Source organism: Dipodomys spectabilis, unplaced genomic scaffold, assembly GCF_019054845.1.
Source record: "Dipodomys spectabilis isolate Male_0828 unplaced genomic scaffold, ASM1905484v1 ptg000045l, whole genome shotgun sequence".
Classification (NCBI taxonomy): domain Eukaryota; kingdom Metazoa; phylum Chordata; class Mammalia; order Rodentia; family Heteromyidae; genus Dipodomys; species Dipodomys spectabilis.
Window position 1 is genome coordinate 2671562 of NW_024870722.1, and position 144179 is coordinate 2815740.

At 41.8% G+C, this 144179-nt stretch overlaps 1 protein-coding gene across 1 annotated transcript; it reads left to right on the forward strand.

Moving 5' to 3' along the window:
• Positions 1 to 67004: 67004 nt before the first annotated feature.
• On the forward strand, positions 67005 to 67976 carry Rnf182 (ring finger protein 182). Its single transcript, XM_042678579.1, has one exon. It carries the CDS (start codon positions 67140 to 67142, stop codon positions 67887 to 67889), a length of 750 nt encoding a protein of 249 aa, XP_042534513.1. The 5' UTR covers positions 67005 to 67139; the 3' UTR covers positions 67890 to 67976.
• The last annotated feature ends 76203 nt before the right edge of the window (positions 67977 to 144179 follow it).

Sequence of the window (144179 nt, forward strand, 5' to 3'; positions counted from 1 at the left end):
GAGTATTGTTAGTGTTAGAGAGATAGGCATACACAAAGAATGAGGAAATGATCCCAAACACAACATTCCATTTTACAACCCATCAGTAAACACTGGAGGACCTACACCCTGGACCAATGATCAAGACAACAGCTCCACAGGCTCCTTAGGCAGCCCATTCCCCAAATCAAGACTAGGCATTCCCTTGAAGATGTGCTGACTGCTATGTGACCTTCCACTGGCTTTCCTAAGCCAGGAAGGGAAAAAGGATCAAATGCACAGGCATATTTTTTTGTCACACCTGTGAAGATACTGCCTCTTCTTCTTCTTCTTCTACTTCCTCTTCCTCTCTCCCCCTTTCCCTCCCCCTCCTCCCCTTCCTCTTCCTCTTTCTACGTGTGTATAGAGGGGGTAAGGTTCTCAGTTTCATACCACCTAGTAACCCTACCCTGCTGGATAAAACACTAAGTTCTAGCAGCTTCCATACAGTCAGACTTTACTTGAACTCCCTGTTGCACCCCTCAAGGTGTACTGTCCTGTTTAGGAAGTTGATTCTTCTCCCACTGCTCCCCTGCTCCCACCACCTCCACTCACCCTTTGAAATATACTTACTTACTTGTTTTGCTAGTGAATACTCTTTACTATATCTTTCTCCTCTTTGTGGTTCTTTTGTGCAAACATTTGTGGTGTTTGTTTGTTTTTTTTGCCACACTCAGGACTGGACCTAGGAACCAAGGAACATCTGGAATACCCCCTACACCAGCAACAGTCTAAGATCTCTGAAAGCATCAACAAAGACTGCTTCTAAAAATCTATAGGTTACTAGTGGCCAATAAACACACACAAAGATGTTCAGTTGTATGAGTCAGTAGGGAAATGTAGATCAAACTCCCAAAGAGATATTGCATCATGCAACTAAGCTGGCTAGGATCAAAAGGTAAGGTAACAAATGTTGGTGAGGATGTAGAGAAATTAGAACTCCCCACACCCTGCTAGTGGAACTGCAAAGTGATGTAGACACTCTAGAAAAAGAGTCTGGTGGTTCTTTAAACAGTTAAATATAAAGTTACCATAGGAATTTCAAATTCCACTCCCAAGTGCATATCCAAATGAAATGAAATGTATATCTATACAAAATCTGTATACATGAATGTTTACCATAGCCTTATTTATAATATATAATATAATAATAACATAACATATAATAACAACTTAAACATCCATTAACTAATGGATGAACATATTCATAGAACAGAATATTATTCAGCAATTACAAAGGCCTGAAGTACTAATTCACACTACAATGCAGATGAACTTTGAAATATTATAGTAAGTGAAAAAATCCAGTCATATGTGTATAATATAATTATATTTATATGAACTATATAAAATAGGCAAATATGTAGAGACAGAAATTGATTAGTGATTCACCGTAGCTAGGGGTAGATGTGAGGGGATAGGAGAATGAGAGCTACAGGATATGGAATTCTTTTTTTTTTGTGGGTCATGGGGCTTGAACTCTAGGCCTGGGCGCTGTCCCTGAGCTCTTCAGCTCAAGACGAGCACTCTACCACCTGAGCCACAGCGCCATGTCCAGTTTTCTGTTGGTTAATTGGAGATAAGAGTCTCATGAACTTTTCTACCCTGACTGGCTTTGAATTGCAATCCTGGGATCTCGGCCTCCTGAGTAGTAGGATTACAGGCATGAGCCACCAGGGCCTGGTGAATTTATTCTTTTGTGTGTTTATGTGCTGATGGGGGTTTGAATTCAGGGCTTCGAGTTCTTGCTCTACGACTGGAGCCACACTTTCAGTTCTGGCTGTCTGCTGTTTAATTAAAGATGAGTCGCACAGATTTGTTTCCCCTGGACTGGCTTCTAAGAGTCTCTCTTCCTCGGGTCTCAGCCTCCTAAGTAGCTAGGATTATAGGCATGAACCACTGGTACCAGACTGGAGTTCATTCTGGAGGTGATAAAGTGTTCTACAATACATTATGGTGATAGTTGTCCATATCTATGAGACTAACAAAAATCACTGAATTACAGTTGGTGAATTAAATGGTATGTGTACTATAGCTCAAGTAAGCTGTTTTTTTTTTTTTAAATTAAAGAATTTCTACTCTGCTGTAACTACTCATGTTATAGTCAATTTATTTGTTAGTTACTGTTCTAAGTTTCTGAGCATCTATTAACTCTTTCAATCTTCACAAACAATCTTGTCAGGCAAACAATTCAGTCTCTCTCACAGCTGGGAAAACCATGACCCAGGAGAATAAGAACCCTGTGTTCAAGGTTTCTTAGCTTGGGGCAAGGCTACGTTAGAGTCTCTTGTGAAGAAGTGGGGGTGGGGGACTGCAGAATCTCTGCTTCAATCATGGACCATATGGCCTGGGAGAGAGGAGATGGTTGTGTGCAATCACCTAGTTAAACCCATGCTCATTTTATCTATGGGAAAATGAGCTATGCTTAGGGTGAAGCTGGCACAGAGCCAAGTCTACTACTCAAAACTGGGACTCAATTACATGGTATCACGTGCTGTCAGAGGTTCAGGGTGGGCACATTCAGAGTCATCTACACAGGACATAGCCTTTAAAACATTTTCTTAGAATTCATTATTGTTTTTGAAACAGATGAACCAGGTGATGAGGAATAAATGGCAGTGAATGGGTGTTAAAAAAAAAAAAAGAAGATAATGAAGTAGCAGACTATAAAACTGACCACGGATTTGGGAGTCTATAGAAGAAATAATATGAACTGAAATAATATGCAAGCATATCTCCGGAAATAATTTACAAGCATATCCATGTATTGTTGCCTATTTCATTATTCATTTTGTATTATCAGAAGATAGCAAATATGCAGAAAGATCTTTTCAGAAGGTAGTATGTTTTTCTTTCTTTCTTTCTTTTTACTTCATAGGAGAAACTGGAGATTCAGTATCACTTATCTGATCAGAAGTGTTTCAAATTTTGGATTACCTTCAGATTTTGAAATAGTTGCATATATTCCAGGAGGTTTCTTGGGGATGGGACCCAAGTCTAAATATGTAAAAATCAATTTATGTTGTGCATCTATCTCACCCACATGGCCTGAAGGTCATTTTATACAGTATTTCTAATAATTTTGAACATGAAACAAAGTTTGATGGGGTAGTAGAATTTTCTACTTGGAGCATCACGTTGGCTCTCAAACATTTTAAAAGTTGGGATTTGGGATTAGGAATGCTAACCCTATTTTAGGTACCTATTTTAAGCATTCCATATCCACATCTGTTTCACTGTTAAATCTAGAGAGAGAGGGGAGTGACTAGGAGTCTGTAGACGAAGATGAGAAGTGTAAACGTTCCTTATATTTAACTAAAGTGCCTAAAAGTCATGGGGAATCAAAGAAAGCCTTCTGAATTCACATGTGATCGAGGGATCAAGTTCTCCCCCATTGTTCCTTCCAGCTGTCTTTCTGGTATCATTCTCTTATTTACCTCTGCCAGCCTCTACAATTTCTGTGCTGCACTGATCTCTTTATAAGACTAGCAGCTAGTTTGTTCCAAGGTCTTCTGAGCTTTCTTTGAGGCTTTCTGCTCCCTGGCATTTTAATCATCCTTCTGAAATTGCTCAATTGCCTTGTTCATTTCCACTGCTGTTCCTAGAATGGCTCCAAATGGAGCCTAGTTTCAAAGAGCCCTCTGATATTTGCAGTCCTCTACGTGATTTGTAACCCTGAAGATGTCCCTCAAGGGAATTTGTATCTATGGGCAATGTTAGATTTCAGTATGTTCAAAAGGACATTGAGGTTAATGTGTGAATGTAAGACATGGGGAAGAGCAAATCATGCAAAAGTAAATAAACTTAATTTGACATGAGAAATGACAACTACAATAATACGCATGAAGAAGAGGAGGCATCCCGTGAAGTTGTGAGAAAAGAGGTGACAGTGGTAGTCAGGTTATAGGAAGTGACAGGGATTGGGTGGATCAGTTTGAATGAAAGCTAACAGTGATGGGAAGATTGAAAAGAATTTCCCCACCGATTAGGATAGGGCTCTAGACCTACTGATTATGCACAAGTCACTATTTGGTTTAGCAATCAATATGAAAGGAATGAATATCAATAGCCTTTCAGCTGAAATTAGGTAAACATAAGATGAATGTTTTCAGTAATGATAGAAAAGGTATCCAGGACTGTAGGACAAGCTAGGTCTTACAGCAGGTGAAGAATTTAGACTTAGCCTTTCATCTCCTTTGATAATAATGCCAGAGATAATGATAATGTCAGCTGTGGGTTTTTATTATTTGATTAGATCTGATGTCTCTACAAAGGATAGCCTTTGATCCTGATTTATTTGTAAGGACCTGCTTGGTATTGAGTTGGCTGCACTGAACAGGTACAGGTGATATCTTCCCAACCATCATTTCTCCTCTTCTTCCTCTCAGAGTCTTGATTGTTTCTCTTTTCTTTTCTTTTTTTTATTGTGAAAATACTGTACAAAGGGGTTACAATTACATGGGCAAGATAATGAGTACATTTCTTATCAAGCATTGTAGCCTCCTCCTTTGTTTCCCCTTCCCATCCCTTCCCCCACCCCTCACCGAATCCTCCTCTTCCCATCCCCCCACCAAAGTTGTAAAGTTCGTTTTTCGACATAAAGACTTGTACATCTCATTGTTGCAATGGGTCCACCTGTATCCCTGTTTTAACGATTTGTTTTTTCCCTTCCCCCCACAAATTATACCAACATCATATACAGTGAAAAGAGGGGAGGGACATATAAAGCAACAAAGAAATAATCTTATAAATATGTTAGAAACAATCGCATGAAAGAAAGAAAACATTTGAATACATATTTTAGGGTTCATTTCCCTAACATCAACTTATCTGACCTTTTCTGCTTGACTCAGACATATACTAGTTGTTGCAAATAAGGGAAACCATGGGACCTGTGTTTCTTTGGGCCTGGCTTACTTCACTTAATATAATTTCTTCCAAGTCTTTCCATTGCCTAACAAATGGGGCAATGTCATTCTTACTGATGGAGGCAGAGAATTCCATTGTGTATATATACCACATTTTCTTGATCCATTCATCTACTGAGAGGCATCTGGGTTGGTTCCATATCTTAGCTATGGTAAATAATGCTGTAATAAACATAGTTGAGCTGGTAGCTTTAGTGTGGTCTTGTTTGTGATTATTTGGGTAAATGCCCAAAAGTGGGATTGCTGGGTCATAGGGGAGCTCTATGTGGAGTCTTTTGAGGAACCTCCATACTGCTTTCCAAAGTGGTTGAACAAGTTTACACTCCCACCAACAATGAAGTAAGGTTCCCTTCTGTCCACATCCCCTCCAGCATCTGTTGTTATTAGAGTTCTTGATTATAGCCATTCTAACTGGGGTGAGGTGGTATCTCAATGTTGTTTTGATTTGCATTTCTTTTATGGCTAGAGAGGTTGAGCATGTCTTCATGTGTCTATTGGCCATCCTTCTTTCCTCTTTTTCTCTTTAAGTCTTTAGCCCACTTATTTATTGGGCAGTTGTTTCTTTGAAGATTTGTTGTTGGGGGATTTAATTTTTTGAGTTCCAGATGTATTTGATTGTTTTTCTCAGTAACAGTGTGACCAGCCCTAGGCAATGATGTCAATAGTGGTTTCAGAATTTCCCATGGACAGTGGTAGACCCGGTTGAGAAATGATTGACTTGAGATATGGGGTCTGGTTCAACCTGCTACAATTTAGCCCTTGAGGGGTTTGAAGAAAAATGGTCCTCTCTGATTAAAGGGAGTAGCAGCAGGAGGAGAAATAAATCTTATTACATCACTTCCACCTGTTTTCATGGAGGTGAATGAACACATGAAAGGTGCAGTCATGCCAGGTGTTTTGGGCTTAGAGGGGGGCCTAACACCAGCTGATGGAGAGCTGAGCAGAAGACAGCAAGGGCACAGGTTTTGCTCCTACTCTGAGCTGCTGGAAATAGCTGTCCAGGGACGGTTTATAAAATAGATACTTACTACTGGACTGTGTTTTGCCCATTCTTTCCTTCTTGGTAGTTATACGCATCCTACCTGACACAAGTACTTTAATCAGTCAACATTTGCCTCCACAAATATAAAAAAAAAAGCCAGTCCATTCATCTAGGGTGTATTGTGATGAGTTTGTCCTTGTATCCCCTGAGGCTGAGCTGGCTTTCTGCTCTCTGGCATTTCAATCATTCTAATCATACGCTTTTGTGCGCACGCATTCGGATTTTACAAATCAAACCCCCAAAGAGAAAACAAAATCAAATTAAAAGTTCGCTCAAACAAATTGATCCTGTGAAATCCTTCTGGAGTGAGAGCTAATGAAACAAATGGATCTCCAGAGCTGGGTGCTCAGGGTTGTGAGGCAGGGCAAACATCCAAGAAAGGAAAAGAAAAAAAGACCTCCTAGAAAAGAAGCACATACAAGTAATTAGGGACTCGGGGAAAGAGGCTCAGATTGCAACTCCAAAGCTGTGTTTTGTGCAGAGCAATGAGGTGAGGTAATTTCCAGGCCATATTTTGACAATTTGGCACCTTTTCAGTTTGCCTTCATCCTAAACCCCAAACAACCAAGTGTAGTTTCTCACTGAATACAGAAAGACAAAACAAACCTTTGAAGGGCGTGCAGTCTCATTTGACAACTAAACATAATGTCACAGCAGTGCCCCGGAGGAAATTTATACCTGTGGTGAGAGTTCTACATGAAATGTGAAACTTAACACAGTAACTTCCCGTGGAGGGCTAGATGAAATTGAAAGGTAAGGCACTGAACTTCGTGATGTAAAAGCTTTTATTCTAGGAGCATGCACGTACCACTCTTACACAAAGTACAAGATTGTGCGCTCATTAACAGACAAATTACATGCTATGGGAGACACAAAATGAAAGAGGGATGAGGGATTGCTTCCTGACCTGTAAACTCTGAAGTGGGCTTTGAATCTAGGAAAGTTAGGTTAGAAAAGACACTCAGGGGAAGATAAACATATTACCATAAAAGAACGCTGTAATGTAGTTGAGAGCAGGGTATAAAGACAGTGCAGGGGAGGTTATACTGGAGAAAGCACATTATACCAGGCATACAGAGCAAAGTGGACAAGGTTGTGATTCTACTGAGGGGCGGGGGTCATGGTGTGTTTTGGAGCAGGGTGTGAGGTGTTCAAGGGGTATCACACTAATGACAATGAGAGCAGACTGACAAAACCAACATGACCCCTTAAGGCATTGTGACAGTTCAGATGCCAGGAAGATTCCTAGATTACTAGTCAGCTTTCTGTTATTGTATCAAATATAAAGAATATATTTATAGAGAGAAAAAGTTTACTTTGGCTCAGGATTCAAGGATTCTATTTCTGACTAGCTTCTTTTGGGTCTGCTGAGACAGTGTACCCTGGCAGAACTGTGTGGCAAAGCCATTCACCACCTGGCCTGGATGTGGAAAAATAGGAGGGGAGGGTCCCATCCTCTCCTTCAACAACATACACCCCACCCTCCCATGACTGGAAGACCTCCTATTAAACCCTACCTCTTTGAATTTCCACTACCTCCCAATAGCACCACACTGGGGACTAAGCCTTTGGGGAAACCAAACTATAGCACTGGGATTATAGAAATGAAAGTGAGTAGGAGGTGTATTTGAAATGTAAGTGTAAAGATAACATGACTAGCATGGCAAGTGGCCACAGCGAGGGAAGAAGACAGTTCATTCAGGCTCTTGTCTATTAAGTGTGCGTTTCTGAAAGGAAGAAGAACCTTCCCAGGCTAAAGGTTTTGTTTTCATTAAAATCAAAATGCCCCAGTGAATGTCTTTCCTGTTAAGTGAGTGCACTGAAGCCCCTTGTGATTCTAAGGTCTCCATCAGCTGTCACAACAGGCGGCTTTGGCGGGTTCCTGGCAGGATGCCGATGGCAAGCTGTCACGGATGAGGTGGACAATGGCTTGAGTCTTGGTGGTGCTGGGTATCATCCAGGGGAAGCTGGACTGGCACCAACAGGCCTCTTCACTTCCAAGGCACTTCATTATTAATCCCGTTCAGCTTTAATATTTGCTGAGCTCCTTTGAAGGAACTCCTATAAAGAAAAGAACACTCGAGAAAGGGTGTGTGAGTGAGTACAGTCCCTTCTAGGATACGGTCCCAGCTTCTCAGCTGTAAGAACAAGGGTCCCTTAAGGTGAGCAAGGCAATGACAGCATTGGTAATGGAGACTTTTCAGAGAGAGGTAAAATCCAGGTGGAATCCAGTCAGATTGTGTGCAGTCCTGGGTTCTATGAAAGTATTCTTTTGTTCAAGGCTAAGTGTTATTACCCTGGGTTTTCATCTTGGGAAGGGAGATGAATTTTCCTCATTTTCAGATGTGTACAGATTAGTAGAGTCTCCTGACACCGCTCCACAAACTCCCTGTACCCTGGCATGTAAAATGGAGCGCTGAGAACTTGGTGGAACGTCCTCTTTGAAGATGGGTGTGTCTCACATCTGCTGCTTTCTCCCTCGGAAGTAACCCTGTTCCATTGTTGTCGTAGGACCAGCTGCAACGTCCCTTCCTCAGTGCTCCTCAGGGTCCTGAGCATGCTGATTGTGACAGAGCACCTGCCAGCTCAGTTGTCACTGGCTGTCACCCCAATCTTCTCTGCAGCAACCTTTCCTCAGGGCTGGGACCACCTGTTACTCATCTCAGGAGCTCTAGCCTGACCTAGAGATTGTACATGGTGAGGAAGTAACACTTCAGAATAAAAGCTTTGAATCTGCTAACATGTAACAGATAGCAAGCTAGCACATTGCATAGTGGATATTCCTGCTCTAGACTTGTCTTTTCCCATGCTGAAAGATCTGTGGCTCTTCCTACTAGAGGCTGACATATTGGGCACATTCTATGACCTCTATCCAGCCCCTCTGCGGATTTAAATTCTAATGTAGGTTCTGATCTAGCTATTTTGTTGGTTAAAAAAAAAAAGAAATCACTCAAAGAAGATCAAAGAAAAGAAAGCTATTATAAGGTTATTATTTTACAGCATCCAAGAGCTGGAAGTGAATGACAGCCTGCTGTCTGGGGATTGAACCCAACTCTGTGCTTGCTAGACAGGTGCTCTATTGCTGCGATCCCTTTTGCTATGCTCCTTTTGAGATAGGGTCTCCCTTTTTACCCTAGCTGACCTGGATTTCAATCCTCCTATTTCTGTTTCCGTCATTGCTGGAATGATAGGTACAGGTCACCACCGACACCTTTTTTTATTCTGTTGTGAGATATGGTGTCTTGAAAACTTTTTTTTTTTTTTTTTTTTTTTACCCAGACTGGCCTTCAACAGTGTTCAGACCTGCCTATCTCTCCCTCCTGAGTAGCTAGGATTACAGGCATGAGCTACTGCACCCAGCTACCATTAATTATTTTTGTATTCAGTAGAGATATTGTTTGACTCTCCAGAACAGATTCTTCTAAGGAGGTGCATTCTGCCTGCCTGAGATCTCGGTCTAGATCTCTGTTTTTGTTTTTGTTTTAAAGTTTTTTTTTTTTTTTTTTGTCTGTTGTGGGGCCTGAACTCTGGGCCTGGGCACTGTCCCTCAGCTCTTCAGCTCAAGGTTAGTGCTCCACCACTTGAGCCACGGCACCACTTCCGGCCTTTTCTATTTACATGGTGCTGAGGAATCGAACTCAGGGTCTCATGCATGCAAGGCAAGCACTCTACCACTGAGCCACCTTCCCAGCCCCTTTGTTTTTGTTTTTGTTTTGTCAGACGTGGGGCTTGAACTCTGGGCCTGGGCACTGTCCCTCAGCTTTTCAGCTCAAGGTTCGTGCCCTACCATTTGAGGCACAGCACCACTTCCAGTTTTCTGAGTGGTTTATTGGAGGTAAGAGTCTCATGGACTTTCCTGTCCAGGATGGCTCTGAACCGTGATCCTCAGTTCTCAGCCTCCTGAGTAGCTAGGATTATAGGCGTGAGTCACCAGTGCCTGTTTTTGTTTGTTTTTGTTTTAAACAAACAAATACAGGATGCCCAGGGAAATGTGAATTTCAGATGAACACAATATGTTTTTATTGTTATTGTAGAGTTGATATACAGAAGGGTTATAGTTATATGAATCAGGTAATGAGTAATGAGTACAATTCTTTTTTTTGGGGGGGGGAGGGGTCCGGTCGTGGGGCCTGAACTCTGGGCTTAGGTGCTGTCCCTCAGCTCTTCAGCTCAAGGCTAGCGCTCTACCACTTGAGCCACAGCGCCACTTCTGGCTTTTTTCTTATGTGGTGCTGAGGAATTGAACCCAGGGCTTCGAGCATGCAAGGCAAGTGCTCTACCACTGAGCCACCTTCCCAGCCCATGAGTACAATTCTTTTTGAACCATGTCTCCCCTTTCATTAATCTCTCCCAGTTTTCCTTCTTGTCCCCATCCACAAGATTTCCAGTTCATTTTCTACATTGTCTAGTGAGTACCACTGTCATGATGCTCCTTGTTTTACCATAATTAATGTTTAAGTATCTATATGTCATGTGAATTGTCTCCAATATTTTATGTCATTCCTGCACAATCTGGAGTCATTTGCTTCCCCTCAGTGAGCAGAGCTTATTCTAGAGCTACCACATTGGGTGACAGTTAACATATCTATGGCTAGGTACTTCCTATGATCTGTGCCCATTAGCCAAGCAAGGTATACTCAACTCTGGATGGCAAGGCACCAAGGAAAAATGCTGCTATATATTTTCCCTCTGACACATTGGATACCTCATCCACAAAGAGCCTGTCTGGTGACAACATCCTTGAATTGCTTTTGATGGTGTAGAATTCTTTGTTTATAGTGTTCAAAAGATCTAGTCATCAAGAAGACCTTTGAAATAGCTTTTCTATTATAATGATGTGCATCCCACACAATTTGCCTTTGATATCTCCTCTAGCTCTTGCTCCAATCGTATTGTGACATAAAGTGTCTCGTGGAGCTTCTGATCCATATGTGCCCCTGAATGAGCAGGTTCATGTTCATGAAATCTTTACTGGAGACAAGGATAGGCCTCAGTAACCCTCATTTTATAGATGCAAGAACTAGACAACAAACCATTCTCACCCTGCTAAGCACTCATCTGCAGCTGTGTCAGAGATTAATAAATAAATGGAGTATGGGTTTTAAACAGACAATACAGGAAGTGTATCACACATTTTTGTGTGTGTGTGCTGGTAATGAGGCTTGAACTCAGGTTATGGATGCTGTCTTAGGTTTTTTTTGCTCAAGGTTGGTATTCTACCACTTAAGCCACAGTTCTACTTCTGTTTTGTTTTTAACTGATTAATTGGAGATAAGACTCTTATAGACTTTCTTGCCTGGGCTGCTTCAAACTTTGATCCTCAGATCTCAGCGTCCTGATTAGTTAGGATTACAGGACCTGACTACTGACACACTTTTGAGTGTGGGAAAGTTGGATTATAAGGATCCCTGAAAGAGAGTGAGCTTCTGTATTCTTGATCCAAGAAAGCAGTGCTTTCACATGAATTCTGAATGTATTTTTCAATGCAGCCAAAAATTGGCTTATTAAATAAAATTTACTTTCATGTAATCTGACCAAAAATCATGGCAATTTCAATCTCTTCATAAAGCTAGAGGCATGGTTCAAGTGGTAGAATGCTTGCCCAGCAAGTACAAGGTTCTGTGTTCAATTCCTAGCACTGCAAAGAAAAGTCAGAACTGTGATGTGCCTCCTCCTCCTCAGCTTCCTCTTCTTTCCTCTTCTTCTTGTGTTATTTTTCAAATAGGGGGGTCTCTGCTTATACCCAGACAGCCTGAACCACAATCCTCTTATTTACACTTCCTGTGTATCTATGATGACAGAGATGTAACACCACCATGTCCAGCTTTTATTGTTGAAGATTTGTCCCATGAACTTTTTGTCTGACCTTAAACTGCCATCTTCTGATCTTTAACCATTCAGTAGTTAGAATTATAGGCATGAGCCACTAATCACAGCTATTTTGCATATCTCTCTCTCTCTCTCTCTCCTTGGTCATGGGGCTTGAACTCTGGGCCTGGGTACTGTCCCTGAGCTCTTCAGCTCAAGGCAAGCGCTCTACCATTTGAGCCACAGTGCCACTTCCTGTTTTCTTGTAGTAAATTGGAAATAAGCCTTAAAGACTTTCCTGCCTCCTGAGTAGCTAGGATTACAGGCATCTCTCTCTCTCTTTTATTCCAGTCCTAGAACTTGAGCTCAGGACCTGGGCGCTGTCCCTGAGCTTTTGTGCTCAAGGCTAGAGCTCTACTGCTTAACTCTTGTTTCTATGCCATTTCCACCCATCTGAAAACAAGAAGTATATATTGTAAAAAACGTATTGTACAATAAACACACAGAAATAACACATAATGAATAAGGCCATTCTTCTCAATCTCTTTTACTCTTCTCAATTTACTTTTATATGTTTCCTAAAAATTGATTAGAATGCATATTTCTTTAGTAGCAACCTTTTTTCTCACTGATACTGATAGGGCAGATAGGTTGGTGGTTGAATGTATGGTCACCATTGATGATTATCAGTATTTTTTCTCTAAATATCTGGTTTCTCAGCAGCCATATTTTAGAATCCATCTTACCTTTGTGGAGAAACTGCAGCAAGGAGGCAGTCTTCTATAGTTCTTTAAGCAATTATGGGATGTGTGTGTGAGTGTGTGTGTGCTGGTACGAGAGCTTGAACTCAGCATCTTGTGCTATCTTTTGGCTTTTTCTCACTAGGTTGGCATTCTACCACATAAGACTTCACTTCTGCTTCCAGATTTTTGCTGGCTAATTGGAGATAAGATTCTCACAGACTTTTTGGTCCAGGCTGGCTTCAAACCAGGATCCTCAGATCTCAATCTCCTGAGTAGATAGGATTAGAGATGTAAGCCATCAACACCTAGCTCTCCTGCAGTTTTTAAAGCAATTATGGGACCATTTGATGAGACAGGTGAATGTCCTTTAAGTTCTTTGGTGCTGAAGTAAATAGCCATGGCACACAAAGATCATTTCAAGTGTGTCAAATTCTTGTCCTTTGGCTGACTCTTACCTTTTTTTTCCTCTTAAAGATTCATTTGGATGAAGGAATTGAGAATGTTAATTGGGCATTTTTGGAACCTTTGAAATCAATATGGTTTAAGGAGTTCTCTGTGGGTACAGATTATTGGGACCAAGAGATCTACACGTCCACATTTAAGCAAGGATGTCCACATTGCTTAGGACTGAGGATGAAGAACTGTGTTTCTCTCTACATGCAGCGATTTCATAGTCAATGAAATTTGCATTTGAGAGCAGACTTTCCCAGTGCCTTAGGGAGGTCACTGGTAGGCAAGGAATTTATGATTGTCAGTTTCTGTAGATTCCAGCTAAGGGTACACTTTCAATTTCGACCTTTCTCAGTGGCTGAAGCTGGGTCTTTTTTCCAGTCAAATTTAAAAATATTTCCATAAAGAAGATGAATTTTAAGACACAGGAACAAACATTGTAAGATAAAATTTAAGACATACACAAGTATTTCTTAATGTGTTTTGAATGTATTCCTATCATCTCATTAAGCAATGTCAGATCATGGCTGCAAGGCAGGGGAGCAAGGAACTGCGGCTTAATGAAGATGTAATGAGGAAACAAACACTGAAGCTTGCTTTTTTTTCTCTGCCTGTTCCAGAATCCATAGCTTAATGGAACAAAAAGATATTTAGGCTGAAGCTTTCAGATTTATTATTATTTTTATTATTTATTAGTGTGTGTGTGTGTGTGTATTAGTACTGGGGCTTGCACTCAGGGAAAAGGTGCTTTTAGCTTTTTTGCTCAAGATTGACACTCTACCACTTGAGCCACAGCACTACTTCTAGCTTTTTTTTTTTTTTCCTGGTTAATCAAAGATAAAAGTTTCATGAACTTTCCTGACTGGGATGGCTTCAAATCCTGATCCTCATATCTCAGCCTCCTGAGTAGCTAGGATTAGAGGTATGAACCACTAGTGTCTGGCTTCAAGTAATTTTAAGACTAAAAAAGAATATTTTTCCCCTTTAGTTTTGATTATGCCAAGAAGTCAAACATTTTTCCTGCTTTGCTTAAACTCAGAGCCTGTCCTTTTACTTGGCTTTTTTGCTCAAGGCTGTCATTTTATTACCTGAGTGACACTTTCACTTCCACTTTGTGCTGGTTAATTAGAGATAAGAATCTCTCAGACTTTTTTTTTTTTTTGCTATTTATGCTGGAATTTAATTTACAAAATTTTATTATAAAGATACATTACAGAGAGGTTACAGTTACATGAATAAGGTAATGAGTACATTTCCTATTGAGTATTTTACTCCTCCTTTGTTTTTCCCCTACTTTCCCTTTCCTCCCTACCTCCTGAACTCCCCCCACCCCCAAGTTGTAAAGTTCCTTTTCAATATAGTGTCTTGTACATCTTTGTTTACAATGGGTCGACCTGTATCCTTGTTTCAGCATTTTGTTATTTCACTTCCCCTCCCCAAATTAGAAAAATGTATATACAAGATGCAGGGCACCAGAATCAAATACAGTGACAACAGGGGTTATACCATAGGGGGAAGAACATGCAAAAGAAACAGAAAAAATCACATAGTACACTAAAAACAACAGCAACAAAGAAAAAACTTCTTGTATCCATACATTGGTTCATTTTGCTTAGCATCAACTTGTATGGTCATATGTACACACCTTTTTACCTTTTCTGTTTGTCTGGTAAGATTATCCTAGATGTATACTAGCTATTGCAAATAAGGGAAACCCATGGGACCTATGTTTCTTTGGGGCCTGGCTTACTTCACTTAATATAATTTTTTCCAGGTCTTTCTATTTCCTAACAAATGGAGAGGTGTCATTCCTTCTGATGGAAGCATAGAATTCCATTATATATATATATATATATATATATATATATGTGTATATATATAATATTTTCCTGATCCATTCATCTACTGAAGGGAATCTGGGTTGGTTCCATATCTTAGCTGTGGTGAATAATGCTGTGATAAACATAGTTGTGCTGGTAGCTTTAGTATGGCCTTATTTGTGATCTTTGAGTAAATGTCCAGAAGTAGGATTGCTGGGTCATAGGGGAGCTCTATGTGGAGTCTTTTGAGGAAACTCCATACTGCTTTCCAGAGTGGTTGAAGAAGTTTGCACTCCCACCAACAATGCAGTAGGGTTTCCTTTTGGCCACATCCCTTCCAGCATCTGTTGTTATTAGAGTTCTTGATTAGAGCCATTCTAACAGGGTGAGGTGGTATCTCAATGTTGTTTTGATTTACATTTCTTTTATGGCTAGAGAAGTTGAGCATTTCTTCATGTGTCTATTGGCCATTTATTTCCTCTTCAGTGAAGTCTCTCTTTAAAGCTGACTTATTAATGGGGTGGTTGTTTCTTTGAGGATTTGTTGTTAGGGGATTTAATTTTTTGAGTTCTAAGTATATTTTAGATCTGAGGTCCTTGTTGTAAGGCTAGTGAAGATCTTCTTTCTATTGATCTTGCTATGTCCTTTGCCATGCAGAAGCTCTGCAGTTTCATGCAATCCCATTTGTCCAACCTTTCTTTGATTTGTTGTTTCTGGGTCTTTATTAAGAAATTTTCGGCCTGTGCCAAGGAGCCCTGGAGTTTCTTCTATTCCTTCCTGTAATGTTTTCAGGGTGTCTGCTTTGACTTTGAGGTCTTTGATCCATTTGGAGTTGAGTCTGGTATGGGGTGATATATAAGGATCTAGCTTTAGTTTTCTACAGATGATTAACCAATTTTGCCAGCATCATTTACTGAAGAGGCTGTCTTTTTTCCATTTTATTCTATTTTTTTAGCTCCCTTATTGAAGATTAGGTGGCTATAAGTCTGTGGGTTCATTTCTGGGTCTTCAGTTCTATTCCATTGGTTCTCAGGTCTGTTCTTGTGCCAGTACCAAGCTGTTTTGATGACTATGGCTTTGTAGTAGAGTTTGAAATTTGGTAGAATCTCAGACATTTTAGCTGGGCTGGCTTTAAACCATTATCCTTAGATCTCTGCCTCCTGAGTAGGTAGTATTATAGGCATGAGCTACCACTGCCCAGCTTTAAGAAGTAAAACTTTATACATATTCCTTCCCTGTTTTCTTAAAAATCAAATCTGTCATGGTTAAGGATCTAGTAATTCAGCCATGTGGATACAGTGACCTTGCACAGAGTGTACAGTAACAGCAGCTCTTATTATGACTTGTATTTGAGGGAAAAATAAATCCAAATTATTATAGAACAAGAAAATTTTTATAAAAATGTTTTAGTAGGGCTGAATGCATTATTTAGATTGCATATTAAAGATTTCATTAAAATGTATTGATTATAAACCACTTGAGGATATTTGCTGTGTTTGGTTAAATCTGGAAAATTTAATATTTATCAAGGTGACATTGTTATGAATGTGGATCTGGTAATTGAAAGTTGTGATGTATTTTGCTCTCAGTATGAATCAAAATATGTCTTTGATTTTGATGACTTTATATCCAGTTCAGGAGGAAAATAATTAAAATTTGATGGCTCAGTTACAGTTCCAATTAGACTCTTTAAAGGAAGAAAATCTGTTACATAGACACTAACCTGAAGGTTGGAAGAATAAGTGACAGATCCAACACACTATGAAAACAAAAATGATGAAAAATAAAATTATTCAGCATATTTATGACCAGGCATCTTGCGATTTCATTTTTATAACAATCCAACCAGGTACAGATAACATTGTGAGTCCTATTTTGCAGGTGAGAAACCTGAGAAAGAGAGGACTCAAAATGCTTGTAAAGTTAAGTAGTTGACAAATAGTGGAGCAGGAATTCCATCAAGGGAATCTGACTTTATTTTTTGTTCAAGACCAGGACTTGAATTCAGAATCTGCTGATTTTGCTCATTGGCTGGTGCTCTACTGGCTGAACTACATTTCCAACCCTGGGAATCTGACTTTAGCATTTGTTTCTACAATATAAGCACATGAGCTAATGCTTGTGTATAGACGAATTTTCAAATAAATAGTAATTATTTAAGATAAACCTCTCTTTTATGGCATCACTATCAATTGAGGGGCATTAACAAGAAGATTATAGTTCATTTTAAAATAGAGGTTAAGAATAGTTAACTTTCGGGCTGGGAAGGTGGCTCAGTGGTAGAGCGCTTGCCTTGCATGCCAGAGGCCCTGGGTTCGATTCCTCAGCACCACATAAGCAAAACGAAAAAAGCCGGAAGTGGCGCTGTGGCTCAAATGGTAGAGCGCTAGCCTTGAGCTGAAGAGCTGAGGGACAGCGCCCAGGCTAAGAGTTCAGGCTCCACAACCGGACCCTCCCCCCCCCCCCAAAAAAAAAGAATAGTTAACTTCCAACTTCTTAACCATATGTAACCATCAATACCAATTCTAAAATTGCTTTCTCCAAAATATTACATAGGTAATTAAGAAAGTTCCAGTAATTACATTGTGGAAGCAAAAAGTAATAATGTATGTAACTTACCTCAATATATACAAAATAATATTTTACTATGCAACCAGTATGAACATTATTAATGATGCTCTTAAAGTTTTCTTTTAAAGTTATTGGTCCAAGTGTTCACAGCCTGTGAACTTTCCCCCTTTTTGAACCTGGCAGTGGCTACTGGATTGGATTGTATAGCTCCAGGAGATCTTTTTAGGAATGTAAATTCATTGTTTTATTCTCATTTCAAAAATGGCAGAAATAAGAAAGATCAATCATGCAGCCATACAATAATTTAATCTCTTCAGAGGATCCCTCTTACCCTTATGGAAGAGGGCATGATAGTTTCCTCACAATTGTTTAATTTTTTTGTCTAAGAGAATAATAGAAGATTTTAAGATAAAGCTAGGCTGGTGGCTCACTCCTGTAATCCTAGCAACTCAGGAGGCTGGGATCTGAGATTTCGGTTTGAAGCCATCCTGGGCAGGAAAGTCCCTGAGACTCATCTCTAATGAACTACCAGAAAATGAGACAGGGTACTGTTGCTTAAGTGGTAGAGTGCTAACCTTGAGCACAAGAAGCTCAGGGACATTGCTCAGACTTCAAGACTCAGGACCCAAGCTGGGGGCTGGGGGGTGGGGGAAGAAAAAACTAATTCTCTTGGGTAATATAGAAATGTCTAGAAGAATCTTCCATAAGACCTTAGGACCACCTTCTTAAAGAATTCAACAAGCCGACTCTAAGTCTCACGTGAGTTTCTTTAAAACTTCAACATTTGAGGGTAACTCAACTGCTTTTTTCTCTCATGTATTCAATTTCCAATCATGCAATAATCAACAGGTCAATGAACATTTATAAAGAGTCTTTAAAGCTGGGCACTGGTGGCTCACGTTTATAAGCCTAGCTACTCAGAAGGCTGAGATGTGATTTATCATCACATCTCAAAGTTCAAAGTCAACTTGTGCAGAAAAGTCCTTGATACTGTATCTCCAATTAATTAGCAAAAAACAAGCCAGACTGGAGGCATGGCTCATGTAGTAAAGTGCTAGCCATGAGTGCAAAAATTGAGTACAGAGGCCTGAGTTCAAGCCTCAGTACTAGCAAACTCACAAAAAAATTTTCATTTTTGATTTTTCACTGATAAATTAGTGACAAATGCTCATTAGCTAACAATGCCCAAGCAACCATCCAACATGCTAAACAGTGCTGAATTGTATATAGTCACAAGAGTTCAATTCTTATTTTAGGTAGCCACTCCTTCTGTTTTCTATTTCTTTCTCTTCTTTTCTCCCTTCCTTTCTCCTCCCTCCCTTCTTATCTACCTCTTTCACCTCCTTTCTCATTTTGTAACACTGTAACAAAATGACTTAGGCTGGGTACTTTTCAAGGAGAGGGATTTGACTTTTGGCTTATGGTTTTGGAGGCCCAAGAACAGGATGCTGGCATCAGCACTGATGAAGGCCACATGGTGAGTGCATCACTTGGCAGGACTGTGATATGAGAGATCTCATGATGAGAGGAAGCAGGAGAGAGGGGAGGGGCAGGCACATTCTTTTATAACAACCTACTCTTGCAAGAACTAACCTATTCCTGACCTGTCCCACCCTGTGGCCCCACTTCCTTCACCGGGGCGGTCACGGCACATTACCTTTCACTAGGCTCCATCTCTTCAACATCTACAATACTGTTATTTTGGGGACCAATCTCCAAGCATGCAACCATTGAGGGACAAATATATCCAACCACAGAATTATCTGTCTTTATAGACATCTAGTTATTGTGTGTGTGTGTGTGTGTGTGTGTGTGTGTGCAGAATGAGGTCACTTCATACCTTGCTTGAATATTCTCATATTTTTTTCAGCAAAACAGATCTTCCTATATATTGTAGTATTTGTTCTTAATGGACTCATTATATTAGATGGCAATGAGGTAAATTTTCTTAACCTTGTCATACTGATAGGCATACAATTTGTCTCAAATGTGTACTATTACAAAACTGCTGCAATATACATTCCTGTATATTTCAGATCACATATTTGTGTATTTATGCATAACTCTGGACTTGAGAAATTGTGTGTGTGTGTGCACGTGCACGCCTGTGTAGGACACACTATTTTTTTTTTTTTTTTTTTTTTTTGCCAATACTGAAGCTTGAACTCAGCTTTTTCTGCTCAAGGTTGGTGTTCTCCCACTTGAGCCCTGCCTCTACTTTTGGATTTTTGTTGGTTAATTGGAGATAAGAGTCTCTCTATTTGCCTGCCCAGACTGTTTTTGAATCTTTTTTATACGTTTTTTATTGTAAAAATACTGTACAAAGGGATTACAGTTACATGAGCAAGGTAATGAGTACATCTCCTATCAAGCATTGTTGCCTCCTCCTTTGTTTTTCCCCTACCATTCCTTTCTAGTTTTGAATCTTAACATTCAGATCTCAGTCTCCTTACAAGTGTGAGCTATCCACACCCAGTCACATTTTGAATTTTGATAAGTAGTATCAAGTTGTTTAATGACTGGTCAGATCTCTTTCTATTGACATCAGCTGGAAGTACCAATATTCTTATTACAGGAAAGTGGTTAACCTTGCATTTTCTTTCCAAAAATGAATCTTCTATTTACATTAGTTGATACGTGTGGCTTTCATTGGTCCATCTTGTAGCTGCCTCAGATAGCAAGCCCAGGAAACAGCAGCTATTAGCAGTCAGTTACTGACATTCACTTGATGGTTCCACAAATGCCATTAAATAAGAGCCATACTCCCCGAACTCTAAGACACGCGATCTTGGATTTACTCATGGATCTTCTAAGGAAACATAGTATGGAAAGATGACTCACACACTCCAGGAGTGTGTGCCCTCTAGCTCTGTCCCTTGAAGGAAGCATGACCCTGGGTTGGCTAGTACTTTTCCCTTCCCCTCCAAAATTTTCCTTGGGAGAGGATGCCGACCTGGCCCGCGTCAAGGAGGGCCTCTCTGCTCTCCGGAGCGCAGTGGCCTGCGGCACAGAGTCAGCCCTTGGCACAGAGTCACTTGGCGGATGCTTAGCTGTCACAGCTAGTTGCCTGGCGGTGTGTGGCAGCGCCGCAGCCTGAAAGTTGGGTTTTTAAACGTTTGGGGGTTACAAGTGTATCGTGAGTGAACCATCAGAGGTACCCCTGCCCGCCTTGCCCTTCTTCCACGGGAGGCCTTAGCGAGTCAGTGGGGGCAAGGCTTGCAGGGGGCGTGGGGAGGGAGGAAGGGGCGGAGGTGGTGGCAGCAGCAGCATCGGTGTCCCCGGCGGCCCCGGGCGAGCTGCAGCTGAGCCAGCCGGAGCCCCAAGCACCAGTTGCTCAACACTTTGTCACTTCTTCTCCCCTTTCGGGGGGGGGGGGGGGTGCCGCTCGGTGGTAGCCAGGCGTGGTGGCGGCGGGCGGGGATGGGCGAGTTGCGGAGCGTCGGGTGTGGGGGAGCCGAGGCTGGCGGGCCGGCTCGGGGAGGACGGCTGGGGGGCCCCGGGCTCCCTCCTCTTCCCCCCAGAGCCTTCCTCGGTGGCTGGGGAGGCGATCGGGTGAGAGACACTGGGACCCGGGAGTCTGTTTGGGGGGGGGGGGGTGGTAGCGGCTTCAGGGGGGCGGGGCGAGGGGAGGTCATTGTCCCCTGGGAACAATGCAGATTGCTGAGAGGGGGGGGGCGCGCCCCGAGTCCACGAGCCCGGGGCCCACGAGGTCTGCACGCGCCCCCCCCCCCCCAGCCTGGCGGTTGCCATGGTGACGCAGGGTCGGAGGCTCGGCTCCACCGAGACAAAGCCGCCCGCCCGCCCCTCGCCCGGGCTCCTCCTCCGCGGGCGCCTCCCCCCTGCTCCCCCCTCCTCCCCGCCCCGGGCGCCGCCGCCGCCGCCGCCGCCGCCGCCGGAGCGGCTCCCCGGCCTCTCTCTCTCTCTCTCTCCGCCTCCCGCCACCGCGGGGCCAGGTAAGGCGCGCACTCCGCCCGCGGCCCCGCAGGCTCGGCGAGGCGCCCTGGAGGACGGGGCGGGGGGCGCCGGGGCCTGGCGGCACCCCGGGGCCCGAGGGGCTCGGCCACGCCGGGGAGCGGCCAGCGGCCGCCCTCGACGCGGGGGCCGCCCTCGACGCGGGGGCCGCGGCCTCCCCCGGGAGCCGCCCCCTCCCCGCTCCCGCAGCCCCGGACGCCGTCCGCGCGCCCAACTCCCGGGCCGCGAACTTGGCCGCGCCGGCTCGCGGGGCGCAGCCCTGTCCCCGCCCCGCGCCACCACCACCAGCACCCCAGTAAGTTTCGGGGTGCGCAGAGCGGTGGCGACCGACCGATGCATCCCCCTCATCCCCCGTCTTTCTGGTGTTTGGGAAAGGCCGAGGTATGGGAGCGTCTGCCGTTGGTTTACCTCCGACTGGGGCGACGTCCTGCTAACCGGGCCGGGCGGGGTGGGGCGGGGGGCCGCGCGGAATCGGCGCCCCGCCGGCGCTCGGACCGCGCGCTCGCGCCCGCCGCTCTCGGGGGTCGGGGGGGCGGGCTTCCGAAGTTCGGCTGGATTCCGGGCGGGAAGGGAAGGGAAGGGAGGACTGGGCGTCGCGGGGAGGTGTCGGTGCACCTGCTAGCCGGGTGGCGAGGAGGAAAGCCGCCGGTCCTCTCCCCCCCCCCCCCCCCGCTCCCCGCCCATTTCAGTCACTCCATCCGGAGAAGCGGGACCATCGCTTTGTGGGTGGGATAATTTGGCCACCGGGTCTGTGCCGTCGTTTCTGGAAGGACTGTGTCCGGGCTTCAAGGAACTGGAAAAGTGCCTGGTGATTATCTATCTGTCTGTCTGTCTGTCTGTCTGTCTGTCTGTCTGTCTGTCTGTCTGTCTGTCTGTCTGTCTATGCGAGGAAGCCATCCAGAGCGCCCCTGAAGGCAGGTAGCTGGGCGGTGGTGGCCTCGCTGTTTGAAGAGCGCTGTTGCCAAGGGCCTTGGGTATTGGATAGGGAATTGCCCAAGTTGTAGGCACCCCATCCTTTCTCAGCGACCCCACGCTGGCGGTCGTCTGGTGGCACGTCAGTGTGTGGCTTACAGAGAAGACATTCAACATTCTGATGGTGAAGACGCGATTTCATTTTATTATTTTTTTTTTTGGAGGAGGTACGTGCGTGTAATTTTGTGAAAGACAGAAAAGCGATGCATTTTCAGAAATATATACCCGATCAATTCAGAAGGAAAGTACACATAGGGATGTTTGTATTAATTGGGTAGAGACGTCCTCTTGATAACTGGTAAATGAACCAACTGATTAAATAGCATGCCCAACTTGGAAAAAATAGCGCCTAAGATGGAATTGATTATTTAGAGAACTTTATGTGGAAGGAAGGGGAAAAAAGCAAGCTTTTGTTAGGAGGTGGTTGGTAAAACTCACTGCGGATCACTTTGCAGTTCTGTTGATTGGGATCCTGGGTATTACAACTACTTGAGGTGTCAGCCTGGAGTGATTCTCAAATACTCCTTTTCCTTCTTTTGGGACTTCCACACCTGTTAGCTTGCTGATTACTAGCTTTCCAAGTCTGCTCACCTTTGCTCAAAATTTTAAGTAATGCAATTTCCTTAGAAGATTGTATTGAAAATGAAATAATTTGCTTTGCAACCATGTTATTTTATAGTTGGGTTTGTTTTTAAACCGAATTTTACCTGCAGTGATTCCCACATGCTCTGCTAAGTACTCTTTGATGATGGTAATGAAATGGTACATTGATTGAAATTAAGTAGATCTGTTTTGAGAAGATAACCAGGAGACAAAATAAACATTTTCTCTTTTAAGCAGGAAAGGCCATCAGAATATTGAACCTTAGGCACTGGGTTCAGAATGTAGCTCAGAATAGGCTCAGAATGTAGCTTTGTGTTTTGTGCTATAAATAAATTACTTGGGGTTCTTTTAAAGGTGGCCAGGCTTGCAGATGTGTATAAGCAAATCTAACTCAAAGCCACACTTCAAGTTCTAGACAGTTCTGTGTGGTTCTGGGTGTGGGTGCTGAAGATCCTCAAGGTAAATGTAGCCCAACAGGGACTCTGATTTCATCTCTGCTGCTAGCTCACTCAGGGACAAGATTCAATGTAGTTTGAAAGCTGTACCTTTTTTTTCTGCCAAAAAATTTATAAAGTCAGCAAACAGAAATAAACAGACCTGTATTGCATGCCCTAGTTTGTTGTAGTGGTTTAATTATAAAAGCATGGAATGAAGCTGTGTCAGGGCAGTGCATTCTGGAATCTGGCATATTGTATGTGTTAGTAGCATCCTGCTATATGTGCTTAGCCAGATTATAAAGGAAGAAAAAACGTGATGATATCTGCAACATCTCCTTAGGAAATACAGGTGGACAGGGGTGCCTTGTACCTAGGCTTAGGTTATTCACTTTGGGGTGGGGTGGGAAGGGATGAAGCACATGTCTAGATGTAAATGCCCTCTCTCCAATTCACAGGAGCACCAGACTTTCCCTGCAGCTCCAGGCCTAAGACACCAATTTTATGAAGTAAAACTGGCCCTAGGTTTTGGTAGTAGTTGTAAAAACTGATCGATAATTGTCACCACAGTCTTTGTTCTACGTGAGGAATTCTGTAATTTGAATTTATCAAGCCTATCCAAAAGATAAAAAGCTAGCCAAGAATGGGCTTCTTTCATTTCGGATTAACATTCTATTTGTGCCATTGGAAGTCATATAAGCCTGCCTGGGCAGTCTAAAGCCACGGAAGCCTCTATTTGCTGTTTCTGGGTCAACATTCTCTTGCAATTTCTACTTGGACCGTGATAACATGATTACTGGTTGGTAATTTAGCATCTAGTGCAATGTATGCAGTAGCATGTATAAAAGCACACTGATAAAGGATGATAGTTTTCTAATGATTTCTTCATTACCAAAACACTTAGGTTATGATTTGTCTCTGAAGACTGGAGACCCCCAAGACCACAGGAAAATGCTGTAAATATAAGGTTTTGTTAACTGACCTGCTTTGCACCCTGGGTATTGATCTAACTACGGTGCTGAGAAAAGGCACTTAGACACAAGGCTAGGGTGACAGGAAGTGGTGTTTAATGGCATGGATTATTAATAATGATTGATGGAGATTGAGGAACTATTGTGGGCATGTTCCATTTTTTTTTGTGCTTTCAATTAAAGTGGAGATAAGATGTCTTTAAGCTATTTTGTAAGCCACAAGTGCTCGTGGGAAATGTATTCATTTATATTTGAGCGATAGAAGCATAGCTCAAGGTAAATAATCGATTCCATTATCTGCTAGTTATTTGTAGCAGTTTGTGGAATAGTTTGGACATCAGTCAATGAATATTTACCAAGTATTTCCTTCTCTATACTTTATGTGATGTAAGTTATCTGTGCTCTTACATTAAAGACTTGCTTGTTTTTGGTTTTGTTTTGTTTTTTCTTTTGGTGGATTGTGAGGCTTGAACTCTGGGCCTGGGCGCTGTCCTTCAGCTCTTCAGCTCAAGGCTAGTGCTCTACCATTTGAGCCACAGCACCACTTCCTGTTTTCTGGTGGAGACAAGAGTCTCACAGACTTAGCCGGCCGCTGGTGGCTCACGCCTGTAATCCTAGCTACTCAGGAGGCTGAGATCTGAGGATCGCGGTTCAAAGCCAGGCTGGGCAGGAGAGACCGTGAGACTCCTATCTCCAATAAACCACCAGAAAACCGGAAGTGGCGCTGTAGCTCAAGTGGTAGAGCACTTGCCTTGAGCTGAAGAGCTGAGGGACAGCGCCCAGGCCCAGAGTTCAAGCCCCACGACCGACAAAAAAAAAAAAAAAAAAAAAAAAAAAAGAGTCTCACAGACTTTCCTGCCTGGGCTGGCTTTGAACAGTTATCCTCAGATCTCAGCCTCCTGAGTAGCTAGGATTACAGGCATGAGCCATTGGCGCCCGGCCTGCTTGTTTTTAATGGCTATAACAATTCCTTCTCCCATTTTTTTTTTTCAGTTGTGGGGCTTGAACTTGGGGTCTTGTCACTGTCCCTGAGCTGTTTTGCTCATGGCCAGCGTTCTACCACTTTGAGCCCCAGCTCCATTCATTTTCTGGTGGTTAATTGGAGATGAGTCTCATGGACTTTCCTGCTCACGCTGGCTTTGAACTGTGATCTTCAGATCTTAGCCTCCTGCTTAAGTAGGATTACAGGCATCAACCACCAGTATCTGGCTCCCCCCCACTCCTTTTTTTTTTGTATAACTCATTATGTACTAAAACCAAAGGTCCTTCTATAGTATAGTTCATAGCTTGCCCACTTCCCCATACTTTTTAGGGGAAAAGTTAACCAGTTAATTCCATAATGCTTAAAAAATGTTGATATCTCCAGAAGTTATTTAAAAAGGTGTTTTAATTTGTAATTTAACCAGAAAAAAAACATTAAAAACTTAGCTTGTAACAGTATGCATTAATCTCCCCCTCCATATTATATTATTACATATTGCATTTTGGATTTTTACCGCAATGGTCTGGTGAGTAGGAAACAGACCCCAGGAGGTGACGGATCACTGATTTTTCCTAAGTTTTTTGGTACTAAAAACCTGCTCATGACCTTGTAATCAGTTGCAAGGGAAAAAGGAAGGACTAGAAAGTGGTATCGTTGAGTTAAAGGGTGTTTAAAAAAAAGTGGGGAGATTAATGCACACTGAGAGCCCTTGGGGCACAGTGGTCCAGGGGACGGCAGGAAGAGATTCTGAACACTCAGTCCTGTCTTTAATGTCTTCTGATGCAGACTCAGGCAGTTTATCCTGGTCTATTTACCAAGTAGTAGTTTCCCCAGCCTGGTTCCTCTGACAATAGGGACAGAGATCCTGGTTGCTAACATTCACCTTCCTTCCTAGCTTAAAATGTGACTGGCATTTTGGTTTAAGTGATTTTTTGCAGTACTAGGGTTTGGACTTGGGTCTTCATGCTTGCTTTGGCAGATGGTCTTACCACTGAACCATGTTCCAGCCCTAATTAAAAAATTATTGTTATTATAAAGGTGATGTACAGAGTGGTTACAGTTACATAGGTAAAGAGTACATTTCTTGGGGCTGGGAAGGTGGCTCAGTGGTAGAGCCCTTGCCTTGCATGCCTGAGGCCCTGGGTTTGATTCCTCAGCACCACATAAGCAAAAAGAAAAAAGCCGGAAGTGGTGCTGTGGCTCAAGTGGTAGAGCGCTAGCCTTGAGCTGAAGAGCTGAGGGACAACACCCAGGTCCAGAGTTCAGGCCCCACGACCGACCCCCCCCCCAAAAAAAAAGAGTACATTTCTCTCAGCTCTAATTTTTGCTAGTTATTTTGGCTGAGTGCATGCCTGGGCCCAATTCATGTAGGTTAGGCTTCCTCTGTGGCTGGGATAAGAGATGTTTTCCACTTCATTCACATCTTTTTCTTTGTTTTGCTTTTTTTGGTTTCTTTTTTTCTTTTTTTGGTTAATTATATATATATTATTGTGAAAATATCATACAGAGGGGTTACAATTACATGAGCAAGGTAATGAGTACATTTCTTATCAAGCTTTGTTGCCTCCTCCTTTGTTTCCCCTTCCCATCCCTTCCCATCACCCCTCCTACCTCCCCCCCCCCCCCCCCCCCCCAGTTCTTCTTTCAGAAGAGAGTTTTGTGAACTTTTCTGCTTGGGCTGTCAAACCACTGTCCTTCCATCCTCCCAAGTACCTTGGATTATAAGTGTGAGTCACTGGCATTCAGTTAAACATGGTTTTGATTATCTTAAACCATAAATTAAAGTGAGTAATATAATCCATCCAATTGATCAGGTCCAGGATTTGGATAATCAAGTCAGTAATGGGACTATACAATACAACTATGTCTAACATGCTTGATGTATTTGAGTGAGGAATTGTTTTGAGTGTTATTTTGTGTTGACTCATCTTCTTCTCTTCTATAGTCATTCCATTTTACACAATTTGATCGCAGTATGATGTGTCAGGTACCCAGAACAACAGCTGTTTACTCAAGCTCTTGAATGATAAATCTATATATGTGGTATTGCTGGCATTTTCTCTTGCTGTATATTGTTTTCCTGATCATAGCCATTTTGATTTCCATCTTTTTCTATCAGTCTATTAGCTGATCAGCCTCATAAAGAGTGTTTCCTATAGGCAAGACATTACAGACATTACAGAAGAACCCTGTGAGTTAGGTACTGTTATTGTCCTTATTGTACCAATGAAGAAATAGATATGATTTGTCTTTTACATCAACCCAAAGGTACACAAAATATATCAGAATGATGGCTGTATGTCAGGTAATGCAGCACGCTATATTTTCTCTTCAGGGACACGAACTAAGTGTAGAAAGAGCAACACTAATTGTTATGCTTGGTAATATATTATTTTTTCCATACTTTTTAAAACAAACAATTCAGGGAACATGACACTTACATTTATAGCACATTGTGACATGCACCGGTATTCTTATCTGCCCACAGAATGCAGAGTGGGTTAATTTATAAAAAGGTCTTTCATGTATGATGTAGACTCACATATAAAGAGAGCACCTAAAAAAAAAAAAATAAAGAGAGCACCTGTTTTCTGTGGTGACTGTGTCTTGGAAATGTCTGACACTTACCTTGTCTTATGGACTCCTCAGTCTGGCTTACCTATTCTTTCCTTGGCTATGTTTAACTTATTACTAAAGACTAATAGTGTGTGTGTGTGTGTGTGTGTGTGTGTGTGTGTGTGTGTGTGTGTGTGTGTGTGTATGTGTGTACATGTACTAAGACTTGAACTTGGGGCCTTGTCACTGTCCCTTAGCTTTTTCTTCTCATGGCTGGTGCTCTTCCACTTGAGCCACAGCTTTCCTTCCAGTCTCTTGGTGATTTATTGGAAATAAAGCATCTCATGAACTTTTCTGCCTAGGCTGGCTCTGAACTGTGAACTGCAGTCTTCAGATCTCAGCCTCCTTAATAGTTAGGATTACTCGTGTGAGCCATGAGCATCCAGCTAAGTGATGCTTCTTTCTTCTTCTTTTCCAACAGAGCCATTGTCAATGGTTTTTCTCTCTCTTTTTCAACAAAGCCTTTGTTAATTTTTTAAAGAATTTATAGAAGGTGTTAAAATACACTTATGTATTGTGTTTAGACAAAAAAAGTTCTAAGAACAGCAACTGTGTTTTCCTTATTTCCAATACCACATGTAAGGTAGGCACAAGTATGTTTTTTTCCTTTTTTTTAAGCTGTTAAAATAGCTGTTAAAATATGGTTTAATGTAGTTCCAAAGTCAGTTTTTGTTGTAGGGCCCAAGCAAGCTTACTCAAGTTCCTTGGGGTACTAGAACTTCAGTCACCCAAGTTTCAAACTGTACCAGGAGCGCACTATAAAATTATTTGAAGTTTTTGTTATTAAAAATCAAATATTAAATAAAATACTTTATTTTCAATTTACTGGTATTCTACTGTTCATGCCCTAAAAGATTATGAATAAAAACAAAAAAATACTAGCTAGCTTAACACTTGCACTTAAGATTAATCTTTTGATTATTCTAGTCAGCAGAGGATGGGTTTTACAAACTAATTTACACTTATCTTTTCTAACATTCTTCTGTGTTTTAGCTTTTATCTTCCATCTGCTCTAATTCTCTACCCACCCCAACACATGTTCTCATGATCTCCATAGAAGGATGATTAAATGTTTTAGTTTTAGGATCCTTTTTACTTAACTATCTTTTGTCCTTTACTGTATGAAAAGTAGGATTAAGTAAGAGACAAGTGTATATAGAAGCAAGTAAGTAATCATAGTTCCATAAGTTCTTTTAACAATAAATATTATAATAGCTTCCAGTTAATGGGCCATTTAGTTGGTGCCAGGCACCCTATGAAGTATGCTACACAAGCTGTCTCTCTTGATCTTCACAACCACCCTCATTTTCTCCTCTGTAAAATACTAATAAATAACTGATCCAAGACTGCACAAAGTTGGTAAATGTGGAAAACATTCATGTGGATAAACCACAATCTGGAGTTGACTTGGATTGTGTTGTTAATTACCAGCCAATGAAGAAGACTCTCTGCTGTAGTGAAGATGCTTTTGAGGTTGGGTGTACTTTGGGAAGGGTGGCAGTGAAGATGGCCTGCTGAGCAGATTCCCAGTGGCAGGTGTGATCACCTTAGAGAGAACAGGCTGCCCACAGGAGGAAGGCTAGAAAAGCCCAGCCTTATTTACAATCACTGCTGCCTCCTATGCCAAGTAGGGAATTAAAAACAAATAAGAGTTGTCCTCTGTCCTCTGGGTTTGATTCTGTACTTGGCCCTGGGTTGGGAATTAACATAGAAAAGGGCTATACAAGGTCATAGGATGAAAAGGAATGAGTACTATGTCATCAAATGCCATATATCCCCAGCCAGGCTTTCTGAGGGAGGCTCACACCAACATGCTCTTTGTTATAGTGGGGAGTTCCTTGTTTTATGATCCAGAAGGTTTAGGGTTTGGGTCAGCTTGAAGTTAGAAGTCTTGAGAGTTGTTTGCATTTTGGGTCCTTGCAGCACAAAAATGGCTTTTCCTGGAATTCTTGTTGCAAAGTGTTTTTGATAACTCCTGGGGAAAAGAAAATCTTAACAGCATGTAAAAACTTGCTTTTGGAGCATCTAGTTCTTTTGGCTACCATGAGGCCTTTTCATGTTCAAGGGCAACGTGAGAAGCCAGACAGCCTGGCTTTGAATCCTGGCTCAGTCATCTTTTAGCTTTATGACTGTGGCATAGCTACTTAATGTGCTTTCATTCATCACTGCAATAGACTCAGTACTTTTATGCCACCCCTAATTCCTGCATTGAAATCCTAACTCCTAAAGTGATGATGAAATTAAAGGGTGGGCCTTTTAATGATTAGCAGAGCCCTTGTGCATGGAATTTGCACCCTTTTTAGAGGTCCTAGGGAATTTTCTAACCCTTTCCTCCATGTGAGGAAGGTGCCATCTATGAACAAGGACACATGGTCTGATCGGCGACAAGTCTGCCAGTCCCTTGATGGTGGGCTATCAGCTTCCAGAACTGTGAGAAGAAAATTCCTTTTGTTTTAAACCATTCAGTTTATGGTACCTGGTTATAACCGTGTGACTAGGTACAGTTACCTGTAAAAGGGGGAAAATAATATTGCTGTTGTTATAAAGATTGAATAAATTAATATTGTGAAAAGTACCTAATTCCCAGTAGCTTAAAGGCAAGTAAGCTTAGCATGGAGAAATGAAAATTACTGTTTTATTCAGTACTGGTAAACCCGCCCCCCCCCCAATAGAAAACTATCCATTTAGTTTTCTTTAAGCCCTTGAGTCCAACTTACATATCTTAGTCTGTCTGTGTGTCTGTAAATATGAGGAACCACTGTCACTTTTTCTTGGGCTAATCTTTGATTCAAATCAAACAGATTGAAATTCCACAAATGAGCAGTTTCATTTGCAAACTTAGTTAAATTCAAACCTTTAATTATTTTAAATTGCATATGTAAGTGTAGCATATTGGATTTTTCTATTGAAAGAGAAATTGGGAAAAATTTTTGCTTCAAATAAGTCAAACCATCCCCAGTGTTAGTTCAAGTTCCTTTGAATATCCCATTACTTACAAAATTAATAGTCTAGACATAATCAAATACTCTGAAGCATTTCAATCTAAATAAATCATGTCTAAAATCTATCACACATTTTAAATTAGAATCATAAGACTAATCTGTCATTTTAATGTCAGATTATTTTAAACATTAAAAACATGACAATCAGTTCGACTATACCAATGAATAGAACACATATTTCTCAGCTCTTCTTAAAAATACTAACCCACGCCTGACTTTTCATCATCTCTACATTTAAATTCTAAACCCTGTCAAGGTTGGAAAGTTCCTTACTCAGTACAAGGATATCTGTCATCTCAGTGATTGAAGGTACCATTCTATATTGATTTGAAGCTGCTGTGTGACCATTTTCAATTAGAATATGCCTGTTTATTGATCATAGATGGAAGGTCTAAATGCTATACCTGGGCAGGTACATCATGGATGATCTTCCTTTGATGTTAAAAAACAGGCTATCTCTTAACAGTCATCATAATAACAGGCAACCACAAACCATGCTTGCAAATAGTATTGACTTAGACTATATGGAATTAATCCAGTGTGGAATTTTGAGTTTTGAGCAGCCATATTAAAGAAATGGTGAATAGTGCAGCACCAGAAGCTGTATTTCTCTGTATTCCTCACCCTGTCTCTGGGGCTCCAGTCTCTGTTGGGCCTACCACCATTTTGGATCTCTTCTGCCACTCATTTGGATTCTGAATTTCTTTTTTTTTTTTTTTTTGGTCCAGTCGTGGGGGCTGAACTCTGGGCCTGGGCACTGTCTCTCAGCTCTTCAGCTAAAGGCTAGCGCTCTACCACTTGAGCCACAGCGCCACTTCCGGCTTTTTTCTTTTTGCTTATGTGGTGCCGAGGAATCAAACCCAGGGCCTCAGGCATGCAAGGCAAGTGCTCTACCACTGAACCATCTTCCCAGCCCCTGGATTCTGAATTTCTTTAGCTCCAGTTCTGTGGTAGAGTAACATTTGATTGGTTTCAAAGGTGTTTTAATGTCATTTCATTAACTCCAGATATTCTATTCATTTGCTTTTTTTCCTAAGGGATTTTTCTCTTTGTAGTAGTTTGTCACTTAGATAGGATCGTGAAGGTTTCAGAGTAATATGTGTGTGAAGTCAAATGCTTGTGGACAATCCTGCCCCAGTTTCCCAACCTGCTATCCTAGGTGACCATTGTTTGCTTGCCTTCTTTTCCCCCCTCAGACCTGTACCACCTCCTGTCCTAACTCTCCATAGGTGATCTTGCTTGTAGAGAACTTCACAGGCCTGGGGCTGGGAAGGTGGCTCAGTGGTAGAGCACTTGCCTTGCATGCCTGAGGCCCTGGGTTCGATTCCTCAGCACCACGTAAGCAAAAAGAAAAAAGCCGGAAGTGGCGCTGTGGCTCAAGTGGTAGAGCGCTAGCCTTGAGCTGAAGAGCTGAGGGACAGTGCCAGGCCCAGAGTTCAGGCCCCACGACCGGACCCCCCCCCCAAAAAAAAAGAACTTCACAGGCCTCCCCACCACATCTATCATGCCACCTGCTTCTGAACCATATACATCTCCAAATCTCAGAGGGCCTAATGTGGCCTCATTTGTCATCAGTGCCACCTCTTCCACCTGCTTGTACATGATACAACCTCCCCTTCTCATTCACAAAAATTATGGTTTTCCCATACCACCAACTATTAGACCATTTCCATCAGTTTCTCAGCTGTGATAGTATTATGACCTGTTAACATTGCTCATCTGACCCTCCCTCCCCCCAAAAAGGGAAAGTAAACCTGCATTGATCTTAACATGTTTTTAGCTTCTGTATAATTGTTCTGTTCTCCTTTATAGCAGAACCTTCCCCAAATGTGGAGCAGATTCTAGTTCAGCTTTTATAAACCATCCTCTGCTGAAAATGCTTTGGAATGACCTTTTCCTTGTCATATCAGGGAGTGGGACAAATTGGGATCAGTTCCCAATGTTTATTCAACCTGTCAGTAACATCCAACAATTAATCAATTCCTCCTTAATTTTATTCAGTTGTTGTATACCCTAGTTATTGCCTTAGTCATGCTGTGTTAAAAATCCGGCTGAGGTCAGTAGCTTACATTGACTCACCTACACATCAGCTGATCAGGGGAGCTTCGCTGCACGGCCCTGCTCCCGGCTCTGGTTCATGTGGCATTGACTGCTGGCTGTGGCCTGGGTTCAGATCTGCGCCTTGTGTATTGTTTTGGAACTCGGGCTGAAGGTACTGCAGCCACCGTGGGAATGTTTGTGTGTCCATGGCAGTAAAAGAGGACAGTCAGACCATGTAGGACACTGGGGGCTCTTTTGTCTTGCCCGCTAGCATACCTGTTGGAATAAATTCACACAGCTGTGCCGCATGAGTGGGGCAGGGATGCACACTGCATCCGCAGCTGGGAAGGGAAACAGAGCAAATACTGCTGCGTGGTCCAGTGCATCACACCCGGCCTGGAGCACACCCAGTTGTCTTGAGTCACTGCTTCCCTCTTGGTCCTTCTGCTTCCTCTAGATCTTGAAAACATCACAGTGCCTCAGAGTCTAGTTTTCTGTCTTTTCCTCTCTCTCATCCCGTCTCATGGCTTTAATGAAACTGAAGTTCATATATCCAGCTGAAAACCCCTCTTAATTCCACGCTCATATGTTCACTCAGACTCAACACATACATAAGGGAAATCCCCATTCCCTGGAATGACACATGTTCAACTTTGTCCCTGTTTTCTCCAGTTCAGAGAATGGCAGCTTCATTCATCCAGTTGCTTATGTCTTCACTTCCAAGTCATCCTTGGCTTCTCTTCCTCCTCAATGCTTCAGACTGAACATAAAGTTGCTGACTCTGCTTTGAGATTCACTATTTCTCACCCTGCTCCCCCACTGCTGCCCTGGTACCATCTCTCTTTTACTTCAGGGACCTTCTAACTGATCATTCAGTACTACTCTTCACACCTATGATCTGTTTCCCAGAATAAGCTTTTTGAACTTTAAATCAAATGCTATCATTTCCTTGCTTGGAAGACTCCCAAGGCCAAAAGAAAACAGAGGTAAGGATGGGAGAAATGGGAAGAATTTGGTTCACATTTTGGTTTAAATTACTATAGCAAGGAGACTTGGTAGGAGCCAACTGCTGTAGTCCAAGTAAGAGCTGTTGTACTTACTGTTTTACATATATTTATGTGTTTTTTTTTTGTTTGATTATACCCTCACTTGACTGTAAGTTCCATGACATGATTCTGTTTTTGCTTACAATGATAGTTTCAATGTTTAGTCTTCAGCCTGGCACTTGAATGACTAGAGAAGGATCATGAGAAACAACAGTGAGCAAAATGTGGTCTTTGTGTGTTGATTTACAAGTTCAGGGTTTTCTTTGTATCACACGTAGAACCAGGAGTTATGGTATCATGGCCAAGGAAATTACCATAGCAAGCAGCAAGCACTTTTCAAACCCCAAATTATTAAAGGCTTTCGGACAGTAGGAGCACTTCCAGGGGAAACTGGTCAGAACATTTGATCACCATGTTAATTATGATCTCGTAATCATGAAAGAAAAGTTGCGCAGTGTGTGTTATGCTGAGCACATGCAGAAGAAGTTTGGAAATGTTTATCTCACTATGGTTAATTTGAGCTAGACTTCATGTACTACCGTAGAGTGTTAGAATGGGGGCTGAGAATGTGGTAGAGTGAGTGCCTAGAATGTGCAAGACTGCACGTTTAATTCCTGGGACCACCAAAGAGAGAAAGAAAAATATGGGTCCCTCTGTGGATTGGTGCAGTTTTGGTCAGGTACTAGATATGTGGCATGTTTTTTTCCTCCCTTTTGAACACATAGGCTTTAGTTTAGGAATATATAAAACCTCTACTAAGTAACAAGTCTACCAAATGGATCTCTTCCAGTAGTACTGCAAAACTTCTCTTTGGTATGTTTTCTTTTTCATTGTCTTTCTGACAATGACGGAAGAGTTTGAAACCTTTACACATTTAAAAAAAATTTCCGCAATGGGACACACATAATTAGAAGAAGCTTAAAACATTTTAGAGCTTAGAATAATGTCTGGACTGAGATTCAATTATACCTTGGTTTGTAGTAAATTTAAATGGTTTGATTATTAACCTCTCAGGCCATGGTTGATTTTTTTTTTTCTGCTAGATACAGTCATTTTAAAAAAGAAGAAAATATAGATACATCTGTTTAAAAAAGCTCAATGTAAAGGGGGAATGTTCATTTTAGGATTTTTTCTGACTTTACTGCCTCATTTATTCAGATAGTATTTACTGAATGTCTGGTGTTTGCCAGGTACTCTGACAGGGAGTCACGACCCAGAAATGAACAAGTCAGATATAGCCATACCCTCTTGGATCTAACAGACAACAAAGGTTTACGACAAGGGTTCATTCATTACTCTAGGGTGTGACATGGTGGGCATTATGTATAATTTTGTGGGTGCCTGTAGGAGAGATATCCAAAGCTTTGAGAATAGTTAGAATCCGGGGTAGATTAGGGATAAACTAGGCAAAACAACAGGTTTAGAATAGGTTGGAGTGGGAAAGTAGGTGAGGAGGTAGGACAAGGAAACTGAACATATTAAAAGCCTGGAGTCAAGTCTAGAAAATGTGGCTTTTCCTGGAGGTTAGGAGAATAGAGAGGGATGTCGTGCACTGGGGAGAAGAAAAGAGTAGAAAGATGTGGCCAATGAGGTAGACAGAGGCTAGATTAGAAATATGGTAAAAATAGACAGGGGAGTAAATAGCCACATCTGAGTTAGAAAGTCTGTTTTTCTTGTGTTACATGTGTCTGAATAGACTGAAAGCATTACTTTTATTTTTGGATGTGCTTTGTTACCAAAAGTAAACATTCTCACAGAGACTTACACAAATCATTAGGGTAGAGCTTTGTGCATTCTCACAACATGAACTCCCCAGGGACCCACTAAATGCACTTAAATTCCCATCACCCCAATCCTTCCTTACCATTTCTCCATCAGTTCCTGCCCCAAATGTTGTAAGTAGTCTGAATTCTAGCACTATTGATTGGTTTCCTTATTTTTTAGAACTTCATGCAATGGACTCTTGTATGTGTGTGTACATGTATGTGTGTGTGCATGTATGTGTGTGTGTGTGTGCATGTGACATCAGATAGTTAGCTAATATTCCAGCCAATTTATTAAATATTCATCTATGTTGCTGGATGTAGTAAGAAATTTTTATTTTTTTTGTCCCTTGAAGCCATACAGCATTTGATAGTAGCATATATCCTAGTTTAGAAAAATCTGTGGTAGACATTTGAATAATTTGAATATTATAGATAGTGCTGCTGTGATTTTTTAAACATGTTTTTATAGTTATTATAAAGATAATATACAGGGGATTTACAGTTAACCTAGTCAGGTAAAAGTATATTTTTTTGGATAATATTATCCTTTCCCTTGCTCTCTCCCAGTTTTTCCCTCTGTCTCCACCCACAAGTTGTATAGTTCATTTTCAACAATAGTGTCCAGTGAGTACCATTGCTGCATTTGCTCACCCTTTTTACCTCCATTTCTGTGGCTCTACATTCCCAAAGACATATAAATGAACAGACAGAACAAAAAGGAAAGAAAACACAAATAGTAAATAAGAAAAGAGCCTCTTGATTTCATTTTGATTTTGCTTTTAAACAAAAACATCTTCTTGATTTGTGGTCAATGTTGGCCTCAAATTCATAATTGTCCTGCCTTTGGTTCTTGAATGCTAGGATTACAGGTGTGTGCCACCACACCTAGTATAGGAACATACCTATCCATCATGTATGGGTATTTGTGTTGAGCATATGCCTAATAGTTGAAGAGTTGTAGTTACCTATAGGATGTAGCCTGGCTACTGTTGAACAGCTGCCCAAAGAGGTTGATTATACTTGTTACATTCCCAGCCTCAGCATACGACAACGCTCATTGTTCTTTCTTTTCGCTTGTATTTTGTATTGACATTACTAGTAGTAGGTGAAAATTGATGCCATTTTGTTGTTTTTATGTTCCCTTTCCCGTATTTGGTACTGAGTAATTTTTCATACGTTTTATTGACTGTTTAGATAGCATCTTCTATCGATTGTCAGTTCAGAAGCCTTTTATTTTTTTGCACATAAAAAAAAACCAATTATTGGGTGCCAGTAGCTCATACCTGTAATCCTAGCTACTCAGGAAGCTGAGGTCCAGAGGGTTGAGGTTCCAAACCAACCTGCGAGCAAAAGTCTATGAAAAGTCCATATCCAAAATAATCAGCAAAAAGCAGGGCTGGAGATGTGTATCAGGTAGTAGAATACCAAACAAGTAAATATGAGGCCCTGAATTCGAACCCCAATACCACTAAAAAAAGAGTGGTCTTTTAAAAATTAATAAAATTCTTTAGATGTTTTTCTTTTGTGTGTGTGTGTCAGTCATGGGGCTTGAACTCTGGGCCTGAGCGCTGTCCCTCAGCTCTTCAGCTCAAGGCTAGCGCTCTACCACTTGAGCCACAGCACCACTTCCGGTTTTCTGGTGGTTTATTGGAGGTAAGAGTTTCACGGCTTTTCCTGCCTGGGCTGGCTTTGAGCTGTGATCCTCAGATCTCAGCCTACTGAGTAGCTAGGAGTACAGATGTGAGCCGTCGGTGCCTGTCTTCTTTAGGTATTTTTCAAGGTAAATGTTCTTTGTTAGATATATGTGTTCTTGGAGTTGGAAGTGTGGCTCAGTTGATAGATTACTAGCCAATGTGTGAAAGCGGCAGGTACCAAGTTCAAGTACTGATCTTGGACCTAAAAAAGAAAAGAATAAGAATAGAGATCTGCTTAAGTAATTTCATTTTGCATACTGGTTTAATTTATTATTATTATTATATTATTATTATTATTATTATTTTGTTACTCATAGGGCTTGAACCAAGGGCTTAAGGGCTGTTCCTGAGCTCTTTTGCTCAAGGCTAGCACTGCACCACTTGAGCCACAGCTCTATTCCTGGTTTTCTGGTGGCTAATTGGAGATAAGAGTCTCGCAGGAACATTTTCCTGCCAGGCTGGCTCTGATGATCCTCAGATCTCAGCCTCCTGAGTAGCCAGGATTACAGGAGTGAGTCACCAGTGCCTGGTTTGGTTATTATTTTTTTAAACTACTTTTTTAAGTAAAGATTTTAAAAACATAGTCTGGATTTGGGGCAAATCATGAAACTTACGAATATTTCATTAGACCTGACAAAGACATTCATTGAAGATGACATTCTAAGGCACACTGGCATAAGACACCTTTCTGGAGAGTCCTGGGAAGTAGAACATATACGGGATGCTACTGCCCACCTTGCTGAGGAGGATGATGGACAGCTGGTCCTACCACAGCTACTGCTGCTACTTGGCCACAGGAAGTGGCCAGCAATGAGAACAGGAGCCAGAAAAGTCTGATTCTGTGATGAGTGTGGGTTTCTCTCTCTCTCTTTTTTTTGAATATTTTTATTATCTTTAAGTAGTTGTACAAAGGAGTTGCCACTTAACAAGGTCGTTTAGGAATACAGTTCCTTTGATAAAAGTCACCCCTTTCAACATTCTCACCCACCCCTCTCACTCCAGTCCTTCCCTCACTGGTTATTTTTGAGATGGAGTCTCACCAACTGTTTTTGCCTGGATAGGCTTTGAATCTTAATTCTCTGGATTCCAGACTTCTGAGTAGCTAAGAATACCGGGGTGAGCCACCTGTGTCATGTCTAATAGCCTGCATTTCTTGATGCACAGAAATGTTTAATTTTAATGAAACCCTATTTTTGAATCTTTCCTTCAAAGGTTACTGCTTCGTGTGTGTGTGTGTGTGTGTGTGTGTGTGTGTGTGTGTGTGTGTGTGTGTGTATGTATGTATTGCTGTCCCTGAGTTTTTTTGCTCAAGGCTAGGTTTTCACTTTGAGCCACAGCTCCACGTGGGGCATTTTGTAGTTAACTGGAGATAAGAGTCTTATACTTTCCTGTCCAAGCTGGCTTCAAACTGTGATCCTCAGATCTCAGCCTCCTGAGTAGCTAGGATTGCAGGTGTGAGCTCCCAGTGCCTAGACTAGTGCTTCTTGTATCTTAAGACATTTTTGCTTTCTTCAAGGTCATAAAGATTCTTTCCTGTACTGTCAACAGTTTTATTGCTCTATTGTTTTCATGTTTAGATATTTGACCCTCTTGGAATTATTTTTTTGTGTGTATGGTGTGAGGTTAGGGTCAAGATTATATTTACCTTATTGAAAACAGTATTGCTTATTGAAAACATCCTCCTTTACCCACTGAATTCCAAGAGCCCCTTTTCATAAGCTAATTGTATTCTGTGGATGCTGTATTCTGTCCTTTTGGGCTATTTGTCTAATGAAAGTGTTTTTTAAGTTTTTTTTTTTTTTTTTTTTTTTTTGGGTCCGGTTGTGGGGCCTGAACTCTAGGCCTGGGCACTGTCCCTCAGCTCTTCAGCTCAAGGCTAGCGCTCTACCACTTGAGCCACAGCGCCACTTCCGGCTTTTTTCTTTTTGCTTATGTGGTGCTGAGGAATCGAACCCAGGGCCTCATGCATGCAAGGCAAGCACTCTACCACTGAGCCACCTTCCCAGCCCCAATACTGAATCTTTTAATCAACGAACCCAACATACTCCCCATCTAATTAGGATTTCTTTAATTTTTCTAAGTTATGTTTTGAGGTTCTGCTCCTAGCATTCTTACTCATTTTTCATTGGATTGATTCTTGTTGTAGTTATTACAAATGGTATCTTCTAAAATTTCATCTTCTAATTACTTTGCTTGCTTGATTTTTGTAGATTTACTTTGACTCTAGGGAATTTTGCTTCTTTCACTGTGTGTGTGTTGTCCTGAGGCTTGAACTCAGGGCCCAGCACTGTTCCTGAGCTTTTGTGCTCAAATTTCTGCTCAAGCCCCTAGTGCTCCACTTTTGGCTTTTTTGGGGGTGGTTATTTGGAGATAAGAGTCTTATGGACTTACTTGCCTGGACTGGCTTTGGACTGTGGTGCTGAGATCTCAACCTCCTGAATAGCTAGGACTCAGGTGTGAGCCACTAGTGCCTAGCTTCTAGTGCCTAGCTTCCTTCACTTTTTAGTAATTGTGGAATTATTTGAATTTTCTATGTGCATACTCATCTTATGTTATAAAGATCTTACAAAAGAAAAAAAAAATCAGATGAAACATTATAAATACATTAAAAAAAAACACCAAGAAGGATAAAACCACTTGTGTCCCTATCTTAAGGTTCATTTCGGTTAGCATCATCTTATGTGGTCTCACGCACACACACACACACACACACACACACACATCACATTTTCTTGAACCATTCATCTACTGAGGGGCATCTGGATTGGTTCTGTATCTTAGCTATGGTGAGTAATGCTGCGATAAACATAGTTGTACTGTTAGCTTTGGTTTGGGAGGGGAAGGGAAATAAAATGCTGAAACAAGGATATAGGTTGACCCTTTGTAACAATGAGATGTACATGATACTATGTGGAAAAGGAACTTTACAACTTTGTGGGAGAGGGGGGAGGAAGGGAGGAGTTGGGGAGTTGGGGAGGGAAGGGCTGGTAGGAGAAAAATAAAGGAGGAGGCAACAATGCTGGATAGGAAATGCAGTCATTACCTTACTCATGTAACTGTAACCGCTCTGGACAGTATTTTTACAATGAAAAATGTATAAGAATAGAAAAAAATAATTGAATTGTAATTTTTTTCAATGACTGTATCAGTGAGTAAATCCAAGATGGAGTGTCTTAGAGTTCGGGGAGTATGGCTCCTATTTAAGGCATTTGTGGAACCACCAAGTGAATGTCAGTAACTGACTGCTAATAGCTGCTGTTTCCTGGGCTTGCTATCTGAGGCAGCTACAAGATGGACCAATGAAAGCCACACGTATCAACTAATGTAAATAGAAGATTCAGTTTTGGAAAGAAAATGCGAGGTTAGCCACTCTCCTGCAATAAGAATATTCGTACTTCCAGTTGAAATCAATAGAAAGAGATCTGACCAGTCATTAAACAACTTGGCACTACTTATCAAAATTCAAAATGTGACTGGGTGTGGATAGCTCACACTTGTAAGGAGACTGAGATCTGAATGTTAAGATTCAAAAGCAGGAAGGGATGGTAGGGGAAAAACAAAGGAGGAGGCAACAATGCTTGAAAGGAATAACCCTAGTCATTACCCTACTCATGTAACTGTAACTCCTCTGTACAATATTTTTACAATATTTTTATTATGAAAATAATAAAATATGAAAAAATCTTTATTTTTTTCTTGTCCAATGCATAGACCTTTTATTTATTTATTTTATTAGTTAGGCCTCCCCCTACTTAGGCCTCCATTGCAAGTTTGAGTGGAAATGGTAATACAATGTATTTACTTCATACTCAATTTCAGGGGGTAAGCTTTTAATAGTTAAGCTCCTAAGTGTTGCGGAAACCTTTCATTAAATTTTCTTTTTATTAAGAAAATTCCTGCTTCTAATTTGATAGACATTAATCACAAACACATGTTGAGTTTAGTCAAATGCTTTTACTTTGTGCGTTAAAATGATCATATGGTGTGTTATTCCTTTATTTTGTCAATGTGGTAATCACATTTAAAGAAAAAGGAAAAGTTGTTCTTGCATTTCTGTTATAAATCAGCTGATGTGAAATTTTTGAAATTTCTATTTTAGTTTAGTTTTTGAGACAAAGTTTGGCAGGTAGCCCAGGCTACAGTCCTGCCACCTTCCAAGATGGTGCATGCTGGAATCAGCCACGTGCCACCATGCCTGGCTTCCTTTTTGTGTTTTGTTGGATTCAATTTGCTAATATTTTATTTGAGAACTTTGTGTCTCTGTTTAGGGGAGAGATTGGTCTTTAATTTCCCTTTTTATGCAATAGATTTGCATTGTTTTGGTATTAAGGATATGCTGGTCTTATAAGATTATTTATATTCTCTTCCTAACTCTAGTTCTCTAGAAGAGATTGGTATTAGTTCTTATTTAAATATTCAATATGGTTCATTACTGAAGCCACTTGTGGTGGAGTTTTCTTTGCAGGAAAGATTTAAATTTGAGGTTCAAATTTTATTAATGAATATAGGTCTATTTGAAGTTTCTGTTTCTCCAGTGTCAAGTTTATATTTTTAATGGATTTAATCATGATCTAATCTAAATTTCCGAATTTCTAAGTAAAAGTTGATAATAAAATTCTCTTTTGAAATATTGCTTATAGGCTCTGAATAAATCCTTTTTTCATCCTTGATATCAACAGTTTGTGTCTTTTTTTTAATCTGAACTGTATTTTTAAATCATTTATTATCCTTTCAGTGAGCCTATTTTGATTAAAAGAAAAGATCGCATTCTTTTATTTCCCTTCCTAATCCATTGATTTCAATACCTGGTTTGTTATTTCTTTCTAGGTTTGTAAGAATGGTACTTAGATTGCTCATTTTTAACCTGTCTTTTCTACTATATGATTTTCCTTGAAAGCATGACTTTGTTAGCACCCCTTATGTTTTGATGTCATATTTTTATTTTGTTGCCCAAACTCCGTTAAGTGGGATGTCCTGCTTTTGACTTGTAGGTTATTTATTAAAATTGTGTCTAATTTTCAATTATTTGGTATATTCTAAAAATTAAACCTATATAGAACAGACCTGTAGCCAAGATTATACTGAATGGAAAAAAACCCAGAAACATTTCCTCTAATTAAGAATGAGACAAAATTGTCCACAATAACATTTGTATTTCATATACATACTTCCATGTTCTTCTTTTTCAGCAGTTTAATAAGTCTTTGTGATGATCACCGTGTTTATCTTAATTTGAGTTTATTTAGCTTTTTAGTTTAGATATTTTTAAGATTGATTATGTTTTTTTAGGCATCATGTTTTAAAAATTATATCCTGCTTTTGCCTCTCACTTTTATGTGTGACATCTATTGCATGCGTGTTGGGTACACTGGTGTTGTTCCTAAGGTCTCTTGGACTCCATTTTTCTTTGACTTTTTTTTCTCTCTATTCTTTAGATCGGGTAGTGTTTCTTTATCCTAATGTTACTGACTCTTCGTTTTTGCCATCTGAAATGTGCTAAGGAGCATTTCTGTTGAGCTTTTTAATTTCAGTGATTGTAATTTCTTAGCTCCTGAAATTCAATTTGATTTAAAAAAAAAATCTCTTTATTAGCTAGGCACTGGTGGCTCACACCTGTAATCCTAGCTACTCAGGAGACTGAGATCTGAGAATCACAATTTGAAGCCAGCTAGAGCAGAAAAAGTCTGTGAGACTTTTATCTCCAATAAATTACTCAGAAAAAGCTGAAGTGGCACTGTAGCGCAAGTGGTAAAGCACTAGCCTTGAGCACAAAGAGGCTCAAGGACAGTGCCCATTCCCTGAGTTGAACCCTAGGACTGGTTAAAAAAATATTTAATGAGATTTTCTATTGATCGAATCACTGCTGTTATACTTTTCCTCAACTTTTAAAAAACTTTTCAAGAAAAGTTTTGTAAGTGCATTAATACCCATACTAAATCTTTGCTAAGTACTGGGAAGACTCAGCGTTTTTACTGACTGCCTTGTTTCCTGATTATAGAGTACACCTATTTCCCTTTATTTCATTTCTTTTTGTTGTTTATTACTGGCCATTTCATAATGTATCTTAGCGACTATGGATTGTGACTTATTTCCCTATGACATTGGTGGTAGTGTTTCTACCTAGGGATCTTTCCTGTGCTTGCTTAAGTGTGAACCCGAGATTACTTAGAATGTATGCCCAAATATCTTTCCATTGAGCTCTACTCTCTATGGATGTATCTGCATGTGATCTGGGAGTTCATTTAGTGTTCAGGATGTTTGCAAGATGTCACTATGTTTTCTTGCATTGAGTGTGCTCTCTCTCTCTCTCTCTCTCTCTCTTTCTCTCATCCTCTCCCTTTCCCTCTTCCTCCCCTCCGGCCCCCCCCCCCCCCATTTCTGAGATTTGTACTCAGGCATTTCCGCACTTGCTAGATAGGTTCTTTACCACTTGCATTTACATCCAGGCATTTTTCTTAGATTATTTTTGAGATAGGATCTCAGTTTTGTCTGGATCAGACTGGACCATGACAGGTGTGATGACAGGTGCATGCCACCATGCCCAGTTTTGTTGTGTTTTCTATTGAGATGGGATCTTGTGAACTTTTTGTGTTTTTTTTTGGGGGGTGGAGTGGGTCAGGCTGTCTTTGAACTGCAGTCCTCTTGATCTCTGCCTCCTGAGTAGCTAAGTAAAGGTTAGCTAGCAGTTCTTGGCATCCATTGGGGGCACAGTATGCCTTCTTCGGGCTGTACTGGCCATGAATATGCGAATGGCTGCAGGGGTGCTTAATATCTGGCTGTGTGGGAGCCTTGGTTCTGGGGGAAGCTTTGCAAGCCTCTTTGGACAGTCTTAACATCTGGAACCCATGTTTCCTATTAGGCTGGTACGTGACCTGCCCCAATCAAGAGAATAATCTCAGGAGCAAGGAGCTGCCATCTCCTTCACTTTAACCAGCAACCATTCCTGTCAAGCAAGCTTCTTGTCAGTGGCATAGATTCTGCTGGTTTCCATGGCTGGATTTTCATGCTGGTGACAGCGAAGGAGCACAATACAGTGAGCTGCCCTTGAGCAGCATCAGAACTCGGAGAGCCAGTAGTTGCCATGTGTACGTGCTGCCCCGCTCGCTGTACGTGAACGTTCCAGAGTGGTGAAACAATGATCCACGTGTAGTTTATAGTCTCTTTGTGAGTCAAGAGGATCTACTGGCCGCCTTACTCTACCAGGCCAAGGCGAATCTGTTCCAGTTATTGTATTTTTGAGTGCTCCAATTTCTATTCCGTTTTCTTTTCTTTCTTTTCTCTTAAAAAAAGATTCCAGTTCTCTGTTGTGCTTTTTCACTTGTCATCTGTTTTCTTGGACATAGTAATCTAACATCAATGTTAGGATCACCATAATAAGCCATGCCTGGCTGTGCTGTGGGTCTGTTTTTGCTTGTTTCAGTGCTGGGATTTAAACTCTGTGCTTAATAGGCAGGTGCTTTACTACTTGATCCACACCCCTTAACCTTTTCTGGTTTAGTTATTTTTCAGATAGGATTGTTTACTTTTTGCCTAGGTTGTGATCCTCCAACACATACCTTCGATAGAGCTGGGCTTACAGGCATACATCACCATGCCTGGCTTGTTGTTGTTTGAGATAGGGTCTTGCTTACTTTATTTTCCTCCCTGTGCCGGCTTCAAATCGCAATTGTGTCTCCACAAGTTGTAGGTATTACAGGTATAATCCACCATACCTGGTCATTGTGCTGTGCTTTTATGTGACTGGAAGCACAGTAAGCTTGTTTCCACCAACGTTGCCACAGACATGAGTCCTGCATTGTGCTAAGACTCTGGGATGTTGTCTGGGACATCCTAGGGCCATTGGTGTATATGGAGTCTGTTGTTGGCCAAGACATGGTTATGCAGCACATGAGTTACAGGACAACTAAGTGAATTCCAGGCCTAAGGCCAGGGACAGAGCGGAGGGTAGGAGTAGAGCTCTGGCAGAGGCCATTTCTGGAGGAGCTCAGCCATCTTTAAAACCTTCCCTTGATCAACTAGCCAGTGGGTGTGCACGCGTGACTTGAAGGTGCCTCAGGAAACAAACTTATCTCCTTACCTTCTATTTTGAGATATTAAAAAAAAAGACCATGTGCACATTTTATTCTTGACCGTAAACCCAGAGATGGACACCAGAATTGAGAACTAGAGCTGGAATTCTGCTCTCATCACCTGTATCAGGGTGACATGTAAAGCGAGGTGATTGGGGATTGGGGCGCTCAAGTCTGCCAGGAAGATCGAGAAGCTTCCAGAAGGAGTGGGCAGAGGGCAGAAGACAGGGTCAGGGACACAGTCAGTGCACTGGGAGGAAGACAGGGGCGGCCAAGTTGTTGCAGCAGTGTAGGGCTCAGTGATATCACCTGACAGGCAACATGCAGCCAGAAATGTCTGAGGGGAAGATAAACCACCAGGGGCCTAGGGGGAGAGTTTGCCTGGGGCTGAGAGGAAATGCAGACGATGAATCCATATATACATTATATGTGGGTTACCTTGTGATCTTTCAATAAAGTAGCAATCCACTTTGATCATTTCTCCCTCTCTATGATAGGTAGAATAACAGAAAAGAAAGGAAGAGGAGTATCACAACAGCCCACTGATGTAAGTGAAATGTGGACGGCTGGTCACAAGAGGGAATTGGGATATGGAAGATAACATTTGGGCTCATAAATACGGGGATATTTTTTTTCCCCCAATTTGGCACTTACTGGAAAATGAAATGATGTTAAATAAAATATCAGACCAGAGGCCAACTAAATAATATTACAGCATAGAATGTGTCAGTTTTGCTTAACAGCAGTGACAAGGATGATGCAGATTAAAAAAAACTGAGTGAAATTGCAAGAAAACCAAGCTGCTTCATCTGAAAATCGTTTTTCTTCCATAAAATCAGTGATGTTCACTCACTGATTTTTAAACGCTGCACAGAGACTACTGTTTTATTGCACAGAAACCAAATAGCTGTTTACAGTTTGTCTCCTGCTGTATCTTTAAGGTAACCAAACCATTAATGAAGCAAGATTCTTCTTTATAGAAGCATTCCAGATAATAAACAAATAAAGAATGGCAGAATTATCATTTTGACTAGTAATCTTTTTTTCTTTTTCTTTTGCTAGTCTTGGGGCTTGAACTCAGGATTTGGGCATTGTCCCTAAGCTTCTTTTGCTCAAGGTTAGTGATCTATCACTTAAGCCACAGATCTACTTCCAGATTTTTCGTAGGTTTTTTTTTTTTTTTTTTTGGTGGAGATAAGAGTCTCACAGACTTTCCTGTCAGGACTGGCTTCAAATCATGATCCTCTTATCTCAGCCTCCTTAGTAGCTAGGGCTGGCTTCAAACCATGATCTTCTGATCTCAGCCTCCTGAGTAGCTAGGATTACAGGAGTGAGCCACTAGTGCCCAGCTGCCTTCCTTTCCTTTTCCTTCTTTCATTCTTTTTTTTCCCTCCAGTCCCGGGCTTGAATTCTGGACTTAGGTGCTGCCCCTGGATTCCTTTTGCTCAAGGCTAGTGTTCCACCACTTTGAACCATGGCTTCACTTCTGGGTTTCTGGTGGTTAATTAGAGATGAGTCTTATGGACTTTCCTGCCCAGGCTGGCTTTGAACCATGATCCTCAGATCTCAGCCTCCTGAGTAGCTAAGCTAGGATTATAGGCGTGAGTCACCAGTGCAAAGTGCCTTGCAATCTTTAGTAAAACAATCAATATAGACCAGATGTTGGTAACTAATGAATGGCCTGTGGGCCAAATGTGATTAGGTGAATTGTTTCATAAACCCTGGGTCATGTTCTCCATTTACGTTCATTGAAGGTTGCTTTCCTTCTGCAGTGACAGACAGACCATCATCATCTTCAAAACCTCAAATCCTATTTTTAAAATTCTCAATGTTACTAAAGCCACTAGACACAAGGAGCAGATAAGAAGTGAGTAGGTGTGGGCCAGTTTGATGTCCGTGCTCAGTGACAGAGGGGGACGAGGTGCAGTAGAAATCACAGACCTCACCCCTGGAAGCTCCTGACTGAACATGGAATGCCTGAGGTAGCCTCACATCCTAGTGACCAGTTTAAAATACATAGAAGCATCAGAAGAACAAATTAAGCTCGACATGGGGTCCAATTGGTTAGAATTCAGACTGTAGGGGATTCCACAGTAGATTCTTCAGTAAAGAAATTGCAATGGGGAAAGAATGAAGAAGATAAACCTCTGGACTAAGAGAGGCCTAAGAGGTTCATCAATTACATGCACGTATAGTCCTTGTTTGGATTCTGATTCTAACCCCACCAACTGGGAAAACAGTTACAAGACAGTAAGATCACCAGCTTGCTGACTTAGCAGTTGCTGTGATGTTTTCTGGTGTGATCATGGGGTTATAGTTGTGTTTTTTAAAGGCCCATTTGCTTGTGGTTCTAAGGATGCATGCTAAGGTATTTACAGATAAAACAACATGACATCTGGGTCTTTGTTTGACAGTAACCCAGTGGGAAGGGCAGATAAATGAAACAGGATTGGCCATATGTTGATCATTGTTGAGGCTTACTGATTAGCATAAAGAGATGCACAGCACCATTTTCTCTACTTTTGAACTCGTTTAAATTTAGTCCACAATAAAAGCATAAAGAGAAAAGCCATTAGCTGAGTTTTCTGACTACTTTCAGACAGTTGTGCTCCTGGGAGCTCTGCTTCTCACCCACCCCTCTCACCATGTGCATTTTTCTTGTTAACCAAATGTTTATTAAATACTTTCTGTGACATGGGGCCTAGGCTAGGTGTTGGTCATGGCCTTAACCTTTGAAATGAACAATCTTGAGGCAGAGCCCAATAACTTATAGGGCAGTTACAGCACTTGGTGTAAAGCTATCTCAGAGGGAAGCCACCGGGGATGCAGAGAAGAGGCAGCTCCCCATTTCTGCATCCCTCATTCGCACTCTTCTGGTGGCTGATCTCTGCTGCCTTTCCATCATACCCTAATAAGGAAGAAATGTTTCTAAGTGACAGAACATACTTCGTGACCACGGGAGACACGAGGCTGCCTCACTCCACTCCTGTATGCACGGGATTGCTGAGAAGATGGCTGTCAGAGATAGGAGCTTTCAGCTGCTCTCCTCTGGCTTACCAGCAGTACATGCATACCTGCGCACACATACACGCTCACACTCACACTCCAGGTGGCCTAATGGATGGAGAGAAGAACTGCACACACTGTCTCTATAGCTAGGGGTTCTCCCACACAGGCTGGGGAACCATCAGGGTGGGAGTCTGGCCCAGCCGAAATAGGTGGAAATGGCAATAAGGGGCAGGGCAGGAGAAACAGCTTATGACTGTCTACCACCTCAGTGACATCCTCCAGCTGGGGCCTGACACAAGTGCCAGCAGCAGTCTTTGAGGTTTTAGAACACTCTAGTGACCTCTTTTCAGCAAACATTTTTGAAAGGTTCATTTGTTTCATTTGATGGTTCCTTTGTGGAGGGTGTGCTCAGGTTACTTTTACCTGATGGATGTGAGGGGCCCTCAGAAGAGACCTGATGGGTTCAGATGAGGAGCTTGGACCAGGGAGCTGGCCCAGCCCCCTGACCTGCCCAGTTACCCTAGCTCTGAGGATGAGTCCAACCTTACTGCCATTCTCTGAAAGAAGGTATAAACACCACCATGTCAGCGTGACCTTGGGTGAATGACTCGTATGATGACAGCCATGAGGGTAAAGCCCCACACAGGGCCACAATACCAGCCCCAGCTCTGTAACAGGCTATGGATCTCGAGGAAATCCCTTAGCCTTCCTAGATCAAGGCTTTTCAGGCAAGAGATGAAGAGTTTGAGCTTGATGGCTAAAAGTCTTCCCACTCAGCACTGCAGGGCTATGTGGCCAGGAGCAGCATTTCCATTGGGTTTGGGCACCACAGGGATGACACTTGGTGACAGTTGAGCCTGTGTCTATCCCACGAGAGCCAAGCACCCGGCTTTATGCTTCCTTTCTCACTCCCTATCCTGAAGGCGGGTTAGACCTTCAGAAGATAGGCCCCACAGCATGCAGCTTCTCCCTGCTGGCTGATACAGGCATGAGCTTCTCAAGCAAAGCAAGCTGTGGTGCAACAATACGTAAGCTTGTGCTGAAGGTCAGAACATGGTTCAGAAAAAGAGCTGAGTTTGAATCCTAACCCCACTATCCCCAACTATATACCCTTGGATATGTTATTTGCAAAGCTCCAAGTCTCCATACTTCTGGCTACAAGATGGATCATTCCTAGACACAGATCTCCTGGAAGGAGTAAGTGAAAACAAAGCTACAGGATGCTGGGTGAACCAGATGTTACTTCCTTCTCTTTCAGCCAGCTTCAGACATGGAAGTCTTATGGCTAGGTCTGATTTCTATCCCATCTCAGGTTTCCACTGGATTTCTACCCGTAAATCACCATCCCTTCCTTGTTCTGTGTAATAACGAACATTCTGTCCTTGACCAAATTTGAGAAAGTGAGGCTCCTCTGAGCCTCTCTTCTCCCTAGATTTCATGCCAGTCCTGATGAACTGAAACTCTCAGCATAAACCATTTTGTCCACCCTCCACACGAGGAGTCTGGCACTAGCATGGTATCCATCAACTCAAGGCTGTGTCTCTAGGAACCAGATGGCTTCACCTGTTAAAATGCCTACCAGAAAATGCTCCTCTCTCAAAATAAATTACTGTTGGTTGCAGCCAACAGCTGTTGGTGGGTCCCTGGCCTCCCTCTCTACATCATCATTTTGAAAATTTGCCCTTGTAAACCATTTCTTTCCTCTTTTGAGCTGTAGATCTCAAGGGAGAAGGTGCAGCTCAGCGCTTAGCATTTATGAGGCTCTAGTTCCATCCCCAGCCTCCAAAACCCTTTGCTGAGATGAAGATCTTCTACCACTGAGTGATATCTCCTCAAGGTTCACATCTGTGATATGCACTCAGCCAAAGAGATGGCTTTCCAGGTACCCACTCTCCTTGGTGAGTAACAGCCTCACTTTATTATATACATTGTTCTATTTGCAAAACTACCTCCTGTCCTAAAAATAGGCCAAGTTTAGCCTCCAGATAAATACCAACTAATAGACCCAGATTGCCTAATCATACAGACTTGTCCTCCCCTAACATCCTTTAGTCCCTGTGCTCTAGCACGTAGCAGTGTTCAGTCTTCTGCCTTTTGTTTAGGTAGAGTTGAGCTCTGTTACACTACAGTCTCTCTCCTGCTGTAGTAATGAAGTCTGTCTTTCTGTTTCAACAGTTTTCTCATAGAAAAGTTGTCTTTAGCATTATTCATGTAGCCAACATTCATTCCCCTCCCATGTGCCAGGCACCCTACATCTGCCAACAAACAAGGCATCACCATCCTCATAGAGCTGGCAGTTCAGAGAAGGGCATAGACATACATGCAAAGTACAGAAGTCACAGCACAGTTAGGCAAAGGCTGATAATGCAAGTTTCTACTGGCATCTCACCTAACAGACTTACCATGCAAAGTCCTGTTTCTATTTCCAAGAGGTTTAGACTGGGAAACAAGAGCTGGCATCAGATTGTGATCCTCCTACCTATATAGACTTCTTTGTAGCTGAGATAATAAGTGTGTACTACTACATGTAGCTTATTTGTTGAGATGAGGTCCCACTTTTTGCCTAGGCTTGTCTCAAACTGCAATCCTCTAGGTCTTTGCCTCCTGAATAGCTGGGATTCAAGGTGTATGTGTAATTTTACACCATAGTGTCTAGTAAATGTATCTTGAAGAGTCTTCTTGTTTATTCCAGGATCAGACAAAGTTCCATCAATATAACATTTTAGGTTGTTACTTCTATCTATAGTAAAATAGTTATATCAGACCAGCTTTTTCTCGAAGAAAAGGTTCATGAAACATTTACTGAAACAAGAAAACCATTCAACACATTGGACAGCAACCAAAGCAAGCAGGAGCTGAGGGGCCAAGGCCCTGAGGAGAAGGGAAATGCATTGAATTGAACTTGACATTCTTCACTGCTTTGTTCCACAAATAATTTGCCAATTTCTGTGCACACGTGGGACCAAGAGGCCAAGAAGAAAGCAGCTCTTGGAATGCTTTGGCTCACCATAATAGGCACTTAGAACCGTGAATGCCAGTTTACCCTAGCAGCTAGACCTGGAGGAGCCAAGATCCCAGAGAAAAGAGAAGCAAAGACAAGCGAGACCCACACTGCGCACACATTGCCCTTCAAGGCTCCTCAGATGTAAAAAGCTAGAGATCAGAGAAAATGGTGGGCACAAGGGAAAAGATTAAGATGATACGGGGATTTGCAGAGCTGGGGGCAAAGAAAGAGTTCAGATTCAAGCAAGAAAACAATTTTCAGTTGGTTTCAGAAAGGCTCTGATTTTCAGGAGCCTGAGATCTGAGCACCTAAGTTTGAAGCCAGCCGGGGCAGGTAATTTGTGAGACTCCTATATCTAATTAACTAAGAGAGAGAGAGAGAGAGAGAGAGAGACAGACAGACAGACAGACAGAGACAGAGAGAATGTGGAGCTGTGGCTCAAGTGGCTCAGGGACAGCACCTAGGCCTTGAGTTCAAGCCCTAGGACTGGCATTAAAAAAAAAAAAAGAATAAAATGTTTTTGGGAATCCGAGGCAGGAGAATCACAAGTTCAAGGCCAGCCAGGCCTACAAAATGAGACCATATAAATGAGACCAATAATCTTCACCATCATGATAATTAATAGTGGTAAATAAGTTATATTAGTGCTTTAGTATTTATTAAACTTTCTTTTTTTTGGCTCTGTGGTATGAATTCAGGGTTTCAGGCTTCCTGGAGGGTGTTCTACTGCTTGAGTCATGTCTTTAGCCCTTCTTTACTTTAGGTTATTTTTCAGATAGAATCTCACATTTTTGTCCAGTGCCTGCTTTGGACTACAATCCACCTACTTAGGACTCATGCGTAGCTAGGATTATAGATATGCACCACCACACTGAGCTTTTTTGGTGGGGTGGGGGATGGGGTCTTGGTAACAGTTTTATTTTTGTGTGGCAGTACTGGGATTTAACTACCTAAAAAGAAAAAAAAAATTAAAGTTTAACTGTTTCTTTTGATTTTTTTTTCATATTCTAAGAGTTGAAGATACCTTTCCTATCACTCATTCAAATGCTAGGGAGGACAGTATGTGATTTTCAGCCACAGTTTCAGGGTAGAATCATGTGTTTTATCAATCTAATAAATCAGTTACCTTTGTCTTCTAAAAGATAGGCCGGTCACCTGGACTTGGGTGAAGAAATGATCTGTTGAGTGTGTTAGTTTTGTTTAGTGAGTAGATGTCCAAATAGCTTGATTCCTTCTGCCCAAGATTAAAATTGTAGAACTGGTACAAAGAGCCTATGTTAGTGTGTTTGTCAGATTTCCATCCTGATAATGACTATCCAAGATAATGAAGTTAGATAAGTTTTACTCTGTCTTACAGATTTGCAGGTTTCAGTCCACCATCAGATGACCAGGTTATTTTGAACCTGTAGTGGGAAAATAACAGGAAGCAAAACTGCTTAGATCACAAGCCAGGAACGAAGAGAAAAGGAAGGGACCGTGATTCTACATCCTCTTCAAGGGCATGCCTTCCTTCCTATGGCCCCCCCCCCCCCCATCACTTAAAGGTCTCTCATTAGGTCACACCTCCCAATAATATCACTCTGGGCCTTGAGGGGGATGTTTAATACTCAGACGATAGCAGCTAACTTCATTAGGCATGTTCCTTTCTTTCTTGATAGGATTAGCCAAGGGAAATAGCAGAAGAGGGAATTAATAGGGAAGAGATTAACGTGAAAGGACTGGGCCAATTTTAATAATGTCATTTTTCAGGCTGTATTTCTATTAACCTGTGATCTTCTTAAATTATTACTTTGTTGGCCTCTTCCAGGTAAAGAGTAGAGTCCCAAGAAAATAGTCTAAATTTACAAGACTTGCATTTTTATGTGTCCAATATAGATAATGTTAGTGAGGGAAAAATGATGACAGTTGCCTCTGAATAGATCTGGTAGTATTTATTAGAACAGAAAGGAATTATTACAATGAAAAATTATTACAATACTGCAAAATTGGTCATTATGTTTTACTTGTGTATCTTTGGAACCTGTGTTCAATGGCTATTCTTTTTTTTTTTTTTGTCGGTCGTGGGGCTTGTACCCTGGTCCTGGTCTGGGCACTGTCCCTTAGCTTTTTTGCTCAAGGCTAGCACTCTACCACTTGAGCCACATTGCCCTACTTCTGGTTTTTCTGAATGGTTTATTGGCGATAAGAGTCTCACGGACTTTCCTGCCCCCGGTGGCTTAGAACCATGATCCTCAGATCTCAGCCTCCTAAGTAGCTAGGATTACAGGTGTGAGCCAACATGCCTGGCTAATGGCTATTCTTTTTTATTATTAGTTTAGGATGCTGAAGTCCTTTAAAGATACCAATGAATAGATTACTTCTAAATTTCTACTGAACTTCACTTATTTCGTGTTTGTGCAAAAGATTTGTATCTAAAGACTTTCACTGAGCCCTCCCAACCGCTTTCCTGTCAGTCTCTATACTGCCAGGAAGCTACAAGGGGTTGATGATGGTATTGCAGGTTCAGTTCTTTTAGAGGAAGCTGTTGGTCCTTCATGAAGGGGTACTCTGCATCTGTTCTTTTAGGATTGTTTGGTTAGAACCCTCTACAGTTGCAGGAAAGAATGCTTTTGAAGGGGCATAGCAAAAAGCATAATCCTGAGGCTGTCACCTATATGAAGTTCAAATTCTGTCAGTGTTCTCTCAGGGAGCATTCCAGTCACTGGGATGAGTTTCAGAGACTGGTCAGCATACGGTTGTTGGTAATTATCAGTAGAAAGATGACCTTTGAAGCTCTGGCTAGAAGCTAACTTCTGAATCTCCAGATGGGAAGACTGGACTCTGAGATATACCATACCTTAATTTGGAACTCAAGTGCCATAAATGGTAAGTTTAGGAAGTGGGGTTTTGTGAGTGAAGGATTTGGCATTAGAAAAGTGGCCAGTGTGTATAGCTCTCCATCGCTGAGCTGAAACATCAGTGTTCTGCTGGATATTGAGATGTGTGATAGTGTCTGTGCTAGAATGCTCATGCGTTACCCAGGACACTTACTAGAGAACTTAGGAAGTCTTCAAGCTCATATTCCTTGCCTTCTCTTACATTCCCAAAGACATATAAACTAACAAACAGAACAAAAAGAAAAGAAAACAGAAACAGCAAAAAAAGAAAAAAAGTACATTTTCATTTCCTGGAGTTCATTTGGATAAATATTATTTTGTATATCAGATGCACATAGGCATTGTGACTTTGTGATCCTCTCCTAAGAGTATCCTCTTTTGGTTTTACTGTGTGTGAATGCCTAGAGTATTGTATAATTTATTATGTCCTGGTATATTTTAGATCCAGCTTCTGCAAATGAGAGAAAACGTGCTGTTTGTCTCCCTGAGCTCGGCTTACCTCACTTAACACGATTTGTTCTAGGTCCATCCATTTCCCTACAAATGACATAATACTGTTCTTTCTAATGGCTGTGTAAAATTCCATTGTGTATAGTTACCACATTTTTTGTATTCATTCATCTGTTGTAGTGCATCTGGGCTGTTTGCATATCTTGACTATTGTGACTATTGCAGCATAGCTCAATAATTTCTAACAAAAATTGCAAGTACTACAGGTTGGGAAGTTTCAAAGTCCCTAAGAAATTCTACTGAATAGGACTTATTTCCATTGTCAAATGGGGAATCCATTCTTTGGACAAAGATTCATTTCAAATTAGTTTAGAAAAAGACAATGTGGCCTGATGCTTCTGGTTACTGATCATCACAAAACAAAGTAATTGAAAATGTTAAAGCTTCTGACATTTTATTCATCTGCTTGTGTGTCTGGAGGTCAGCATCACTGCTGGGCTCAGTGGAGATGCTTTTGTTGCTCTCTCTTGGGGTTATTCGCTCAAATGGGGGCTGTCCCATGGGTTTCATTAAGGCCTGGAGCTCTGTGAGAGTCTCACTCGTTTGACTATAGTGCCAGTGTTGGCTTGTGTTTTAACTTTTGTGGATCTTCATCTTCCAGAGACCAGCCTCAGCTCCTGATGGTTGGTCTTGAGTCCCAAGAGTGCAAGGACAGAAGCTGCCTGGTAGCTCGAGGCCAGGGTTGGTACTCCCCCAGGGTTGCTTCAACTCCATTTCTGTTGGCCAGAGCAGCTCCCATGGGCAGCGTGGATTTAAGGAGTGGGGCAATGGATTCCTCCACTTGTTGACAAAAAGGAAGTTATAGGGAAGACATGGTAGTGCACTCTTGTCATTCCGTCTACTCAAGGTGGAGGTGGGAGGATTGTAGTCTGAGGGTAGCCCAGTCAAAAGTGCATGACCCAATCAGGAACACAGACTAAATACTGCTAGAGGAATTTGTAAGGGAGTTTAATTCTGTGTCTCTCCCTCTCTTTCTTTCTCTCTTTTTTTATTCTCTCTCTTATTCTTTCTTTTATATAAGCACACACACACAAGACATACACACACACGAAAGTTATATGGCAAAGCTTGGTTGTTCAGGGCTAAGAGAAATTACTGGAGTCATATTTGAACATGTATTGGACACAGGACAAAGGATACTTATGTAAAATGATCTGATTAAAAAACTGAAAAAGAAGGATTATATCGTGAAATACTGGGGAAGAAGATCCCAAGCATTCTAAGATTCAAATAGGAAGATTCCAAATAGTGAAATGAAAGTTTTAAAAATTACAGATGTAAGCTGGGAACTAGTGTCTCATGCCTTTAATCTCAGTGATTCAGGAAGCTGGTATCTAGAGGACTGAAGATATCCTGAGAAGAAAAGGTGAGACTATATTTCCAACATAGCAAAAAGTAGGGATAGAGGTATGACTAAAGTGGTAGAGTGCCAGCCTTAAGCAAGCAAGCTGAACATATGTGAGGCCCTGAGTTCAAATCCCCATATTGGCAAAATAAAAGTATATAGGAATGTTGTTTTTGAGATACGAACATAAAGCCTTTAAAATGACCTTTTAAGTCCAAGTGGTATACAGTGATACAATTTTGAATTACATAAAACTTGAGGGTTTTTTTTTTTAAAAGAAAGATAGCCAGGGAAAAAATAGAAAGATTCTTTTTTTTTGTGTGTGTCCAGTCGTGGGGCCTGAACTCTGGACCTGGGCGCTGTCCTTCAGCTCTTCAGTGCAAGGCTAGCCTTCTACCACTTGAGCTACAGCGCCACTTCCGGCTTTTTTTTCTTTTTGCATATGTGGTGCTGAGGAATCGAACCCAGGGCCTCATGCATGCAAGGCAAGCGCTCTACCATTGAGCCACCTTCCAAGCCCCAGAAAGATTCTTTTTTTTTTTTTTTTTTAATTTTATTTTATTTTATTTGAGAACATACTGTACAGAGGGGTTACAATTACATGGGCAGGAAAATGCATACATTTCTTACCAAGCATTGCAGCCTCCTCCTTTGTTTACCCTTCACCTCCCTTCCCAGCCTCCCCCCTCCCCCCCACCCAATCATACCCCCCCTCCACCCCCCACCGACATTGTAAAGCTGGTTTTGACATGACATTTTGTAATTCTCATTGTTGCAACAGGTCCACCTGAATCCTTAAACGACTTGTTTGTCCCCGTCTCCTCCACATGTTATACTGACATCAAATATAGTGAAAGCAGGGGTTACACTGTGGGGGAGGGACATACAAAGCAACAAAGAAATAATATTATAAATGCGTTAGAAACACATGCATGAAAGAAACAAAAACATTAAAATACATATTTGAGGGTTCGTTTTCCTAACATCACATTCTCTGACTTTTTCCGCTTGACTCATACCTATACTAGATATTGCAAATAAGGGAAACCATGGGACCTATGTTTCTTTGGGCCTGGCTTACTTCACTTAATATAATTTTTTCCAAGCCTTTCCATTTCCTAACAAATGGGGCAATGTCATTCTTTCTGATGGAGGCATAGAATTCCATTGTGTATATATACCACATCTTCTTGATCCATTCATCTACTGAGGGGCATCTGGGTTGGTTCCATATCTTAGCTATGGTAAATAATGCTGCAATAAACATAGTTGTGCTGGTAGCTTTAGTGTGGCCTTGTTTGTGATCATTTGGGTAAATGCCCAAAAGTGGGATTGCTGGGTCATTGGGGAGCTCTATGTGGAGTCTTTTGAGGAACCTCCATACTGCTTTCCAAAGTGGTTGAACAAGTTTACATTCCCACCAACAATGAAGTAAGGTTCCTTTCTGTCCACATCCCCTCCAGCATCTGTTGTTGTTAGAGTTCTTGATTTTTGCTGTTCTAACTGGAGTGAGGTGATATCTCAATGTTGTTTTGATTTGCATTTCTTTTATGGCTAGGGATGTTGAACATTTCTTCATGTGTCTATTGGCCATCCTTCTTTCTTCTTCAGAGAAGCTTCTCTTTAAGTCTTTCGCCCACTTATTTATTGGGCAGTTGTTTCTTTGAGGATTTGTTGTTGGGTGGTTTAATTTTTTGAGTTCCAAGTATATTTTAGATATGAGACCCTTGTCCGTTGTATGGCTAGTAAAGATCTTCTCCCAATCCGTGGGCTTTCTATTGATCTTGCTAGCTATGTCATTTGCCCTGCAGAAGCTCTGCAACCTTATACAATCCCATTTGTCCAACCTTTCTTTGATTTGTTGTGTTTCCGGGTCTCTATTCAGAAAATTTCGGCCTGAGCCGAGGAGACCCAGGGTTTCTCCTATTCCATCCTGTAATGTTTTCAGAGTGTCTGCTTTGAGTTCAAGGTCTTTGATCCATTTGGAGTTGATTCTGGTACAGGGTGATATATAAGGATCTAGCTTTAGTTTTCTACATGTAGTTAACCAGTTTTGCCAGCACCATTTACTGAAGAGGCTGTCTGTCTTCCATTCTATTGTTTTAGCTCCCTTATCGAAGATTAGATGGCTATAGGTCTGTAGGTTCATTTCTGGGTTTTCAATTCTATTCCATTGGTCCTGAGGTCTGTTCTTATGCCAATACCAAGCTGTTTTGATTACTGTGGCTTTATAGTAGAGTTTGAAATTTGGTACTGATATTCCTCCAGCAGTGTTCTTTCCGTTGAGGAGCGTTTTTGCTATTCGGGCCCAGAAAGATTCTTATTTCTTGGGTGTCTGACAGTTTGCTACAGAGGAAAGGAAATAGTAAAATATTTATAAGGGAGAATTTTAAAATATGGATTTAAAAAACAATATGAACTTAAGGATGAGTATTAATTTACTACCTATCTTTATGTAATAGTCATCAAACTTGATTAGTACTGCCAATATCCCAAATTAAGCTTTTGTTTTTCATTTTGTCAGTCATAGGGCTTGAACTCAGGGCTTGGATGCTGTCCGTGAGTTTTTTTGCTCAAGGCTAGCGCTCTATCACTAAAAGCCGCTGCTCTACTTCTGGTTTTCTGGAGGTTAATTGGAGATAAGAGTCTTATGGACTTTCCTGCTTGGGAAGGCTTTGAACTGTGATCCTCAGATCTAAGCCTCCTGAGTAGCTAGGATGACAAGCGTGAGCCACTGGTGCCTGGCTAAATTAAACTTTTATCATAACTCCCCACCTGGATGGATGTATTTTGAAAAGCTTTCCCAGGAATTCTAGCTGGCAAGGATGCTGGGCAGATGGCTGGTAACGTAGCTTACCATGCTGCCCTGGTAACCCCTCCTGACCCAGACTTCTCCTGTGGCTGACAGGCCCCTGAGGATGGGAAACCCTCACACTTTGTGGGAGTTGCAAGTGAAGATTTTGGAGTAAATTGGAGCTTCCTTTCCGAGCTGGGTGGGCCTAAGTATGTCATCTGACCCAAGGAGGGCCAGGATGCACTGGGTGCTGCCCTGAGGCTTGCAGGATGGAGGAGAAGTGGAAACCACCTTCTCTTTATTGTGTGTGTGTGTGTATGGGGAGGAAAGTAATGTGTTCCACAAGAGTCCAGGAGAGCAAGACCCATCAGGGTGAGCCTTTCCTTGCCCGAGGCTGTACAGCTTTACATGTTGCCCTCTGTGCCCCCTAGGCTGCACTGCTGGGTGCCAGGGCTAGAAATCACTTTGCTCCAAGCCCTTACAGAACGGCAGGATCATGGACACACAGCAGACCAAGACCCCAGCAGTGTACCAAGTAGCATGATGGCACCACAGCAAAGAGAAGAGAGTCAACTAGAACAGATAGAACGCATGCTTAATGCCATTGGCCGGCAGCTGGAGTCAGACCACACCCTGACAGAAATAGTAAGAGTGCATGAGGGGAGAAGTCAATGCAACTCAGAAAGACTTCTGGAGACGAAACACATGACTGTCCAGTCAAACATGGTAGTAGGTGAATCGAAGGAGAAGGTCATCATTCTTGAATTTATAGCCTATTTAGTCATGTGGAAGAAGCTGAAAGCCCAGAACCAAAATATCAAAGGATAGAAATCATGAGAGAAAACAGGAAATACAGCATGTGAGTAAGAGGAGGCCAGAAGGTGAAGAAAGAGCAGAAGGAGGAAAGTCAATAACTAGACAAATGTACGACACACATTTTCTGAGCTTAAACATGAAGACTGGAAAAAAAAATCGATTGGTCTGTAAATTCAAATCACTCCACAAGACAACTTTGCAAATGTTGGAAGAGCTCTCAAATTCCTAGGAATGAGGAGCAGAAACTTAAGAGACTTTCAGACAGAGAAATAAATGACCAATGATGAAGTACAGACTAGCTGTACATTCACATCCATGACATAAAGCTGGAATGGGCGATATAAGTTCTGTAGACCAGGAGCCATGCTGCCCTTTTCCAGTTAGAATGATGGCCTTTTGCTCTATAAGAATTCAGAGCTATCATACATTTCCTCAAATGCTTAAGAAAAAAAGAGTATCAAACACAAAACCCCAGCCAGAAGCACAAATCTCCAGATGAAGGCAGATAAAAAAAATATGTCAACCTTTATCAGTTAACTCAAGTGTGAAGGAAAGGATAAGTTCACATAAAAATCTTTAAGTGTGAATGAATTGAGTTTTCCCCTTAAAAGTTTTGACATGTGACAAGTTAAGTCAAAAATCAAAACCCAGTTACGTGCTGTCTATAGGAAATACTTGAAGTAAAGTGCTCGAGGTTGGAAATTGGGCAGATGAAGATTCTGACCGATGTGATCAGTGGAACTTGCAAGTTAGGATTAGATGGGGTATTTGAGTTAAAGGTACAAACAGGAAAGAAAAGATATTGCATCGTGATAGAAGGAAGAACCTATTAAGAGGGTAAGTAAAACTTACATGTAATGTGATAGTCACAAAGTATATAAATCAAAATGTTTAGAAATGCACTCCACCTGTCATAAACATGTTCACAGTTGAAGGGCAGAAAAATTTCATGAATAAGAAAGTTGGGTTTAGTAGATGTACTGAAGTCCTTCATCTCATTAATACAGAATATTATTTTCTAGAATATTTAGAAAAAATTGATCATATATTTGACTAGAAGAACACTTTCATAAGTTCAAAAGAAAAGATATTTTTGTAGCTCTTGTTCTTTAATCATCTGTTAGGATTAGAAATAAATCACAAAATATAATAAAAATAATTTTGTTTTGAATTTAAACACTTTATAACCTTTGTATCAAAGAATTTGAGTCACCAGGCACCTGTGGCTCAGTCTGTAATCCCAGCTACTAAGGAGGCTGAGATCTGAGGATTATGGTTTAAAGACAACCCTTGATAGGAAAGTCCCTGAGACTCTTTATCTCCACTAAAAAAGAAAAAAGAAAAAAAAAACAAACACAACCCCCCAGCTTCCCTACCCCCAAAAAATAAACCTATAAAAAACTACTAGAAAATCTAGAAGTGGCACTGTAGCTCAAGTGGTAGAGCACTAGCCTTGAGCAAAAGAAGCTCAGGGACAATGTCTAGGCCCTGAGTTCAAGCTCCTGGACCAGCACCAAAAAATAAGAAAAAGAAAGGAGGAGGAGGAGGAGGAGGAGGAGGAGGAGGAGGAGGAGGAGGAGGAGGAGGAGGAGGAGGAGGAGGAGGAGGAGTGAGAGGGGGAGGAAAAGGGTGGAGGAGGAGAAGGAAGAGGGGGAAGAGGAGAAGGAAGAGGGGGAGAAGGATGAGGGGGAGAGGGAAGGGGAGGAGGAGGAGGAGGAAGAGGAGGAGGAGGAGGAGGAGGAGGAGGAGGAGGAGGAGGAGGAGGAGGAGGAGGAGGAGGAGGAGGAGGAGGAGGAGGAAGAAGAAGAAGAAGAAGAAGAAGAAGAAGAAGAAGAAGAAGAAGAAGAAGAAGAAGAAGAAGAAGAAGAAGAAGAAGAAGAAGAAGGAAGGAAGAAGGGGAGGAGGAGGGAAAAAGAAGAAGAGGAAGAGGAGGGAAAAAGAAGAAGAGGAAGAGGAGGAGGAAGAAGGAAGAGGAAGAAGAGGAAAAGGAAGAAGAGGAGGAAGAAATACAATAATTACTGGTTCTTTGAGTAGCATAATAAAATTGATATAAAGAATTATCTGATTAGGAAATTGATTGTGTGGCAAAGAATTTGAATAGGCAGAAGAATTTTTTTTTTTTTTTTTTTGCCAAATGCTGAGGAAAATGGAATCTTTGAATAAGATGAGATGCTGACCGTAAGAGACATAAAAAGAGATTAAAGACCTACCACTGAAAATGGTGATAGAATTACAGTAAAATTACAGCTGAGTCTTATGTATTTGAAAAAATACGTTTTACCTGCATTTAAACTGGCCAAGAAGAAGCTGAAGAATTCCTAATTCTCTTATAAAATAAGCACGTTTAGTATCAAAACTCCATAAAATAGAAAAGAAGTCTAGAGCCAAATTTAACTTTGAATATAGATGCAAAATTCTCAGTAAAATATTAGCAGATCAAAGCCAGTGGTGTATTTGAGGACCCAACTCTGATCACAAGTTTTTATTCTAAAAATATAGGGTACTCAGGTATTTGTGGGACCTTAGAGTCAGAATGACACAGATGAATCTTTTTCAAGACCTATAACAGTTAATTGCCTGGCTTCTGGAGAAGAACAGTCACCATGCTGTTGTCTGCCACTCCAGAAAGAGACCCTTGTGGGTTCTCATTTGCAAGACTGTGGCTAGGCCTCAAGGCTGGATGGCTGGCTACCCACAGCACCCGTCTTGGAGCTAGCCTCTGAACCTGACGGAGCGGGTTTGTAAGAGTTGGTAATAAGGTGGGCACCTTTCCCTGGTTCCGGAGCTTGAATTCAGGGCCTGCGTACAGATGTCCCTGAGCTGTTTTATTCAAGGCTAGCTCTCTCCTTGTTGAGCCACAGATTCTTTTGGTGGTCTCACAGATTTTCTGCCTGGGTTGGCTTTGAACTGCAATCTTCAGATCTCAGTCTCTGAGTAGTTAGACTTACAGGTATGAACCACCAGCACCCAGCTAGAGTAGGCATCTTTCTTTGTTTGTTTGTTTTTTATTGTCTAGGTGATGTACAGAGGGGTTACAGTTACGTAAGGTAATAAGTACATTTCTTTTCAAACTTGTTACCCTTGGGTAGGTGTCTTTTTTGGTTGGTTGTGGGGCTTGAACTCTGGGCCTGCTCACTGTCCCTGAGCTCTTCAGCTCTACTACTTGAGCCACTTATGGATTTTTCTGTTTATGTGGTGCTGAGGAGTCAAACCTCATGCATGTGAGGCAAGCACTCTACCACTGAGCCGCCTTCCCAGCCCAGGTAGGCATCTTTTTGATTGGATAAGTGAACAACTAGTATTTTCTTTGCATGTTACCAGGAAGCCCATATATGAGGATCTCATAACAACATTGTTTTACATGTTCAAAGGTCTGGTGGTATATTTCTAATTTTGTTTGTGTTGGTACATGCTAAATTGTACATGGTGAGACTTCTTCTGTCTTGACGTTTGTATATATGGATACAATACACTTCGTTCAAGTTCATTTTCATCATTCCTCTTTCTTTCCCCCTGCCCTCCTGGTGTAATATTTCCATGGGGGAAAAAAATAAGCTCTGGTCAAATAACAGCTCAGTATATATGTAAAAATTATTAGGTCTCAGAATTGCCAGGTAGGCATTGTGGCTAGTCCTCCTCTGATGGCTGAGAGCACGGTCAGAAGATTGCAGTGTGACCGGCTGGCCATCAGATGCTGATGCACAACATGCCCTCACACTTAGACTTTATTTTGGTGTATCTGTGGGTTGGCGCTAGCCTTCTGGGCTCTTGATGTCACTCTGTGCAGTTATATCATCACTGGCTGTTTTGCCTTCTTTTCCCTCATGCCATTAACGCATGTGTTCACTGCTTTCCATGGCAGTGGGGCAGTTGCTGCTGTTATCCAACTAGAGTTGTCAGCCGTGGGACACTTTTGCTTGGGAGGGCATGAGACTGAATGGAAAGAAGTTGCAGAGGTAATTTACCATGCTCTCTTCCCACCGATGGCAGGTTTGTAAGGTTGACAGGTGGGGCTGCTCAGAGAATGGGTTCAGCAGGGAGTAATCAGGAGCCCTCCAGGAGGTGGACCAGAAATGCTCCACTGAGAGGTAAAGACTGTCCTTCGAAGGTAGTTGGATCAGGTGTGGTCAACAGGATGGAGCTCCTTCTCAGTCCTTGGCTATCATCTTGGAGATGTGCATCTCACAGGAGGCAAAAGCCAACACAACTGCTTTGTGCGGCTGTGGGCCAGATGCATCCACACAAATGTGTGCATCCTGAACAGGATTGGGTCAGAAATGAAGAAAATGCTTAGGTCATATGGAAGGAAAAGGCATCCAAGAGTTGATGCTTGTGTCTGTATACCTTTTGTGTGTGTGTAAGACTACATACATAGATATTGGTTCCTGCTAGCATTTAAAAAATTATTTTCTATTATCGTTTTTTAAATTTTCTATTGTTGTACAAAGGAGTTGCCATTCATCAAAGCAGTTTATGAATACAATGTGTCTTGATCAATGTCACCCTTTTTCAACATTCTCACCCCTCCCTCCCAACCCACCCCTTCATCGCTTTTCTTAATTTTGTAGGATATGCATTGAAATTCTTGGCTACATTTCTCCCGCTTCTCATCTTTAATCATCTACCCCCCACACCCATTGGCCCTACCTTATTCCTTTCAAGTACCCTTTTCCTGATGCTTATTTTGTTGACATTTGATTTAGCCTTTCCTAAGGAATTACACTGTTTGAGTTCTCCCCTGAGTCTACCATATTTCAGTCAATAAATTTGTGGACCCTTGCATACTACTCAGAGTATTTACTTACATATTTACAAACTAATTCTAGTTCTATATATGAAAGAAAACATTTAACCTTTGTCTTGCTGGACCTGATTTACTTCACTTAACATATTTTTTTTCCAGGTCCTTTCATTTCTTTTCAAATGATGCAGTGTCATTCTTTCTAATGGTTGAATAACATTCCATTGTGTATATGTACCTCATTTTCTTGATCCATTTGTCCATTGAGGGGCATCTGAGGTGATTTCATACCTTGGTTATGTTCATGCTAGCAGTTTTTGCATGCAAACATGTAGAATAAACTTTTAAAAATTCTATCTATATTTTTTTAGATGCTCACCATTCTATTGCCTGAATTCCTTTTGCCACAAGTGTACATCTAGCCACTGATACTCAAATATGCATTCTCGAAGAGTAAGAACCCAATTAAAAATGAACAAAAGTCAGAAATGAAAAGTGTGTATGCACAGCTTAGCTCTTTGTGATTTTTCAAGTTTTCCAACTAGCTACCCCCTGCCTCTTCTGTGTTAATTCAGTATGATCCATAGCAATTTTAAATTTTAGCAGAGTTGCACTCTGCTTCTTAGAAATGTTTTGACAGTCTTCTGCTATTATTGTTTGGGGGGGGGGGATGTGATCAGAATTTCGAATGTATTTTGCTATTTTCCAAGCAAGCATAATTTAAGACAAATCTACAACCACCAACCACCAAATGTTTTGCCTATTAAAGCTAAGGAAAATGGTTTCTCTAATACCATAGATAGCTGTGTTCAGGAAATCAGCCTTCAGCCCTTTGTCCAAAAGTAGTGACAATAATGTCACTGTCATGAGTATCAGGATGGCAGATTGCTTTCTGCTGACCACAAGGAGGTTGTGGAAAATAAAGTAGGTGAGTAGGTAAATGTTGAGTATTTCTTGACAGCCATATTGGGTGATTCTTCATAACACTGAGATGTGCTGTGCATTATTCTCTGTGTTTACTTCTCTTTCTTGGATATTAGACTCAACTTGCTTCTGTTGCTATGTCAAGTGGCATTTGCATCATTCTACCTTGGATGACTGTGTATTCATAAGTATGGCCTTCAATCTTGTAGTGAAATGAAAGATCTGAAATGCAATAGTTAAACAAAGATGATTATGGAACAGACTTCTTTACATCAACAAGTTGAGAGCCATCTTCTCCACAAACATGTTCTCATCTCCATCAAAACACTTTCTGAAAATGTATCTTTTTTGTTGCTTTTTGTTTTTGTTATTATAAAGGTTGATAATGGGTACATTCCTTTTTTAACAGTGTTAGCCTTTCCCTGGCTCTCTCCCCAGTCTGTCTCTCCCCCCCCCCCCCCACGCAAGTTGTATAGTTCATCTTCAACATAGTGTCTGATATCATAGCTGTATTTGTTCACCCTTTGTCCCACCATTCCTGTGCTTCCTCCTTACCCTCTCCAAAACAGATGAACTTACACAGAGGACAAAAGGTACAGAAAACAAAAGCAGCAACAAAGGCAAAAAAAATTCTTGCTTCCATTTCTTGGAGTTCATTTCAATAAATATCCTTTTATATGATCATATGCACATAGCTATTGAGCCTTTGTGATCCTCTCCTAAGTTATAATCCATCTTTGGTCTCACTGTATGAATGTCTAGAGGCCTCTATTATCATATCCAAGTGTATTTTCTTGTCTTTTATCACCCAGTGTGTTTACTTGTAGATTTATAGGCACATTCTAATTATAATAAATGAAGGAAACCATGCAACCAATGTCTCTTCGGGTCTGGCTTACTTTGATGTAACATAATTTTTTCCCAAGTCTTTCCATTTCCTCATAAATGAAAATTTATTCTTAACTTTCATCCTTCAGGTTCTCTCTTTTGATGGTTAGTAAACACCACCAAAGGTACTAAGATAGCTGGCTGTTGCTTTCACCAACATTGATGTTTCTGATACAAGTCAGAATTTGGTGCAGATTCCAGAGGCTCTCTTCTATTCACATACGTGACACAGCTTGATAGCAGTGTATATCTATTAGAATTTGTAGTTGCTCCCCTTTCCATATCTGTGGATTGGAACAGCTCTATGGAGATGAGACTTCTGTTCCGGGGATGGAGGGTAAAAGATGAAGGGATTTAGCCAGTTAATCTATTGCTTCTAGTCTTTGGAGCTCAGGAAATTTCATAAAGCATATTTCAGAAATACCTTTTCAGTGAATTTTTCACTATATTAGAATTTCTTTGTTTTCCTTTTCAGATCCTCTGGGCGGCCTTTCTAAAATATACATTTGAGACAGAGTTATAAGCAGAAGCTGAAAATGCCCAGAAGATGTCTGGTTTCCTTCACTATTTTTCCAGCCTTTTGCCTCCCTTCCTGATTCAGATGACATGTTACTCAGAAGGACACTTTAATTGATGTGGTTCTTCAACCAGCTGCATCTGTGAAAGATTGTGCATGTAATTCAAGATGGCCAGCCAGCTGGCATCTGAAGATGCCACAGAGTCTCAGGTGTCCGATGAGCTTGAGTGCAAGATCTGCTATAATCGCTACAATCTGAAGCAGAGGAAACCCAAGGTGCTGGAGTGCTGTCACAGGGTATGTGCCAAATGCCTCTACAAGATCATAGACTTTGGGGACTCCCCTCCAGGTGTGATTGTCTGCCCCTTCTGCAGGTTTGAGACATGCCTGCCGGATGACGAGGTTAGTAGTTTACCCGATGACAACAACATCCTTGTAAACTTGACTTGTGGTGGAAGCAAAGGGAGGAAGTGCCTGCCAGAGAACCCCACCGAGCTGCTATTGACCCCCAAGAGGCTGGCCTCCCTTGTCAGCCCTTCTCACACGTCTTCCAACTGTCTGGTGATCACCATCATGGAGGTGCAGAGGGAGAGCTCCCCATCTCTGAGTTCCGCACCTGTAGTTGAATTCTACAGGCCAGCAAGTTTCGACTCCGTCACCACCGTGTCCCATAACTGGACTGTGTGGAACTGCACATCCCTGCTGTTTCAGACCTCGATCCGGGTGTTGGTGTGGTTGTTGGGCTTGCTCTACTTCAGCTCCTTACCCTTGGGCATCTACTTGCTGGTGTCTAAGAAAGTCACCCTGGGGGTTGTCTTTGTCAGCCTCGTCCCTTCCAGCCTTGTCATCCTTATGGTATATGGTTTTTGCCAGTGCATTTGTCATGAGTTTTTGGACTGTATGGCACTTCCTTCTTAATCAATATGCAAAATAAGAAATTTGGTACACACCGCCATGTTTGAAGGATGTACGGATAGTTTCTTTTCCTTTATGTTCGTCATGGTTGCTGTTGATGGCATTAGCAAAGCCCCAGGCCAGAGGCTGCGGCCTGTTTTCCAAACACATGTTGAATCAGTGGTTTTTTTTTTTTTCCTGAATGCCGGAAGTAAAAATATTGTTTTTACTTAGGAATTAGCAGCAAAACTGTGTGTGCTCGGCCTCTGTGGCTTTCTGACAGCCACGAGATTCCCAGAGCTTCAGACAGGCACCGGGTCAGGGGTCAGTTCTTCGTGAGAAGGTAGGGGCAGCAGATCCCTTCTTTTCACTGTTGTACATTCCACCATGCTGCAGGAATGTTGCTCAAGTCCCATAGGTTTGCAAAATGTGCATCTCACATACCCACGTGGTGTTGGAACCCCCAAACCATCTTCAGGTCCTTTCTCTCTCTCAAGATAATACCACTCTGAGGCCTGCTGATCCTCTGAGATGCCTGTCCCCTCTGGGCATTCTCCCCTGCCATGAGTCATTCCCATGGGTAGTTTCAACTGAATATCTGTTTGCCACTAACTGAAGGGAAATGGAAAACATTGCAGAATTCACATTGTAGTAGATGCCATGGCAGGATATGGACATTTGTATTTGACACGTGCTCTTCCTTCCATGTCTATTTTTCTCTCTCCTCAGGCTTCTGTAAGAGCTGAGGAGAATGAACAACGATTGCTAATGGAAGCCTTCCTTGTAGTCTTTCTTTCAAGCCCCTTAATTTTGATTTACTTTTAACCACACGCTCAACCAATCCCACCCCTTATCTTGAACAAAGTTCCATTTAAATTAGTTGTTGTAAGGTTATTGAGATGTTCTTTTGAAAGATTGTTGGAAAAATTTGGTTAGGATGATTAGGACTTACTTAGCTTGATCCTGTAATAATGTGAGATTGAGTTGTGGCAGTGAAAGCAGAGGCAGATGGTGAGATGCTCTTGCTCACAGCTTATAGTGCTGAGAGCCTGTGTCTGCTGTCCTGGGCTGAGTTGTACCAGAACAAGACAGTTCACACTTATATGTGAAACCAGGTGCTGGAGAAGTCCAGGCAGAGCAACAGGCAAAGATCTGCCGAGCTTATGCCTGGCTTGAAGGAGCTCTGCAAGGGAGTAAAGTGGAGGTGGAGAATGCAGCTTAACACAAATGTATTGCTGTCCCTGCTGTCCCTAAACCAGTTTTGGAATAGTTCTTAACTCTGCATCAAATCAAGCACAAGCTATGTGTCTTGAGTTGGTGAAGTCCTTTCAGAATGTCAGTTTTGGAATAGTTCTTAACTCCATCAAATCAAGCACAAGCTATGTGTCTTGAGTTGGTGAAGTCCTTTCAGAATGTCAGGGAAGTCGAATGTATATATTTATGAGAAGAAATTGTCTAGTAGAGTTTAGGATCAGAGGAACAGAATGTTCACAGAAACTAGGCAAAAACTTTAAAAAAATCTCTAAAGTCTATTGCTGATGATTAACATTAAAATATTTGTAACTCTAAGAAAAGGGCATTACTAAGACTACTTTAACTTGTTCGTGGTGAAATACTTGTTGCGCAAAATAGTGGTAGTGGGCCAATTCTAGTTTCCTTACTAAGAAAAAATTGATACTTACCTAGAATAGCAGTTGATTTTAATTATGTAGCTGTTAACTTTGAGAATATGGATACCCACGGTGAGCGTGATGAGAAAGTATACGTGGTATGTGGTCCAATGCATTTAAGCCCAAGACATAACTAAACACACTTATGATTGCATAAAACCTTGTTTAGGTAGCATTGTGAGTGCAATTTTCAGAAACTCATTTGTACTTTGAGTAAATAGAATATTTAAGAGATGTTTTGTGGTTTGGGTTTATATAAGATTTTTTTTTAAAGTGCTCACTTTGTCTGAAATGTAATCCTGAGTGAATTGGTGAATTGTCATAGGAAGAAGATGTCCAGAAAGCTCTGGATATGGGTACTGTACATTTGCTTATTGAATAATGTCTACAGTGCTAAATTTTTGTCTCCTTGCATTGTGAAGGTCCTTTTCTTTCATTGCCAGTTAGTCAATTTGGTTTTAAAGAGTTTCAAGTGTATGACTACAATAACAATAACAAAACTCTCTACGCTGTTGAATGTATAAAGGCAATGCTTTAATATTTTATTCACTGTGATAATGTCTTCTTGTCTATTAAATTGTTATTTCCAAACGAGATGCTTGATTTCTCTGACTTGTCCTTGACATTCAGGCATTGCCTTGGCACCCTGTTAACTTCAGATAGCTGCACACATGAACTGTGGAGGAAATTTGATTAAGCTGACGACTTTATCATGCACATGACAATTTCAGAATTTTCCAACAAAGCTGACCAGACTCAGCACACTGATAAAAAAAAGGCATTCATCCTTTTTTTTAAAGCAGAAAGGAAAAATGAGGGAAGGGGAAATAAAAATATTTTCTTTATAAGATTTAGTTTTGTTTGATATAATTTTCCAGATTTTTTCCTAGCTGCTCAATGAAATATAGGCCAACTTAGTTGAAGAATACCTTAATTTGTATCTGGGTAAATATTGAAAATTACCTGGTATCTGATTATGACCATTGCGAGGCAAAGTAGAAATAATTTGAGAATATGTAGCAGTTATATACCCATGATACTTCATAAAGTGGCAATATACATCCATCAAGAAAAGAATTTTTATTTTCTTCTGAAATCTGTACATAAATCAGCAGGTTGAAAAGGCTGTTAGCTGGGCTTCTATAACTTTCCTAAAAACTCATGCCTCACTGCTGAGACCAGAAAGCAGCCAACACTTGCCGGGTTGTAGACAGATAACCTTGGAGAAATTTCTCAGTATGGCACATTCTGGTGAAGTATAATGTCGCAGAAAAGGAGAGCTGGGTGAGCACCGAGGAAGCAATTGCCTTGTGTGCCAGCAGGTTATGAGTGGGTTCTAACACTGTTTGATAAAGTTACTTGCCTGGATTTCATAACATTATAGGGAGCCACACATTATTTCAGAGCTTTTCTCAAAACCAGTGATAGTCTTGGTTTCAGGTAAGATCCTTAGGAGTTTAACCATTTAGTCTTGCAGTTTTGTGTGCTTGCTACATGTTTGCATGGTTATTTCTCTTTCCTTCAACACCTTTGTAAGTTGTACTCCTGTAGGATTAATACTAGATCTCTCCTTTGAAGCTACTTTTATTTATTTATTTGTTTGTTTGTTTATTTAATTGTGATACTGGGGGGTTGAACTCAGGGTTTCCTGCTTTCTAGCCAAATACTGGAGCCATGTCCCAACTCCATTTACTTGTAGTTTGTTTTTCAGATAGGGTCTCAATCTGTTGCCTGAAGCCAACCTCAAGCCATCAGCTTACTTCACCCTCCTGTGTAGCTGGGTTTACAGGTGTGCTATACCATTTTTGTCCCCCCAAGTTTACTTTTGTATAAAAGATGCTTCTTAAGAATGCAAATATATATTGAAGTCTGAGTAAATGCCAAGGGAGGGTTGGAGGAAATACTCATTCAGCCCAATTGCTTCTATCATTTAAATCTGGTGTAAGTATACTCAGTAATTATTTATGGTTCAGATCTAAGTTTAGGAATCAGAAATTAGTGTGTCCTGAATAGTGTACATACTAAGTTGGGCTATGTACTAATGTATTTTTTAAAAGTGGTTGAACCTTGATTTAATTAAAACATTCAATTAAGTGAAACAGTTGCTCAGCCCGCATTTTAATTAATCAAGAGTTTATTAGGTTTCCACATATTAACCTTTTAAATTGAGATGGTTGCAGATTGTTTTATTTTGGTTTTTGTTTTTATTTTGGAGTGCCATGGAAGGTTTTTTTTGTTTTTGTTTTTGTTTTTGTTTGTTCACATCAATTTATATCAGGTAAGAGGTTTGGCCTCGAGATTTGGCTTTGGGAGACTGCTTTGCAACAGCAGCCGAGGATAAGGGTGTGGAGAGGAGAGAGCCAAAGCTGAGCTCTCTACAAGGCCAAAACTTGGAATGCTTAGTAGACAGGTACCAAAGGAGAAGCCAGCAAATGTGTGGTCATGGGAGGCAAGAGAAAGGAGTGAAATCAATACTCTGCATTGAAGTAATGGAAACTGACCTGACACTGATTTTGGGGGGAAAAAAGCTCCTTAAGATGTTTTCATGAAGATTTTCGAATATATAGAATTCGTTGAGTGGTCTACTTACCACTTAGGCAACGGTAACTTTCAGCTGTATTTGTTTTTCCTCTCTCTAGTAAATGTATGCTGTATAATTCTAAACTTAACATCTTCCCCTATTTCTTGCCAAAACAATTCTGATACAGTAGAACCAATCAAGAATTCTTTCTTTGTGATTAGATGTATTCTGGAATAAGGTCATCAGGTAATTCTGACAACTGGTTTTGAATTCCTTCCCAACAATTAAGAGCAAGTAAAGCTATTTATTGTTCCATGTCTTCAAATAAAAAAACTTATCTTCTAAGATAATTTTAGGCAAATTTTAGTTTTTAATAGCACTTTAGCTATGAAATGTTATTTTTAGTACTAAATAACATTATTAGTCAATAAATGAACAGCTGTTTTTGATATGTGTTGAGCCAAAGCCTCCTACACTCTCCCTTTCCTTCTTACTTTTTTCTGATTTATTTAATGTCATTTTGTTGCTGAACCTAGTGGACCAGTTCCTGCATACCTCCTGCACACACACACACACACACACACACACACACACACACACACACACACACACACACACACACGTTCACCAATTTTGAGAAATGGAGCTGTGAGCGAGAACCACATTAATCGTCTACCAGTTAGTAATTATCCATTTAAATACCAGTGAAAAAATATTTTTGGACCACTAACAACTACCTTTTTGATGTCTCATAGCATGTTAGAATTAGCTGCTTGTGGCAGAGGTAATTATTTCTTCTTTTTACTGACCATTACTGAGCAATAGAGCTTATCTTTGCTAAACAGTGTTTTGGTTGTCGAGACTGCTTCTGTATCATAGAATCTTTGTTCACATTCCAGCTTGAACTGTGAATCTCTGTGGTTAAATATATTGTCACTACAGATTTTATTTCTGGTTAGAGTTTCAAAGGTATAAAATAGTTTCCAATTAGGTTCACTATAATCACTAGTTAAAAAGAGCAGTAGCATAACCTAATTTTGTGGGACTTTCTGTAGCTAGAGTGGAGGATGGAAGGAAGAAGTGTTCCCAGGAGATTAAAAACTAAATTCTGTTTTTAGAACTGAGGAGGAAAATTGTATCACTAATTACTTAACCCTGTTCCCTACTTATAACTTTATTTTCCACATGGGAACCTTGCCAGATTTTTTTTTGTGATAAATACTTAGATTCATTGCTTTGACTCACTTATTGGCTACCTATTTTGCATGGCATGCAAATAATCTTTGATTCTCTGAAGTGAAAGCCACTCACATCATATCTCATTGGAAAAACAAAGACAATTGTGGTCTTTAGAAAGAGTCATTAAGGGAATTGCTCCAAAATATATGCTGTGGAACATCCAAGTCATTGGTATGAGAACAGAAGATGTCATAGCGATGTGTTGTGGCTGTGTGTCCTGGCTGTATGTGTTAAAGAAGCTGAACCTCTACATCTTCCCCTCAGACACTCGCTGATCATCAGTACTGGCAGTGTCTGAATCAGTTAAAGACACCTGCTTAAATTCCCGTCAAAATTCCAATGTTGTTTTCACCAAGATAGAGAAAATAATCCAAAAATTCATATGAACCACAAAAGATCCTGAATAGCCAGAACAATTTTAGGCAGAAAAAGCAACACTGGAGGTATCACAGTTCCAGACTGAAACTGTACTACAGCGCTGTAGTAACAAAAACAGCTTGGTGCTGGCATAAAAATAGACCCAAAAAGAAATGGAATAGAAGACCCAGAAATAAACCCACACACTCACCATCATCTGATATTTGACAAGGAAGCCAAAATATACATTATTTTTCACCTTGCACCAATATCAACTCAAAATGGATCACAGATTTCAACGTCAAACTTGAAACTTTGAAATTACTACAAGATGGAGTAGGAAGAGTATTAGTACCTAATAGCATAGGCAGGAGCTTTCTGAAGAGTCCCAGGGGCACAGCAATCGGAAAGAGACTTGGCAAATGGGATTACATCAAACTAAAAAGTTTCCACATAGCAAAGGACATAGTAACTAAACTAAAAAGACAGCCAACAGAATTGGAGAAGCTTTTTACTAGTTATACATCTGACAGGGCCTTAATACTCAAAATATACAAGGAGCTCAAGTGAATAACCAACCAGTAATTGGGCAAATGAGCTAGAGACTTCTCAGAAGAAGAAGTAAGAATGGCAATAAACATCTGGGGAAATGCTCAACATCCCTAGCCATAAAGGGAATGCAAACCAAAACAACATTGAAATTCCATATTGGCTAGCATGGACAACAACAAATGTTAGCAGAATGTGGGGGAAAGGGAACCCTATTACACTGTTGGTAGGAATGTAAATCAGTACAACAACTCTGGAAGGTGGTTTGGAGGTTCCTCAAAAAACTTAACATAAAATTGCTCCATGATCCAATGATACCATTCTTGGGCGTCTACCCAAGGACACGCTTGCACCTCCATGTTCATTGCCGCACTGTTCCTGATAGCCAAATTATGGAACCAGCCCAGATGCCCTTCAATGGCTACGTGGATCAGAAAACTGTATGCATACAAGTGCATGTGTACATGTGCGTGCACCCTCCCCCACCATATATTACTAATTCATTAGAAAAAAATAATCTGTCATTTGCAGGGAAATTAATGGAATATCGTGTTAAGTGAAATAAGCCAGGCTCAGAGAGACAAATGACACATGTTTCTGTCATATGTGGAAGCTAGATCTAAAAATACAGGGCTCAATACATTTATACACAAACAAGCTGACGGAAGGAGGGTACACTTAGGGAGGAATCCAAAGGTGTAACTCCTCTGAACAGCTAAAGTGCTATTTATCAAAATGGGTATCAAGAACTAGGAAAATGTTTTGAAGCATGGGCAAAGAAGGGGCACAGGAATGGACGGAGGAAGGATGAGCAAATATAGTCATTATATTTAATGTACATTCAGTAAAGAATGAACTATATAATGAAAATAAGGATGGAAAGGAGAAATGGGAGAGAATGAAGGAAGGAATGACATTGACCAAGAAATACTGTACTCATAATCTGACTTATGGAATTGTAACCTCTTTGTACCAATATTTAATAATAAGAATAAAAGGACACTCCGTGGGTCTAATCTAACTAGTACACTGTTTCCTAAACTAACATAACCATGCAACTCTTTTTCAAGGCATCTATTAATATTTTGTAGAATTAGAGTTCTGTGGAGCCCATTTTGTGAAATCCGCCTCAGAACTGATTTTTAAAAACAACTTAGCCATAAGGTAGAATCTTGCTACAGCTGGAAGTCATGGGTATGGGATGTGAATTTAAAAGGAAGCCAAGAAGAAGGTCTTCATAAGGCAATGGGTCCAAGTAGGATGGCAGAATACTGAAGGGAGAGGTACCCATACCATGGACATAACTTTATGTGTTTCCAGCTTCATTTATATGCACATCAAAGTTTTAGAGCTTTGTTCCTTACACCTCCTTCGCCATCACATAGGGAAATATCTAAATATATTCAGAAGAATGTTTCATGTGGAATCATTAACTCTAGTTATTTATTGGCCCCGTGAAATTGCCACAGTAATTGTTAGAGTGAAACTCAATATTCCAACTTTGAGAAGATGTATAGATTTAAGGTTTATTTTGTTTGCTTGTTTTGAGATCTGGTCTCACTGTGTAGCCTAGACTGGCCTTGAACTCTCGCGTCTCTACCTTATGAGTTCTGAGTTTATCAGTATGAACCACCATACCCAACCAAGTTTTGAGCATCAACTATTAGGGCTAGAATGATTTCATGTGTCAGAATCCAACTGCTTTATGGCGTCTTTTTTTTTTTTTTTGTCGGTCGTGGGGCTTGAACTCTGGGCCTGGGCGCTGTCCCTCAGCTCTTCAGCTCAAGGCGAGCGCTCTACCACTTGAGCTACAGCGCCACTTCCAGTTTTCTGGTGGTTTATTGGAGATAGGAGTCTCGCGGTCTCTCCTGCCCGGGCTGGCTTTGAACCGCGATCCTCAGATCTCAGCCTCCTGAGTAGCTAGGATTACAGGCGTAAGCCACCAGCGCCCGGCCTATGGCGTCATTTTTGAATGTTATGTGATTACATCATAAAGGCTAGAAATAGGTTCCAGTGAGGGTCATCAAAACTGAAGTCTCCTTTTTTCTTTCTTTTCTTTCTTTTTGGTCTTGAACTTGGGGCCTGGGCACTGTCCCTGAGCTTTTTCGCTCAAGGCTAGTGCTCCACAACTTTGAGCCACAGCACTGTTTCTGTGATTAATTAGAGATAAGACTCTCACAGGCTTTTCTGCTCGGGCTGGCTTTGACCCATGATCCTCATATCTCAGCCTCATGAATAGCTAGAATTACAGGCTTGAGCTACCAGCGCCCGGCCCAAGTCTCCTTTTAAGTCTGCACTGAGACCCTACGCTGCCTCCTACCCAGTATATTTCAACTTATTGCAAATAATATGGATTATCAGACTATGAACAACAAAATATGTATCTGGAAGCTACTTATTTTATCCCTATCATCTTTTCCTAGCTATAAAATATGTAATAAAGACATTAATCATCTGAATTATTTGTCCTGGAATAGTAAAGATGAAAACATGTGAATCCTGAAAACTACTCTCAAATCTTTTTCCATCTTCTATATTTCTGAATATTGTGCTTATATGATAATTTCTTAATGTTCCTTCAGTTTTAGTGTTTAATTTTCTTGCACACACAAAGACACACACACACACACACACACCTTTAGATATTATCAATGTAGGTATTGTAGGGTTGCTGAAAGTAGACCACCACGTGGTTCAGGCAGAAGAGAGTTTATTGGGAGAACCAAACCACTAGCCTGCACCCGATGTAGGTGTGCAGAGAGAGAGAGAGAACTAATGCAGAGAGAACTTATATAGGGAAAGGCGAGGAGGAGGTGTGGCCACAGAGGATGTGAAGGTGACCTTAGAGCCTGGGGTCCTTTGTGGAGTGCCAGTCAGATGATTGACAGTTATGGGCCATTACCATTTTCAGGCAGGTGATTTCTGGTAAGGCAACCTGTGCTACCCGTCATGAAAGGGGGGGAGGGGCTGTTCTCAGGGGCAGATCTAACATTCCATCCTTTCAATAGTTATAAAGGGGTGCTGACTCTGACTACTTCCTGCTGGCAAGGAGCATCCGTGTTAGTTGTAAAAGGCAGAGATGCTATCTGGTCTGGGTGAGGGCAGCAGTAACAGTTCTTCGGTGGTGAATGCGTGATGAAATCTGAAAGAATTTTGTGGCAATAAGAAAAGAAAAAATAATTATTAGAGGGCCCACAAATGGCAGAAGGAAGAGTGGAAAAGAGGGGAAGGGAAAAAAACAAATCGTTTAAATAGGGATACAGGTGGACCCATTGCAACAATGAGACGTACAAGTTGTTAAGTCGAAAACAATCTTTACAACTTTGGTGGCGGGGGCAGGAGGGTTGGGTGGGGGGGTGTGGGGGGAGGATGGGATGGGAAGGGGAAACAAAGGAGGAGGCTAAAATGCTTGATAAGAAATGTACTCATTATCTTGCCCATCTAATTGTAACCCCTCTGTACAGTATTTTCACAATTAAAAAAAAAACAATTGGATGACTTGGATATGACAAGAGGAACAAGGTGGCGGACAAAGAGGAGAGCAAACAGCTTGGCATTACCCACTCCCATCTTCAGGGATTTGGGACAGCTTTACCTTTATGGGTCTGAGAGAGAGAGGGAGAAGAGCAGATATACCTTACAGTCAGTGTGGGTATAAAAAGGGCAGGAGCATGAACCTTTTTACTCTTGGACAGATGAAACCACTGTGGCTATCCATTGAACTGTGGTGGGAGTAATCAGCAGGACCTGGTGAGGGTCTGTCCACTTAGGATGTAAACCAGATGAATGAAGGGTCTTGAGAAAGACTTGATCCCCAGGCAAAATTGGGGGAGAAGGGAGAGGGCCTTGATGAGGCTGGGGGAGGAGTCAGTGAGGATGTAGAGGGAGGCATTGGTAGGGATGCAGGAGGAGGAGTCTGTAAGGATGCAGAGGGAGTCTACTATGACCAAGAGGGGGTCCGTGAGGATGTAGAGAGAAGGAAGCAACAGGTGGAAGGCATCCCAGTCCACCTGGAAGTCTCTGGCTTGAGAGTAAAACTCTCAATTCAGGTGTCCCCAGAACAAGAAGAGACTTCCAAAAGGTATAGAGGATCCCAGGATCCCTTAGGCATGGTACCACATTGAAAGATCCAGGAGCGACTCACCAGGTGTAGACAGGAGACAGTGTAGTGAATGCATGGCCAGCAATGGTAAAGGCGAGATATCTGACAGAGTTCCTTCAGCAATTTGAGCTCAAGGATAGGCGGCCAGGAGGCAGACTGACCCTCAGAAAGAGAAGTGAAGGGGATCCAGTAGCTCCTGGCACTATCCCCTCCTGAGTTTTGGCACCAGATGTAAGGGTTGCTAAACTACCACATGGTTCAGGCAGAAGAAAGTTTATTGGGAGATGCAAACCACTGGCCTGTACCAGATATAGAGGGATTAGATAGGGGTTGGGCAAAGAGGAGGTGACCTCAGAGCCTGGGGTACTTTTGCTGACTCACAGTCAGGTGATTGATAGTTTCCTGTGATTACTGGTTTCAGACAGGTGATTTTTGGTAAGGCAACATGCTGTCCTTGAAGAGGTGGGGAGGGAAGGGGGTGTTCTCCCAGGTAGACCTAACAGATATAGCAGAGTTTTGATTAAAAAAAAATCAGCATTTGGTGCTTAGATCATCATGATCATGTCATATTGCTCATAGTGGAGGTTACAGTGTATTTGGAATATACTTCTATGTTAGTTTCCTTGGAATTAATTCCCTAATTAGATGTGCTTCCCTAGTCCTTTATCCCTATGACGGAAGCGTCCGAGTCTCTGACAATTACAAACTCTTCCCTTAAGGTAAAAAGTGGCCAGCAACCCACTAGCCTATCCTGATGGGCCCAGTCCTCACCTCTCCATCGAATCTGAATGAGTTGCTCCCCACACAGCTACATCCTGGAATTCTGCAATTCTCCTTTCCTTCGATCTGTTGTTCTTGTTTGTTTATTTATTTTGGACAAAACTCCTCCAGCAGCTTGCCTAAAGGGATTCAGAAAGGTAAAAATATTAAGATCTTGTGTGCCTGAAAATATTTTATTTTAGCTCCAATCCTGACTATTGCTTTGTTTGGAAATATTTTTTTTTTCTCCTTGTTATCTTACTATCTTTTAACTGTTCCCAGTTTACTATGGAGAACTTGTATAGTTGCATTTCTGATTCTGATTTCTTGGATGTATCTCCATTTTGGTAAACATTAGGGTCTTTGTTTTACCCAGTGTCCTAGCACACAGGAGGCCCTTTTCATCAGAAGTTCATGTTTCTTACTCCCCAACGTGGTCCTACACCTTCTTTTCCAAGCTCATGACCTCCATTTTCCATCTTCCAATTTCTGGAACTCTGATGCCTCCACTTTTGACCCCTCTGGCTTAAGGTTTTGGTTTTTCTCATATTTTCTTTCCTCTGTATTATCTATTTTTTGCATTTGATTTAATTTTCTTTCTTGCCTCCCTCCCTTTCCTCTTTCCTTCTTTCCTCTTTTCTTTTTGTTTCCTTGGTTGTGGTGATACTGGGATTTTGAATTCAGGTCTTTGTGCTTGCTGAGCAAGTGTCTACCCTGTGAGTCAGAGCCCCTGTCCTTTTTTGCTTTAGTTTTACTTTTCAGGTTCAGTCTCCAGTTTTTTGCCTAGGATGGCCTCAAATCACAATCTTCTCATTTCCACCTCGTACACAGCTGGTATTAGATGTGTGTACTATCATGTCTGGCTTTGACCTAATTTCTAATGATTTCCTCTAAATCGATCAATCCTTTATACTTAACTTTGTCATGTTTGCTAACGTTTGTGATCTCTTAGAGAGTTGGCTTGTCCTCTGGATGTTCCTTTGCTCTGATCCCCTTCTTGCTTCATGAAAACATTGTCTTCTTGTGCCTTCACTAAGAACATTAATTCTAGAGTTTTGTTTTTAATGTGTTCATTTGCTCCATGCGTTATCTGTCTCTTCAGAGTTAATTAGTCGGTTTGTTTTGGTCTCTGTCTTCCATGGAGAACTATCCCTCAAGTCTCTGATCATCAGCTGTCTTTTCAGTTTAGTGAGGATGGAAAGCTGATGGCAGCTCTCTCTGTATGCTCCCCTGGGGCTTGTCACCAGCTGGTCCCTGGAGAGACTCTTCCTTGTGTGCTCTTTCTTCTGTGCTCAATTCTCACTCTTTGCTAGTCTGTCTTTTGAGTGATGAGTTTCCCCATAGAGGATAATCTTGGCTGCCAGTATTTTTTAAGCTGAGAGAAGAAGGGGGTCTGTCTCTTTATTATTATTCTTTATTAATTATGGAGCCTATTATTATTATTACTTTTTAACCATGCAGTTTATCATTATTATCAGCAGGACTCATCACCTCTGCACTTAGGTATGACTAGTGTCTCTGAAAACAGATTTTTTTTTCTGAGCTTTATCTGGGCTGGGCTGGGTAAGGAAGGCTCTGTTGCCTGGTGTTGGCTGTCAGCCAGAGGACCTTTGAGGTTCACTTTCTCCGTGTTCCCTCTCAATGATCCTGTCATTCCTACACAGATGGTGTTTCTGTTTCTAGAGTTGTTTTTAGGTTCTCTGATACAGATTAGCTGGCTTCTTTTTGGCATGCCCTTCCTTCCTCCCTACCTCTCCACTTGTTCCTACAAGCTTAGGCACAACTTGGGATCAAGTGTGTGTTCACTGCAATTATGAAGCCGGGATTACTCAAAATGATCTCCTGTGGTTATAGATATTTTCAAATGTTTTCTTATAACATAGTTGAAGTACATTCACAACAGGGGGGGAGTGAAATGTTTGCACAAAGCATACAATGAACTGAGTACTGATACTCCTTGACACAGGGGTAAGAGCAGATGGAGCTCAGAAGTGCAGACATTCTCAATAGCATTCTTATGGCAGATCAAGACTCTTCATCCATGGCTGTCATCTCACTATAGCTTACTATTACAACAACAAAAACAACACAAAGAAGCCTGGGAGGGGCTGGGAAGGTGGCTCAGTGGTAGAGCGCTTGCCTTGCATGCTCAAAGCCCTGGGTTGGATTCCTTAGCACCACATAAGCAAAAAGAAAAAAGCTAGAAGTGGCGCTGTGGCTCAAGTGGTAGAGTGCTAGGCTTGAGCTGAAGAGCTGAGGGACAGCACCCAGTTCAGGTTCCACGACCGGAACCCCCCCCCCCCCAAAAAAAAAAAAAAGAAGCCTGGGATATTTTTGCTTTATATTGATTCTTACTATTTCCTCCATTTGATGGTGAGATGGAAAAATGGTGGTTGGTTTAGGCATGATTTCAAACAGAATTTGAATAGCCACCACCAGAAGCCACTTTCTTTTCCAGTTTAGGTATTGTACACATGTGATGGCCCTGAGGGTACCAAACAACTCCAGCAGAAACGAGACATAACACTTAGAATGATGAATGAACTTGTAATCTGAGAAATCTCAGATCATCAAAGCCAGTATTTTTCCTTTAAAAGGTTTATGGTGGCCAGTGATTCATCAAAATCTATTTGTAAGATGCTGACATTGTTCTAATATGAAATTCTGAAATAGTTAACCATCTGCCAGGCACCATTTGCTTTCAATTATGCAGGTAAATGTGAGGCTGGCTCTGTTGTCTGTACAAGTATCCCACATGGGTACATCAGCCAATTTGCATAATGCTGTGTTGCAACATTGATGACAAGCTATACATTAAGTAGTAATGAACCTGAACTGATCTACTCTGCTGAGCAATGGGGTAATTTCCTGTACTTCTTCAGTTCCTTTCCTGTACTTTTTGAGTTCTCTTGTGCTTCCAAATCACAAGACCCTAAGGAATCTGAAGCCCTATTTCTATTCCGTAATGAGAACATTAAGATTTACTGAGCACTTACTATGTTCCAGATTCTGGGCTAAGTGCCTTAAACACATTATCCTAGTCAGTCTCCATGGCAACTCTTACTCTCATCTCTTAAGTAAATTCAGGATGCTACTAGGTGAAAAATACAAGTTTACTTTTCCCAAGTCAGCTCTACTACCTAGAGGTACTCGCTTTGAACTATGTATGCATTTTGGCACATCCAATTTACATAGTACCTCTTGATTCTCTTTTCTGAGAGGGGGCATTTAATGTATGCCGGTTCCTACTTAGTCTCCTCTCCAGTGTTTTTTAAATTTTGTTATTTGTAATACTTTTATTGATTATGTTTGTAACTCAGCTAATAACAATATTTGATCCCATTATGGGTGACTGCTTCTCTCTGTTCCTTACACTCTGGTTTTGAGATCCCGGTTAGTTTTGATTTGGGAATGGAGACTCTGACAAAAGCCCACTAAGTGCCATACTTGCAAGCAACTGTAAGTAAATTATTATATTTTATTTTGACAATCCTGGGGCTTGAACTCTGGGCCTGGGCACCATCCCTGAGCTCTTTTTGTTCAAGCCTAGCACTCTACCACTTGAATGATAGCTCCACATCTGGCTCTTTCTGTGATTAATGGAAGATGAGAGTTTCATGGGCTTCCTGTCTAGGCTGGCTTTGAACTTTGGTCCTCAGATCTCAGCCTCCTGAATAGCTAGCTAGTGACAGGTGTGAGCCACCAGACTCTGTTGAAGTAAATAGCTTTTCACTAAATGTCTATTTTAGAAAAGCTATAGATTTACAGAAAAATCCAGAAGAAAAACTTCCTATGAATGTCTGATTACCATTTGTCCAAACATTTACCAGAAATATGGTATACTTGTTATAGTTCATACACCAGTATTAATATTCTGTTATTGAAGTCCACAGTTTAGTTGGGTTTTTAAATTTTTGATCTAATTTCCTTTTTGTGTTCTAAGATCCCATTTGGGATACCATATCACATTGGCTTCTGTCTCTTTAGGAGCCTTCTGGCTGTGGTAGTCTCTTAGACTTTACTTGCTCTGTATGACCTTGACAGTTTTCAGATATTGCTCGGGTATTTTATGAAATGTCACACAACTGGGATTTGTCTGATATTTTTCTTGTGATTAATCTGGAGCTATGGGTTTTGGGACTCAGACCACAGGGATAGCATGCCATTTTCATTATGCCAGATCATGGTCCTTACCCCAGTTGGAGTTGGCCTCGATCACAACGTTTGTCAGAGTTCCAATTTCCAAAGTTCCTTCTTTAGAAGGAAATCACTATGAGCAGTCCACACAAGGAAGTAAGAATTTATACTTTGCTTCATTGAGGGGGCAGGGTGTGTACATCAATTATAGAATGTTTCTGAAATACTTATCTCTTTAGGGGAAGGAGGAAGAGAGGTGAAACTAAAAAGGGGGAACTCTTAGGAATGTTGAAGGGAGAAAGGAGGAAGGAGAGGAAGGATAAGAATAATGGAGTAAAGATAATTGAAGTACATTATATGCATGCATGGAAATGACCTCCTGAAATCTGTTACTTTGCTGAAGTAAGACAGGCTTTAAAAATAATGAAGGAAATAAATCAAGCCACAAGTGCCAGGTGTGTTGTTTCTCCTGGGGCACTGTTTCTACTCAGTTCCACTCAGTTGCCAGAGGAAATGCATGCATGTATGTGGCATATATAAACCTATAAATATTTCTAGTTTTTAACCATCTGTATCTATATTAAGTTAAACATGAGCTTATACTATTTCTCCAACACAAACCCATTCCCACCTGAGTCATTCTAGTTTTCCTTGGCTTATTTATAAAATCCCCCTCTAACAGTGAGAAACTGGCTGTCTGCATCCTCCATCCAGAATCTCATTGTTTCTTCCCAGTTTGCATGTACGGTGGCATCAGAATACCTGTCCTACCTCCCAGTGGGCTACCGACTTACCAACTAAAGTTCACTGCTTTTGCTCAGTTACTTGGACATTAGCCTTGTAGACTTCTTTCATTTTCTCAGTTACTTAGGTCAGCACTATTTCCTCCATCTTCCTTCAATGAGGTTGTTTCAGATAGTTGAAACCCAGTGAGATATTCTGTATCTCTTTCATCCTGGGATCTCACAGTACTGTAAGTGTGTGTGTGTGTGTGTGTGTGTGTGTGTGTGTGTGTGTGTGTTTTGCTAGTCCTGGGGCTTGAACTCAGAGCCTGGGTGTTGTCCCTGAGCCTCTCTATGCTCAAGGCTAGCACTCTATCACTTGAGCCATAGTTCTACTTCTGGCTTTTTCTGAGTATTGAAGATACATGTCTCACAAATTTTCCTGCCCAGGCTGCCTTCAAACCATAATCCTCACCTCCCAACCTCCTGAGCAGCTCGGATTACAGGCATGAGTCACCGGTGCCCAGCTTCTAAATGAGTTTGTAAGTTTGCATACATTGTAAGGTTTTCTTCATTCTGCTGAAAAGTTTCATGGATTTTGAAAAGGGCTTGATTTTGAAGTCCTGTCTCCACCATATACTATCATACAGATTAGTTTTACCACCATACTATCAATTCTCCACCATATACTATCATACAGATTAGTTTTACCACCATACTATCAATCCTCTTTGCTTCATTTTCTTAGCCTTTCTGTTCCCATGCAAGTACTGGCAACCACTGATTTATTATCATTTCTATCATTTTGTCTTTTTCGGTTGTCATATAATTGCAATCATATGGTATTTCTTTTAGCAATGCGCATTTAAGATTTACTCATGTCTTAGTGTGGCTTGATAGCTCATTTGCATTTCTAAATAATGTATAATCATATGCATATATTACAATTTGTTTATCTATTCACCTACTGAAGGACACCTTAGTTGTTTGTAATTTTAGGTGATTAGGAAGAAAGAGTCACACGTAACTTTTTACATGGGTATAAGATTTCAATTCAGTTGGGTAAACATCTTGGAGAACAATTATTGTATCTCATGGTAAAATATTGTTTAGCTTTGTTAGAAACTGCCCAACTGTCTTGTGAGGTGATTGTACCATTTATTCCACCATCAAAGAAAAGGTTTCCGCCAGGAGCTGGTGACTCATGCCTGTAATCCTAGCTACTCAGGAGGCTGAGATCTGAGGATCATAGTTCAAAGCCAGCCCAAGCAGGAAAGTCCATGAGACTCTTATCTCCAATAAACCACAGGAAACTGGAAGTGGCGCTGTGGCTCAAGTGGTAGAGAGCTGGCTTTGAGCTGAAGAGCTGAGGGACAGTGCCCAGGCCCAGAGTTCAAGCCCCACCACCAACAAAAAAAAAAGGAAAAAGAAAAGAAAAGTTTTCCATTCCTCCTGTAGCAGGAGCACCAATTAGTCTAGTCACTCTTTAGGATTTCAGACATTCTAATAGGTGTACAGTATTTCACTGTTCAAACTTGCAACCCATAAGGAAAATTATGTTTTGTACCTTTCCTTATGCTTAATTTGTATTTATGCATTTTAAAAGGGAGTATCTTCAGATCTTTTGCACATTTTTTAAATTAGGTTGTTTTCTTACTGAGTTTTAAGACTTCTTTGTATATTTGGATACAAATGCTTCATTAGATTTGGGTTTTTCAAATATCTTCTTCCAGACTGCAGCTTTTCATTTCATTTTCCTAATAATGCTTTTGTCAAATTTTAAACACCAAGTTCATCAATTTGTTTTAAAAAACAAATTAACATTTTTTTCCTTTCATGAATTACGATTTCAGTGTTATATCTAAAACTTTATCACTAACCCCAGGTTACCATCTAAAGTTTTTCATTTCATTTCTTCCAGACGTTTTACAGTTCCATGATCCATTTAAAGTTAATTTTTAGGAAAAGTTTCTTAAAATCCTTTTCATATGAAACTTTGTTTTCTTAATACATGGGTAAGGGAAATGAAACATTTTTTGGAAAAGATTGCTCTTTGTTGATATGGTTTGGTTGTTTGATTTGTGTGCTTATTTTCTAAAGGAAAACATTTAATATTTCAACATCATGTGTGTTGCTACCTAGGGTTTGGAAGATGTTATTGTGTGAAGGATGTAGGTGTTGGATTTTGTCACATGGTTTTTCTGAAACAATTAATATGATCATTTAATTTTTCTTCTTTAGCTTGTTAATATAGTGGATTACAGTGACTCTTTTTATTTTTATTTTTTTTATTGTGAAAATACTGTACAGAGGGGTTACAATTACATGGGCAAGATAATGAGTACATTTCTTATCAAGCATTGTAGCCTCCTCCTTTGTTTCCCCTTCCCATCCCTTCCCATCCTCCTCCCGCCCCCCCCACCAAATCCTCCCCGCTACCCCCCTCTGCCCCCACACCAAAGTTGTAAAGTTCATTTTTCGACATAACGACTTGTACATCTCATTGTTGCAATGGGTCCACCTGTATCCCTATTTAAACAATTTGTTTTTCCCCTTCCCCTCCACAAATTATACCAACATCAAATACAGTGAAAGCAGGTGTTATACTGTGGGGGAGCAACATACAAAGCAACAAAGAAATAATCTACAATCGCATGAAAGAAAAAAAAACATTTGAATACATATCTTAGGGTTCTACATTGACTCTTGATCCACTTTTGTATATCTGGAGTAAATCTTACTTGTATGGTACACTATTTTTTTAACATTGTTGGGTCTGGTCTGATAATTTCCTCTACAAGACTTTTGTGTTTCTAGTTGTAGTAATCTATAGTTTTCCTTTCTTGTGATCCTTTTATTTGGTTTTGGAATTAGGATAGTACTTCTCATATAGACTGATTTGGATCTTCTGCTCTTCTCTTTTCTTCTTTTCTTTTCTTTTGGTGCTGGTCCTGGGGCTTGAACTCAGGACCTGAGCTTTGTCTCTGAGCTTCTTTTGCTTAAGGCTAGCACTCTATCACTTGAGCCACAGCACTACTTTCAGCTTTTTTTCTGAGTAGCTTATTGGAGACAGGAGTCTCATGGATTTTCCTGCCCGGGCTGACTTTGATCCTTAGATCTCAGCTTCCTGAGTAGGATTACAGGAATGAACCACCAGAACCTGGCTAAGTCCCTTTGCTTTTACTTGCTGAATTATATTGATATAATTTCTTCCTCTTCCTCCTCCTCCTCCTCCTCCTCCTCCTCCCCCCCCCCTCCTCCCCCTCCTCCCCCTCCTCTCCCTCCTCCTTCTCCTCCTTCTTCTTTGTCGGTTGTGGGGCTTGAACTCTGGGCTTGGGCGCTCGCTGTTCCTGCACTCTTCAGCTCAAGGTGACCACTCTACCGCTTGAGCCACAGCACCACTTCCAGCTTTCTAGTGGTTTTTATTGGAGATAAGAGTCTCATGGACTTTCCTGCCCCAGCTGGCTTTGAACTGCGATCCTCAGATCTCAGCCTCCTGAGTAGCTAGGATTTACAGGCATGAGCTACCGGTGCCCAGTTTATATTTTCTTCTTTAAACATTTAGTAGAATTAACTAGAAATCCACTGGAACCAGATGCTTTCTTTTTTTTGAAAGGATACTCAATTATTGATTCAGTTTCTCTAGTAAATACATGGCTATTCAGTAATTTATGTCTCCTCCTGTAAACTTGGAAGTTCTGTTGAAAACTGAAGTACAAAAAAGCAGCTAAGTAGGCCTTATGTATGAGGATATAATCTGGCAAACATTAATACTTTAAAAAAACATATATTAAAAGCTGTAAAATGCAAATCTTCAAAAATTCCCATTACTGATTAAGTATAATTAACTAATAATAACTTATTCATAAAATGATATTAATTGACTCTTTGGCCTAGTAGCCAAAGGCATCCACATTTTTTTAAAAATTCAGATACTAGTTTTATTTGGTATACAGAAATAGATGAAAATAATTGGAACATTTTTCCCTCCAAATAACTAAGTCTTTTTTTTTTTTTACTACCCCCTCCATTGTTTTCCCCCTCCCATCCCTTCCCTCCCTACCTTCCCCGAGGTTCTTTTTTTTTTTTTAATTGTGATTAAGTGATTACATAATTTTCCAAATTTCACAGTATTGGGCATCCACATTTTGGCTTCTACCTCATGTCTCAGGTTTTTCTTCAAATAATAAGGTTGCTATTATTGATTATTTACTGTATAACAATAAGCTGCAAGGTAAAAGTATTTTCATTATGTAGATCTGAAACTAGGTGTGAGATGTGAGATAATTTTTCCATAGTACAATAGATAGTAAAGTACTAAGCTCGGATTGGATCCCAGGTTGGTTGTGTTGAAATCTCTTGCTTTTGTTCATCAGACAACACTCAGTGCATGCTCCCTTTCTCGAGCCCTGTAGTCCAGCCTCATCAAGCTTGTCTGTGAAATCTGTCATGATAGTTGCTCTTCCTGTCCTCCTTGGAATGCCTGAATCACATATCTGTGACTAGAGCGACTTAACGAATAAAGACATCACTATTTCATACAACAGAAGGCTGAGGAGTAAGCAGTCCTAGGGCTGACACAATGGGTCTGCAAGGTCACCAGTGACCCAGATGTGTTCATGCTCGTGTTCTGCCAGCGTCTTCGTTTTGCAGTTATCTCCCATGCCGGAGTCAGCTCGAAGAATCATGTACTCATAGGACAGGAATCCAAACAGAAAGTAAGGGAATGGGGACAGAGACAAGGAAATATTTCCAGAATTGGAGTGAGCACAGATGGTTTGCATCATTTGCAAAGAGTATGGTTGCTGCCGGCCTGGTTTACTTCCCAGATGTGGGCATATTACTGTCTAAACAAGAGCGGGGCTCTGGAAGCAGTGACAGATCAGACGAGGAGCTGGAGGTGAACCTGAAGGTCTGCCAGACCATTTATCCTCTAAGGCTAATCACGCCAAGAGATAATACTGGTGAGAATTCTGCATGAAGAGCTTAGCCTTAAATCATGAACCATCCTGTAGTATGCCTTTTTCCCAAGCTTTCATCATTTCAAAAATTTATTAGAAGCGTTCTGTGAACAGAGGCTGTGTCTATGTGCTGTTTTTCCTCTCGCATATGGGCTCATGGGAATCATTTGCTTGAGGCACAGAACACAATCGGGTGAGCCAAACCACCCTGGTGTGCTCTGTGCTGATAGTTCATCTCCTGGATGTCTCCATTCCTCATCTCCCGCTTCCCACATACACACAAGAGATTGCTTTGGCAAATAGTCGGTAGTTTTGTAAAGGATGAATATATAATTTTTTTACATCCTGTTGTATACAAAATTTGTGAGAATGGAGCTTAAAAACAAAGCTTGCTGGTAGCTGGTAGCTAATGCCTGTAATCCTAGCTACTCAGGAGGCTGGCATCTGAGGATTCCAGTTTGAAGCCAGCCCATGAGACTCTTATCTCCAATGAACCAGCAAAAAATCAGAAGTAGAGCTGTGGTTCAAGTGATAGAGTGCTAGCATTATGCAGAAACGCTAAGGTACAGTGCTTAGGCCCTAGTTCAAGCTCTTTGCCCTAGTTATAGGCACAAGGAAAAAAAAAACAATTCTGATGTTTTGAGGACAGGAGAAATCTAATTCATAGCAAGAGAGTTCCTAATATTAAATTTCCCATTTACCAGTTTAGAGGGTAATATGTGATTCATTGAGATAATGATGCCAAGTGATTGGGATCCCACAGACCATGATATTGGCTGCAGAGCAGTTTGGGGTGTAAACAGGCAATTGCAACCTGAATATTGCAAGCAGGCTTTTGAATTGAGTGGGCAGAGTGCTGAAGGATTGTGGACCGTGTCACAGCACAGTCAGTAGAAGGGAGAATGGCACAAGAAGTGTTGGGGGCATTATTGAGAGAGGCAACAGGTACTGAGACAACCTATTCAGATGGGGCAAACCCCAGGGTCTTCAATGCGCAGAATCTGAATGATATGCCGGGTATGCATTTCCTGTAAGATCATACGGGCAAGTGACTTAATTTTTGCTCCTGGAAAACACAAGCACAATTGTTCATCAATTCCTAGGAGAAAGACCACATTCCCACTGCTACAGATCAGATACATATCGGTGTTTTTGCAGTTGTTCTAGCAGTCTTACAAAGTAAGTGTTGCTATCCCATTGTGCTGATGGAAAAATTGATAGTGCAATTGGCCAAAGGCTGCAAAGCAGTGTCAGGCCTGAGGTTCTTCTGCATAGCTGGCACATTTTAAGTCCTAATTCTTTCTTGAGGCACTGTTTTTCTGCCTAGGCTGCACCTAAAACCACCTGAAAGCCTTAAACATTGGTCTTGCTCAGGCCATGGCCCAGAGCAATTTGATCAGAATCTCTATGGTTGGGACCCACAACCCTTTGAGTCTAATATGTTGCTAAGTGTGAGAACCACTGGCTTATTCAAAAGAGATAGGAAATTGTTCAAATTAGATTTATGTCTTCATGTCAAGTGTATTAAGTTAAGCAGCATGGTATGTGACTATAACGCCAATCTGAGGGTCATCTTGCCATTTGCCTGGGGAAGTCCTAAATGAGAAAATATATTACCTCAATGGAAAAGTCCAGGGAATAGCATATTAAAACCTCGCAGCGCTACCCCATCTCAAGCCAATTTAAAGTCATGCTGTATTAATTTTTAAAATAATTAACTTTGACTTTTTCTGACCCAGTTATTCTCTCTCCCTAGGATATTCCCTTGCATACTTCCATTTTCTTTAATATGTGTCTATTATAGCATCCGTGTTTTCTTACTGTGTCAACGGTACACAGCCTACACAACTCTCCACAATATGTTTTTGTGGTTCCATGTTGTGTTTTTTGAGATTGAGCCACATTGACACAGGGCCTGTGTACTTTTTCATGACATGCAGTAATAATGATCTACTCTGCTGCCTAATGGCTGTTCGAATGGCTTCTGATTGCTTACTATTAAAAATAAGAACCCTCCTGTTGACTTGTGTTCTCACGGCAGTGTGCAGGCATGCCTTTAGAAATACACTGAGAAGAAAAAATACTGTTGTGTTGAGATGTTTACACATCCTCCACTTCACGTTGACAAATTGTTCTTCATTGTAGCTTTACTAATTTTTCCATCTGCTAATATTATCAAAATAGCTTTCTTTCTTTAGGCCCTTGACAATCCTGGGAATTGTCAAATTAAAAATTTTCCAAATTGATGGGTATGAATTTGTTTAATGTCTTTGTTTTGCATTTCCCCAATTATCAAATGACTTCAGCATCTTTCCTGTGTGTGGATTGTCATTTCATGTGTTGTGCTCAGTTTTCTTATCCCTTGTTTGTCAATTCCTTATTGATCTTTAGGGTACTTTTATGTGTGTACTGCATTAATCTTTTGTCAGTTGTAAACAGTGCAAATATTGTTCCAGTTTGTGGCTTGTCATTTCAATTTGTGGTGTTTATTGGTGAACAGAAGAATTTTAATTTGATGCAGTCAAATATATTGATCATTTTTTATGATACATAATTTTTTGTTTTTTAAACTGTTTCTATGCTTTTGTTTTTGTCTTTTCTTTTTTGGTACTGAGGATCAAACCCAGCATGTTGTGCTTTCTAGGTAAGCTCTTTATCACTTAGCTACATCCTAGCCTGGTAAATGATACTTTTAAACTTATAAAAGAAATCCTAAACTCTGAGGTCATAAAAGTATTTGCATCCTTTTCTAAAACGCTAAGTTTCTACTTGTAGGTTTTTAACATTTGGGGTCTATTTGGATATGTATTTTTGTAACAGGAAAGGCTAGGTTATACTGAAAAAATAGTCTGCCCAAAATCTTCAAGGTTGAACCCCAGGTTCATGTCTGGTTTGCCCTCCATGCCAGCATAGAGTTGCAGGGCTCTCTGACCAGCATAGGGTTTGGGGGCCCCACATGATTGGGAGAGTTCTTTAGGCTAGCTCATCCATATGCCCGAACAGAGGAAAGAGTGCAATGGCTAATGATGGTGCTTTCTTTGGTTGTGCTTAGAGGTAGCATACATTTCTTTCAATCAATCAATTTCAGTGGCGAAAGTAAGTCACATGTCTGACTTCAGAAGGGTTAGCCTGGTGCACAGTGAGCCCAGAAGTAGAAAACAACTGCAGTCTTTGGTGAACTCCACTAGGGACTACTGGTACATTTGAAGGAAGAGACTAATTTTATTTGAATCATTATAAGTGTAGTACTGAGCTGGGCATCAGTGGCTCATGCCTGTAACCCTATCTACTCAGAAGGCTGAATCTGAGGATCATGGTTCAAAGCCAGCTTAGGCAGGAACATCTGTGTATCTCGTATCTCCAATTAACTACCAAAAAAAACCCCACCCCAAAACAAGAACAACAACAACAAAAAAAACCACCCGGAAATGGTGCAGTGGCTTAAAGTGTTAGACCACTAGTCTTGAGCACAAAATTTCAGGGACAGTAACCAGGCCCAGAATTTAAGCTCTAAGACTGGCACACGCACACACACACGCACACACACACACACACACACACACACACACACACACACACACACACACACACACACACACACAGAGTGTAGCACCATTCTTAGAAACATCCATACTTCTTTATCAATCTGTATTGCTACTTCTATCACCTATGAAGTTTTGACATAAATGTGAGTTTATTTCTGTTTCTCTTGCATCTTTTTTTTCCCCTGTTCATCCAGTGCTGTGATGAAACTACACTGTTTCAATCACAGTAGCTTTACTGTGAGGGACCCCTACCCTTGGTTCTTCTTTAGATTGCAGCTAGTCTTGCTCCTTGACTTCTCCTATGAAGTTCTAAATCGTAGTTTTCAAGTTCTATGAATCTTCTTAGGATTTTGTTGGTGCTCCTCAGCAAGCATAAACTGGTATGAGATGATGAACCTGTGCCTTTCTGATTCCCATATAAAGAAGACACAAATGTCAGTTTCTGTATTGCTGCTGGTGTGGCCAGAGGAAATTGTCTGGCTCCTCCTTCAAACTCCTTCAGTATAAAGGGCTCATTTTTATAGCATGGGGCTGGCCCAGTAAATCCTACTCCGTAAACACTGGTGGGAGACCAGAAAGGGGCTGGGGATAGTGCTTCATGGTGCTAGTGAGTGAAAATACAGAATCTGTTTCCTGTCTCATTGCTGGATGTTGAAAGAGAGGCCACATTACAGAACAGGGACAGAATTTGTCACTGCCTCCAGAGCCAGGAAACGAGGTCTATTTGCTACCTCTTCCTGAAGCATTGATCTGTGATCATGAGTCAGTGAGTCCCCCGCGCACCTTCTAGCAGCTGGGTCTTTAGAATTAATCAGCTCTATCACTCTGGTTATTCTCCCCTAGGGACATGGTCAGTGTAGACACAACAAATGCTGATTGAATCGCACAGAAGGGAGCTCGGCAGCCTCCTAGCGCTCTGTCTCTTCTGAAATATGGTCATTTGGAGGAGGAAAAAAAAAGGAACATAATGGAACATTTCTAAGGTGTCCCTTGGATGATTCTGGTGGGATTTTCCCCTCTGCAGCATTCTCTGTGACTCACAACTCCATTTCCTTCCTTGCCCTTTTGTAGCAGGAAAAGAAGACATTGTGCTTCTGGCTCTGGCATTGTACTTCCTATGACTCAGCTTGCCAGCCTGTTAGCATTGATTTGTTCCCGGTGGGCACTGTGTTGGGCAGAAGCCTCTGCAAGCCATAGACCATGTGCAGTGCTCTCTTGCTTCTGAGTTTTGCTTTGCAAGGCCAGACCAGAGACTGTTCATTTCCCCTCAAATACCAGGTATTTCTGTTGTCTCTGAGTGATTGATGGGGCCTTGGCTAAGAATGAAGAATAGAGGAACAGATACTTTTGCACACAGCATTCTTTAATCAAATGTAAAATAAAGATCTTTAGGGAAAACAAAAACAGTGAGGCTTAACATAAGTCAGTTTGGGTCATATTTTGTATTATGAAAACATGATATTCTCTGTAATGAAATAATGAGAACCATTCAACAATGGTGGCCATTTCCCCAAGAACAATGAGTTGCCATGACTAGAAATGGCCCATGGATTAGTATGGATTAGTCTGCCCCACCAAGACTCAGACTGAAATTTGGTTATCAGGGTAGCAGGGTCAGGAGGTAGGGCCTTTAAAAGGGAGCCATGACTCTTTTGCAAGACTGCATTGATTCTCTTACATTAGTTTTCATGAGAGTGAGTGGTTATAAAGCAGGTTAGAGCCAGGCACTGGGGGCTCACGCCTGTAATCCCTGCTAGTCAGAAGGCTGAGACCTGAGGATCAGGGTTCAGAGCCAGTCCAGGCAGGAAAGTCCGTGAGATGCTTATCTCCAATTAACCACCAGAAAAACCAGAAGTGGTGCTGCGGCTCAAGGTGCTTAGAGTGCTAGCCTTGAGCAGAGAAGCTCAGGGACAGCGACCAGGACCTGAGTTTAAGTCTCATGACTAACCACAACAACAAAGAAGCAGGTCAGCTTCCTCATCCCCAACCATCTGTGCGCCTACACCTGCCACTCCTTCATGTGGTCCTCCCCTGGGATGCCGTCCACATGCTGTGACACAGCACATGTCTGCCACGTCTTAAACTTCTCAGCCTTCCGAATGGTGATCTAAACCACTGTTTTCTTTATTAATTAACCCAATCTCAGGTATTCTGTTACTGCAATGGAAAACCAACTAGAACATTGGCTAAAGGGAATATCTGTCCATTCCTTAGGATCTAAGTAGCTGGATAACTAGCTTCTAGGGCCCCTCCTGGTTAGTTTCTCTGAGTTACTGTAACAGAGAACTACAAATGTGCTGTTTTAAACAAAGATTTGTTTTCTTCCACTTGTAGAGGTTTGAGGTCTGAGATAGATGTGAGTGAGGCCATGTTCTCTCAAAGTCACTGGGAAGTGTCTGTTCCAAGGTTCTCCGCAGGCATCTGCCAGTACCCTGGCTGTGATAGTGCTACTGCAGAGTTCACAGGGTGCTCTGCTAGTGTCTCAGATGGTGCCTAAAGCTCCCCTGCTCAGAAGGACAGCAGTCCTGTTGGATTAGGGCTCACTCTATGCCATACAATCCTATCTTGACCTCTTCTACCTTCAACAATCCTATTTTTCAGATAAAGCCTATTCTGAGGGATGGGGACTTAGGACTACAACATGGGAACTTTTTAGGGGAGAGACTTTCTCATTTTACTTTTTTTAATTGAATGGGTAGAAGAAGTATAAAAGTCTAATTAATACCCACTGACATTAGTACTTAAGCCTTTTAATTTATTGCCTATCTAACCTGGTATTCTCCTTGAGTTTAAAAACAATGCACACATCTTTTTTCTTACCCTGAATTCCTTCCAGAAGTCCTTCCACTTTCCAGCATTTCTTTAGCTCCATAGAGAGCAAGCTGCCTCCAGTCTGAGCTTACCTCTAGCAGGAGATCCTTTGCCTTGATTGTGCACAATGGAAGTATTATCTGGCCGTTAGATCAGCAGTTAATTTGATTTTTCTCAATAATCCCTCTGCTCTCTCTTTGTCTGCACTTGCCAGCTGGAAACTAGTGCTGTCTTTTCAATCTGAAGGGAGGAGGCTTTTCCATCAACATTAGCTTTCTACCCTTTGAAGCTTCTGTGGTGTGTGTGTGTGTGTGTGTGTGTGTGTGTGTGTGTGTGTGTGTGTATTCCCGATTCCCATCTCATGCTCAAAATTGCAAACAAACTCACACAAACCTCAGTAATTCTGGAACATTGTTTTATAATCTTTGAATCAGTGTATGATGAAATTTTGAAACATAAGCATTTAAAATGTGATGACTGATTTTATGAAAGGAAGACAAATGCAAAACAACTAACTGAGAATAAATCTTGTCCATGGAATTCCTCTGGTAACAATGACAATCTTCTTATAATATTACATGGAAAGTAATTGGGAAACAAGGGGTTAGAATAATTTCAGTGTTGGGGAGAAACAGAAAAGGGGTTGTAATGACTTCGAGTGATACGTTAAGAGTGGCTGTTAAGAGATAATAAAATGCAGGTCATCTTAATTTTCCACATGTGATCAGGTCTTTCCAGTAGCTTGTATTTCTCTCATTCTTTGTCTTTCTTCTGTTAATGAAGGCACAGAATGAACATGAATTCCTGCTCTTCAAAGTCACTACTGGACATCATATAACCTGTGGACCCCAATTTTCCAACAGATGGAAACATGTGCTCACTATTGTTTGAATAGAATGATGATTGGATCGTGGAGTTTTCTATGGGAAATAATGTAAACTGGGCATTTTCCTCATGTTGCTATCCAGTTACACTTCCAATGCGTATTATAGGCTGAATGTAAATAATCATGAAGTTTTGCTTAGGAGTCCAAGATGAGATGAAAATGAGAGTTGAGATTGAAGGCTAGAAGCTACTATGTGATGTAGGCCAATTACACAGGCTGTCATCTTCCAAGTTTTCCTGATATAAGAACTTTGTGAATTTTGTTGCTGGAAACCAATAAGCTGGAAGAGTGTGGGCAGAAGAAGAGGAGAGATGGGGACAATCTGACCACTTGATAACTCTCTTATATAGAGCCAAGTCACAACTGAAGTCCCAATCAGAAGACTTTTTCTTACGTCAAATTCCAAGGAGACAGCAGAAGTTCTTCTCTAACCCATTGTCAATCTCTATAGCAACAGGAATAGGTGGAGCTCCTAGGTATTGAATGATGAAGAGCAATGGAAAGCTTTAAGAAAGATACCCTCTGCTGCCATAGCTTCTTAGAAAAAAAAAAACTGTTCTTGTTTTCAATGACTGAATTCATGGTAGAATATTCTGATCGTGGTAAAATGGAAAATCTCTTAAACTTTTTGTGTTAGGACATGAACAGCGAACCTAGGCTACTTGCAAGAATGAGTCTAAAAGTCAAAAGCTCTCTATTGCTAAAGTCTCAGGGCTTTAATAAGAGAATGACTCGTGAGTTTCTGTTAATTCCACTCATGATGTAGATTTACTCCCTGCTCTTCCCCTATGTTTCCTTTGCTGCAGTATAAAACTAAGGACCATAAAAACTTGCTGCCCTTAGAGACGCATTTCTAGTACAGTGATGAGTTCTCTTGCATCATTCCAGTAAAGACAAAGCTGTGGAATTTCAAGGCTTCTATAACTTAGAACAGCAGAGGATTCTATCCCAAATAAGAGGTGCACCCTACCACCAACCCACAGTGGATGAGTGCAAGTCTAGAGCAGGGCAAGTCATTTGCCCAAAGTACTCTGTTCAGTTGAGAATATCTTCAATAGCAAGTCCATGAAGTCCTTGTAGGCATAAGTGCTGCAGAGCTCTGAGACTATCCTGACCCATGATGCAGTACTGAGGTTTGTACTCAGTGCTTTATGCTTGCTAGGTAGGTACTTCACTATTACAGCCATGCCTCTGGCCCTTGTAGCTCAGGTTAGCTCTTGAGATAGGACTTGGCTTTTTTGCCCAGAACTGACTGAACCATGCACAAGCCTTCTATTTACAGTTCCTACTGTAGCTGGGACATCAGGTACATGTCACCATGCTAAGATATTTTCTGTTGAGTTGGGGCCTCTCATAAACATGTTGCCTAGCTACTCGATGTGTGATTTGCTAGATCTCAACCTCCTGAACACCTAGGATTATAGAGGTAAGGCACCATACCTAGCAAAAAAAAAAAAAACTTGAAAAACTTTTCTCTTCAAACTGATTTGTAAATTTAAGGCCTGATTGCAAATGTTAGCCCTGTAAAAAGCTTTAGAAAAACGTGCCTTCTGGGCTCACTTGCTCTTTGGGAGCCCACCTGCATTTTTTCATCTTACTGGGTGCATTCTTCAGTCAAGTTGAGATCAGTAGTTCCAACCCAAATCTTCCTGTGTGCTTTTGACAATGATCACGTCACACTTTCTACTGCAACAGAGTTTATGACTCACACCTTGGTGACTGTCTACCAGCAAATTGCTTTTTGGATAGTCTGTTGTCTTTTAATAGAACACTTTCCCGGTATCTAATTCACACCTGGAAGGCAAAATAGGTGATTAAGGTGCATTTGAAGGATGCTTCTGGGACACTCAGTCTTTCCAGGATGAATTTCTTTCTTTCTCTACATTTCCCTCTTTTCTTTGCATCTGTACCGCATTTCCTTTCATCCCAGTTACAAATGCTTCTCAGGCTTCACTGCTTGCTTAATGTGGTTATTCTTATTTTGTTCTATAGTCTCATTTGAATTTCCCAAGATGCCCCGTGCTCCCTGTATCATCTACAAACTATTTGCAGAGCCTGTTCCTGAGTAACTTTCTCCACTGAATACTTTGGTGGTGGCTGAGGAGTCAGTAAGGCCTTTTCCAGCTTTCTGGAAAATGACAAGATGACGATCTTGTCACTGAAAATAATGCATTGATGACAGCATTTCTTAGTATTAAATGAGACAGAGTATGTGGTTTGATTTTTGTCCTTCCTTCCTTCCTTCCTTCCTTCCTTCCTTCCTTCCTTCCTTCCTTCCTTCCTTCCTTCCTTCCTTCCTTCCTTCCTTTCCTTGCCTTCTTTCCATCTTTCTTTTTCTTCTTTTTAAACTTGACAATGTTCTCCAATTCCCATGAAATCCAATTTTCCCTTCATGATTATTTACATGGTTTTGACATTATAGAAATCAAACCAACAGTGAGATGATCCACTAGCTGAGTTCAATCAGTTATCACCCTGACTTCACTATGATAATGATTAGTCTGACGTGTCTGTTGAAAGAGGACTTCAAAGATGAGTTATACTTTGATTCTCTCAATGAAGGGATAGCACAGGAGAGGCATCAGAGGAGATCTGAGTTCATCTCGGGATCTACTATTTACTACTTTTGGGTTCAGAGGAAGCCATTGGCCTTCTCTGCCTCAGTTTCCCTGTGTGGAAAATATTTGAAATGTTTCTTTCTAAATGGAAGTTTTTCTCTCTGAGATAAAGTAAGATGAATACTAGGAGTCAGTAATAAATGTCAGAGAGGTTAACAAGTTTCTCAAGTTTGGATGATAGGCCTTAAATTATTACCATCACCAGGAAACATTTGCTAGTGTTCACCTGCAGTGGACCTGGGGCTACCTATCACCCTGTCTCTGTGCAACATGCTGTAGGGCTTTGGAAAATTTGTTCTAGGTTATAAATGGGCTGAACTGATTTCCACCTCTGATATCACATCAGGCTTATATTAATTCTACTTGGGAGTAGTGTTAAAAGTCCTTAGCTTTGTAGAAAAAAAGAAGAATTCTATGTTTTCTGATTTCCCAGTTCTGTGGACTTGATAAAAATGAAAAGCATCTCTTTATACCTTAGTAATTTAATCTGATAATTTCTAATCTATTAATAAATGTATTTATTAATAAATGTATTTATTAATTCATTAATCTGGTAACATTGGCGCTGGCAAGACCTTTGAAGTAGTTATCAGTTTCAAACAGCATACTCAAGATACTTCTGATCCCATTGAATGTACCAGAGAGATAATTTCTGGAATGCAGTTTTTTTAAGGAGAGGAAAATCTATCAGTAGTCCACTGGGAGTGAACATATCCTGGGTGCTGGTGGCTCACACCTGTAATCTTAACTATTTGAGAGGCTAAGATCTGAGGATTGCAGTTTGAAGCCAGCTGGGGTAAGAAAGTCCATGAGATTTATCTTTGATTAACCAACAAAATAGCCAGAAATGGAGCTATGGCTCAAGTGGTAGAGAGCTAGTCTTAAGTACAAAATCCCAGGACAGCACAGGTCTGAATTCAAGTTCCAGGGTATGTGTGCATGCACACCCACACCCACACCCATAAACATAAATGACTTCAATGACATTATTGTTGAGATCATTAACTTTCTACAAAACGGCACCTGGATTTAAATAGCACAAGAAACAGTATGGGTTAGTTTTGAGTATGACAGCAGCCTTGAACCCCTTTCTGTGTCTGCTGTCAGAGATGTCTTCATTCCTACTGACTACTTCCAGAAGACACAGCCATACCCAGCAACACATTCAAACCTGTCTCCCACAGGAGCTCCTTGGTGCTCCCATTGCTGCCTCTTTCCAGTGCCCACTGAGTCTGCTGCCAAGGCCACTGGCTACATTTCCAGAGCTCTCCCAGCCCCATACTGCAAACAATACAGAAATATACAGAGATCTGAATCTAGGCACATCTAAGCATTGCTGCTGTTCTCTGACTGATGCTATTGTCTGTGAGTGATCTCCAGAAAACAAGGCTCTCTGAGGCCAGATTTGGAGGCATCTTGAAATGAAGACAATACAAACAAACCCAGAAAGATGGTGGGTCTTTCCTACTGTACTTTTTGCTCTTTACTCCTGCCTTTTACTTTCTGCTGCTCTCAATCGATTGTTGATAGAAATCCCTCAGTCTTCCCTTTTGCAGTATTTTGCTATTTGGCAGTGTCCAACAGCCTACAGATTCTCATATGGATGATCATACTCTATTTTACAAGGTTCCACCTATCTCTCAACAAGGTGCCAACTACCACAGTAGATCCCACTTAACTACAATAACCTGTAGAAGGGGTCAAGTGTATATATTTAGGATTGATGTGGAGCACACAGAATGCCTAAAGGAGCATTAAATGTATAGAGAAGTGGCAATAAATAGGACACACTTGGTATGTATGTGTGTTGCACTTCGTCTTCAAAAAAAGTGAATTCAGGGGCTGGGAAGGTGGCTCAGTGGTAGAGTGCTTGCCTTGCATGCATGCATGAGGCCCTGTGTTCGATTCCTCAGCACCACATAAGGAGAAAAAAGCCAGAAGTGGTGCTGTGGCTCAAGTGGTAGAGAACTAGCCATGAACAGAGTTCAAAGCCCCATGACTGGCAAAAAAAAAAAAAGTGAATTCACCAGTAAGCCTATTGTGCAATGTTTAGATTAATACATAACTGTTGATGCAAATGAACAATAACAATTTCTTTTGCATAGTTTGACAGATTAGAAAACATCTCAATGTCCCTGTGAGCCAAATGAGCAGACAAGATCTGGCTGAATAATGATGTTAATAAAGGCCTTACACTTAACAGTATGTTAGGTCTTTATCACTGTTGTTAAATCCTTCCAGCAGCTTGTTGGGCTGGCTTTCAAAGTTGGTAGTTGTGTTGTGGGGTATAGCCTGTATTTTTAGCAATACTAATATCAGGTCAGAATTAACTCCCAGTAGATTGTGTCCCCCTTCTGATACAATTTGAAGAGGGCCAAATAGCCACTAGCAGGACCTACAGAATAGTTGGACTTTACACTTCTTCATTTGATTGGGTCCTGGGCATAGCTACATGGCTCCTAGCTGGGAAGGAGGCATCCATCACTGGAGGTGTTCAATGCTAAAAGAAAATATGAAAAGATGTACTAGGGAGGACTGGGAGAGCTTGGCTGGTTGTGCACCAACCTATTTTCTCTTCTTCCCAGATATCAAATAGTTTATCTTCAAATTCCTTTGCAGTTTTAAAATTCTTCTTAAGGTCACTGTGTCCCCAGGGTTTGCCTTGAAATCTATCAGGTTCACTTCCTAATACAATAACCTCTAAGTTTCCATCAAGCACTGAGCTTTTTAAGATTGTAAATCTTGAGGGACAAGACTTAGTTTCCTTTTATACTTCTTCCCCCTTCTCATTCTCCACAGTGTATCCATTTCTCTCCTTTCCATCTTCACAGAGCATTGAATATATACACATGAAAGTTGCTACTGTAGTTTAGTCTGATGACTCAGCTCCATTTGTAAGGATTCTCCAGAGAAACAGAACCAAGAGGAGGCCTACATCCACACCTCAATCTATAGCTGAGTTCGAACTCCAGTGCCGCTGAGATCTATAGTCACATCTATAGCCACATTACCATCTCATCTCTTCCTTTATTTCATTTACCCATTTCCCTCTCTATTGAGAGAGATTTATTTTAAGAATTGGTTCATGTGACTATGGAGGATAAGAACTTCCATGATGGGGCTTCTGCAAGTTGGGAGAGCCACAAAAGCTAATGGCATTATCTCAGTTACAGTCCAAAGGCATGAGAACCAAGAGATGGAACGATTAAGTCCTAATCCTACTCTGAAGAGTGAAGAGTGGTAAGCTTGATGGTATGTATCCCAGACAGGGCAATTATCTTTACTCAGTGTCATGGTTCCAATACTAACATCTTCTGGAAACTTCCTAATAGATCCAACCAATACCAATGTTCTACCAGCTCTTTATAACCAGGGGTACTTGGCCTCAGGACATAATGGTTATAGGTGGAGTTGGACAAAGAAGAATGCAGGGCTAGGGGCTGGGAAGGTGGCTCAGTGGTAGAGCGTTTGCCTTGCATGCATGAGGCCCTGGGTTCAATTCCTCAACACCACATAAGCAAAATGAAGAAAGCTGGAAGTGGTGCTGTGGCTCAAGTGGTAGAGCGGTAGCCTTGAGCTGAAGAGCTGAGGGACAGCACCCAGGGCCAGAGTTCAGGCCCCACAACTGGACCCCCCCCCAAAATAAAAAGAATGCAGGGCTTGAAGCAGAGACCAGTAAGCAATGGTGGCATTCAAAGGTGCCAGCTCCAAGAATTAACTGAAAGCTCTAATTTCCCCAACAGTACCACTGTGTTAATCAGCTTTTTGTTGCTGTAGTAAAGTACCTGAGATAACCGATTTAAAAAGAGAAAAGGTTTGTTCTGATACAGTCTTAGGGGTTCAAGTCTATGGTCAACTGGCTCACTGGTTCTGGGCCTGTGATGAGGCAGTATGTCATGATGGGAGCATGTGGCTGGGGGAAGCAGCTCACCTCACGGAAGCTAGGAAATTAAAGAAAGAGACCAGCATCATACAATCCTTGTCAAAGGCATAATCTCAGTGACTAAAACTTCCCAGTAGGCCTCATCTCTTAAACTTTCTAACACTTCCCAGTGACATTAAGAAGGGGACTCTGGGACTGGGAAGGTGGCTCAGTGGTAGAGTGCTTGCCTTGCATGCATGAGGCCCTGGGTTCAATTCCTCAGCACCACATAAACAGAAAAAGCCAGAAGTGATGCTGGGGCTCAAGTGGTAGAGAACTAGCCTTGAGCTGAAGAGCTCAGGGACAGTGCCCAGGCCCAGAGTTCAGGCCCCACGACCGACCAAAACAAACAAACAAGGGGACTCCATCTAAGTCAAAACATTAACTTTTTGGGGTGCCATTCAAGCTCCAAGCTGTAGCAACCAGCAAAGCTACGTTCTAGTTCCCTTTGTATCGGTTCACGATGGCAGCCAAGTGAGTGCTAAATGACTCTCGAATTGCTCCTAGCATTTCCAAGTGGGTCCATAATACATGGCATCATTGTTAAGTAATTAATAGAAGCAGTGAGTTCTGAACTTTGAAGTAGAACTTAATGAAATTTGTTTTTAATGGTAACTCATTATTGATGAACCAAGGGAATCGACTTTAATTAGCATAAACCTCTTGCTGAAAAATTGCGTGTTAGTTTTAGAATAAATTTGAATTGGACTTTCAAAAGGAAAATTATTATAGAGAATACCTTTCTGAAACCTTCTGGCTTTGTTTTTTAAACCCTTGAAAAATAATTATTGTCCATCATCACCGTGATCCTCTTCCTCAACATGATCTAGAATCATAATAAAGGACAGAATTCTGGTTCCAGGGGTTGAAACTCTTGGCCACCACCTCAGTTTATTTTTTCAGTGCTAGGATTATACCCAGGACATAACACATGCTAGACAAGTACTCTACCACTGAGCCTCATTCTCAGTTCTTTTTTCTTTTTTTTTTTTGGTGCCAGTACTAGTATTTGAATTCAGTGTGTAAGTGCTGTCCCTGAGTTTTCTTGCTCAAGGCCAGTGCTCTACCACTTGAGCCACATCTCTACTTCCAGCTTTTTTTGGTAGTTAATTGGAGAGAAAAGTCTCATAGACTTTCCTGCTTATGCTGGTTTTAAATTGTGATTCTCAGATCTCAGCCTCCTGTGTAGCAAGGATTATAGGCCTGAGCCACCAGTGCCCGGCCTAATTCTTCCTTTTAATATATTTGATAGAGTAGGATGATAGAGTTTACCTCCTGGTAGTAGAGAGTAGCCCTTTCATAAAAGACTTTAAGAGAAAATATATTTAAAAAAATTTAAATTGTCATTATAAAGTTGATATACAGAGGGGTTACAGTTACATAGGTCATATTGCATTTGTCAATTAGTTATGACCTAAACAAAGGGTGATTATATCTTAAACACACGTGAATACAACAGGGCTTTAGTTAAATTTTTTTTATTATTTGAATATATTTAACTGTAGCTTCTTCTATAGAATTAGATCATCTTAAATAAGCTTTGAAGGTGAGAGAGCTTCTCAACGGTGGAGCGTGAGCTATGAGCGTTTTCTCTCTCCATTTACTCAACTCTTTGATGTTGCATAAGCTGTTCACAAATATCAGTTGCTGTTGACATCCAAACCAACAAATATATTTAGCACAATACACCAGAGGCTGGGAAGTAAAGAATTTAATTAGCCTTTAGGGGATTTTCTAAGATCATAGGTTTAAAAAGAAGTTAGAGGTGGAAGCTGCCTGATAGGCAACATATATGTTTTTTTCCTGGCTTTGGGTGTGATCGTAGAGCAAGGGTGCTTTCTGATTCGCAAACACAGGACAATAGTTTTTTTAATGAAAAAAATGGATTTTTCACTTTGAATGACTTCATATGTAGCTACCCTGGTGAAATAAGCGTAAAATATAAGTGCATTACAAGACTTGGTTTCAAAGTTTGCACTATCAGCCTAGTCAAAGACGGAAGAAAGTGTGCTTCCTCCCTTTTTGACATCCTTCCTTGCTTAGACTTTCCTGCTGCTCCCTTGTTTCCCTGTATTTATTTATTTATTTAATTGTTGTTGTTGTTGTTGATTATGAGGCTTGAACTCTGGGCCTAGGCACTGTCCCTCAGCTCTTCATCTCAAGGCAAGCACCCTACCACTTGAGCCACAGTGCCACTTCTGGTTTTCTAGTGGTTTATTGGAGATAAGAGTCTCATGGACTTTCCTGCCTGGGCTGGCTTTGAATTGTGATCCTCAGATCTCAGCCTCCTGTGTAGCTAGGATTACAGGTGTGAGCCACCAGCACCCAGCTTTCCCCTGTATTTTTAAGGAGCCTCTTCCACCCCTTTCTCTCCACTTCAGGTCCAAGCTGACCCTCTGGGACTCTCAGCCATTGCTCTCAACTTTCTAACATGATAAGCATTCCTAATTCCAGGTGTTGGTGCCAGAAGCATTCCATTGGATCCCCAAGACCATCCTGTATAGGAAAGGCTGTTGTTCCTGTTGTCTAAGGGTGGAAGCTGAGCTGGAAGAAGTCAATGACTCACCCAACCAATCCACACCATGAGGAGATCGACCCTAAGCGGGGCTCCAGTGGCTCACTCCTGTAATCCTAGCTACTCAGGAGGCTGAGATTTGAGGATCTCTGTTCAAAGTCAGGGCAAGAAAATCCAGGAGACTCTTATCTCCAGTTAAGCAAAAAGCCAGAAGTGGAGCCAGAAGAGGAGCTGTGGCTTAAGAGCACAGCTTTGAGCACACAAGTTCAGGGGCAGAGTCCATCCCCCTGGGTTCAAGACCTAGGATTGTCACACACATACACACAGAGTCTGATTCTTTTCTTCCCTCATTCCCTCTTTTCTAAGAAAAGGTTTCCTGGAAATGTCTCCAGGTTTTGTTTGTTTCCAGAATCTTTATTGCTTAGATCCAATTACTGTTCATTTTTTCCTTGGATTATCTAGTTCCACAGCTAGTCAACCCAGGTTCTGCATTGTTTCTCTCCTCCAACTGCTTTGTCCCTGTCCTAGCCCATTTTGTGTTGCTATAACAACGTATTACTTGTTTACTGACTGTTTACTCACAGTTCTAGAGGCTGAGGCATCCAAGATCAGCATGTGGTGAGGGCCAGGTGATTCTGTGTCCTCACATTGCAGGCAGCAGAAGGACAAGAGGATAGGAATGTTGTGTCCTCTCAAGTTGGAAAAGTGAGAGTGAGCCCACTCCCAGAATCCCTTTCTATAATGGCACTAATTCATTCATCAGGACAGCTCCCTCAGGACTTAAAACACCTCCCATTAAGCCCTACATCTCAACACTGTTGCATGGGGATTATTTCCAACACCCTCCCTCTTTTGTGTGTGTGTGTGGGGAGGATACATTTGAATCTGACCTGCCACTCACTCTTCCATTACTCAAGCTAGCCCAGACACACCATTTTTAAACATATTACCTTTGGGTAGGATGGGATTGGGATCCCTTGCTGAGCTCAGCTGAACTAGGGGCATATACCTGGAGTCCTCATGGGTACACTGACAGTTGGAAATCCCACGTAGAAATCCAAATCTTTCATTCATGCATAGTCCCTCCCCCAACCGTGCTCTCCTCTGTCAACCTCTCCCTTCTCTTCTCATCCCTCCCATCTCTCTTTGTTTTCCTATGATTATCAGATCAAAAGGAAATGAAACAACTCTGAGACTGGTTCTTTCCTAGCCCAGTGACCCCAATACATTTTTCAACATACACATCCTCACCCCTCCTACTTAATTCTGCCTACCACAGCTGTCAGTCAGGATCCAATCCTGACACAGAAACCACACAGTGACTTGAATGTAGGAAGTTTAATATAAAAATGTATTACTGAAACAGGGATATATAGAGATAAAGATGTAAAGAAAAGCTGAAAATGTGGTATATATATATATATATATATATATATATATATATATATATATATATGCAAAGTAAAATTCTACTCATCCATTAGAAAGAATGATATGGCACTAGTCATAAATGGAAATGCTCAGGGAAAAAATGTATATTAAGTGAAGTAAGCCAGACCCAGAGAAACAAGGGTTGCATGTTTTCCCTTATTTGTGGTAGATAGAATGTGCCTATTAATCTATAAGTAAATAGGTTGGGTGGTATGTAAATGGTTACAAATGAATTAACTGAAGTATGATAGACTCTAAGGAGACCTCAAATAGTATGAATTTTTAGAAAGACTAAGTCAAAGCCCAACAAAATAAGCACCAGTAAGTGAGTACATGCAAGAGAAGGAATGAGCCCAAGGGGAATAGGGTAGATGAAATGAAGGGAGGGAAATGCAGTCAAGAATTCATTGAAAAACAGTAAAGTTAAGAAAAGGAATAGAAGGAGTGTGTTAAAGGGGGGTGAGAATGTTGAAGGGGGTGATTGAGATGCATTATATTCATGAACTGTTTTTTAAAGGGTGTCTCCTTTGTACAACTACTTAAAGATAATAAAGAAAAGCCAAAGACTACCCTGAATCTAGTGGAGACTACCCATAGAAGGTTGGAAAGGGATCTGTCTTCAAAACTGGGATTCACACCTTGTTGGAGGTGTGGTTGCAGCTCACTTGAGGTTGGAGGGTGGGTAAAGAAAACCTCTAGTTTGCTCACTGCTATGGTCTGAATGTTGAATCTCCTTCCAGATTCTTGTTGGAACTTAATTCCTAATGCAACTGTATGAAGAGCAGGGACTTCCAGAGGTGATTAGGTTATGAAGGATACATCTTTATGAATGGGATTAGAAAAGGCCTTAAGGGAGCAAATTCATCCGTTCCCTCTCTTCTATTATACGAGGACACAACATTGGCCTTCTTTGGAGGAAGCAGCGGAGAGATCAAGTTCTCACCAGGCACCACCATACCTGCCAGCATCCTGCTCTTGGCCATCTCAAGCTCCAGAACTGTGAGAAGTAAATTCTTTTATTCATAATATTCAGCCTCAGATACATTATCAGAGAAGCCTGAGCTGACTATAATTCTCATACATTATCAGAGAAGCCTGAGCTGACTATAATTCTCATGGCTGCTAGGCAAGGAGGAAGACTCTCAGAGGTGGAGGCCAAGGCTAGTGGGAGAATATACCAAAGAGGATGGAGGTATGAGGGGCCTGGTATCCAGCAGAGCAGAACTGAGTGCAGTGTGAGTCGAAGGTGGCCGATGGGTCAGGCTGACCACGAGTTTGTGGGCTGTACACTTTGGGTGGATAGATGGGAGAAGTCACTGAGAGCTACACAGCCCCAAATGGTAGAAGACAATAAGAAACCAGAGTCAAGGATAGTAGCCTCTTCTCCTGGTTCAGCTCCTGTGCTCTCTGCTGCCAGAGCTTCCTATTGAGTTTGCTTTAAGGGAGAAAGGCCTAAAGCTCCCTTTCATAGAGCAGGTATGGAAGGGTGGTGTGGAGCTGAGAGGCAGTAGATTACTAGTTAGATACTTTGTCTTCTATCTGGCTCACGCTGCTTCTCAGATTCTATCTCCCAACATACAACACACCTAGCCCCTAGACGGTCCCTGTAGTTGTATTCTTCCTTCTCTCTTCATCAAATACTACCCAGATATGCACCTAAGAAACTAGCTAGTCTTTTGTTGTGGGCCAATTGAATTCTTGTCATTTCATGGTTGTCTCCTTGATGTGACTGTAAATTCTTCAAGACAGTGACTCTGTTTCCCACAATGCCTAGGTAATGCCTTTCCTTCCATAGACCTTCCAGTTGATGAGGTGGTATGATTGATGGCTTGGGGACTGGAGAGGTAAAGGAGCTAGTTGGGAAATACTACTGTTTTCTCTATAGATAACTAAGACACAATCTGAGTGCTCATTAGAGACTGTGACTCCCTAACTTTCAGGTCCCTTCTGGTTCTATGATACAGTGTTATGGGAACAGCATCAATTAATAGCATGTGCTTTTGTCCTATAATTCTGAATCCAGGAGGAAGGAGATGTAAAAATAGCAGGAGTAAGTGAAAATAATATTGCCTACCCTGACCTGAGTCTGGTTTAGAAGAATATTTTCTTTCCTATATCCCTTTTATGAAGTAGACTTGCTTTCATAATAGAGACATTCCTTGAGATGAAATACTCTAGGTCATAAAGAAGAGAAAGAAGATGATGTGAATGCTTTATAGGGACAGTTTATTGGATCAATGCCTCTTTGTCTTATTACTCTGTTTTCTTTTTTCCCCAAATGGCCTGTGAGTGATTCTTGAATCACTGGGATCTCAGTCTCATCAGACAGAACTAGGGTATATTAAAAGCTTTGACCCTTATAATGGGTTGCTTGTTGTTTATCAAACAAGGCTCCTGTCCCCTTTTTGCTGGCATTTCTAGACAGTCCTATAAAAGCCATCAATTCCCTTTTGTGTCTGAGCAAGGTATTTCCTGAGTACCTCCTACTCAGCTGATGTTTGGTTCTCTTGTTATTTCCTTACCAGTTAATTTACTGTCATTCTGGGATGTTCAGTATTTAGCTATGCTATCCTAAGATTCCATACTAATGACTAATATTTAATAAAGGCTCAATAGATGTTACTTGAATGAATGATAAAATAGTCATGAGTCTTTGGGTGGCAAACAATAACTCAATTGTCTTTTAAGTTGTAGGGGCTTCTACCATAAAATAATGTAGACTAGGTGGCTGATAAACAACAGAAACTGATTTCATTTGGGAGGCTGAAAATGTCAAGGCCAAGATACCCACTTCCTGGTACACACACACACACACACACACACACACACACACACACACACACACACACACACACACACACACACACACGTACAGCTCTTATTCTTCCCAGATCCTGTGGTAGGAGAGGCCAGGAGTCTCTAGGGTCTCTTTGAGAGCACTAATCCCATTCATAAGGCTCCACCCCCATTACCATCATCTCCCAATGACCTCATCTTTTAATTCTGGTGGAACATAAACACTTAGCCTGTTATAGCAATTTAACTCATTTTAAGAATTAGATAAAATATATTTGCCCATGGAACTAGAAAGTTGAAGGGTACTACTGCTGCTTTAGGCATGGTTGAATTAAGCATTCAAATTCTAGCACCAGGTCTCAATCTATCTTTCAATATCTTTTTGTTCTGCTGTCACATTGATTTGCTTCATTCTCATGAAAGTTCTGTCTTATGGGACAGAATAATAATGAAGTTAGAAAAAGTTGCAGGTCAGGATTTCTCAACGTGAACATTATTGACAATCTGGAAAGAATAATTCTTGGTTGTGTGGGTGTGCCCCATGCATAACAGGCTATTTAGTGTCCCTGGTTGCTGAGTATCAAGTGCCAACAGCACTGCCTTACATTCATTGTGATTACCAAATAAGTTCATCATATTTCCACATGACCCTAAAGCAAGCAGAATAATCCCTGGTTGAGAGCCACAGCCCTCAGCTAACTCTGTAACCACAATTATGATCCCAGAGAAACAGCTTGATTCTTTATCACCTATCAGTCTCCTTATCAGTTCTTAGAAAGGATCCTGATTGGCTCTGCTTGGATTATATCTCTATCCACAGACAAATCATAATGCTTAGTGTGGTTGAGGGCTTGGTATCATCTAACTGGTTCTATATTGTTACGGTTATCTATTGTCCAACTTAAAAATATTTATTATCTCAAACAATTTCTATGGATCAGGAATAAAGGAGCTGTTTAGCAGCAGGGTTTTGGCTTAGGATCACTCACAAGTTATAATTAAGTTGTTGTCCAGGGCTGCCCATCTTCCCAAGGCTGGACTCAGAGTAAAGGGACTGTTTCTAGGCTCACCCATGTGGCTGTTTTTGTAATTGTGGAGAACCTTATCACGTGACCTTTTCATAGGCTGCTAAGTTATTCCAGAGTGACATCCCCAAGAAAGAAAACAAAGGGGAGGGAGAAAGGAGAGAAGGAGAACTTAAAATAGAAACACTCCTCCTGTATTTCTTAATCTCAGATGTGACAGAGCATCATTTCTGCCACAGCCCATTGGTCACATACATAGACCAGCTTTGGCACCTGCAGGTGGGGGCTACCAAGGGTGTGAAAATAAGGAGGAGGGCTTGTGGGCCCTCTTGGAAGTTGGAGTGCCCTGGGTCTATGCTCACTTTCTGTAGAAGCAAAGGTCACAGGAACACCAGCCTGTATAGCTCTGGGAAGCCACAGAGTGTGTGGGGCGAGGGCATTTCCCCAAAGGAGGTCATAGAGTGCAAAGAAAAAGGAGATGCCTACCACAAATGCATATTGAAAAGAAGTGTACTTCCTGGCCAACGGCCTCAAGGGGTAAACCCCAGGAAAAACAGGGCGGTAAATTATGTCTTTCTGTTTGAGATCATCATTTGTTCCTTCAGATTTTTTTTTTTCTGCTCTGGAATGATGTTCCCAGTCAGCATTTTTATTTAGGGTTTTCACAAGCAATCCAACTCTTGATAGAGTTTTGAGTTCTTGGGAGGAGACCAGTGTTTGAAAGTATCCTATAAATGGTGGCTGACAGCTATTTCCTCTCCAAAGTTCCTTTCTTTGGTGTTCTTTTAAATTTTTTTTTTATTTATAGCAAAACGAAAGCATGGTCTATGTCTTGGTATGCTCCTTCTAGTAAATGATGGGAAATAAGATTGCAATAGCTCCAGGAATAAGACATAACAGAACTCACACCAAGGTGAGAAATAACTGCTCAATAGTAGTTATCTTAGCCAGTAGCTCACACCTGTAATCCTACTTACTTGGGAGGTTGAGAATTGGAGGATTATGGTTGGAGGTCATCCTGGGTAGGAAAGTTTGTGAGACCTCTCCTTCTTAACTGATAAGAAAACAGTGGTGTATGTCTGCCATCCAGGCCAGCCTGGGCAGAAAAGTCTGCATGATTCCATCTCATGGAGTCTCAAGTTTCCATTAATGGAAAGAAGCTGGGAGTGATCATGAACTTGCGTCATTCCAGATAAAAACAGAAGTTTAAAATAGGTAGCTAGCAGACCAGGCATGCACTGGGTGGGAAGTGAGACCCTATCTCTAAAATAATCAGTACAAAGAAAAACTAGAGGTGTGGTTCAGTAATAAAGCACCTGTTTGGAAAGCTGAGGCCCTGAGCTCAAATCCCAGTAGCACCCGACCTCCAAGAAAGTAGGTATTTTTTTTGTTTGTTTTTTGCCTGTTGTGGGGCCTGAACTCTGGGCCTGGGTGCTGTCCCTCAGCTCTTCAGCTCAAGGCTAGTGCCGTACCACTTGAGCCACAGCATCAGTTCCAGCCTTTTCTGATTAGGTAATGCTGAGGAATCAAACCCAGGGCCTCATGCTTGCAAGGCAAATGCTCTACCACTGAGCCACCTTCCCAGCCCCAAAGTAGGTATCTTAATTTTGTGCATTTTAAAGAGATTTTCCTTAATATATATGGAGTCCCCAGAGTCTATGGGGAATAAGCGCGTACTGTTTTCCCATTAGAAATTAGTAGTATACAAAGGAAAGGAGTTTTTTTTTCTACTTTAGTTTTTGGTTGAAGTACTGCCAGCTACTGAGCCATCCTGACACCCCATTGCTCCCAGTAATGAGCAGCCTCTGTTTTCCTTCCCACTTCCCTGCCAAGTGAAGCTGCCAGGTACCACATAGCTGACTCTCAAGATAGTTGATAGAAGACTGGGCATCTTTGGATGATGCAGAAGATGAGTGACTCAGGAGATGGAGTTGGAAAGAAGTCTGGCTGGGATTTAATCATGCAAATGGAGGAACTGCATCCCCTTGTTCCACCAACTGATGTAAACAAAAATGCTAAGTGTGAGACTTGTGTCACTCAATCCTGACTTCTTATATAAATCGGTTATATCTGTTAGAATTGTGTGACACTGACACTGCTCTGTGTGTGTGTGTGTGTGTGTGTGTGTGTGTGTGTGTGTGTGCAGTACAGGAGAAGGCATCTCTGACTTGAGGCAGCTCAGTGGATTATAAAGCTGAGACCAGGATTTGGTCTTGCTGTGTGTAGTGTCTCATACCTGTAATCCTAGGTATTTGGGAGGTGGAGACTGGAAGGATTGAGGTTCGAGGCCAGTCCAGGCAAAAAAAAGTTAGTGAGATCCTGATCCCATCTTGATGAAAACTGGAGCTTTCATCCCTGCAATATGTAAAACATAAACAGGAGGATCACGATCCAGGCTTGCCTGATTAAGAAAGGAATAAAGGGCTTATTAAGCAGGGAGTGCTCTTTTTACTCCTTGCTGGCTGCATTCCACAATCACTACCTTATTTCTTTCATAAAAGACTTGGTCCACTGGTAAGATAAATTGCCTTCCTGCAACCTTGTAAAACTGTGCAGAGGAAAAGCCTTTGGAGAAAGGTCGCGTCGCGTGGCAGTTTCTTGGAACTCTACTCCCTCCAGTACCCCTGCAGGTGATTCTGGAGACAATGATGAATCTATCACATCGCACTCAAACAGCCAAAGCTGGGTGCTGGGGGCTCACACCTGTAATCCTAGCTACTCAGAAGGTTGAGCTCTGAGGATTGAGGTTCTAAGCCAGCCCTGGCAGGAAAGTTCATGAGACTCATCTCTGATAAACTACTCAAAAAAGCCAGAATGGTGGTGTTAGAGTGCTGGCCTTGAGCAAAAGAAGCTCAGACACAGCCCCTAGGACCAGAGTTCAAGCCCCTGAACTGGCAAAACAAGTCAACAGACAAACAACGACAACAAAAACCCAGCCAAGTGTAATGGGGATGGAGCATGTTTCAAATGGTACAGTGCCTACGTAGTAAACATGAGACCCTGAGTTCAACTGCCAGTACTAAAATAAATAAATAAATAAAAATTGTCATCTCTGGATAGAGAATCAAGAATGAAGCATCTAGATTAGATATTTGAATGTGACATCAGTCCAGAGTTATTTTATCCCTGACCATTTCTATCTGTGTTAGGCTACTGTCTGTTACAAAATACCTGGGGTCAGATAATTCATAAAGATAGGGGTTTATTTGTCACATAGTTGTGAAGACTATGAAGTCTGTGAGAATGGTACTCTACTTGCTTAGTGAGGATCTCCTTGCCACTTTATATGTAACGATGTAGCAGCGAGGGGCTGGAATCACCTAGTGATGCAGCAAGCTGCTAACTTGGCTTTTCTCTTATGAAGCCATTAATACCACCCTCGTGATCCCATTTAATACTAATTATCTCCCTAATATTCCCACCACCAAGTAGCACTCACATATAAACTGGGGAAGAACTATTGGGGCACGCATGTAAATTGTAAAGTTAACACATGATAAAATTAACACATGTAAATTTAACCTCTCAGGGAGCTGAACGGAGACCAGAGCATGCGAAGAGACTGCCATCAGTAAATATATCCCCTGCAAGGTCCAATAGGGACCCAAAGGGAGGAAAAGGAGAAAGCCATAGAAATTGGCTCTCTCAGGTGCTTTTTGTGAGGCTTGATGTTTTCATTTCATATTGGTAATACACAGACAATTGGAGCAAAAGATTCTCCATGGCTAGATGGGGCCATAGGTAGAACCAGCAAGAGGAGCTCTGTGAGAAGTGGAGGAGCATGTGTGTCAGGATTGGGTTGTTCATGTCTGTATCTATGTTTTCCCCTGACACTTAGTGTCTGGGGTATGGATAGGGAAAAATCGGTCTCCTACCTTGGAGTGACCAATTGACAGGGCTTACAAAAGATCAGGCTCTCAAGCTCAGGGCTCAGGCTTGGCTTCTCTCCCTGGCTAGACAAAATCTAGTGTTTCGGTTACAGTTATTTTTAATCAGTCTTCATTATTGTTCTTTGAGGAGGAAAGCTGCAGTGTTGCAAATACTTTTCACTGTAGGGAGTGGGACGTGATGAATTCAACATTGCTCCCAGAATCACCTGCAGGGGTACTGGAAGAAACTGCCATGTGACCTTTCTCCTAGAGCCTTTTCCTCTGCACAGTTTTACAAGGTTGCAGGCAGTTTATCTTACACTGGACTAAGTCTTTAGTGAAAGGAAGAAAGGTAGTGATTGTGGAATACAGCCAGCTAGCAAGGAGTAAACAGAACACTTCCCAGCTTTAATAGGTCCTTTATTCCTTTTCTTAATCATCTACTTAAGTTTTCTTCTCTTGTTTCCTTTTCTTTTTCTTTGTTTTCAAGAGGCAGAAACCATTTTGACGATTTTTCTCCTCACATCTAGATTTTAATGGAAGAAATATTCTGGCACATTTGGTCCCTGTTCCTTCTCTCTTCTCCCCAAAGCTCTGTTTCAATTATATCAAACTGGTTACAGCTGAGACGCTACAACCCGGTTAGGAATAAAAGGATGGAGTCCAACGTCCACCTGCTGTTTCACATACAGATAGGCAGGCTTTGTCCCACAGCCCAAAACATTGGCTCCGGACAGTCTGTGTACGGTTGTTGTGCCCAAATTGCCAATGAGATGAAAGCCATGCTTCTGGTCTCAACCTGGAGACTAGTGCCCAAGAATCTGGGAGTGTGAGAGGGTCTTGCGGATAGAAGTGGGGAACCCAGGAAATAGTGTTACTGGCCCTTGGTCTGCAGGGCAGGAGGGACGCATTAAGTAGGAGGCATTAGAAACAGCTATGAAGAGTGAGGGCGGGGAAAGACATGCAGCCTGTGGGTAGCATAAGGAGCCTGTACTACCTTGCTTACTATGGAGCAAGAGAAATCATTCACTGTGCACCGGTGCTCAAGTCTGTAATCTTAGCCACTCAGGAGGCTGAGAACTAGAGGATTTCAGTTTGAAGCCAGTCCCAGCAGAAAAGCCCAGGAGAGAGACGTTGTTGTTGTTGTTGTCAGTCCTGGGGATTGTACTCTGGGCCTGGGACCTGTCCTTGAGCTCTTGTGCTCAAGGCTAGTGCTCTATCACTTGGAGCCACAGGGCCATTTCCAGTTTTCTGGTAGGTAATTAGAGATAAGAGTTTCACGGACTTTCCTGCCTGGACTGGCTTTGAACTGAGATCCTCAGATCTCAGCCTCCTGAGTAGCTAGGATCACAGGCATGAACCACTGGCACCCGCTCCCATGAGACTCTTTCTTTAATTAACCATCAAAAAAGCCAGAAGTGGAGGTGTGGCTCAAATGGTAGAGCCCAAAAAGCTCAGGGACAGCACCCAGGCCCTGAGTTCAAGTCCCAGGACTGGCACAAGAAAGAAAAAAGAAAAAGAAAATCACTCAACAATCATAGTTGAGATAAAACTAAGGAAAAAAAAAAGAAAGTGAAGAGAGACAGGGAGAGGTATCAACATCACAAAACAGTCCACAGCTTCTTTGCATGGCCCTGCCTCTCCGTGGGTCTGCTTTCAGCAAAGAGCTCTGGTTTCCTGTCCCTGGGGGTCACTGCTGATGTTATCCCAGCAATGCAGAGGCCAGAGATGTTGGAGGGAGCATGCTGCCATCTTGGGCCTTCAGTAGAAGGACCCTTCAAAGTTCCCATTGTATCCAATCATTGGTCCCTGGCCTCACATAGGGGATGATGGGAAAACCATGCAAAGCAATTTGTAAGACAAGCAATCTTGTAGGCAATGGAAAATCATCAGAAACCATTAAGTAGTGAATGACAGGTAGGAAAATATACTTAATAAAGGCCCCCTCTGTCTTGAGAAGGTTTTAGTTTTAACTCACAGCAATTAGCTTTTGGCACCCCCAAACCTCAGGGTACCCTACTCTTCTCTGGCAGCACTGGGGTTCCACCACAGCAATCACCACAATAAGGAACTCTTGTCCCAGCACCTTCATGTACATTCTGTAAGTGAAGCACAGGAGTGCATATGTGGAGAGGAAAGCACCCAGAGTTGGCAGTCACCCCCCCCCCTCCCCGAGGTCACATCCCTTATGGCCATACCTTCTTCCACCCCTGGCCTTGGTAAGTCTGGCCTGGCTGTGGTTTAATCCTTTTTATTCCTGCTGCATGGGCTTCCAACTTGACCAGAAGCAGCCTGCAGATAAACCTTTTCCTGGCCTGAATACCACATGCCACTCTCTTTCCTGGGCTGCCAATTTAAGTCACCTACTATGTGCTCCCTCCAGTGGTGAAGGGCTGGCAACCTAGGGAGAGGAAGTAGGGCCAAATAATAGCCCATGCCCTTGGCGTAGATCTGGAGTAGATGGGCAGGATGGGCTCAAAGTTGAGGCTATGTAGGTGGTCTTACTGCTTTTGCCTGGTTGGCTATACCTGGGATATACGTGGCAAGAAAGAAGTGCCCAGGGGTAGTTGGAGTTGGGGGAGGGAGGGGTCTGAAGTGTATACAAGTTATCAGTGAGGTGTGGTTTACTCCCTGGCACTGCCGTGGCTGACTTCCAGCGGGACAGACTTCTCCGTGCTCTCGATCATGCTCAGGTTCTGCAAGGGACCAGAAGTAGATGAGGCTGCGGGTGGCTGGGAAAGCCAAAGTCAAGGGAAACGAGGCAGGGCTCACAGTTGTCCTCATATCGTGTAGACTTTCTTAAATTAACTGTGGGGAGAGGAAATCGGGAAGAAGAGCCAGAAGGTCAGCAGCCAGACTTTTCCATACCATCTGTGATGGGAAACAGAAAGCTGCCAAGAAAACCCATGTGCTGGAAGTTAATTGGTAGAACTTGAAAGCAGAAGCAATATGCCATTCTGCTACATCAAAAGTCTCCTCTCCTCTCCTCTGCTCTCTTCTCCTCTCCTCTCTTCTTTCTTCTCCTCTCCTCCCCCTTTCCCTCCCCTCCCCTCCCCTCTTCTCTTTCTCCTCCCCTCCTCTCTCAATCTTTTTCCTTTTCCCCCTTTCCTTCCTTTCTTTCCCTTTCCCTTTCCTTTCTTTCTATTTTTCAGACAGATAGCTCTGTGGAGCTTCATAGTAATGTCACCACAAGGTTTTGGGTAACAATAGTGACTTCTTTTTTATTTATTTATTATTATTTTTAACAATAGTGACTTCTAAACTAATATACCAAGATAAAGCTGAGTCATGTTGATAGTTTAATGGAAGGAGGTCCTAACTTTGTAGAGTTTGACTTTAAAAATATCATTTCAAATTTCATTCCTAATTTGTAACACTATGTTAAGGTATACTGTTAAGGCTGGATAGACTAGGAAAAATGAGGTATGGTCAGCTAATAGCAAATACAGGAGATATTCCTTCATGTACTTCCCTTAAGATTAAGGGAACAAAAGTCATTTTGGGGGAAATGAAGCAGGATAACTTATGGAAACTGAGGCCTGGTGTAGGCAACTCAGAAATATGGTATCTAAAAACTAAGAAATGCCATCTTTGCTTCAAAGAGAGGCAACTGAATGCATTCTTTCCTAAGGGATGCATTTCTCACCTGTCAGGAAACTCAGAGAATAACACCAGGTATAATTTAAGCAAAGATAAAGCACCTAGCTTTGCATAACTTAAAGCCGGACCCCCCTGCCTTTACCCTATAAATACCCAACAGCCCAAGGAGCAGGTGCCTCTTGGGGGTGCCTCCTTGTCTGTTTGTGTCTTTGTGTCCCTATGAGAGCACCCACACTCTGCTAGCGTGTGCCCCTGCCCTTCTGTTTGTCTGCTTTTTTTGTCTGTTTCCTTGCTTGTTTACTTAATAAAGCTCTGCCAAGTTTTCTTACCATTGTGACTTGTCCAGAAATTCTTACTCTGCAATTGAAGTCAAGAACCCTAAGTGAAGAATTCTTATATTTAAATGGAAGCTTCACCAAACCTCAGCTCTGTCCGGTGACACTGTTTTTTAAAAGAAAATAATTACAATTGGGTCCTTCCGTGCTTTATTTTCTTATTTGTTGTTATGTGTAATGAGGAGTCTAACTGTGGGGTTTGGAGTGGTGAATGTCCTACCCTGGTAAAACTGACGAATCTATAGATGAGTGTTTTGTTATTTTTTTTAATGTGTGAATCTTTAAAGTTATCTTTGTATAGTTGAGCTGCTACTACACAGAGCAGTTTATGAATAACAAGGCATTTTGGTCAAGCTTATGCAGAATCCTCACAGGCTTCCAAGAGGAGTTTTACCACTCCAAGTGAAGTTTGCTATTCTCTGAGCAGATGATGAGAAGTCTGGGGTCCTCAGGAGTTGGACTATCTAAGTGGAGCTGGTGGCCAATGGTTTGCAAAGCCAGCATCCAAGTTGGCTTTCCTCCCCCCTGTCCATATTGTGGTGCTCCGGTAGAACTCAGAATCTTTCCCTTTCCTTTTTCCTTACAACCATCAATACAAGAAGGGACGGTTTCTGTTCCTAAAACTGCCTATAGAACTAGTATTTCTCTAGAGACAGAGAACAGGCATCTTTGTTGACTGCAAAATTACACTTTAATAGACCTTTTGGTTATGAAACTCATGAATCTCAGAACATCTAAGATAGAATGGTTTAAGACAACCACTTTACATAATTTTATATAAATGCCTTTGCTGAGGGCAGATTTTCTAATTTCAGGTGATTTTTTCCCCTAGAAACAACATCTTTTCTCCCTTCTGTGGAAATCTCAGACAATACCTGTCTGGATTCCAAGTTGGAGAGGCATGATTCTTTGGGAGTTGCAGCAGCAACTTGACCTTAGAGCAGGCTCTAAGGAGAAAGGTGTGTGGTAGAAACCTTGAGAAAGGTTTGGCCCAACCCTCCAAAGCATCCAGAGGCCTACTGTGACCTACAACCCCCCACCCCAACTTGGGGAGTCCCAGGAGTAGAGGGCTCTGACCTCTGTCTGTAGGGTCTTGTTGAACATATGGCCACTAAAGGATGGACAAATCTGGGATGCCAAGGTGCACTGCAGATTCTCTTAGCAATTCCTTACCCTTCCAGGTGCATCACACAGCAGTGGGTCAGTGCTGTAGATTCTGGGCTAATGGAAGCAGAGACATCAGCAGAAGACATCTAAAGCCCTGGCTTTAGACAGATAAGCAGCCCCTGAAGGCCAGTGTACCAACAGGCCCTGACATGACTGGGGAACTTGAGATGGGACTCACGCAAAGCACATCCCTCTCATTGTCCACTCCCAGAGCACCCTCGTACTAATAGCTTCTCTCACTAACACTTGGTTCTATACTCTCCATTTACGCTCACACTTTCCTTGCCCCACCAGTACTGAGCCAACCTGGTGGCACCCCTCCCCTGGTGGGTTTCCATAAACACCTGTGGGAGAGTAACCCCAGGCCTAACATCCCAGGATTCCTTTTCTAGAAGGCCAATTTGCAGCACAACATGACCTTGGCTTAAAAACTCAGGACCCTGAAGTAAGAGAATGGTAGATTCATCAACCAGGAATTAGCCACATCCGGACAAGTGTAAGCCCCAAAGAATTCACCTGTTTCTATTTATCTAAAAGGTTCTGGAAAGTGTAACCAGGTGAAGAATCTGAAGTGGGAGAAGCTCACACCAGAGAGAGCAACAAAGGTCTCCTGCCAGTAAGAACTGTACCTTGTTAAAAGTCACACCCATGGAAAAATGCATGGTAATTAAGTTTACTTGTTTTAGACTAATAAAGACTTGAATCCTTGTGTTTCAGTCACTGGCTGCGTGATCTTGAGTCATTTTCAGGCCAACTCAACAAAGAGGAGTTACTTTTTTTTCTATGTAAACTGAAGGAGGGATTGGGAATGGTGGCTCACACCTCTAATCAAAGCTACTTGGGAGGTAGAGACAAAAGGATTGTAGTTTGAGGCTAGCCCAGGCAGTACATTAGTGAAGCCTCATCTTAACAAACAAGCCAGATATGTTTGCTGATGCTCGTATCCTAGCTATACAGAAGGTGTAGATAGAAGCGCTGCAGTCTGAGGGTAGCCTGAGCAAAACAGCACAAGACCCTATCTAAAAAAACAAAAAACAAAAGACTTGGTCGGGTACTGGTGGCTCACACCTGTAATCCTAGCTACTCAGGAGGCTGAGATCTGAGGATCATGGTCCAAACCAGCCCAGGCAGGAAAAGTCTGTGAAACCCTTATCTCCAACCATCAGAAAAACAGAAGTGTAGCTGTGGCTCAAAGTGGTAGAGCACTAGCTTTGAGCAAAAGAGCTCAAGGATAGTGCCCAGGCCCCGCGTTCAAGCTCCCTGACTGATCCCCCCCTTCAAAAACACTTGAAAGCAAAAAGGGGTGGGAGTATGGTTCAAGTACTAGAGCATTTGCCTAGCAAGCTCAAGGCTCTGAGTTCAATCCCTAGTACCACCAGAGGGAAGGAAGGAAGGAAGAGAGGGAGGGAGGAAGGAAGGAAGGAAGGAAGGAAGGAAGGAAGGAAGGAAGGAAGGAAGGAAGGAAGGAAGGAAGGAAGATACGTGAGACTTGAAGTGGCTATAGGAGAATGCTCAGCATAATGCACACCATGTTGACAATGTGGAGAGACTTACTTTTATTGTTGTGGCCACTGATGTTGATCCTAGGGATTTGCAAACATAGATGTGAGTGAATTGCTTCTCAGCAAAGATTATGATAATATAAAGAAGCCTTACACTTCTGCAACCCTTCCTAATCTACGATGTACTTTTAATCTCTTCCTCCCCAAAGAGTGATGCCCATTTAAGGAGCTGCTCCTGAAGAAATGGATCTTGGTTTTCCTACAGGCAATTGCCTTTTCTGTTTCAAGAAAGAGAAAGATTTCCTGTTTTTCTAGAAGCGCTGATGATGGTGTGCACCACCAGGGCCATTTATTCCAGGGATACAAAGCCATGGGGGAGCACGGGATGCCTGCTCCCCTAATGTCTGCAAGTGGTCCTGCAGGAGACTCTGAGACACTCAGCAGGTGGTGGGGGCTTGGGTGTTCTGTGTGGGGACAGAAACTAGCAGGAGCTGCACTCACCCCTCTCAGAGAGAAGATCTTTCCCACAAAGCCCAGTTCCTTGCTCCTGACTCTAGACAACATTTCATTTGTATTTTTGCTTTCTGACTTGGCTGAAATGGTGTCCTGTGCCAGTACCTTCCTATGGGAAAGGGGTCCTTTCTGGTGGAATTAAGAATCTCAAGATGAGGAGTCCTACTGGATTAATTCAGTTTGTCCTCGGAGCCAATAAGACACGCCTTGATGAGAGACCGATGATATGGATGCACAGAGGAGAAAGCCCAGGCAGGGGGAGGCAGAGCCGGGAGCGATGGAGTCACAAGTCAAAGGTACCAGGTGCCACCTGGAGTTGGAAGAACATGAAGAATCCTTCCCAGAATCTATGGTCAGAGAGGCCCTGCTGACACCAGGACTCGAGACTTCTCACCCCAGAACTCCCAGAAAGTAGGTTTCTCCTGTGTTAAGCCACTGAGTCTGTGTTGATATTTTTTCATAGCAAGCCTAGGCCAGTGATATATCATCACAAAGACAATTTGCTGACAATAATGGTTTTATTGGTGATGAGGGTGGTAAGGGAAACTGTACATAGAAGACACCATGAATAACATAGGGAAGAAGAGCCATGAATCCCTTACTTGAGAACACTGGAATGAACTCCACCTCTCCTTTCTTTCTTCCTCTGAGAGTGGCTGGTGGCTTCATTCAGCTGTTTGGAGCACTCCCCCATTTGGATTCCCTCCACACACGCGCGATTGCCTTCCATCGCAGAAGGGACTCTCAGAGCCCAGCCTGACATTTTCCTGTTCTTGGGTGTGTGCCTACAATCAACAGCCCTCACTAGGAAGGCTGAACAGCTCCCCAGCACGTCAGCACAGAATTCCTTTGGCTTTCTGAATATGGCTTTCCATCTTGCCCTTCCTCTACCTCCCTCCCACTCCCACTAAAGCCAGTGTGTGGAGTCTTAAGGCTCCTATGGTATCAAATCGCCTCATGAAGTAGAATAGTGAATATTGTCCCTTCATAGTCTCAGGTTCTGTGTTCTTGGATTCTGCCATTCTCACAGATGGGATATTGTTTGAAAACATTGCACCTCTATGCAAACTGTATGTTTGTGTTTTTCCCCGAACAACATAACACTAGGTGCTGTAGTAGCTTAGGGATGATTTAAAGTAGAAAGGAAGGTGTGCAGAGATGGTAAATATGAGAGTTCTTCAGAGCAAGAGTGTCCTGAAGCAGTGGCACTGGATCCCTAGAATGACTGTTGCTTGAGCAACACTAGGGAATTAGGAGGGTTAAGACCCTTTGCTCAGGATAACTGGAGACACACATACACACACACATACACACACACACACACACACACACACGTGCACATACACACACATGTGTACACGTGTGTGTATGGGGGGGTGAGTGTACTAGTACTGGGCCTTGAATTGAGTGCCTAGGTGCTGTCCCTTAACTTTTTAACTCAAGGCTGGTACTCTATTACTTGACCACAGATCCACTTCTTGCTTTTTGGTAGATAATTGGAGAGAAGAGTCTCATGGACTCTCCTGCCCAGGCTGGCTTTGAACCATGTTTCTCAGATCTCAGCCTCCTGAGCAGGTAGGATCCTCCGGTGGCTGCCAGGGATGGCCAAACTTTAAGGAAGGTTACCTGAGAAGTCATGGGGGGAAATTCTGTATCTATTTGCATGCTAAAGTTGCAGTGCATCTGGCACTCAAATAACTTCAGATAACTCCCTTACCCATGGGTGGACCCGTGTGTTCCACAACTGGGAATACAGCCCTCATTGGCTGAGATAACCTGTTCATTGAATGAACTGGATGTGGAGCATGGCAGCAGGAAAAGCCCGATGCTCCCTCTACCCCTCTCACCTACCTATCCAGCTCCACAGAGTTCCTGGTCAGTTTTAGATCCAAGCAAGCCAAGAAATCTACCTCTCTCTCCCCTCCCCCCATCTCTCTAGGTTTGAAAAATCTAGTCTAAGCTAATGTCAAAGCTTTGCATTTCTAATTTCAAGCTGCTTATCTTCCAGCAGTTGTCAACATAAATTTGGCTCAGACACCCACCCTAGGGGGTAAGGGCTGGTTCCATAGAATTTCCTCTTTTACCAGGCAGGCTCCATCTCCAGGCTGAGACAAAAGAGAGGAGAGGCACGGCGGAGGAGATGCCACCTTTGGCTGCCTCGGAGAGGGGCAAAGAAGCAAATGCTGGTTATGGTGGATTTGGAGAAGCGTGCCCCTTGAGGGACCCTCTTATCAAGGTCTCCCCTACCCATTGCATGGCTCACAGATACAATGGTGCAGATGCTGGCCCTTGGGCTGGCTGGTTTGACTTCCCCTGGAGTCTTACCCCTCACAGGCTCTCGTGGTCACTTCCTGACGTGTACAGACCTGTCAGGAGGATCCTTTCAAAGTAGCCAAGGCCTCATGAACCGTTGGAGGCTCTCCTGTGGCCCACAGAAAATATTCCCCTCTCTCTCACGGGGCCCAAGCCATTGACTCTTACCTTGGTCACCTGGGGTCAGTCTTTTGTTCTCAAAATGCTACAGTCTGGGGGAAGTGGCCATTTCTATGTTGGTCTTCCAGAACCCAGGGAGCACATCGCATTCTTCATGCATTTGCCTTGAAGTCCCCTCATCTGGCTGGAGGAACTCTATCCTTTTCCTGACAGAGGAAGAAACATAGAGAAATTCCACTCATCTTCCCTCTCTCTGTGTATAGGCAGAGGATGAGTCACGTACTTGGCTTGGGCCCCTACAAAAGCCTGCCTGGGTGCTGAAGGTCCTTTGGTTAGAATGTTGAGAATTGGCCAACTCCTCATATCCAGAACTGGTGGTAAGGGAGAGGGCAAAGGGGAGGAGAATATGGTAGCAGTATTTTACATTCATGTATGAAAATGAGTTCCAACCAGTTGAGATCATGTTAACGGGAGGAAGACAGGTAAGGCAGAGTGGTGGAGTGAGTCTAATCAAGATACATCGTAAGCACATATGGAAATGTTACCACAAGACCCTGCCAGACAACTCATCTATGCCAATAATTTTTTTAAGAAGCAAATTGTATGGGGTTCTTGCTGACCCTGCCAAAGATTCTGAGTGTTGTTCTGAAGGCAGTGGGAACAATATATGATTCCACAAAGGTAGCAAACAGGAGCAGATCGATGTGTTAGGAAGAGTTCTCTGATTGCATCAAGAAGCATGTCTGCAGGGAGGAGGCAGGAGGACACGCAAGGCTGTGGCAGAAGTCCAGTGAGCAAGGCTGAGCTTGGACTAAGGCTCTCCTGGTAAGATCTTGCGACTGGGAGTCCTTGGGAGAAAAGCAAAGGGTGAATCATCAGGGTGGGGACTCTGGATGGTGGGTAGCTGGCAGTGGTGTTCGCTGGCTTGAGGAACCCAGGAAGACCATAATAGTGTGTGCAGAGGTGGGATTTTTCTTTCTGTTGGAGTCCCTGACTCTGGGTACCTGAGAGTTGGGATGAAGTGACATCATCATCACTGTGCATGCAAATGAAACATAGAACTTATAATGCTTGACCCTTCTGCTCATTTCTACAGGAAAGGTTAATTTTGTCCTCAATGAAGGGTTTTACAATGGATCCTCAGTAGAAAGGAGGATGAGAAACTAATTTCTAAGGAGGTGCACCGAGCCACAAGGAGGAAAAAGAATCAATAAGCATATTTTTAAAGAAATTAAAGAATAATTTGGATATATAAACAAATATAATAAAGATTCATGATTCTTAGCTATTACTACTTATTTTTTTTATTGTTTTTTTTTTTTTTTTGAGTCCGGTCATGGGGCCTGAACTCTGGGCCTGGGCACTGTCCCTCAGCTCTTCAGCTCAAGGCTAGCACTCTACCACTTGAGCCACAGCGCCACTTCCGGCTTTTTTCTTTTTGCTTATGTGGTGCTGAGGAATCAAACCCAGGGCCTCAGGCATGCAAGGCAAGCACTCTACCACTGAGCCACCTTCCCAGCCCCTAGCTATTACTACTTATTAAGAGAAATAGATATGGGCCTGGAGAATAGAAGAGTGGAGTTGGTGGCTAGGTAGGTAGAGAAAGAAACAGAGAAGGAAAAGAGAATGAAAAGTGATGGCAAATGAAGTAACTCTCCCTCTCTACTCTCTCTTTTCTCTTTCTCTCCTTTTCTTTTTTTTTTTACCTTCTCGCTCTTTCTTTCTTTTCTCCCTCTTACTCCTCTCTGGCTTCTATCTCCTTTCTCTTTCTCCCTTTATATGCACAACACATCTATCCATAAAGCCACAGCTTCTACTTTAAAATGAGAAAATACTACCTGAAACTTCTTGGAGAAGTTTGACTTTCATCCAGAAACCACAGGTGTCCTGGAAATTTTCTCTTTTTGTTATTTTGCAATAGCAATTTCAGGTAACAACACCCAACTATCTGTTTTTACCTCATATGAGCTGGCGATATTACTCATTTCTAAGTATAAAGTCAAGTTCTCTTTGTGTGGTTTTCAAAAGCATTTCAGGCTCCCCTCATGCATTTGGATTTAATTTTTGCTGTGACTGACAGCCCTCTTCACACATCTGGGTGGATGCTATGTATCCAGATGAAATTTAGCTGGGGGCCAGAGCCACCTCCTGGTTTGAGGCCGCCTCATCTCATTGTGGAACCATTATTATATTTTCACTTTTTTAAAATGTAGCATCTTTCAGTAGATCTTGGGAGAAGAGTTAGCAGCACTGGGTCTAATTCATTAACCATCTGGGTGATCTTGACCCTGAACTTGGCTGATCTGGACTGAATCTTCTAGTAATTATCTGGTCCTCTTGTTTAAGATTCTTAGGCCTGGCTGGCCCTCAGCCAGGCAGAACTGCTCTAATTTGTGGGTGACCTTTGCCTTTTTGTTCTGTACACTTTCATTTAGATGATGACCTTTGCCCTCTTGCTCTTGTTCACTTTAATTTAGATGATGACCCACTGCTGTTTGCCTGTAGTCCTGTCCTGCAGAGGATGGACAGATAGAGAAAGACACACACACACACACACACACACACACACACACAGAGAGAGAGAGAGAGAAAGCATTATGGCTGAGCATTGTGTTGACTACCTTTTGGTGAAAAGGTTCAATGTTAAACAGTATCTATAGCTACATCACGTATTAGTCCTTGTATTACTATAATGAAATGCCTATGGCTGGGTAACTTGATAAAAGAAAGACTCTTTATTTCATAGTTCTGGAGGTCCAAGTGCCCACATCTGGCAATAGCCTGCTTGCTAGCCAAAGTCTCAAGGTGAGACAGGCATCCTACAGTGAGAGATGGACAACATGCCTATTCTAGTTTCTCCCTTCTTCAAAATTACTAAGGTTCCAACCATGGGAGCTCCGCCTGATGACTTCGTCTTATCACCAGAGGCCTCACTTCTAAGCCACAGGGTTGGATTAACTTTTCACAATGGGGATTACATGAGAGCTCGTGAACCCAGGGAGACATACTCAAACCACCTCTAAGTCACAGCACCTGATCGATGGAGTCAAACTCCATTGTTATTATTTGTGGCTTCCAATCCCAAAGTTCATTCAATAAAATGTCTGGGGAAACTATTTTTTAAAAATCAGCATTGTTTGCCTGACATCAATGGAATCAGTATTCCCTGTTTGAACTTGTCATCTCTTTATAGACTATCATGCTGCCATTGTAGAAATACTTCCTTACCCAGAGGAGAAGCTGGGATCAATAATGCTGAACCTGTAACATACTCGATATGTGGCTCATTCTATGAAAACAATATACACTTGGTTTATTTTATACTTCTAAAACCCTTCAATGTGTTTTTATATATAAATAAATTATTGACTCATTGAATTGATTTTTTAAATGAAAATACACATGACAAACATATTTCTTTTATTACCATGGAAAACTGCATATTCATAATGTTTCTACTGAATCCCTTACCAAATTGTGTGGCCTGCAGGAGGAATGTAGGATCTGGATAAAATGAGAAGCCCCAAACAGAACACAAACAAAAACAAATTTGCACTGCGTGCTGGGCCGTGTGTCTCCTGTGACTTTGTACTCTGAAGAGAATGGCGTGTCGGCGCTGGCTCTCTGCATCTGTAGATGGTACTGCAGATTCTGCTCCGAAGGAACTTGTCGACAGCCTTTCCCCTGCACATTCATCGCCTCTGACAGGTCTCCCCAGCTGATGTTGACTTCTTCCTGCCTCCGAGGAGAGCATTAATCTTGTATGTTCTCTTATTCTGAGACAGCTTTTTCTCTTTTTAATTTACTGAGATTTTTAAACAGATCGTGCGTGTTTGTTACTGCCCTTTGAGAGATTTGTCATATGTCACCCTTTGAACAGGTTGCATAAAAACCAATTACTTACTGGAGTTGGAGTCCTGATCGCTCCTTCTGTTGCCAATGAGGAGGCTTCCATTTTGTCCTCTTTCACGACGTTAAATTCGAAGGGAGGGCACTGCCAACAGGAGCATTTATTATTTAGCATCTGAAGAGATGAGTTAGAACCATTCTGCTTAGTAATTCTTCTCCAGGGCTGGTGAAGTAACTTCATCTTGCCTCCTGAGCTGCATTGCTAAGTAGCTGGAGCCCTCACTTAAGCTGGCTGCCAGAGGAGAGAGAGTATAATTCCAGAAGGACCAAGTTGCTGCTGTAGACCTCTCTACTTTTGATCCTGGTAATGGCCAGGCCTCTTGGCCATGGAGAGAGAAAGAATTGCGTTCACACAAGTACAATAGAGAAGAACAATGGAGTTATTAGTGATAGCAGGTGTTTAGAAAGATACCAACACTTGCCAAATGGAAGGCTGGGTAATGAACACTTGACAGCTTACCTTTAAGCTTTATAAACTGTCTCTTCTCAGTGGCTGGTTGTTTGTCTCTTCCTAAATTATTTAGGGACTCATTTCAGCTGCCTACCATATATAAAGTTTCCATTTTCTCTAGTAAAACAGCTATTGCTTGTATAATTATTTCATAGTGACAAAGGCCCACTGGCTCACTGAATATTTTCATTGCTTCTTTGTAGGATCCAAAGCAAGTCATGACAGAACTGTGAGTTCCCATAAGGCCTTATCACAGTGGTTTTCTTGCATGTTTCCCTTTCCCAGAGGCTATGGCCTGCTGGGAGCCCTTTCTAGAAGCTCCCATGAGCTCTCAACTCTGACACAGTTGGTTCAGGCATCAGACCTAGAGATTGTTTTACCACTTTTATTAATCCATAGGGTACTCATTTCCTGTGCTCACTCATGACAGCATGTGTGGACCCTGCCAGCCACTGATAGCACACCTCATTCTCTGATCTCATTCCTTCCTTCTTTGGGATTTGGTGCCAAGCATTGCGTGGTCTCTGGCTGTGAACTTGGAATAACAATGTAGGCTCTACCCTGACTGTAGCTTCAGGTCATCATTTGGCTTATATTTGGTCCCAAGACCCTTCCTAGTGACTTATTCCCTTTCCAATGCTATTTTTACCCCATTTTACCCTTCCTTGGAGTGGACAAAAGACCCAACTAAGAAAGTGATTAACAACAGAATGTTCATGATTGAAAGTAGATTGGAAAGAGTCCATGGAAGTAGATTGGAAAGAGTCCAAGAATGCATATGAAAGTACTTCTTTACTATTGATGTTTATCTTGTATTTAAAATAGTATAATAAACCAAAGTAGCTGCTGGATTTAAAAGTATTTTTGGTACAGCAATGGAAGCCCATAATCCCAGTTACTTGAGAAGTGGAGATTGGAGGCTCTTGGTTGAAGGCCAGTCAGGGGAAAAAGAAGCTGGTGAGACTCCATCTCCACCACTTTCTGGGCATAGTGGCACATGCCTGCTATCCCAGCTTCAGGGGAAGAACAATGACTGGGTATCGTGGCATGTGCCTGTCATCCCCAGAGTCACAAGGAACCACAAGGGCAGCTTGAACATGCCTTGAAAATCACCAAATGCGAGAAAGGACTGGAGTCATGGCTTAGGTGGAAAAGCCCCTGCCTCACAAGCCCAAGGTCCTGAGTGCCTATTTCTATCCGAGCTGTGAGCAGCAAGGCAGGGGGGGAGACCATTTTTATCCTTATTTCTGAGCTACTTGGGAACAGATGAGACTGTGGAAACAATGAGTTCTCCTGTAGGTTTCCTGAGCTTTGGGCCATGTCAGAAAATGATTCAGAGACCAGAGTGACAGATAGGAACCAGATATACAAGAAGCCTGCACTCTCAGGGCCTGTATTCTCTTAGGAAGAGAGAAACACAAGAACCAAGCTCATATATAAATAAGAAGCATTTGAGTGGTGTGCTGCATGGATTCTCCCTGAGGAGGGAGCACTGATTAGACAACTTTAAATGCCTAACTCTGCCTCTTCCGGAAGTTCTACATCTAAAAGAGAACTATACCATTACTGAGCTCATCAATAAATGGACAGGTTAGGTTTTGTTTGTTTGTTTTTGTCGGTCGTTGGGGCTAAACTCTGCACCTGGGCACTGTCCCTCAGCTCTTCAGCTCAAGGCTAGTGCTCTACCACTTGAGCCACAGCGCCACTTCCAGCTTTTTTTCTGCTTATGTGGTGCTGAGGAATGGAACCCAGGGCCTCATGCATACGAGGCAAGCACTCTACCACTGAGCCAACTTCCCAGCCCGGAGAGGTTAGCTTTGATCTTAAAGATCTTACCTACTCTCTAACATTGAAGATGTGAAAAACTGTGTGAACAAAAGTGGATTTTGTTCCACCTTGTTCCTATGAAGGTATGTTTTAAATGGGATATTTTGGCAGAGGTGTGTGTGTGTGTGTGTGTGTGTGTGTGTGTGTGTGTGTGTGTGTATGTGCCAGTCACAGGGGCTTGAACTCAGAGCCTCATTCTTTTGCTTGGCTTTTTTACTCAAGGATGGTACTCTACCATTCAAGCCACACATCCACTCCCTTATTTCACTGGTTAATTTAGAGATAAGAGTCTCAGACTTTTCTACGTGGGCTAACTTCAAACTATAATCTTCAGATCTCCACCTCCTGAGTACCTAGGTACTCAGGTGTGAGCCATCAGAACCTGTCTATTTTTACATTTTTTTTGTTTTTTAAGTTTTGTATTTTAAGTTTTCCATATTTCTCCCCATGATCTCATCTTACTAAGACATGCCCGTTATGGTGTTAGAATCTCACAACATGATTAATGAGTACCAGCTTCTTATAGTTCTTGCCATCATTCTTACCATCCTCATCGTCATTGCTATGGTGATGGTGAAGACCAGAACTACAGGATGCTAACAATGTGCTGTGGATTTTCTTACCTCACCTCACTTAATCTTTATTATAAAAGGGATCAGCTTCCCATTTCAAGATAAGTGACTCCCAGTAAGTGGGAGACCTGAAATCAAGCCAGGCAGTCTTTTGATATAGCATATTGTTCTCTGCTTTTTGTGAAGATCCTTAAAAAAAGATGTTTAATTAACCAGCAAGTAAAATTTCCCATGCTTGAGAATCATTGTCTTGTCCTATCTCAATTCTCCCCTTCCTGTCTCTTCTTATTTCCTTTCAATTCTCTTTCAGGCACTGTTCACTATCTAGTAGCAAATTATTCCATGCTCGTCTATTATTAGGTGTCTCTCTGGGTAGAATGTGGAGTTCATAGGGATGGGGGACTTGTTGTGTTTTCCACTGCATCTCCAGCCCTGAAAACAGTGTCTGCTCCACTGTAGCTGCTCAGAAAACATGAATGAATGAGTGGATGAATGAATAAATGAGTGGATGGATGAATAAATGTGAGAAGAAAAGATTTAAAAAGCAGGAAAAAAATGTACAGCTCTGAAAAGGGTGAACTGTATAGCAAGCCAGAGAGAAGAGCCCCAGAAATCAGAGGCCAAGAGACCTGGCTCAAGAGGCCAGAGGCCAGAGGCCAGGAGACATGGCAGGAAGAAGGGTGCTAGGTGATACAGATGCTGGTAGCATGCTGGCAACCCACAGGCCACATGGCTGGGGAGATGCGTATTTGGTTGTGTTCTGCAACAGAACCTTCTTTGCCAAATCTCCTGAAATACATCTTTCCCTATACACTTGGCCTTCTTTTTTATTTTTTCCGTAGGTTTTGGGGCCTGAACTCTGTCCCTCAGCTCTTCAGGTGAAGGCTCTACCACTTGAGCCCCAGCACCACTTCCGGCTTTTTCTGCGTATGTGGTGCTGAGGAATCAAACCCAGGGCCTCATGCATGCAAGGCAAGCGCTCTACCACTGAGCCACCTTCCCAGCCCACACTCAGCCTTCTTCTTCTCCTTCTCCTCTTCCTCCTCCTCCTCCTTCTTCTTCTTTTTAACTTGGGCAGAAATTTAAATCGTTTATTTTTTGAAATGTCTTGAATTTTTAGAATTTATTTGCTTATTTAGTTATTTTTATTATTAATAAGTTTTTTATTGTGAAAATACCATACAGACTGGTTACAATCACATGAGCAATGAGTACATTTCTTATCGAGCATTGTTGCCTCCCTCAGCCTTCTTTATCTGTGGGCTCACTATCAATGAGTCCAACCAATCACAAATTCCATATATTCTTTTAAAAAGTTCAGTGTAATTGGAACTTTTTTTCCTTGTCATTACTTTCTAAATGATGCAATAACTATTTGCACAGCATTTATATTTAGGTGTTAGAAGATGTAGAAATGAATTAAGGCATTCAGGAAGATGTGCATAGATTCTAGGCAAATACTACACCCTGTTCCATAAGGGATTTGAGCAGGTGTGGGTTTTGGAATCCCTGGGGTTCTCCAAGCCAGTATCCCCATTGGATACTGATGGACAACTACTGTTCTTTTGGGCAAAGGAACATGAAGGCAAATTCTGTGTCTTGCTCCAAGTTGAGATTCGTGTAGAACAGAGTCCTAAGAGCATTTGCCCACATCCGGGAGACTCAGAGAAGCACAATTATCCTCCAGGATCTGAGTCACATCAGTGCCAGTAACACTACGCTAGGCTCAATTCTCCAGGTTGGTTTTCTGTAAGGTTTACTTTCTCCTCAGGGAAGTACCAAGCCCTCAAGAGGCTGGCAACCGAGGAGGTGACGTTAATAAGGGCGTAAAGCACAATTCAAGTGTCTTAATGAATAGAAACCGTGGCCTCCTCCACAGATATTTCTGAGAGAAGAATGATACTGCCTTTGCTTCACTGGTTCATTCATTTCCATCGAATGAGATGACAAATGGGTGGAAATGCAGTGTACCAGCAAAACATGGGGGATTGATACTATTTCCCTAAGAGGAAACGTCTGCTTTCTTTTAAGAAGGCTTTGAACAGGAGCACATCAAAGTGATTGTTCGCTGGGAAAGTGAAAAGGGAGTTGTGTGCACCCTGGGGATAGATTGCACATGGATTACTAATGAATCCTTCTCCAGAAGGAAACCAGGCCCGCCAGGGCGCAGTTCTCTTCTCTTCTACAGGGGGCACCACTGAGCTAGACTCAGAGACCTTTCCAGCATCTCCCTGATCCACCCTCATGCTGAACTGGAGCCATCTCTGGAGACCTAGAAAGCTTCTGTCTACCAAAATAGCGCTCCTAAGTGAATACACGCAAGAGAATACGGATGAAAGACATTGGGAAGATAACATGGGGTTGTGCTGAAACCATGTCAGCTTTCTGGCAAACAAATGTATTCCTCCTGACTCACTTGGCCACGTGTTCACATAGTATAGTGGCCTTTGATACTTTCCTGCTGAGTCTGAAAAATAGAAACTCTTGTGAACTGAGATCATAGAACAGATACCTGCTTAGATGTTCAGAAAGGGAAAAGGAAAACAAAAAGAAACAAAATACCGTGCCATAATGTATAGATTGCCAGGTTTTTTCTTTCCTGAAATCTGCTTTTAGTCATTGGTGCTCTCTGTGGTTGAATAGAAGCATGCAGTAAAAACAAAAACAAAAAGCTTGTCCAGGTTTTAATACTTTTCATTTTCTACAGAAGCCATCTATCTCCAAAATTTTCTCCTCTGAAAATTCTGTCAACTAGGAAGTGGTTAAGGCCAGAAATCTCTGCGGCAATTTCTGTTACTGATCCAGGCTGGTCTTCTGGTTTTACTCATTATGCAATATGCCACTTATTGAGACAACAGGTTTAGAAAGCAAGTAAGCAAGGAAGGAAGGAAGGAAGGAAGAAAGGAAGGAAGGAAGGAAGGAAGGAAAGAAAAAGGAAGGGAGGAAGGAAGGAAAGGAAAAAAGAGAAAGGAAAGAAGGAAGAAAGAAGGAAAGAAAGAAAGATGGAAAGAAAGATCTTATTGAAGAGGTGGCTAAACCTAAGGAGGAAGGAGCCCAAGTCTTGAATTTGTCTCCCCAGGGATAGGACTTATGGGTAGTCATGGGATAAAGAAACAGGGCTGAAAGACCCTAGCCCCCTAGGATACTTTCGTCAACGGGAGGGCGCCCCAGAAAACTCAGACTCCAGGCCGGGAGATGCAATAAGCAAGAGGAGTTTATTTGACGTTTGCGCAAACGGACTCTCTGTCCTGAGCAGACAGGGAGCCCCGAGCAGCGGTTACAGACATTTTTAAAGGCAAAAACCATAGAATCAGCATAAAATACTCTTTGTGATATAATTGGCTTATGGTTGGTCTATAATTGGTTGACATTTGACCCGGTTTACGGTCTGGCCAGGTGGTCATTGTCAAGGTTTGTCAAGGTTTGTCCCAGGGATGGCTTAATTAATTTGGAACTGAAGAACATGCACTTATCTATAACCGCTATCCTTGTTCTGGGTGGGCTGATATCCAGACATCTGGGCCGGCCAATACTTGAGTTATTGCCAATTTTATCTCCCAGGCCAAAGGGGGTCTAAATGCAAGCATATTTACAGAAGCAAAGTCAGCAGTTAGCAAGTTAATAATGGTTGTGGTGAAGTGAGGTTCCTAATTTTTAACTCTTCAAGGGCCATAGTGGAAGGGAAGTAAATGGTGGTTTGCGCATGCATACTATGGTTCGTCACAGGATCCATAATCAGACAGTGGTGTCTGGTGTGCCATGGACAGGGTTGTTGTCATACATGCTCACTGCCATGGGTCTGAGTGAACTGGTTTGTGCTACTTCCAAGATCCTGGAAGACAATTTGGGCAACCATTCCATGATTCATTATCATCAATATGGGACCACATTGCTGAAAGCAGTGATCTCTACAAGTAGTGATAAAACAAATGGCAAAGAGCAAGTGAAGGTAGGGGGTTTATTTGAGATTTTCCCCTAATTTTTCTTCCTCAGTCGCCTGAAATATTCAGAAGTTCCCTCACATTAAAATGGATTTGAATGTCCACACTGGAGGAGATAAAGAAAAGATTAAATAGTTTAATGTGCGAATGATATAGCATCACATATTATTACACAGTATTAATGGTAAATGGAAATTACAGGAGGCCATTGTTTGGAATTAAGCTCCTGCACTGGCTGCTACAGACCAGGCTAAATATAAAAATGGAGTCACTAACTAAAGTTCTACATCATCAAGCTGAAACTAAGCTGTTTACCTGACCTTTGAAGAAACCAGGAGCAATGAGAGATAAAAGCCCAGCTGCCCCAAATAAGCCAGTTTCAATCAGCATGCTAATGAGGTTTCCTTCTGCTTTAATCTGTGTGGAGGGAAGTGACCTAAAGTAGCCTGATGTTAGCCGCTCAGTTATTTTTCTGTCTTCTGTTGATCCCACCTTACAAATGGCAGTAACAATGGAACAATCAACCTCTGTGTTTGTATGTGTGGTGTACTTTTTTTTTTTTTTATTTTGATCGCTCCTTCTGTCTACTAAACCATCCTCTCTGCCCAGACCACTGGGCCACTTGTTTGATTTTATGCAATGAAGCTTTGCTTAATTCTGGAGTCAAACATGAAGCCAATCAAGATCTTCAAACTACACTGTTGTAACTGTCCTCTGACAACAGAAATTATTACTGGCTTCAATCTAACACGTAAGAAAAACTCAAAACATTTAATTTGCTGCCAGGGGAGTGAGGTGAGCATGTTCTGAGGTGAACCTGTCCTTTGAACTGGCTTGCTGTCTGATGAGTAAATCCTCCTTAAGAAATACTCGCTGGCTGGGCATCAGTGAGAGGGAATAGTTACACAGACACTCCAAATGAACGTTCTTCACTACTTAAAGAATCCTATTTCAACAGGGATAGTTCATTTATTCAAACTCACAAATAAGTTCTGGAAAATATATATGGATATACTATAAATATACATTATATGGAAATATGTAGAAATTTTATATTACATATTTATATTACATTATATTTATATTATATATTTCTATATTATAGACTGGTTCTGCACAAGTCAGGAAAGAAGTTTTAGCACTTCTTTTTCCCTTAAGATTATGAACAGAATATTATTGTTTTTGTTTCCTTATTATGATTTGGTAGACTTAACAACCAAAACAAAAAACAACTATTTAGGAGTTTCTGGTAGTGGATTCTGAATGGTTTGCTCACCTGCTGTGCCCCCCCCCCCCGCCCCGCCCCCGCCCCCGCCCACTCTGTTGTTGGAGCTGTTTTTCTGTTTTTCTATTGCTCAAGTGAGTCCACTACTCCTAAACCCTGCCCCAAGCAGTTAGGCCTTGCTCTTTGCTGCCCTCTATTGGCAGAATCATGGGTCATTTTCTCCAATAGCATTTTTCCTGAAGACAGAATAAGTGTCAGCAGTCCAAATTCACAGATACTCAAGGGGTATACTTTCCTCACAGGGTCCCAAATAAAGGTTGATTTGGATCTCACACAAAGGTTTTATGGAATGCATATTCTTTACTTCTTACCTCACCCCCAGCACCCCCCCCCCCCAAGCTCTGCCTAATTTCTCTTCTGACTTCATTCATTTGCCTGTCAATCTGACTAGAAGGGGCTATATAGCATGAAGACTACATGCTCCCCAAAGGCCCGTGTGACCAAGAAATGGGGACTTGGGAGAGGTGCGGCCCCAGATATTTTCATTTTGAGTGTCACTAATCAAGCTTTCAACATAAGCCTTTGGGGACAGTAAAGCTATTGGGAGGTGGTGGGAGCTTTGGGAAGTAGAGCCTAATGGGAGGAAGTTAGGTACCCTTGAAAGGGACTTTGAGCCATTGGCCTGTTTCCTTCCTCCCTTTGCTTTCTGCCCACCACAAGGTGAGCAGCTTTGCTCCACTGTACACTCTCACTGTGATGTTTTGCCTTGCCACAGGCCCCTAAATAATAGAATGATGGACATTTAAACATCTAAAGCCATGAGCCAAAATAAACCTTTCTTCTTTTAAGTTGACTACCTTGGATATTTTCTCACTGTGCTGGAAAGTTGGCTGTACAGGTCAGTGCATGAGACCCTGGGCTCTGTTTGATTTACTGCTGTATCTTTAGGACCTAGAAGAATGGGTGGCACACAGTAAGCGATCTATGAATATTAGTTGAAGTACCAAGAATAGACTGTTAAAAAATTTTCTCCCTTTTTAGAAGATCACAATCCAGAATAATTAGACCAAAGATGGCTCTGCTTGTAGAATGAACTGTCAATTCTACAGCTGTATAGTCTGGAGAAGACTGGTGTTCAGATGTCATTCATACTTACCTTCAGTATTTGAAGAGTGGTCTACAGAAGAAAGATGAGACTAACTCTGTTTATTTCAAAGGACATGCCAATTGCTGGCAGATCCAGAGCAAAAATTTTGGCTGGGGGGGGGGGGGAGGAAACCCTCAGAACTTAATCTGAAACCATTTTGGACTGTTCTGAGTACCATCAAAGGCAGGCCATCATAGTGCAGAGAAACTTCTGTCAAGAGACATTATTAATTACATATAGTGTGTTTGGAATCCTGGCACAGTGTGTGTGTGTTTGTGTGTGTGTGTGTGTGTGTGTGTGTGTGAGAGAGAGAGAGAGAGAGAGAGAGAGAGAGAGAGAGAGAGAGAGAGAGAGAGGAATGATTTGAAACTTCTATACAAAGATAACATGCTTCCAGAAGGTGCTGTGTGGTACTCTCTCTAACTAATGGCATTTGCAGTTGGTGTTAAGAAGGTGAGAATGGGAGTCTGGAGAGTGTGTTAAACAAATATAAGCTAAGAATTCACACACCCTCCAAAGAGTTGAAATAATTCACCTACAAATTGCCATTGCAAATACAAATTGCTGTAGTGTGGTCAAGTTTATAATGAAGCTTTCTGGATAGTTTATTTCCAGTCTTTAGGGCCTGGAGAGCAAAGTAAGAATAAGTCTACTTCTTTTTTGTGTACGTTTTTTATTGTAAAAATGGTGCACAGAGGGGTTACAGTTACAGGAGCAAGGTAATGAGTACATTTCCTATTGAGCATTGCTGCCTCCTCCTTTGTTTTTCCCCTACCATCCCTTCCCTCCCACCTCCACAACTACCCCACCCCCACCCCACCGAAGTTGTAAAGTTCATTTTCAACATAATGTTTTGTACATCTCATGTTACAACAGGTCAACCTGTACCCTTATTTAAGCATTTTGTTTTTTTCCCTTCCCCTCCCTGAATTAGAGAGATGCAGGGCACAGACATGAAATACAGTGAAAACGGGTTATACCGTGGGAGAGGAACATACAAAGAAAAAAAATCAGATGGTACATTATAAATACATTTGAAACAATAGGAAGAAAGTAAAAAGATATTTGTGTCCCTATCTTGGGGTTCATTCGCTTAACATCATCTTATATGGTCATATATATACATAGCTTTTCCCCTTTTCTGCTTGTCCTACACATGTACTAGTTATTGTAAATAAGGGAAACCATGGGACCTATGTTTCTTTGGGCCTGGCTTACTTCACTTAATATAATTTTTTCCAAGTCTTTCCATTTCCTAACAAATGGGGCGATGTCATTCTTTCTGATGGAGGCATAGAATTCCATTATGTATATATACCACATTGTCTTGATCCATTCATCTACTGGGGGCATCTGGGTTGGTTCCATATCTTAGCTATGGTAAATAATTCTGTGATAAACATAGCTATGCTGGTAGCCTTAGTATGGCCTTGTTTGTGATCGTTTGGGCAAATGCCCAAAAGTGGGATTGCTGGGTCATATAGGGGAGCTCTATGTGGAGTCTTTTGAGGAACCTCCATACTGCTTTCCAAAGTGGTTGAACAAGTTTACACTCCCACCAACAATGCAGTAAGGTTCCCTTCTGTCCACATCCCCTCCAGCATCTGTTGTTATTAGAGTTCTTGATTATAGCCATTCTAACTGGGGTGAGGTGGAATCTCAATGTTGTTTTGATTTGCATTTCTTTTATGCTAGAGAGGTTGAGCATTTCTTCATGTGTCTATTGGCCATTCTTATTTCCTCTTCATAGAAGTTTCTCTTTAAGTCTTTAGCCCACTTATTTATTGGGCAGTTGTTTCTTTGAGGATTTATTGTTGGGGGATTTAATTTTTTGAGTTCCAAGTATATTTTAGATATGAGATCCTTGTCCGTTGTATGGCTAGTGACGATCTTCTCCCAATCTGTGGGCTTTCTATTGATCTTGCTAGCTATATCCTTTGCAATGCAGAAGCTCTGCAGTTTCATGCAATCCCATTTGTCCAACCTTTCTTTGATTTGTTGTTTTTCTAGGTCTCTGTTAAGAAAATTTTGGCCTGTGCCAAAGAGCCCTAGAGTTTCTCCTATTCCTTCCTGTAGTGTTTTCAGGGTGTCTGTTTTGACTCCAAGGTCCTTGATCCATTTGGAGTTGATTCTGGTGCAGGGTGATATATAAGGATCTAGCTTTAGTTTTCTACAGGTGATTAACCAATTTTTCCACCATTTACTGAAGAGGCTGTTTTTCTTCCATTCTATTTTTTTTAGTTCCCTAATCGAAGATTAGATGGCTATAGGTCTGTGGGTTCATTTCTGTATTTTCAGTTCTATTCTATTGGTCCTCAGGTCTGTTCTTGTGCCAGTACCAAGCTGTTTTGATGACTATGGCTTGTAGTAGAGTTTGAAATTTGGTATTGCTCTTCCTCCAGCACTGTTCTTTCTGTTAAGGATTGTTTTTTGCTATTTGGGGTCTTTTATTATTCCATCGAGTCCACTCCTTTTAGGAGAATTATCAGAAGTTATTAATACCTATCAGAAGATATGTATCGAGCCCAGTTGAAGAAGTAGAAGGACTTCCTGATCTCACTATTGTGTTCTACTGCACTTTAAACCTTGTGCATGTTCTGGATCTTTCCATATGCTATTTCAGTCTTGCAGTAGACTTGACGATTACTTTGAGCCATAAGGAAAGGAGGTGAAAGTCATTCCCTTACTTTCTCAGCTTTTAACACAAACAACTTTTATTTAGGAATAAATGAGATGATATTGTAAGGCACAAGGTAGACAAGAACCATTTCCCCATACTCCACGCCCCCATCAGCATGCCCACAGAAGCAGAGGGGCCAGGAAAGGCTGACTTTCACAAAGGCACCTGCTACTGAACAGAGAAGGGAAGGAGCTGTGGGCTATTCTGACTCCAGATGATGAGCAACACAGATGCTGACCTGCTGTGTACCTTGATAGGACCCCTCAGGAAGAACTGGAGGAGAATTTGAGAGTAGACTTAGGTCTGTGTTCCACAGATTAACTAGGGTGGTTACTATTTTATATCACAGACTGAGAGAAGCAGAAAACTTTTCTCTTCCAGAGACTCTGGGAAAGGTGCCAAAAATCTTCAAAGAGGCCAAGTTTGATGGAAGCAGGGACCTGTGCTGAAAGGACATTGTGAACTGAGATTTGAAGGATGAGTAGGAGTTCGTTAGATTGACACAGATCGAATGAGTATTTTCATTTCTTCTTTACTCTCTCCCCTTCCCACTTTTTCCCAACATCCATTTCTTTCTCCCAACCTTATGCTGCCTCACACCCTCTAGCTATGCAGAGGGGAGCAGGTCAGGGGTCTGGCACAGACTGCAGGGGCTGTGATTTCCCATGGGTCCTAGGCAAAGCTAGGACTTGACCTCAGATACTGGAACAAGGAAGGAGAAGGGATCCACCTTTCCCTGCTCTGTTCATATTACAAGCGTGTATTTCTAAGGGACAGTGATTTGTGTTCAGTCGAACCATGATCTCAGATCTTAGCCTCCAGAATAGCTTAGATTGTAGGTGTGACTAGCAGAGCCGATCTAAGGTCTTTTCTTTCTAAAGCACGTTTCCCCCCCTGACATGTACGGATGGGGAGCTGGAAGCCTCTGTGAACACTATGAGATATATAACCTCCCTGTTAGCCCTGTGTCCCTAGGGTTTGGGGAAAATGGGGAGTGTAGAACATGATGATTTGAGTGAGCTCGTTCATAGGACTACACAAAAGCCAGCTGATAGTGGAAGTAACGCTCTTCTTCCACTAAATCAAAACAGCAATCAATCACTCAGTCATCTGCTGGGAAATGGCCGTGCCACGCAATGAAAAGGGCCTCACCACTTCCTACTCCATTAGCATCCTTCCTGTGCTTTGGGGTCTGCTCGAGGATCCAATCGTGGGCAGTGGTAAACTTGCCTCACCTGGGGCTCATCTACCCTTGATCTGACAGGTGGAGGACTTAGAGGGCTCCATGCCCACGTGTAAGTGGAACGGCAGCTCACTCAGCTTGCCCAGGATCAGATGCTCCATGAAGATGAATTATCAACTCCATTTTGTATACACTTGGTCATGTCATTCAGCAGACTTCTCTGCTGCTCTAAGAAGTCCAGACACATCATTAAAAACTGACTTTTCCTGTGTGTGGAGACCACTCTGGGAACATCTAGCTCCCTGATTCATGGAAGAGACTTTGTGGAGCAAGTTCCCAGCATAGGACGAGGGGAGAAAGAGAAGATGGGGCTGAGACTCTGCCTGTGGAACAGTTCTGTCTCTCCTGTAGTGCTCATGTAATGAAGCTAGGCATGCCTAGTGAAGCTAGGCAAACCTAGAACCTGTGTGTGGGTATAGATGTGGTGATTTCATGGGGGTGGGAAGGGGGAGCGGTGGGAGAAGAATGGGACCTTCCAGCTCTGCAGTCAAATTTAGTTCTTTTGTTGACTAAGCAAAGACATCAGCATATTCAGAAATCACCATGTACTGTTTGTGAGCAAGCAGGATTTGAACAACTTGAGGTCAACCAACATTCAAGCTGGTTGGTCCTAGTTGATGGGGTAGGTGGCAGGCTCTTGGGTTTTTAATAGACTAGAAAGTGCGTTCCTCATGAATTGTTTGTTACTCTTCAATAACTCCTTAAAATAGGTTATGTTCCCATGCCTCCAGCCTGACATTTTGCTGGTTTATTGGAGATGGAATCTCATGGACTTTTTCAGCCTGGGCTGGCTTTGAACCTCGGTCCTTAGATCTCAGTCCCTGAGTAGACAGGATTACAGGAGTGAGCCAGCAATGATAGGTTTATAAAAAAAAAAAAAAAAACAGTGCAATACTACAGAACTGGGAAGTGGCACTTTGGCTCAAGTGGTTGAGCGCTTGCCTTGAGCTGAAGAGTGCAGAGACAGCGCCCAAGCCCAGAGTTCAAGCCCCATGACCGACCAAAAAAAAAAAAATACTACAGAACTGGTTTTCTGGAAACATCCTATACCCTTTGCCTCTGAACCTAGAAAGTGGGGGTGGTGCATGGCTCGGCTACTCTCTTCCCATTGGTCTGGTGCATATTTTGGGGTAAAATGGATTGGATGGATGCCATGTCATTCATGTGTTCTTCTTTGAGCACACATTCTTTCCCAACCACAGCACTAGAAGATGAGGCTGCAGAGCTACTAAGGGCTACTGTCTTGGAGAGATCACACCGTAATGAAAAGATGAATGAAAATAGCACTTCCAGTTCAGTGCAGGACTTTAACGTTCAGGATCTGTTCAAACTGTTTTGGAAGGATAGAAGGGGTCAGGTCTGCCCAAATACTCTTGCTTAGAAAGAAGAAACTGGAGAGAACAAGGCATCGATACCCAATCAATATTTTTGTTTTCATGCTGGTACCGAGGATTGAACTCAGGGCTTTGTGTTCACTCAACTTGTTTGAGCAGGTGGTGCTCTACCACTTAAGCCACACCCCAGCCTGGCTTTTTGCTGGTTATGTTGGGGATGGAATCTCAAGGACTTTTCTGTTTAGGCTGACTTCAAATCGAGATTCTCTTGATCTCAGACTCCTGAAGAGCCAGAATTATAGGCATGAGCCAACTTGACTAAATGAACCACTTCTTCAGTGAGCGTAATTAAGGAGATACTCATTTAAAAACCTGTACGTGCATTTAATCAAAAGTACATAGTGCTGGCACTGTGCTAGGCTCTGGAGAAGATGAAGAACAAGCAGGCTTTTTGCCATGTAGACCTTACCCTCTAGTGTGAAGCCAGTTGCGCCCACCTGGTGTGATTTTTTAAGGAGTTAGTGGGAGAGCAGCCAATAGCAGTGTTCTGTGCATCAGCCTTTTGGAGTCTATAACTCAACTGCCACACCAAGAACACATTTCCTGACATCTTCCCCGATGGCTCTCAGATGTTATGTGCAATGTCGTCATCATCCACACCAGCAAATAGGTGCTGGGCTAGCCACATGGTAAGAGCTTCCCCAGGGAGACATTTAGATTGGAGAAGAGGTTCTGGAAAGAGATGGGGTTAAACAGGTGGGATGAGATGAACCATTGTGGGAAAAGAGAGAATTTCCTTTAATACCCAGCAACATTGAAGGATTGCCAACAGTCCACTTAAGCCAGCCCACAATGCATCTTAATATAGCCTGTTCATCTCTAGCTGTTGTTTAGTGTTCAGTAAGAATTTTAGATGTTTTCAAGATAGATTCTTTTTTTTTTTTTTTTTTTTAGCTGTTGTAGTTGTTGTTGGTGGTCGTGGGGCCTGGACTCAGGGCCTGGGCACTGTCTCTGAGTGTTTTTGCTCAAGGCTAACATACTACCACTTTGGGCCACAGCACCACTTCCGGTTTTTCTGGTGGTTAATGGGAGATAAGAGTTTCACGGACTTTCTTGCCTCGGCTGGCTTTGAAGTGAGACCCTCATATCTTAGCCTCCTGAGTAGCAAGGATTAGAGGTGTGGACCACTGGCCCCCAACTAGACTCATTTTTATTTTGACAGTTGAAGTGTAGCCAAAGTTAACATAGATAGGAAACTTTGCTTTTATTGGATCCCCCACAAAATGGTGCACTGATAAATAGTACTAGCTTCCCAGGAAGAAGATATATGCAAATATATATGCATAAATTTGTTGAATGTTTTAATGATACAAAAGACAATAGCACATTTTGTAAGTCTACAAATAATTATAAGGCAGACAACAATAGTCTTCACTGTACATTCTTTTTTATGTGTGTGGGACCTAGTATTAATTCAGGGTCACTAGTAAGCTCTCTAACACTTGAGCTATGACTCCAGCTCTTTATGCTTTAGTTATTTTTCAGAAAGGGTCTAGTGCTTTCTGTCTGGGCTGGCCTCAGACCTCAATCCTCCTGATTTCTACCTCGTGAGTAGCTGGAATTACAGGCATAAATCACTATACCTGGCTTCATTGTGAATTTCACAGAACCTTGATCCTTACAGAATATGTTGGTTGATTTCTCCTGAACTCTTGTATCCATGGTCAAGCTGTGGTGACAATTCACCATGATTTCACAGAATTGCACTACAAACAAACGTTTGATTACTCTCTACTTCAGCAAAATCACTCTGGGTACCATTTATCGAGTTCCTGCTTGGAAGGTGTTGGATGTTTTTCTTTGCATGAACAGAAGGGGAAAAAGGAAAGCATGTGTGAATCTCATTCACTTATCAAATGGGTGATTGTGTCACCAAGCGAAAGCGTGGTGTTTACTATGGAAAGGATATTGCCTCAAGTTGCAGGGGGAGAGGAGGAGGT

Coding starts and splice junctions, on each gene's coding strand:
- Rnf182 (XM_042678579.1), top strand. CDS start 67,140: ATGGCCAGCCAGCTGGCATCTGAAGATGCCACAGAGTCTCAGGTGTCC.